Source organism: Ammospiza nelsoni, chromosome 8, assembly GCF_027579445.1.
Source record: "Ammospiza nelsoni isolate bAmmNel1 chromosome 8, bAmmNel1.pri, whole genome shotgun sequence".
In the NCBI taxonomy this organism is placed as follows: domain Eukaryota; kingdom Metazoa; phylum Chordata; class Aves; order Passeriformes; family Passerellidae; genus Ammospiza; species Ammospiza nelsoni.
The window spans coordinates 2,205,140-2,348,097 of record NC_080640.1 but is presented as its reverse complement, the minus strand read 5'-3'; the positions used below and the strand labels follow the sequence as shown (position 1 = coordinate 2,348,097).

Here is a 142,958-nt window from a genome sequence, read left to right as displayed (position 1 = left end):
AGCTCCACTCATCCTCCCTTCCCCCAAATTATTAAGTTTAATTTTCTCTGTTGGTGTGAGTAGTAACACAGCAGAACATTTTACAACAAATATTCCATTATTTTTTTGTTGTTGCTGTTTCAAAATAATTTAAAAAACATGTTTTTCTGAGTGTTTTCACTTGCAAGAGAAAGCTGCACCTCATATGGGCGCCTCACATAATTCACCCAATAATCTCAGCACTCAATTAAATTTTAAATGTTTCTCCATTAAACACTTATTTTACCTCAGTAAATAATTTAACGGATTTTCATTTAAAAGTGTCTCACCTCACAGAGTTTTCAATCTTCCTTTTTTAATAAAGTCGGATCATCCTATTTCTTGAATCTGAAATAAATGGACTTTTGCCTAAAGGTTTTTGGGTCCATTCAGTGCTGTAACTCTGCACATACATCTGCATTCACCATCTGAGTAATGTGGGAAAATAAAAGAAAAATAAACTAGGAAGTGAGCTCACAAATGTGGAATCAATAAATAAAAATGAAGTGCATTGACACTTCAACAAAACCTCCATCAATTTCTATCCTGAGTTCCTATCCCCAGTGTGGAATTACCAATTGGCACAACTGGTAATGATCAGGGCAATTCCTATCACAGAACCCCTCTGATGTACTCAGGTAATTATCCACACCAATCTCCTCCACTGTTGAATCTTTCCATTCTTGGTCTTACCCAAAAATCAACTTTCTGTTGACTTTGAGCAAGGGAAACTTTCAATATCTTAAATATCCTTAAAAAGTCAGCATTCCCTGGGAATTACCTTTTATAAACAGACTGGAAGCTGAGGTTTCCCCTCTTCAATCGGGAATCTGGCAGGTGGCTTTGGTGACAGACTGGGAATTGTTTAGAAAAATATTTAGGAGGTGGGAAAAAATATTTATATCTGTTCTTTTTATTTTCTTTCTGGAGAGATACAATCAGAAGTTGCTTAAATTTTGCTATGAGTTTTTAAAATCTATAGCAAGTACTGATGACATGAGAAAGGACTGATGAGTAAAAGCTTCAAAGTGAGAGAGCAGAGATTTAGGTGAGATATTGGGAATTCTTCCCTGTGAGTGTCCAAGGCCAGGCTGGACAGGGCTTGGAGCAACCTGGGGTAGTGGAAGGAGTCTCTGAAATTCACATTTCAATGTTCAAGGTGTCTCTGAAATGTAAATTTCCCCTCTTTCAGCCAGTTCAGAATCACCAATTCCCACCACCTTTATTTTTATTTTATAAAATAAATAAAATGAAAGGTAATATAATATAAAGATAATAAATAAAATAAAATATAAAGATAATAAAATAAATAATATAATGATAATATAATATAAAGATAATAAAATAAAATGAAGATTCCAGCAGAAATTTCCACTTGTTTCCATGGACCATTCCCGTTCACCCCTCATGGAGTGAAGGCTGTGGCTGGGATATTTTTCCAAGATCTCTTTTCTGCTTTGCTGCCTGCTTTGTCCAGCTATGGGAGGGGCTGAATTCTGCACAGGAAACTCATTTTATTCTCCTTTCACACAACTAAAAATGACCTTGGAAAGCAGAAAATGCAAGCTGAGGGGTAGAAAAGGGGCAGGCTGAGGAAGCAGCTTGTGACAGGCGTTGCTTGTGTAAAGACTAAAACAAACTGAGGTTTGAGGCTGCTCAGAAGGGAGAGCTGGTGAGTAAACACAGCTAATAAACAAAGTAAAGAAGTGTTTGGCTATAGAGGGATGAACAGACCTTACAGGATAATCCCAGGCAAGGTTTTAATTGTTTCTGTGTGGGGTTTAATGAAAGCAGGAGAGAGATGGCTGGGTCCAAACATCTCCTGGTCCACACCAGTGTGTCCTCATCCCTCCCAGTGGGGATGGAGCTCCAGCACAGACCATTCCATGCTTTCTCCAGCCATTCCTCTTCATTCCTCTGGCTGGAACTCTGTGGGAACCCTGGATGCTGAGAATTTTAAACTTTCTGTGCTGGCAGGCACAGATCCCCAGGAGAACACTGCACTGACCTGAGGCTGTGGAGAAGCTTCCAAAATGGAATGATGGAACTGGGATTGTGGGTGTGGAGTTTGGGTAGAAGTGTGTGATATCACAGGGTGGGAAACTTAGAGTTTAAGTGTAGGGGGCTAGAGTATGGGTAAATGAAGGTGGTATAGAAGTAATCTTATCTCCCCAAAGAGTTGCAGCTGAACCAATTACTAAAGATTAGGAGCAGGCCCGATGTTAACAGGCCACACCTGTAGCCAATTGGAAGAGTGAGATAAAAGAGTGGATTGGTGGGAACTGGAGTCAGTTGGCTGCTGTGAGGATGAGCAAGAGTCAGTGCTGCTGGAGCTGCCTATGAGAGACATCAAGGAGGTGTGAAACTCTAGCAATATGGAACCCTTGCAATGTAATGACAACAGAGCTCTTGTACTCTAATGACAACAAGCTCCTGCTTGGACTGGAGCCCCTGGGAACGAGCAGTGAATTCCCAGGCAGCCACAGGGACATTCCTGCTGCTCCCAGCCCCCAGGACCACCTGATATGTACTAAATATGAAATATGACAACTCCTGGGCTTCTGGAAGGCCCCAGGGTTCCAGGCTGGGATGGTGCCTGTGGGACCTGCAGGAACACCATGGATGGGTCGCTGCTGCTCACAGTGCCCCCATTGCAGGAGCTCCTCCCTCCCACAGAGCCCAGAAATGATGGGAACAGCAGATTCTGCTGGCTTGCTTGAGCTTTTTGTGTCTTTTTAATTTTCTTGTTGCTTACACATGAAATAATGGTAATAGTCCCTAAAAGCTGTTATTCCCCATGCTGGGAGAACACTCTTTAGCCACCTGCTGTAACAAGCATGTTTCAAATCCAGCATTTTCTGCAAGAACATAACCTCCACTTCTTGGGAGGTTTTACCAATCAGCTGCTGGATTTTCAATTCTAATACCTCAGCTATTTATTTATTCATTCAAATGTGCAATTTATTTAAAGCTGTCTAGCATTTTATTTAATGTTTCTTCAGACAACCAGAATTAGAATGAGCAACTCTAAACTTAGGGGTTTTTTTCACTATGCTGTACATAAGTGAAAAAAAACATAATGAAGAGACAAAAATTAAACTTTCTTTAGGAAATAACTTCTCGGTAGAGGCTTCACACCTGTCTCACTCCAGTGGCAGTGTTGTGATTGATATGGGTAAGTTGTAAATGCCATGAATATTTAAATTTGTATGCAGCACAGGCATTTTTCAGGCAAAAGCAATGATTTAATTCTATAGCTGTCTGCTGCTGCCACGTGGGTTCCAGGTGAAACAGGAATCTTGTGCTTTGTGCTGACAGGGAGTGAGCAAAGTGCTGAGCTCTTTTCCATCTCAAGTCCTTGCTGCAGGTGGGCACATCCTTGATCCCTCACGCTGCCATAAAACAAAGGGAAAAGCTGTGGGAGCACTCACTGGCTGCCTTCCAGTGTGGGGGATCCTGCACTGAATTCTCAACAAGGACTTTGCAAAGAAGATTCTGGGTTTCTTTTGTCCCCTCCCTGAAGGGTTCTTTATTCCTCTCCCACAGTGTTCCGGAGATGGGGAGTTTTTAATATTCAAATCATTGTCATTTGAAGCTTAGAAATGACATTTAGGTATTGTGCTGAAGTAAGTCTCAGATCACAGAATCGTTTAGGGTGGAAAAGACCTCTGGGATCATCGAGTCCAAGCTGTGCCCAATGCCCAGCCCAGAGCTCTGAGTGCACCTCCAGGAATTACTGGGACACTTCCAGGGATGGGAACTCCAGTGCAGCCCATTCCAATGTTTAAGAACTTTTTCCATGGAGAAATTCCCCCTGCTGGCAGTATACATTTATCTGATTTATGTATCCGATCACAGAATCATTTTGGGTGGAAAAAACCTCTGAGACCATCGAATCCCAGCTGTGCCCATCCTCACCCTGTCCCCAGCCCAGAGCACTGAGTGCCGGCTCCAGGAATTCCTGGGACACCTTTGCTCCAGGCTGAGCCCTTTCTCAGCCCCCAAAGTCTCCATTAAAACAAGGAAATTAAATTCTCCCCCACCCCAGGCCTCCTCCTCAGCTCTGAGCCCCACAGGTCCCATCCCAGCTCAGAGAGGTCAGGGGGCTTCACCAGGAGCGTTTTCTTTATCATTTTTCTTTAGCATTTTGTCCACACTGTGCCTCATCCCCCCAGGCCCTCCTGGGCACAGTCTGATCCTCAGCAGTTACTCAATTTTATGGGAAGGAGAATTTGTGGAAGAAGGTCAAAGGAGATTAATAAAGGACAAGGTGCCTAATAACTACACAATAGTAGACAAAAATAGGAGAATGATCAGTGCTCGCGCTGTGCTGCTTGCACTTATTACCCTGCATTAGCAGCATTCATAATTTAAAACTTTAATAAACTCCCAGCCTCTTTGGGCCGAGATAGATGTTGCTGCTGGTTTTATGAGCTCCACAATGGGCAGAAGCTTTATGCAACGTGATTATCCTGCAGCAGCAAACACCTCATCACCCTGGGAACATCCTCATGAGCAGCTCAAAGGGACAAAATCAGACCAAAAGCAGCCCTGAGACAACATGGTTTCACTTTCAGGTTGGATTGCTGTGGAGTGGAGGTCACTCAGGCTTGGAACAGATGGTAAAGAGATGGAAGGCTCCAAACAGCAAAGCTCAGAATCCTGGACTGGTTTGGGCTGGAGGGGACCAACAGATCACCCAGCTGCACCCCTCCATGGGCCAGGGACACCTTCCAAGGACCAGGCTGCTCCAAGTCCAGTCCCAAGGTGATTCCTCATGGAGCTGCTCCTTTTCCCTATGTTCCTTCATGTTTCCTACAGTTCATTAAACCATGGTTGTCACCCTTAGGAGCAGTGGTTATCCCTCAATCCAGGACTATCTGGCGTTTTTCCCTCCTATTACACAGCATATTTATTTCTTCATCTCCTTCTCCAAGCCAAAGCTCAGGTGTTGGATGCACCAAACATCTCCTCCCATGCTCCAGGTGCTGCTTGGATGTTCCAGGTGTCTCTGGAGCCAAGGTCACACAGCTGGGACAGATCTTCTGCCCCTGGACAGCAGCTCCTTCCTTCTTTGCCCTCTTATCCCAAAGGATTTGGGGTTTTTTGCCCCAGGTAGAGCAGGTGAAAGGGATGAGCAGTGAGGAGAGGCAAGGTGCTCAGCACCAGCTGTGGGGTGGGTTTGGGGTCCTTGGGGCCTCTCCCAGCAGGATCCCAATCCCAAAGGGACTGGCTGCAGTGCAGGGAGGCAGAGCTGGAGCCAGCCAGAGCCTGAGGACACCTTCACTGGGGACAAAGGGAAGGACAAACAAGAGGGTTTGATCTTCACAGGGCAAAGCCTCGGCAGGAAAAGTCACCCCTTGCTGGCAGAGTTTGGGACAAGGCTCTGGAAGGTGCTGGGTACAGAGGGGTGATTTGTGTGGGCTGGAAAATCAGCCTGGACTGAGGGATAACAAAGGAGGGTCAGCAGAGATTCCCAAATAATCAAATGAGTCAGTTCATGAAAGAAAAAGGGGTGGCAGGCAGTGAGGAGCAGATCAGGCAGGAGAGGCTCTGCACAAGTGTGCAGTTCAATTTCCATGCATTGTGTGGCTCACTAAAGCTAATTCACTTCCCACCCACTGCATCATTGCATTTCATGGCTGGAACAGCATCCTCCTGCCAGGGGCCAGCAGAAAGACCAGGTAAAGGTCAGGTGAGGGTCTGAAAAATAGAATTACAGAGAGCACTGATTGCTTTATTGCAGGTTTTATTCCCTTGTTCAAAAAAAAAAAAAAAAAAAAAAAGGAATAACTTTTAAAGGGATGGGTGATGTTTTAAAATGTTTAAAGAAAAAAGAGAGAAAACTTTTGAAAGGATGGGTCATGATTTAAAATGTTAAAAAGAAAGGAATTAGTTTTGAAGAGATGGGTGTGGGTGATGATTTAAAATGTTTAAAGAAAAAAAAGAAAAATTTGTGAAGGGATGTGTGATGATTTAATATGTTTAAAAATAAAAAAAAAGAAGGGATTGTTGATGATTTTTTTTTTCCTTTTGAAGGGATTGTTGATGATTTAAAGTGTTTCACGTTTTTGGAGTAACAGAGCTGTATTGTGAGAGAAGACAACCACATCCTCTGTGTGTCCTTGCAGGATTTCATTGTTTGATTGCTGACAAGCAGAGCAATTAAAACTGAAGTTAAATTCTTTGCACTGAGTCATATTGTGCAAATATTTTCCTTTTGAGGCTTGGGCTACTCTGGGTTTAAGCTCTGCCAGAAGCCTGCATAATGATTTTGTTCTGTGTGCTGATGGTTTAGTGTTGTGTGTGAGAGAATGAAAGCTTTAGAGAATCCAGGGGCGGGGACTTTTTAGAATTTAAGTATTATTTTGCAAACATCCGCTGTCCCAGGCTGCCCCAGTGTCCAGCCTGGCCTTGGGCACTGCCAGGGATCCAGGGGCAGCCACAGCTGCTCTGGGCACCTGTGCCAGGGCCTTCCACCCTGCCAGGGAACAATTCCTTGTTGATATCAAATATAAACCAGTTTAAAGACATTCCCTTTGTCCTATACCTCCATGACCTGGTGAAAAGTCCTGCTCCAGCCTTTAGGCATAGGAGGAAACCAAGCCAAGAATTTTCTTCTTTAATTTAGTTTTTTTGTTGTCCCCAGCTCCAGCCCCAACTTCCCTTTGGCAGTCCTGGATCAGCCAGACACTGCTGGCCAAGGATCCCCCTCCCTCCCTCCTTGGGGATGCAAAACAACCCCTAAACCCTCCCAGCATCATCTCTGGGCTGTCCCTCTGTCTGTGGGGCATGGATCCTCTAAAACAGAGACCAGAGTTCCAGAATAAAGCAGGGATTGATTCACAGCATCTCCTCCATGGATGCACCTTGGGCAGCACCAGAGCCCAGCCAGGGCTGCACCCAAGATGAACCAAAATGGCCCCAAAATGCACGGCCGGGCACGGGCTCTGTCCCTGGGATCAGCTCTGCTCCATTTGCACCTTGCAGTTCATTGTCCCATCCCAGCTTTAGCCCTGCAGTCCCACCCTGCTTGTTTTTCTCTCTGCAGCCCACGGGGTTTGTGCTCCTGGGCTGAGATTTGGGTCATTTGTCCTTGGTGCCCAGCTGGAGCAGGAATTGTTTTGTGTCCCTGCTCTGTGCACAGAGCTCAGCATCCCTGATGTGAGCCCAGCCCCACACACTAAAGCAGCACAGAATGGGAAACATTGAAAAGCCAAACCTGAGGCATCACCAGCCTCCTTGGCTGGCTTGACTGGCAGCAAAGTGTTCCCAGTGTGGAACTGGGAGCTGCTTCCCAGCCTGGGCTGGAAATTCAGCATGGGAAGAGTTGTGTTAGTCAGGGATGGCTCCCTCCTCCTCAGCTGCAGGGGCCTGGGTTCAATTTGGTGGAAAATTTTGGATCTCAGTTCCTCCAGGTGCTGCCATTGGTACCCCAAAATAATTTGATTTTCCGGGCCATGAATCTATTCCTGCTGTTTTCTGCATGTTCTTCCTCACTCACAACAAATATAAACATGACCGTCCCTCAGAACCAACCTTCATTTGTCTCATTTCCCTGCATTTTGGTGCCTTCTTGGTGCAATGTTACTTGAATCAGTAAAACCAGGCAGAGGATAATTTTGCTCTCTGATTTTTGTTTTTTGTCATTGGTTGGAATTCTTCTCATTAGAGGAAAGGAACTGCTCACCAAATATCCCATATTTATAACGAGCACCTTTGCACAGTGCAATTTCCTCTGTTAAACTCCAGCTTTCTGAATCTCTGCTCCAAATTAATTGTATCTCACGAGGACAAATTTAAAACAGCCCAATAAAGAAAAAAATGTGGGTTGTAGACAATTTGGAAATCAAAATCATCCAGTGAAAAATGCATTTTATCTCTTTGATTTGTATGAATCACTGAACCACACTCCTGACATGGCTTAGAGAGGAGAAAAACCAAGCTGAGGCCTCACCTAACCATGGCAGGGCAATAAAATAATTGAACAGCCTGGGGGTGGTTTAATTCCTTTAATTCTGAGAGGGTTTTTTTCCCCAAATAAATGTCAGAAATTATGTTTAACATTCTGATATCTATTACAGTAATTAATATCACCGTGCCCAAGGTCTGGCAGTGACTTTCCAGGCAATTAATCCCACGAGGTGAGCTAATGCCACGCTCTCCACAGATGAGTTCTGAAGGAAAAGGGTTTAATTGGCTGAGCCAGGTCCATTAAAAGAAAAGGGATGTGGGATGTGTGACTTTGAGCTGGGTTTTAGGGCTGCTGCCCAGAGGACAGGGTCACCCAGCCTTGGGGTGTCCCTCTGGAGGTGTCCAACCCCATCCCACCCCTGTGCCAGGCCCTGGGGCAGCACCAGGAATTCTGTGTACAAACGTGGGTGGGAGCAGCAGGGATTTGTCACTGGGGTGATCTGGGTGGAAAAATTAAAAAAAAAGTTAAAACCTTTGGGGAGCTCAGGAGGGAGAATTTGGGCTTTGTGTGACATCAGGGACATCCTGCTCCTGACACACAAATATTTTTCCTCTGAGGTAAAATTCTTTTCTATAAAAAATCTTACACAAAAGTCTTGTAGCTTCCTACCAGTTGCTTGGGATACGGCAGAATGTGACTGAAAAGAAATAATTCTGATATTCCATAAAGCAGACATCTTTCTCAAAGTGAAATCTGCTGAACCATGAATGTGATTTCAACTTCATTTTTTACCATTGGAATATTTACAGGAATTACTGTGTTGGTATCACAACAAATGCATCAAATCAACATTGCTCTGGGATGATTTGTTATTTACTTTGGGAATTTTATTAGTATTTTTTAATTGCAGAGGAAAAGGTGTGTTTAAAAAAAAAACCGGCAGGCAAATGCTTCTTTGGAGTTATTAGGAAATTCAGGGTTAGGACATTCTGTGATGTACAGTTAAAAAAACTGATTTGAGGGCCTGAACCTTGAGTGTGATTTTTACTGCCAGTATAAGAGGAATAAATCAACAGAACAGGAAATGGAAAATTTGGCTGCAAACTTCTCTTTTCTAGAGCTTTTTCTGTGGATACATCTCTGTGCCACACATAATTTTGTATTATTTGTTATGGTTGTTTTGCTTTCAGATTCTCTGAACAGGCAGAAATAGCTGTTTCAAAGGTGCAAAATCTTATGGCAAAATTTTATTGGGGTTTTGTTCAGGGTCCTTTACCTTTGCAGCTCTGCAATGAAACAAATCCCATTTCTCCTGGGTTAAATGCAAAGCAGCCTCGAGTCAAAAGCCAGGGCTGACCAATATTTGCAATATTTGGTCTCAGTGAAATCAAATTTGCTTTCAGCTGTTGATTTATTTTTAGACCACTTAAAAAAATCATGGAATCTAAGAATGGTGTGGGTTAGAAAGGACAGAGTTCATGAGGAGTTCAGATTTTCCAAGGCAAAGTCAAAGGAAGTGTTAAAGGTGAGTAACTGGAAGTACAAACACTGGCAAGGAGGTATTTAGGGAAGATCTCAGCTGATCACTAAAATCCTCATAAAATCTGACCCAGGCTGGGTCAAACCACTTGGTTTGGGCTTGAAACAACTGCCAGAGCTTGTAAATTCAAATACAATTCCACAGAAGGGGACCCCAAAGGGCCACAAATCAGCAGGAAACGAAACTCTCCCATTTCCCAGCTCCCAAAAAGAGACCAGAGAAGCTCCAGTGCTCACCTGCTGTCACCTTTTCCTCCAGGTGAGCAGAGGGGGATCCCAATGGTGGCAGCAGAGGTGCAGATGATCCCTGATGTCCTTCAGGAAAAGATGGAGAGCCCAGGAGAATGCAGTGGGATTTGGGAATCCTCACAGCCCTGAGCACCAGCTGCAGGGAGGAGCTTGGTGCTGTGTCTCCACCACCACCAGCAGGAGGTTTTTCAATATTTTGATGAAGTTTGGGTGGAAATCAAGCTGGCATCCCTGGCTGAGCAGATGCCCAGCTGCCAGGATGCCAGCCTGCATCTGCTGTGATCCATGGGGACACAAATGGGGTTTGTGCTGTGCCAGGAAACCTGGGAATAAATCCCAGAGCCTGAGGAAAACACAAGGGCTTCAGACCCCAGCAGGTCCCTGAGGAAACAATCCCTGCACTGCTTTCCCATTAAAAGTGCATTTTTCAGGAATCAGTGGATTATAATAATGGATGGATTATGGATTAATGGATTATTAATAATGGATGGGAAATTCCAGTGCTCCCAAATCAGTAATGGGGTTTTTTTAGGATCAGGGGATGCTTCTTGAGCACTTCCCTCTCTGCAGGGAAACTGCTGCAGGACTCCCAGGGACACCATGAGAAATTGTTGGGAATTTTGGGACAAATGTGGTATTTTTAATAATTATGGAGAAGAAATCCTTCAGTTTCTCCATTCTGTCCTCACAAAGAGTTTCCTGCTGTGCAGCCACACAAACCCCACGAGGTTCTTTATATAATTGACTTTTGGGAGATTCCTGCTATTTTTTAGGCCACATTAGCCTAAAAAAGCAACTATTTGCATGTAATTAATTAAAACTGTTTCACAGAATTAAGAAAATATTATTTGCATTTTTCCTCAGGTAAAAGCAGATGTTGCACCCCCAGAATTCCACAAACTGAAGACGCTTCATACCAACAGGTTTGAACACTGGAAAACTTCAATATCTTGTACCCAAATTCCCTGAAGTAAAATAGTAAATAGAAATCCAATGCACAGAACTTTAGAATATTTGTATGTCCTCTTTTATAAAACAATTGTTTTTATACCACATGTTCTCTAAGCCTGGCAGATCAGGAAATAGGGGAGGTGAAAAATGGAATTCTGTTATGCCTGGAAAAGTTATTTTAGGTGGGTTTAGATATTTCTGAAAGGCAATAATTATAACTGGGGTTTGCTGTCTGTTTGGATGTCAGAATAGTAAAGCTGAAGGAAGTTTTAAGGCTGGTCAGGGCTTGGAGCAAGGTGGGACAGTGGAAGTGGGATGAGCTTCCAGGTCCCTCCCGGGCCATTCCTGGTTGGAATCACGCCTGGGAATTTCCTGCCGGCTCGGTCCCAGCCCCGTTTTTGGGGGATTTGTGGCAGGGATCGGTGCCAGCAGCAGCAGGAGCCGGTCCCGGTGCCGCTAGATGGCATCGCCAGCCCACGATTCACGCATCCCGGCTTTGCCCTGGGAATGAGGCCGGGATAAAGCAGATCCCGCTTTTCTCGGGGGAGTCCCGTTCTGAGCCGGGGCATCCCCCGGGATCGCAGAATCTCTGGGCTGGGAGAGACCTTCAAAATCATCGAGCCCATCCCAGCCCCAACCCCTCAACTGAACCCTGGCCCCCAGTGCCACATCCAGGCTCTGTTAAACACACCCAGGGATGGGGACTGCACCACCTCCCCGGGCAGCCATTCCAGAACTTTATCACTCTATTTCCTGATATCCAACCTGTATTTCCCTCGAGGCTGTGTGCTCTGGTTGTGTCAGTGCTGCTGCAGACAGAGCCCAGCCCCAGCTGAGCACAGGCACCTTTCAGGAGCTGCAGAGTGATGAGGGCAGCCCTGAGTCTCCTTTTCTCCAGGCTGAGCACCCCCAGCTCCCTCAGGGGTTCCTCACAGGGTTTGTGTTCCAGCCCCTCTGGATGTGCTCAGTGTCCCAAGGTCCTTCCCACACTGAGGGACACAATGACCTCCCTGCTCCTGCAGGCCACGCCATTCCTGATCCAGGCCCGGAGCCTTTGGCCTTCTTGGCCACCAGGGCGCTGCTGCCTCATGTCCAGCTGCTGTCCATCAGGTCCCTTTCTTCCTGGGCACTGTCCGGCCACATTGTCCCCAGCCTGTGGCACTGCAGGGGTTATTGTGGCCAAAACACAGGACTGGGCACTCGGACTCATTAAACTCCATCTTATTGGACTCTGCCCACCCATCCAACCATTCCAGGTCCCCCTGCAGAGCCCTCCTGCCTTCCAACAGATGGGCACACACTCACAGCCTGGTGGATGGAGCAGGAGAGGATGGAAAAGCTCCTGTGGTGTCACTGTGATATTTTCTGAAAAATCCCTTTGCCAGGATTTTTCTCCTGAGAAGCTGAGAAGCCTCAGGAAAGAAATGTAAACAATGATTATCTGCTGCTGTGGAATGTGGTCTGGAGAAGGTTTACCAATAGGTACATCTTTGATTGGTTCCATGTGAATTGTTTTTAATTAATGACCAATTAATGACCAATCCCAGTCCAGCTGTGTCAGAATCTCTGAGTCTGTCATGAGTTTTTATTGTTCATTCTTGTCTAGCTTTCTGATGTCTCCTTTCTTTAGTATAGTTATATTATATGAAAATAATAATATAATATAATATAATATAATATAATATAATATAATATAATATAATATAATATAATATAATATAATATAATATAATATAATATAATATAATATAATATAATATAATCAGCCTTCTGAGAACTTGGAGTCAAATTCTCATCTCTCACCTCATCCTGGGGACCCTCACAAACACCACAACACTGTGGAGCAACCGCGAGGTTTAAATATCTGTGGGACCCATGAGAGGCACCTGATGGTGACACCCAACACATTGCTCGCCTGGTGGAGCCAGGTGAAATGCAAAACTAAGGAGAAAAATATTGTGGAAAGCTCCTCAAGGAGTTAAATTGTGTTTGGGTGTTTCCCAGGGATTGCTCTTCCCGGGAAATTGATTTCTGTAAAGCAAAAGCAAGTCAGCATTAACAAATATGTGAATTTTTGTGTCCTCAGGTATCAGCTCAGCAGAGAAGGGGACGCTTTAATGAGCTCTCTGTAGGCTTGTAAAAGAGGATGTTTAGAAAATACACAAATTAAATTCTCTTGTTTGCATGGGAGATGTATCCAACTTCCACAAAAGTTCAGCCAAACCCATGTCAAGTTTGCCACGAGGCAACAGCTAAAATAAATAATATCACAGACAAGCAATGGCATGGAAAATAAACCAGCACTGGCCATGGACAGCAGAGATCTCCTGCGGGAGGATTGGCTGTGGAAGAGATAAAGAAAACTGCCCAATGAGCAGAGATAAGTGCCCCAGCTCTGACAGATGGGAATAGAGCTCACACCCCCATTTCCGACCTAAGGCAGTTCCCAAAAAGAGCCAGAACTCCATGGTTCATTTCAGCCAGGAGAACTGGAATCACATCACAGAATCACAGAAGTTCAAGACTGGAAGAGACCTATAAGATCATCAAGTCCAGTCGATGTTCTAACTGTTCAACTAGATCATGGCAGCAAGTGCCACATCCAGTCTTTTTTTGAATTCTTCAAGGGATGATGACTCCACCACCTCACTGGGTAAATTATTCCAGTATCTGACCACTCTTACTGTAAAATATTTCCTTCTTAATTCTAACTTACATCTCGCTTGACGCAACTTGAGACTGTGTCCTCTTGTTCTATCCGTTGTCGCCCGGAGAAAGAGGCCGACCCCCAGCTCACCACAGCCACCCTTCAGGAAGTTGTAGAGAGTGATGAGGTCACCCCTTAGTCTCCTTTTCTCCAGGCTGAACAACCCCAGCTCCCTCAGTCGCTCTTCATATGGCTTGTGCTCCAAGCCCCTTATTAGTCTCGTTGCCCTCCTCTGGACATCAGTGAGTTATGGAAAAGCTTGGGAAATGACAAAGTTCTGGAAGCTCCACTCTGAGCTGTGCTTTTCACTGGCCAGGAAACAACAACCTGGGTTCATTATTCCAAGATGAACCCATGGAAATGGGGATCTGGGCAGTTCCTTATCCAGCAGGGTAAATATTCAGGATTTCTGAGCTCTGGAACAATGGGCTGGCCTCAATAAAGATGAGAAGGGGCTGTCAAAGCCCCATAAATCAGAATTTTGGGAAGGAGCAGCAGTGCAGGGCGTGACAGGAGAGTTTGCACTTTGGAACATTGGGTTTGGGGCTGTGCTTTGAGCCCAGCTCAGGGCTGGAGGTTCCCAAAAAACATCCTCATCCCTCCTTATCCCTGGCAGCCTTTCCTCCCAGAAAGGGCAGGACAGAGCCTGGCAGTGCAGGGTGATCTCTGCTCACAGGGATTTGGGTGATGTGCATGCAGTGCCTGTGGGACTCCTCTGGATTCACCTGGAGAAATGGAAAATTCCCCAAAAAACCCCAGGGAATGCCCCTGGCTGGGCAGGGTAAGGCAGGCAGGGGCTGGAGAGCAGAGCTGGAGGTTTCGCTCCTTCAGCAATGAGCATAAATTATTTTCCTGGCTTTAATTGCTGTTATTGTAGTCTCAGTTCTATTTTATTCCAGTTGCAAAAGCAATAAATCTCTATTTTCAGCGTGATTATCACTCAGGAGGAGCCCATCACAAATGCAAACAGGATGTGATAAATCAGATTTACTTCTGCTTTTTTCCTTTTCAGTTTTCCCTCTGCTCCAACGCTTGCCTGTGATAAATCCTTGTTAAGCACCAGGATTTCCCTGGGCTTTACTGTGGGATAACACAGCTTCCCAGGATTTTTTTTTTTCTGGAAAACAGAGCAGGGAATATTAAATTTAATGTTGTGGGAAGAAGATCAAGACAAAAGTGAGTTTCCAGGTTCTTGGGAGTCATCAAGGCTGAAGGAAAAGTTGTAGGTAGTTGTTATTACATAAAGATATCAGGAGGGAAAATATCAGGAAATAAAATATCCTTTTCTATGGGTTATCTAGAATTTCATGCTGCAGGAGATGGAAGCTCAAGTCCTGGGGGAAAATCCTTGGTAAAATGCATGGTGGGACCAGGTTGGATGTGAATGATTCACCTTGGAACGTGCAGAACCCAGCTCAGCGTTGTGTCTGGGATTTTTGGGACTGTGGTATTCCCTGGGAGCCCCAAATCCTAATCCTGCAGGACTCCAGCTCCTCTCCCTCTGCTCCAGGGCAGCTCCTGGTGAGGAGCTGGACTTGATGCTTTTGGGATGGAACTGATTTATGCTGCTGAAATGGGGCCAGACAACAAAACTCTGCGGGAATTTGGGATTTTTGTCCCACTCCCAATTCTCATCTCCGGGATTCTTTCATGCCCAGAGCAGCTGTGGCTGCCCCTGGACCCCTGGAAGAGCCAAGCCAGGTTGGGCATTGGGGTTTGGAGCACCTGGGACATGGAAGGTGTCCCTGCCATGGCAGGGGGGGCGTGGGATGGATTTTAACCCATCCTGGAATTTGGGCACCCGGATTTGCCAAGCCCAGCTCCCAGTCCCGTTCTTTGGGAGCCTTTGGAAGTGCTGGGTTTTTCTAGGAATGTCCTGAGACCCTCCTGGAGAGGAACAATCCCAGCCAGTTGCATAAGGAATTGCAGAGTGGGAAATGATATCTTCAGGTAGGGAAAAATTGAGTTATCAGAAGAACACCTCATCAGAAGAACACCTCTGGTGTTGACGCACTAAGTTGTTAATTCACCTTGTCAAGAAATATAGGAAAAAATCATCAAATAAAATCATCAAAATCATCAAAATCATCTCCACCCCTTCTGCCTCCTGCTCCAAGAGAGGAGACTGGAATGACTCTTGAAACCCAAGATGGATCTGGTGAATTTTTATTTTACTGCCCCAGTTTCAGCTGCTCAGATGAGTTTCACAGGGAGATTTAAGGCTTTTGTGTCCCATCCCTTAAGGCAAAGGGGTTCTCATAATCCCAAAACCTTTGAGGTTGGAAAACACCTCCAGGATCACCAAATCCATCCCCACCTCGTCACCCAGAGCAGAGCACAGAGATAAGGAAGGGAAAATCCCCCTGAAACATCTGGCTGGGAAATAAAAATCAAGAAATAATAATCAAGAAATAAAAAATCAAGACCCAAAGGCTGAATTGTAGCTGGAAGGATCCCATTAGGGGGTGATGATGCTTGGACCTGTGGAAGAAAAATCATCCAGCACAAAGATGGAATTCTCAATGAAAGAAGAATTTCATTAAGTCCTAATGGAAGGGGGAGCAACAATGTGAAAATAAAAAAAAACAGTGAATAAATAAAAATAAAAATAAATTCTGGGGAGCTGGGAGCTGCCCTGGAAATGAGGAGGTGGCAGCTGAAATGAGGCAATGATGGCTCTGCTGCTGCCTGGGGCCCTCAGAGCACTCTCTCCAGATAATTCACTGTTAATTAACTTTCCCTTTCCCCAGAGGATCCCAGAGTCCAGTTCCTTTTAGACCTACCTAGAAATTGGGTTTAATTCTCTTTCCTGGGTTTAGAGTCACGAGTGGGAGGTGAAGGAGGATCCTGGGATTTCTGGTTGTAAGGGAATTTCTGGGAATAAAAAGGAGTTTGTGCTGCTCTGGAGTCACTCAAAACCAAAACCTGCCAACACAGAAGATTCACATCCCTCTGAATTTTATATTTTTATTGTCCTTGGCTGTATTGGGGTTTCTTTAAGTGATGCTAAAGGCTTGTTTGAGGAACAAATTTTGGGAATATTTGGTGAGGGGAGTGCCCAAGGTTGAGCAGTGGGAAATTATCATATCACTTTTCCTTTTCTGCTGGAAACACTTTTTTGTTTTGTTTTTTGTTTTGTTTTGTTGGGGGTTTTTTTGTCTTGTTTGTTTGGGTTTGGGTGTTTGTTTTGTTTGGGTTTGTTTGTTTGGGGGGTTTTGTTTGTTTTTGTTTAAGTTTTTTGGTTGGTTGGTTGGGTTTTAGTTTGGTTTTGTTAAGTACACCACACATAATTCCATATTTGACGTGGATTTGAAGGAGAAATCCTTCTCTGCGCACATTTTGGACAGGGTTCATTTCCCCAGCTGAATTATCTTTGTTGCTGAGGCTGAAAGGAGATGCTGGGGGCACCTCTGGGGTTTGCAGTTTCCAGTTCCTTCCTGTGAAATCCCAGATTTCCCTGGCACCTGGCTGGGGATGCCAAAGGACAATTCCAATTCCTGTTTTCACCTCATTTCCAGAGATTCCAGAGATCATTTGCAGCCTCCTGCGTTTCAGGATCATTATTTTCTATCAGGGCTGCAGCCTCTCATTTCAAACAAGGATTCTCCCCTCTGTTATCTCAGCTGAGGGATCTTTTCTCCCAACCCCAGATGAGAATTCGGGTGCTCTCAGCCTGAATGAGCACTAACAAACAGCTCCTGCTGCCTGTGGCTTCCAGGAGAGGGAAATCCAAACTAAACCCTTCTTCAAGCTGCTTTGTGGCTTTCAGATGAAAGTCATATTTCATATATTTTCATGTTTGCATCAAAATTAATTCGCACACAGGTTTGTGTACAAAAAAGGTGTTGGTCTCCTTTTTTTGGATTTCAGAATTGCCAGGGAATATTTTCTGTTCAATATTTTCTGTTCAGTATTTTCTGTGTGATCCACAGGTTTCCTGCAGCCTCACCAGGGCACGGTTGGGACTTCAGAGCTTCCGAGAGGAAAAAAAAAATAATAAATTCCTCTTGAAATTGTTTTGGACAGGTGTAATAAATCAATATAAATGATGGAATCAACCTCTGGGCTTTATTCTTGCAGGCCCATGCCAGGGAGCATTTCGTGGAATAAGTGATGACATCTTCCTTAGAGAAAAGAGGGATGAAGTGAATTATCTGCAGAAAAGGTCAATGCTCTGTTCCTGGCTCTCCTTTACAAATCTTTTTGAGGAAAACCAAAGTGTGCTGCCCTTTTCAAGTCCTTTCTTAGACCTGGCTCTATTTACCTGCTGCACCCTCTCTGATGAAGGACTTGGGTTCTTTCCTGTATTTTCCCATCAGCTTTACTTGTGCAGTAAATTGCCTAAAATCTGTTCCCAACCTGCATTTCATTAAAAAACAGCTGAATAGTCCCCCAGAATGAACCAGAAGCTGCAGCTCCTTCTCCTTTGTTTCCAGTAATGGAAGTTATTTCCAGATGAGAAGGAGTCCCCCTCTGGCTGCAGAGAAATAATTTGAATTCCCCCTCCTGGCAGGATCCTTTCCCATCTGTGGGCAGATTTCATTCATTATTTCATATTAAACCCAGAGGTGTTATTAAAATCCAATATAATTTCAGATCTGCAGGGAGCCCTGGGATAGTTGTAAGAGGAGAGGCTGAAAATAACATTTAAATCTTCATTGGTGTGGCCATTTCAACGTGGCTTTGAATTCTATTTTTGTGTTTTCCCACCTGTGCAGAGTTTCGTTTCCAGCAAAGCGCTGGGAAAATCAATGCAGTTTATTTCAAAATGCAGGAAATGTGGGCACCTGAGCTTGTGAGGGCAGGAGGGGAGGGGATGGGTGACCCTGAGGTGGGATCAGAGCAAAACCCGAGCCCCTGCTCCCAGGCAGGAATGACAGATGGAGATGGATGCTGAGGAATCCTCAGCTTTCTGCCCTCTATTGCAGCCCAAGTGTCAGGCCTGGAAAAGAGCAATTTATGTGCTGACAAATCTCCTTGATAAATGAAATTTCAGCCCTTCAGACAGTCTCAGCCAGCAGCAGGCTCCTTCTTGTGGGCACTTGGGTGGGCTCTGGTTTATTTTCTTGGAGATTTAACAAAGGCGGCACAGAACTGATGGTGTCTACCACTGAGAGATTCTGTCTTCCTTACACCCAGGGAAGAAATAATCATTTTTATAAAATGTTTTTTGAGTGATACAGCTCTATTTTTATTTGAGATGATGGTTTTGCTCACACTTGTATTGATCAAGAAATATAAGTGAACGTTGCCTTGGTTACCTTTGCAAAACTCAGTATTTTTATCCTTGTTTGTCAGATCTATGCTGTATAAAATCCCATTTTCTTTTTGAATTTCTGACCATTATGAATCAATAACTTTGTCAGTTCTGATTAATTAAAAAAAAATATTGTATTTTCATTTTGTGAGGTTTTGGGGCAAGGTTCCTCATATATATATATATATGTATATATGTATATATGTGTATATATATGTATATATGTATTATATATGTATATATGTATATATGTATATATGTATTATATATGTATATATATGTATGTATATATATGTATATATGTATATATATATGTGTATATATATATATATATATAAAACATAATATTGGGAATGAGCCAGAAGCTTTTCTTTTCCCAGGAGCCCACCACTCTATTCCATCCCCCTGTGCCCATTCCCACAGAGCTGGGATGTCAATTAGAGCCTTAAAAATGAATTCAATTTGGAAAATACCTTTTCTTTTTGTAGTCCTAAGGAGGTGAAATCAAATATTTCTTGGCATGTGGAGTTAGGGAAGTTCTCCCTGTCCCTCCCTGCCTTTCCATGCACTTTCTATCAAAAATAAGCCAGGGATGCAAAGCCAAGGAATCCTAGGAAGGAGGCTGCTGCCCTCTCATGGCTCCCGGAGCAAACAGCCGGAGGAAAATGGGAATAAAAAGCTGGGAGGATCCTCCTTGTCCAGCAAAATTCCCTTTCCAGCACAGGAGCAGGACCAGGACAGGCTGGGCTGACTCCGTGTCAGCTGGATTTGGATCACTCACTGCCAGTCCCTGCTGACCCGTCCATGATGCTTGCTCTGAGTCAATAAGTGACTTCTTCTTCTCTGGCTAAATAAATCGCTTGGATGCTCCTGCTAAAGTGATCCTGATTGAATTGCAGGGTTTAAAACAATCATAGATAACATTGACTGGGCCATACATCCTCACCCTGCTTTCTGCAGGGGCACAAAGGAGGCTTCAGATTGAAGAGGAGAGATTTAAGTTATATATTAGGAATAAATCTTTCTTTTTATATTAGGAAAAAATCTTTTTTTCTGTGATGGAGCTGAGGCCCTGGCACAGGTGCCCAGAGCAGCTGTGGCTGCCCCTGGATCCCTGGCAGTGCCCAAGGGGCTGGAGCACTGGGATAGTATAAGGTATCTTTGCCCATGGAATGAATTTTAAGCTCCCTTCCAACCAGCCATACTCTAATTCTGTGATTATTTTATTTATACCAGATCTACTTGAGGTTTATAGTTCACTCTCAAAGTTTCACACTGGATAAAAGTCACACCACACAGCAGAAATGCTGAATGAAGGCAGCATTCCTTGAAACCACAGAGGATCCTCAACACCTGGTCAATTAGCAGTCACCCAAAGTTCAGCAGCAGCTGAAAACATTTAATAATAAACATTGCAAAGCTGCAGGCAGGCAAATCCAAAAATTTCTGCTGTGGGCACAGCTCCTGGACAGCATGCAGAGCTGGTTAATTCACAATTACAGGGGAAAAGAGGCAGAGCAGCTTTGCTGTTAGCCAGAGGCAAAGAGGCTGAGTCAATAAAAGCAATCCCTGTCCCCAGGAGCTGCTGCACTGCAGAACTCCCTGCTGGGGAGTGACAATCAATGCTCTCAATCAAGCACAGCCTCAGCTCATGATCTCTGTTACACAGAGCTCAGGGAAAATTCCTCCGGCTGCCCTGGGGCAGGCTGGGCTGGGGTGAAAGGCAGGAGAGCCTGGAAAGCAGGATAAAATAAATCACAGGATGGTTTGGGGTTAATGGAGCCCTGAACTCAGCCAATTCCAGGGGCAGGGACACCTCCCATCGTCCCAGGGTGCTCCAAACTGGCCTGGGCCACTGTGGGAAGTGGATTTGGGATTTGTAGAGAATTTTTAAAGTTTAATAGAAGGTTTCTATGGTATGAATTTGTGTGTAAACATCAGGGATCCAGGGGCAGCCACAGCTGCTCTGGGTAGCTATAATTTATTATATATATATATATATATATAAAAATTATATTTATTTTATAATATATAGAATTATATTAGAAATTATATAAATTATATCTATTTTATAATTAAATTTATAGTTATTTTATAATATATATTATAAAATTATATTTATTTTATAATATATAGAATTATATCAGAAATATCAGAAATTATATAAATTATATATATATGTATATATATTCTATAATTTCTAACTCCCCCCTGCACACAGAGCTCTGCTGCCACTTCCCAGCACTGGCAGAGAGTTTTAAGGAAGCATTTGAGGGAATTTTAGGGTAAAAAGTCAGTGCCAGCTCTGTGAGTTCCCTCCTGCTGTCGTTGGTTGGTCCCCAATTCAGGAGAAATTACCAGCAGCTCACAGAGAACTTCTGAATTTGAGCTTGTCTTGCGTGCCTGCTTTTGGAGCAAATTGAAAATGCAAACTTTCTGTATTTAAAATTCTGCCTGTAAATATTGTACCCTGCAGTTTATTGCCCCAAATCAATGGGGTTGGGGCAGGGATGTGTGGGTGCTCCTCAGCCCCTGCTCCATCCCCAAGCAGCTCTTTGTGCTAGGAAGGGAATTTCTGCCCTCAAAATGAAATAAAACCTGCAGAGGAAGAATCCCGAGGTAGCTTTGTTAGTCAGCTGCAACCTGAACTCCTGTTTAATTCGGGTTTTTGTCGTGTTGTGGTGCCTTTGATCTGGCACTCACATCAAAGCAGGTGAGATTTGTTACACAGCCACTTCCTGTGTCTGCAGGCAAACAAGAGACCTCCAGTGTGATTTTAACAGAGCCACGTGCTCCCAGCAGGCACCCAAAGCAGGATTTCTGTGATTTCCCAAACTGTCACTGGCGTATTTTCTGAAAAATCCCTTTGCCAGGACTTTTTCTCCTGGGAAGCTGCGAAGGCTCAGAGAAAAATGAAAACAATAATTATCTGATTTGCTTCTCCTGTGTTTGGCTGCTTTGGAATGTGGCTTGGAGATTGTTTATCCAATAGGTGAATGTTTGATTGGTTTCATGTGAATTGTTTTAACTTAATGACCAATCATGGTCAGGCTGTGTTGAGGCTCTGGAAGAAGTCACGAGTTTTTAGTGTCTTGTTAAACCTTCTCTAAGGATCCTTTCTGTATTCTTTAGTATAGTTTAGTATAGCATCCTTTAATATAATATAGTAACATAAAATAATAAATTAGCCTTCTAAGAACATGGAGTCAGATTCATCATTTCCTTCCTGCCATGGAGACCCCAGAAAATACCACACTAAACCAGTGTTTGGATGCAGCACAAACTCCCAGCAAGGGGAAGCTCCTGCTCTCCAGAGCTGGAATTCCTGCTCCTCCTGGATTATCCTGACTCCATCCCTCCATCAGACCCCTCTGAGCTCTCCAGAGCTGGAATTCTTGTTCCTCCTGGATTATCCTGACTCCATCCCTCCATCAGACCACTCTGAAATTTCCAGAGCTGGAATTCTGGCTCCTCCTGGAGGAGAAAAGGAGTCAGAATAATTTTTCCATCCATCAGACTGTACAATTTAGTATCATTTTTATACTAAAAATTATTCTGACTCCATCCCTCCACCAGACCCCTCTGAGCAGAGCTGTGGTGTGTGACAGATGCTGGCTGTGTCCAACACTGACAGATGAACACTGAAACTGTGACAATTTTTGCAGCCAAAGCAAAACTGGCAAATGTTTGGCTCCACCATAACATTTCCAGGCAAAGATCAGCCCTGGTTTTATTGACATGTGCCACCCCTCAAGTCTTAGAAATCCTCTTTTATTTTTATTTTATCCCCCACTCTGCCCTCAGACGGAAGATGGGAAATCCCTCTGCTTTGGTTGCTTTGAAAGAGCTCAGCTGCACAAAGTGCTGGTTGCTTTCATCTCCAAACTTTATTTTTGTGACATAAATAGTGAGGATTCACCTCTTGTATATCCTCAGCCCCTCTTCAAAGTGCTGCTTTATCTCCACGAGCACCTCTTGTATCACAGGACAGATGTGGAGTGTGACTGAAAACCACACTGGAAAGGAAAAAAAGGCTTTTTTTTCTTTTTAAAGGAATAAAAAAAAGTCTCTCCTGGCTGCAGAGGTGAGGGACAAAGGGGCAGAAGTGCTGAACACGTGCTCTGAGCAGGGTTTTGCACTTTGGATCTGTCCCAAGGTCCCAGTGCCCACTCCCTGGGAGGAGTGAGAAGAGAATGGAGCTGTGATTGCCCCACTCGTGGGCAGTCCTGCAGCCCCGTGTCTTTGTGAGCACATGGAACAGTCCTCAGACTGGGCAAGGGGATGGCCCTGGCCAGAAATCACCCCTGCAATCATCACCTGGGGACATGTGGAGAGGGGCAGGGCTCCCCTGCCCGAGGTGTGGCCTTGCCCTTGGCTCTGGGCAGGGCACAAGCAGGATTTCCCTGGTGTTTCTGTGTGTTAATAACCTGCAGATACTGGGCTTCTCTGCTCTCGTGGAACTGTTGAGTAATTTAGGCTGGAAAATCCACGGAGTCCAGCCATTCCCCAGCACTGCCAGGGCCAGCAGTGTCCCCAAGTGCCACCTCCACAGGGCTTTAAATCCCCCAGGGATGGGACTCCACCTCTGTGCTCTGTGGGTTTTGGCCACAAGGCCCAGGAGGCTCCAGACCTGCAGGAGATCCCTGGGCAGAGCAAGGAGAAAAGGGAGCAGCAGCACCTCAGTGACCATTTCTCCCCATCCCAAGGGATCCTGGTGTCTGCAGGCTTTGCACAACAACGGCTTTGATCTTCCTGCTCAAAGGCACAAAACCAAACCAGGCTTTTGTGTCCTCAAAACAATCTGGGAATTGAAGTTTGCACACAATTCAGAGCAAATGGAAATTTGCAGTCCACATTAAAGTCCTTCACACCCCCTTTTCCAAGGTGTCCTTAAAACAGAATAACATCCTTTGGTGCATTCTCTATGGGCCTTTCCTGCTCCTTCTTCTTGGAATATCTGGCGTGGTCGTAGAAATAGATGATGATGAGAGAAGCAATGTTCAGGAAAAGGATGAGCAGCATGATCCAGTAGGAATATCCATAGTTGTGTTTGGATCCAAGGTGGTCCTGCAGGGAGCTGGAACAGCTGTGGGCCAGCTCTCCAGACAGGCTGTTCCCTTCCACGTTCACAGGGAAAAGGATCATGGCTATGAGGGTGAGGACTCCTGGAAAGCAGAAATGCAAATTTTAGAGGAGGAACTGGAGTGCTATTTGTGTAGTGACATTTATATTATGTTATGTTATATTATATTATATTATATTATATTATATTATATTATATTATATTATATCACATTATATTATATTATATTACATTAATCATATATCTAATAATATATCATATCATATCATATCATATATAATCTGCTTTAATCCTTGCCCTAGTCCAGGGATTTAAATCAATTTATCTAATATTAACAACTCCATGGGGGCATTTAAAGAATTTTTGCCTCACTCAGTAGTATCTGAGAGGTGTTTTGATATAGGCAGTGATATAATCTAAAATTATTAGATTCTCACTGATTATTCTTAGAAAAGGCCATTTAATTCAAGGTTTTTTTTTTTCATTTCATTTAGTGCTGATGATTATTGTGTATTCACCCCCTTGGTGATTTGTAAATGTCTGTTTGATATGAGCCCAAATTCATGGATGGGCAGTCTCACAGTTGGATAAAATCAAAACAGCTGGATAGATATCATAGCTGGATAGATATCACAGCTGGATAAATGTCACAGCTGGATAAATGTCACAGCTGGATAAAGCCCTGAACATCCTGGTCTGTGCTCAGGGTTGGCCCAAGAGCTTAGACTTGGAGACCTCCTGTTCTTTACAACTTGAATTATTGGATGAGCCTGGGAGAAGCCAAAATGTGATGTCTTATTAGATCTGGGTTTATTTCTTGCAGCCTCCCAAATGTAAAAGTTCAGCTGCTTTGACATTTATCTAAATATTGCTGCTGCATCTCTGCTTTCCTCGTGCTAACAGAGCTGTAATCTCTGAACTTTGGTGGAACAGCTCCATTCCTCCTCTCCAGACACCTCATCCTAGCCCAGCTCGTGCTGAAACAGCTTCATTTTTTATTCAGGAGAGCACTGCTAGGAGAATTAGGCACTCCAAGATGACCTCCCACATTAAACGATGTGTGATTTCCCATAAAAATGCACCCACAGCAAAACAACCTTCCAGGTCACAGCACTTGCAGGGCTGTTAAAAGTAACCACAGCTCTCAGCCAACACCAGAATTTGTTTTCTCCCCAAAATTTCATTTTGGCCAGCCCGTGGTCCTTTCATTTCAGACAGAGCCTGCAGGTTCAGGGGCTGGGTCAGGAAAAGCCTTCCCATGAGATGAGACAGTGATCTGCTTGTCTCAGAGGTGAATAATTGTCTAATTGAGCTTTGTTCACTTTTACGACTGTGTTTCACAGCTGTTTCAGCATCTGTGTTAAAAAATGGGTGATTTTCACACCTCCACTTGTAATAATTAAGATTATCTGCACTGTTCCCTTGCCACCAAGGTCTGGTTTTGTCCCCAGGACAGGGGGATGATGCTGGGGACATTTTCCCTGGACTTCAAGAGCTTTTGAAGGCCAAAATACCCATGCTGAGGTACTCTGTAATCAGATGTATTAAAAGGAAATGATTCAAGTGCAAACCCATCATTAGAGGAGCACCTAATCCTCTGGAGAGGAATTGAGTGTGAGAGCTGAGTGGTGGCCAGAGCAGCACAGGGGGGCTGGGAGCAACCAGGCTCAATCCCAGCAGGAATGAGGTTCCCACCTCCAGCCTCTGAGGCAGCTTCACAGCTCTAATGACTCAGCATCTCCACCCTTTTTTTTGTGTTTAAATAAGTTTAAACTTATTTTCACCTCTGAATTTTTATATTTTAAAGAGGCAAATAATCTTTGTCACAGCTCACTCCTCCAAACTGCTGCCTCCCTATAAATACTATCATATAAATATTATTTGATTGCAATATAGTGTATTTTAATCATATTTAAAAGGTGGTTTTCAGGTGTGCCAGGAGGAACAGTTAAGAACCAAATCCAGAAAGCAGAATGTGTTTCCAGGTGTTTCTTCGTGCAGATCTATGTTCCTTAATGTTGGAATATGAGTATATATGTGTGTGTGTGTATATATATATATATATATATATATATATATATGTGTGTGTGTGTGTGTATATATGTATATATATGTATATATATGTATATATATGTATGTATATGTATATGTGGGTGGGTTTTATATAAAGATCTATATATGTTATATCTAATATATATGTGTGTGTGTTTTATATATATGTTATATTATAAATATTTTTATATATATACTATATGTTATCTATATGAAGTATAATATGTAATATTGTAATATGTAATATATAATATATAATGTAATAGAAAGTAGATACAATATAATATATAATATCATATATATAATATATGATATATAATATATAATATATAATGTATAATATATAATACATAATATATAATATATAATATATAATATATAATATATAATATATAATATATAATATATAATATATAATATATAATACTATATACTGCATACTATACAATAATTATATATAGTGTATAATTATAAAATATATTATATATTTTAATATTATATAATATATATAATATAATATATATTATATTATATATTATATTATATATATATATATAGGGAATATATATATAAGGAATATGTAGATAGATAGATAGATAAATAGATAGATAGATAGATAGATAGATAGATGATAGATAGAGATAGAGATAGAGATAGAGATAGAGATAGAGATAGAGATAGAGATAGAGATAGAGATGGAGATAGAGATAGATATAGAGATAGAGATAGATAGATATAGATAAGGAATAAATATATATATATATATATATAATGTATATAAGGATGAGAATGGCACTCACCACAGAGGGAATTCCAGGTGTAGACTCCGATGGGTCCCAGGAATGTCTGGTAGGGGTTGCTGACAGCGTTGGTGCAGGTGAAGCCAGCGCTGAGCAGGGAGCTGAGCAGGGCCAGCACCAGCATCACGATGGTGGCCACGACCAGGCTCCTGCTGCTGCTGCTGCTGCTGCCCAGGGCCTCTGAGACTGCAACACAGAGGGGCAGGGACAGAGGAGAGGGTGATGCCTTGGGGTTCCAGCTTTGCTGTTCTTCAAATCCTCTAGTGCTTAGGGTATAACTAAACTCCAAATAAAGTGTAGTTAAATGTCTTGGCCAGAAAAACCAATTCCTCTAAGCCTGAAACTCAAGGGCACCAAATGATGCCTTAAATTTTAGCTTTGATATTTTCCAGATTCTGTACTGCATTAGTGTATAGCTCTGAACTTGTTATATTATACACTATATATAGTCTATATATAGTAGAATGACTATATTACCATTTTCTATATACTACAGTAGTAAGCCTATATATACTATATATAGTATATATAGTGTATATAGTATATATACACTATACAGTATATATATGATATTTTATATATAAATATATAAAATATAATATATATAGTATATATGAAATATATGGTGTATATATATGTATAGTGTATATATAGATACTTTACATAGTATATAGCATATATAGTATATTATATATACATAGTATATGTATGTATAGTATATATGTATAATATATATAATATATATGTGTATATATAATATATAATATTTAATATATAATATATATTATATATTAAATATATATAAAATATAGAAAATGTATTATATATAATATATATAATATATAATATATATTATATATATGTGTATATATGTATCATATATATGTGTGTGTATATACACACACATACTATATAGTCTTGTATATATGAATTTTTATAACACATATAAAGTAAGTAAGTTCTCCTCACAGCCCAGGCTCACACAACAATCCTTTTCCAGCCCCAGAACTCAGGACACCACTGCAGCTTCAGCCCCAAAAAGTGTAAAAAAAAAACAGGGAATGGAGGAGAGCAGCCTGGAGAGTGGGACTGCATCACCTGGAGCTGTAATTGGACAATTAACCCCAATATGGAAATGGAGCAGAACAGATAAAAGTGTGAAAACTTCTGACTCATTGTCCATCTTGGATGGAGCCATGGCTGGACTCTGGCACTGCCCAAGGTGTGTCCTGTGAGGCCTTTGAATAAATCCTTGCTTTATTCCTTAACTCTGCCCAGCCTCTGTTCTAGGCAGCCTCTCCAGGCATCACCTACAGCCTCAGGTCCCAAAAAATAGAAATAAAAGTGAGTTGGAGAGGAGTAAACTGGAGTAAATGACTACATTACCTGAAGCTGTAATTGGAGGATTAACCCCTGATATGTAAATGGACCAAACTTATAAAAGTATTAAAAATTCATGACATTGGTCCATTTTGTGTGTAGACCCTTGGGGATGCTTTGTCCTGAAATGTACCTGAAAGGCCTTCATTAAATATTAAATATTCCCACTTTTATTCCCTTAATCCTGTCTGGCCTCTGTTCTAAAGTGAGCCCAAAAAAGGCATCAAGGAGAGAGCCCCAGCTTGTGCCAGTGGGGGTTAGATTGGAGATTTGGGAAAGTTTGCTCCCAGAAAAAGGGTGGGGAAGCACTGGAACAGGGAGTCACCATCCCTGGAAATGTGCTGAAGGTGCATGGCTGTGGCACTCGGGGACGTGGTTGAAGGTTGGATTCAGTTATCCTGGACAATTTTCCAACATTAATATCCCATGGTTCTCTGATAACCTGCCCTGCCCAGTCTGGTGGGTTTGGAAAACCTTGTGACTTCCTGCCAGGGCTGTAATTAAAAGCTGAAGAGCAGAGGTTTGGGTGATCTCAAGGGATTGGGATGGAGAAAGTGCAGGAGGTTTGGACACAGCAATGAACCCAAATCCCACATGGGGTGAAGGTACCTGGGCTGAACTAAATTCTTGCCTGCTAATCCTGCAGTTAGCTGGGCAGTAAACTTCTGTTCCTTAATACTTCTGTAAAAATTTCCTCTGGAGGAGGCCAGACAGGAATTTTCTGCCTGAACTGGATCAGAAATCTGGGTGTTCCTCTGCCAGTGTCTGGTCACCTCCACAAATGCCTATTTAAAACTCTGCTCCAATTTAAAACTCTGCTCCAGTTGGATTTCCTTTTAAAACAGCAGCAGTCATGCTGCTATAAATGCAATAAATGTGGCAGGGAAAACCTTCCCAAAGCCCACTGAAGCTGCTGCCTGGATGGGTCAGGTGCATTTGCAGGACAAATAAATCTGAGTGTGGTCATCCATGGGCAGATGAGGATGGTTGAGCTCATCTCCTGACTGGATCTGTCTCCGTGCCTTGCAGGAAAATCTTGGTGCAGGCAGGACTGCCTCCTTTCTTTTCCAACAAAGGAGCAGCTCCTGCTGTTTTCCACCAGGACAGGACAGGACAGGGTTCATGGAGGGCTTGGTTCCCACAGGGCTGAGCCCTGATCCCAGATCCTGCTCCCTCTCCTATTCCCCAGCTTGTTCCCAGATCATTCCCTGCTGCAGGTCCATGGCTCTTGTGATCAAACCCTTCAGAGCTGTCACCAATTTTTGCCTAAATCCCTCCAGTTCCTCAATAAACTGCTCGTAACAAGACACTCAACCCAAATCCAATACCCTCAAAGTGTTGTTTTTTGAGGTGAATTATTTCCCTCCTCAAAATTGAAAGATTGAAAAGGCAGCTATAATGTGCTTTATATTGTAAAAAATACAGTGACAATGTTTTGGAGCTCTGTTCAAATAGATGTTGTGAGAGACAGACTTCAGTAGGAAAACTCCCTTTCTGTGCTGTTCTTGAACAGAGCCTTTATTGCAAAATATTCAGGTACTGCATAACTGGGAGGAATCACAGCAGAAAAAAAATAGTAAAAACCCCACAAAGAGGAATAAACATAACAAAAAGAGCTGTTGGCAAGGAATGAAAAGGAGATTCCTCTCACATTTTATCTAATACTGCAGTACAAGTTAATTTCTGCTGGAGGCACCGGCAGGTGAGGCTGTGTTATGGAAATCAGCTGTAAATTTAAGCAATTTTCCTGGAAGAAAGGGAAGCAGGGGATATCACTCAGTGGAATGGAAGTGAGCAGGTTGTATGTACCCTGCACTCAGGCTGAAGCAGCCTGGCCATCACCTGTGATCTATTTCTTGCAGAAGAAATAAGTCTGGAGCCAAACCAGCCAGGCTTGTGTAATTTCCCTCTGGCAGCCTCACTTAATTTTATCTCTCAGAACTTCTCCAGAACTGCCTGGCTACACCTCCTGCACCCCTAATTGATCTTGTTTGTGTCTGACACTGAGCTGCAGTGTAAGGGGTGGCATTTTGGCAGCCTCCAGCTGTTGTAGCCGTGTTTGCAACAGCACAAGGCTGAGGCTTGAAAGAAAATGCTCTTTTCATGGCAGCTGATTCTTTTTGAAATCCCTAAATAAAGCAGTCTGTGCAAACAGAAGGAATCTCCTGCAGCTGATCTATTTGAGTGGGATCAAACTCAAATATTTTGAGTGGTAACCTGCAGCTGGATAACCTCTGGATATGTGTGAAACAACATTTCTGGAATGAAAACAGGGTCTGCTCAGATTTCTCCTTAATTTCCTGTATCTTCTTCTAGTTTTCATCCTTTATTCTTACATGTTTGGGTAGGATTTTTCCAGACTTTCACTGAGCTTAGTCAGCCTTCCCAGCAGCTTTTCCAGCTCTGCCATCACCCATGACACATCAGGGATTAATCACTGAGAAAAGCCCAAACAAACACAAACTCCCGAGGAGAGAGTTCAACAGAGCTTCCCCACTTTGCAGGAGATCCCTGGAAACTGATGAGAACACCAATGAATCCCAGCCACTTCCAAGCTTTTCTCGTGTATTTGAGAGGATATTTAGGTTTTGTCATTTATTTTAGAGTATATTTAAGTTACAAAGGGAAAAGGTTCTGTAAGGTTTTCTGTGTTGTTTAGGTGGCCTGGAAAGGCCGAGGGATGGCTTTGAAGAGCTCGGTGCTTCAAAGGACGAGGAGAGACTTATGATTTTGTTTCGGTCTTGGTGTTTATTAATTGTTTATTTAAAAGATTTTCTTTCAGCTCGACAGAGGTCTGTACAGCAAGTCAGCCATGGGCACACTGCAAGCCCCCGGGGCGGTCACTTATCTTTATACTCTAAGTTACGTGTACAATATTTATTATTTTTCTCTAATACTTTTTACTCTTATTAACTGGTGCACTTTTAGTAATAACTAATCTTAAAGTGCTACCACTACTACAGAAGATGGAGGTTAAGAAGAAGAAGAAGAAGAACAGGACACGTTCTAATTTTTCTATCTTACTTTTTTAGACTTTCTTGTACTAAAATTTTAAACTCTGTGTTTTACACTTTAACTAACTTATCTCTTCACTATTCACTCAGTGAAACTTTTTCAGTCTTCATACAGGCGTAGTCTCTTGTGTCGGATCAAAGTTTAGCTACTAGACACTTCTGGCAACATTTTAGGACTCTCGAGTTCTTCAAGGGTGGTTTTGGCTTCTCTGCACCTCCATCTTGAGGTGCTGAGATCTTACAGGTTCCTGTGTGTTGAGGTAAATTTGGAAAGCCTTCCTTGGGTGTTGCTGGCCTTGCTGGCTGCCCACAGTTGGATAAATCCTGGCACTCCCTGGGCGTGGTTCTGCCTGAGCCTGGCTCAGCCTCTCCCTGTTTGACTTGGACCAGCCAAAGCCGTGCCCAAACCTCCTCTGAGTGACATTTTACTCCCAGCTGGTTCCTCTGTAAGACAAAGCACTGAAACAGCTCAGGAAGGCTCTGGGGAGTCTGGTTATTAAATAACTTCTGCATTCTGCCATCCCCAGAGCCTGAGGAGTGGCTGCAGTGATTTATTGCTCTGTTAAGGCTGGGAAAGAGCCACCCTGGCTGGGCACTCCATGCACAGGGCACTGCCAGAATGGCATTCCTTTGTCTTCCATCTTTATGCTTGGAAATTTCTTTGAATATTGTGGTTTCTAGAGAAATAAGGGTTTTGTTTGTTTGTGTTTTGGTTTTGTTTTTTTGGGGTTTTTTTGTCTTTTTTTTTTTTTTTGTAAAGGGTGTTGATGATCTGCTTTTGACCAACCACTGATAAAAGTCAACTTGGGCCATTGCTGATAATAATCCCCCAAGTTCTTGACTTTGATTTACCCTTCAGGGATTGTCCTTCTTTTCCCACCCCCAAACATGACAATGCCATTTGAGAAACGCACGTGGGGTGCACAGCAGAGCCCCCAGGCAGGGCACAGCTGCTTTTCAATCGTGCTGTGATTTTAAAATCACCTCTTGTTGATGTCTGAAATGTTGGAATGGAGAAAGCTCAGCACTTTGTTCCTCCATAGCACTGGAAACCCATTTATTTAAGGATATCAGCAAAGGAAATGCATCTCCTGCCGTAGGAGGACAGGAATATAAATGAATTTGAAGAGAGGACATGTGGAATTCTAGGAAGTATTTTTCCTATTTCAATTATAAATGGAATAGAATGAATGGACAGATTGGTTTGGGTGGGAAGGGACTTTAATTCCGACCCCTGCCATAGCAGGGACACCCTGCACTGTCCCAGGTGCTCCAGCCCCAGTGTCCAGCCTGGCCTTGGGCACTGCCAGGGATCCAGGGGCAGCCACAGCTGCTCTGGGCACCCTGTGCCAGCCCAGCACCCTCCCAGGGAAGGATTTCTTTAGCAAATAATATAAAACATGACAATCATGCTTATTCCAGAGCCTAAGAATTAATTTCAAGTCAGTTCTTCTCATTCTGGATACCTGCCTGACAGAACCAGTGGGGGATGTGGAAAACCCCAAATTTAGATTATTGATAAAGAATCACTTTCCTTCAGCAGCTGGGGAAGGAAACTCACAAATCCAGCAGCTCGCTGATTTTGTTCATCCCTAAATAACTGATGGGGAGAGTTGAGATCACTTTTTGTAAATGTTCTCTCAGCATTTGATAAATGATAAGCACAAAACGTCAAATCTTGTGAGGGAAAACCCAACACCACCAATGCAGACCATGCAGAAACTGAAACCCTTCACTGATGCCAGAGTGTTGTGAGTTCATTTCATTAATTCTAATTAAAATCGATCTGGTGGCAACACCCAGGCCCTGGCACTGGGCTGTGGGAGCTGCCTCAGACAAAGGCAGGCACAGAGCCTGGACTGCAGCCAGCCTGGAACCTCCTCTGCCATCGGCTCCCCACGGCAGGATTCCACCTTTCCCACAGAGCCACATCAAAACCAGCTGCCCACGTGGCTCAAGGTATGGGGCTTCAGCCAACTACAACCACATTTAATTATTTTATTTCTTTATTATTAGTTATTCTTCTAAAAATCGCTTTTGTAATTCTGCCGTGGCTGTAATAAAATAAGATGGAACGATTTGGGATTTTGCACTTGTTATGTAACAATGCCAACCCATGCTCCACCTCTTGCTGGGAGTGCTGCTGTGCTCGGGGTTTCATGAGAACAGGAATGAAATGGGATCCAGTCCAGCATGGGGACTGGTTTGTGCAACACAGCTCTGCCACCGTGGGAATTCAGGTGTTTCTGCTGCTGCAATTTCAGGGATAAATTAGGCTGGGGAAGAGCCTAGTTTATTAGGCTGGAGGTTTAGATCTGCTGCGCTGGGACACCTCACAACAGCCTACCAAAAAATGAAATTATTTCTTGAAGAATCTTAAAATCCCAGATTGGTTTGTGTTGGAAGGGACCTCAAATCCCACCCAGTTGTCCCCCAGCCATGGCAGGGACACCTTCCACTGTCCCAGTGTCCAGCCTGGCCTTGGGCACTGCCAGGGATCCAGGGCAGCCCCAGCTGCTCTGGGCACCCTGTGCCAGCCCTTATATCTAATTTAAATCCATATCTCATTTTTAAAATTACTTGACCTGCTCATATTTTTGGTAGCTTTCTTTTGAGTGGTTTTTCTCCCTTTCCTGTGTGTAACCAGCATTATTGCTCTGAACTTGATGAGGCAGCAAGGCAGATAAAATAAGTGCAAACCCTTGATCCTTGCAGCAGCTTTCAGGTTTATCTCCCCTTGGGTGTTGTTTTGTGTGTTTTGTTCTTTGTCCTGCAGCAGCTTTCAAACCTTTATCAAAACGGTGCTGATTCAGTAGCAGGCAGCAAAATGTTTAAAGTCAAAACAATAAATTAACATCATGAAATGGGAAGGTGAATTAGGTTTGTAAATCCCTTAATTAAGTGATGAGTGTTGCTTTTCTGTTCCTCACTGAACTTCCAAAAATCAAAGTCAATTTGACACAAATCCCCATTTTGTGCTTTTTTCCCTTGTTCCAAGGTGCAGGCCAAGACCACAGGTGGTAAGCTGTTATTGTTGAATTTCTGTGCTTTTTGGGGGGTCTTATTTTATACCACTTAAATCCTCCACTTAAATTCTTGTTCTCGCTTCAAATGTGAGTCCATCAGTGGTACGACTAAGAAGACCTTGGGCTTGGGTTTGGATATTGGGAAGGAATTCCTGCCTGTGAGGGTGGTGATGCCCTGGAATGGGTTTCCAAGGAAGGTTGTGGCTGCTCCTGGATCCCTGGAAGTGTCCAAGGCCAGTCCAATTCCTTCCCTGTATCCAACCCAAACCTGAGATCTTATTTGTGCTGCTGACAGACCTATCCATCTTAAAATAGTTTAAGTAATTTTGAAATATGAGATATGGATTTAAATTAAATGTAAGGATTGGCACAGGGTGCCCAGAGCAGCTGTGGCTGCCCCTGGATCCTTGGAAGTGTCCAAGGCCAGTCCAATTCCTTCCCTGTATCCAACCCAAGCTAAGATCTTACTTGTGCTGCTGATGGATGTATCCATCTTAAAATAGTTTAAATAACTGAAATGTGGGATATGGATTTAGATTCGATTTAAGGACTGGCACAGGGTGCCCAGAGAAGCTGTGGCTGTCCCTGGATCCCTGGAAGTACCCAAGGCCAGGTTGGATGGGGCTTGGAGCACCTGGGATGGTGGAAGGTGTGGGATGAGGTGGGAATGGGTGGTATTTAAGCTCTCTCCAAACCCAAACCAGTCTGGGACGCTCTGATCCACTTCCAGCCGTGCCAGCACTTACCTTGGAAGTTGGTTTTGGACACCTGCAGTCCTGCATCCACGAACTGCTCACAGGTGCCACTGAAGAGGCCGTAGGTGAGGCTGATGGTGACGGTGCTGCCGAGGCCCGAGAAGCGAACCTCGCTGCTCACCCACTGCGGCGTGGCCAGCGCCACGCAGATCACCACGAAGGAGCTCACACACGTGCAAAAGGCAGAGGCAAACATGGAGGTTTTCTTCCTGGACGGCATCTTTGCCCGGATTTTTCCCCCAGTTCAGAGGATTTGGTTCCCTTGAGTCCCGTGTACCATGAGGGTGATTCCTCCTCGGCGCCGTCCCAGCACAAAGTCGCTCTGGTAAACTTTAAGCAAACAGAAGTGGCAATAAAAATGTAAAATAATTGAACTTTGCCCTGGGGAAAAGGTGTTGCCATGGTGACAACCAAAGCAGCCTGGCAAAGGCCGCTGGAATTGTCCCTGGGTGATTTACGGGCCTGGCCGAGGCGTCGCTTCCCAGATCACAGCCCTGGGCTCATCCAGGGCCCGGCTCTGGCACCTTCCCAGCTCCTCCTGAACTCCCTGCTTCTTCCTCTTCAAATCCCGACAGCCAGCCTGCCATCTGCCCATCTCTAGCTGATCTTTCTCTAATATGTTATGATAAAGTTGTAAAATGTTCCTTCTCCATTCAAACTGCCCAAGCAGCTACCCAACCATGCCTTTGGGAAACCTCTCAAATTCTTTAAATTTCAGAAAACATGGTGGGGGTCTTGCCTTTTGGTGGGGTAAGAAGATTCTATCTACTGTCAACAGATTGTTTTCTAAGACCTCTAATTCCTAATTAAATTCCATGTATTTTCACAGAATAGCTCCTTGCCTCTTGCTTTTTGTCAGGGAGGAAGCAAATACCTGGAGCAGGGCTTTATTTCAGGGAAGCAGTGGATAAGTATAGTGAGAAATCCTGGAAAAAATCTATTCTGGACTAGAAACCAAGGGAATATATTAATTTTTTAATCCCAGCTGACCTAAACAGTGACCAGAGAACACAATTTCAAACAGAACCTTCATTGCTGAATGAAAAGACTGGAGCCAAATTTCAAGAATTTCAGATAAACTCAGTCCCCATCATCTTGGCCTGAAACCTGGAACATAAATTAATAATTTATTGCCAGTGTAGAGTAACAGAGATTCCATTAGCTTTTATTTCTATTAATTATAATGTCATTATCCCACTTTATACTGAAGCCCTGCTCCTGGATCATCCAGAGACTTCTGAATTAACCTTTAGGGCACAATCTGTGGAGTTCTTGTCCAGAAGCTTCTCTGCTGTGTCCTGTGATGCCAGAGAGATTCCTGAATTTTTTATGGATTTGAATAGCCAAGAATTTCTCAGGAGGAGTAAATACCTGGGAAAATATTAATTCTGCAATGCAATGCAGAATTGCATTTTCTGGTTTTATGAGTTTTTTGATCTCAAACTTTTAAGCAGTAATTAGATTTGAGATCCATGGATTTTATTTCTATAGTCTTGTGATTTTTATTTTATTTTTCAAACTACTTGAGACTTTGATGATATCTCTGAGGTCATTACTTATAGGAATATATAAATATAATTTTTTAAAATTAAGTTTTATTCCTAAATCATCTAAGTCCTTCATTAACATAGTGGAAATCAGTCAGGATTTGATTGAGGCTCTGAGGAATAAAGGGAAATTTCTTACCCTATATAAAGTAATAAGAAACCTGCCTCACTTTTTGTTCTGTACCCAGTTAAACTTTAACCACAGAAATATGGGGAGCTCTGTTTGGCTGATCCACCTCTCCAGGTTCATTAATCCAACAGTTCTATTCTCCACAGGACATAGTCCAAGACTTTATAATCCAAGGATGTTTTCTAATAAACTGAGCTGGAACCTGCCCTCCTGCCATCAGCAGTGCCACCTGTCCCTATAAAATATGGCTTTAAAATTCAATATTTAACAGCTGATATTTGTCTTGGTAAAAACTTCCAGGGAATTATTCCTCAGCTCCTTCAGTGTTGATGAATTGAGCAGGCAGCCCTTTAAAAATAGAGAATAGCAGGGACTCAGAGCTGTGAATAACCTGGAGTTCCTTCCTTGCAACCTGACTCAATTATATTGAATTTTTGGTGACTCAGCTCAAATGGTTATGGCTCAAATCATGGAAACTCTCCTGTGGCTCAGGGAGTTGCTCTGGAAATGAAACCATAATTTGCTTTTCTCTTGCTTGTCACCTTGAGGTTCATTCTCTGCCTAGGCTATGATATTCCTTGTCTTTTTTTTTTTTTTTCTCTCACAGCTACCTGTAAAAGCATCATAAACCCTGGGATTAAAGCTGCAGTTTGACAGGACACTCCTCATCTTGAGAGAGGCAGGAGAAAGGAGATTGGTTTCCTCTGAGTCAGAGAAAATATTTCCTGATCAGCACCTCCTCAACTCTGCCCCCACGGAGCCTGACTCAGCCCTGACAGCAACCAAGAGAAAAATCAGATTATTGGTTATGAACCAGGGGGGCAGCAGAGATCTGCAATCCTTTCTGCATAAAATCACCCCTTGTTTTTAAATCGTGCTGATGTGAGCATTTCCCTTCTGTTTAAATCCGTTTGCTTCAAGCAAAAATACAAAAGGAAAGTTTTTAAATGCAAATTTTTCATCTATTCTTTAATGTTGCAAATGCATTCTTGCATGGGGAAAAAATATCTTATGGTGGTTTGCTCAGAGTTCCAGAAGGAGCAGAGATTGGGGAGGAATTGTTCTCCAAAGAACATCCTTTGGATAGTTTAATTTTTATTTTAGATAAATTGTAGATTATATAAAGGAAGTTTATTAGATTAAATATTAAGATGGGTTAAATATTAGGATTTATTTAGATTTATTTATTTATTTATTATTTAATATATTTTTAAAATTCATCTATTATTATTTTAATTATTATTTTTTAGTTCATCTAGTATATATTTTTATATACTATATATACTATATATTTTTATATATTATATAAATATTCTATTATTTATTGCTTATTGTTTTTATTATTATTTCCTTTATGTTTATTTTATATTTATTTATTAGATTACATATTGTGATTTATTTAAAATATTATTGTAATATTTAGGGGAAATTGAAGTGATTTAATAGATTTAAAGGAAGGGAAGGAAGGGAAGGGCGGAAAGGGAAGGAAGGGAAGGGAAGGAAGGGAAGGGAAGGGAAGGAAGGGAAGGAAGAAGGAAAGGAAAGGAAAGGAAAGGAAAGGAAAGGAAGGAAAGGAAAGGAAAGGAAGGAAAGGAAAGGAAAGGAAAGGAAGGAAAGGAAAGGAAAGGAAAGGAAAGAAAGGAAAGGGAAAGGAAAGGAAAGGAAAGGAAAGGAAAGGAAAGGAAAGGAAAGGAAAGGAAAGGAAAGGAAAGGAAAGGAAATTTCAAGGAAAGGAAAGGAAAGGAAAAAGGAAAGGAAAGGAAAAAGGAAAGGAAAGGAAAGGAAAGGAAAGGAAAGGAAAGGAAAGGAAAGGAAAGGAAAGGAAAGGAAAGGAAAGGAAAGGAAAGGAAAGGAAAGGAAAGGAAAGGAAAGGAAAGGAAGGAAAGGAAAGAAGGAAAGGAAAGGAAAGGAAAGGAAAGGAAAGGAAAGGAAAGGAAAAGGAAAGGAAAGGTTGAAAAGCTCTTATTTCTTGGAGTTTTTTTAACAAATTGGGTGTAATCACTAATAGATTTTTAAAATATGTTACTGGAATCAGGATGTAGGGTAGGATGAAGAAACCATAAAGTGCCAGCAGGGGAGATCCAAGGTTTGGCTCCCAGGTCAAAGCTCTGAGCTGTGCTCAGCAGCAGCCAGGGAAGTTCAAGGTGAAGCCACTGCAAATGATCCTCAGTGTGCTGCAGCTGCAGTGCTGCACTGCTGGTGGTTTAACCAATGTTCTGTAGAAATCTTTCATTTAAACCATCTAAAAATGTTCTATTGAAATCTTTCATTTAAAACCAGATTTCATTTAAAACCATTTCAAACGTTCTGTTGCGATATTTCATTACAAACTGGCTGCTGCAGGGTGACTTGGCAGGAGGTGCTGCTGATATTTGGGATTTTCCATGGGCCTGACCTTCCTGGTGTGTCCCACGAGCCCTGAGATCCTCCTGCATTCCCATTTCCCATCTCTGGTTGCACAGGAGCTCAGCTGCTTCAGCCCTCAGCTGCTTTTGGCTCCCAAAACTTCCAGAAACTTCCAGGATGTGCAGATCAGCCCATGGACTCCACCCAGGATCCAGCCATGTGTTGCCAGTGTTGTCTCTCCCTCTTCTGGGATGGATAAATTGCAATTAAAGCAGATTATAGAATATAAATAATAAAATCCAGGTGTTTTCCTTTGGCACTTTGCAGCCAGCATTTAGATGGAAACAGGGATTTGTTTGTGCCTTTGGTCTAGCACAGGGAAATGGGACAAAGCATCGGGATTTTATTGAGAAACGTGAAGCTGCACTGATCTGCAAAATGATTGCAACAACTCCCTGGAAAAGTTTGGAACTTCTTGGAAGAGAGGGGTGTGAGCAGCCCTTTTATGGATCCCTGCCCCTGGGGTGGATTTGCACAATTCCATCTCCTCATTTCTTCTCTCCTGACTATTTTTTATTAATTTATTATTTTGTTAATAGCCTTTTCTGACTATTTTTTATTGTTTTATTAATAATCTTTTCTGACTAATTTTTTTCCACCGCACTTATGAAAGACAAAGCAAGCACGTTTGAAATGTTGCCTGGATTTCTTGCCAGAAAATGCCCAGAATTTCTCAGCTGAGAGCTCCATGCTGGGATGGTTGTGGATATCTCAGCTCTGGGATCACAGCTGGAATATTGTCCCTCAGACAGGTGGAATGTTGTCACCAACCCTCAGAGCTCAATCCTCTCACCCCAGCAGGAACTGGGAAAAAAATGGGTGAAAAAAATAGCATTATTTCCAATTGGGAATTAAAAGAAATGGAAGATCCCAAAGGCAGCACACTGGAATCAGCACAAATGTGCAAAATCCTGGTTTAAAGTGATTATTGCTGCCTTGGATGTGAGTTGTGCCCACTCTGGATTTTTAGAAAAGGCCTGAAGTGACAGGAAAAGAAGGAATGGCTCCACATCTCCAGGTTAGCTGGGATTTGGGGAGTGGGAACAGCCCTTGCTCACATGGCAGGGACAGCCCTGAAATTGCCTTTTCCCAAAGATATTGGGGTAAGAAATGATCCAGCAGTAAGATTGGATGGGAAATGAATCCTTCCATGGAAATGCTCCCCAACTCCTCCCACCCTGGCAGGGCAAGGAGAGCAGCAGCTCCCCGAGCATCTCAATCCTTGCTTGTCCCGTTTCTCTCCATTTCAAAACTGGAAAACCCTTGGTGACAATGTTTGCGGGCCATTATAGCAAAATAAAGAGTTTTAAAATGAAATCTTGAAATTATAGAGATATTTCCCTTTATTTTTTTCACTCCAGAAGTCAGTGTCTGCATTTCCTCAAACAACAGAGCTCCACTAAAGTCTCTAAGATATCTCAGGGTGTCTTTTCTGCATGCCATGAAAGATGCCACAGCTTTAAAATGATGGTTTTTGCTGTTAAAATGTTTTAATTTATGGCTGAATAGACAAATTGAGTGACCAAGTGCAGTTTATTGAAGGGTGAGGGGCAAAAACCACTCCTGGCCTTTGAAGAAATGGCAAATTCAGCCTTTCCAATATGTTAATTTAAATAAAACGTGGCTCTGAAGCTGCTTCAAGGTGTGGAGTGTTTAGAACAACCCCTTGAGGAGGAGGTGGAGAGAAGAGCAGGCAGGGCAGGCTTTCCCCTATTGCAATTTCTGTAACAATTCTAAAGAGATGCAGGCTTGAACACTTCAGTCTATTCCTACAGACTCCTAATTTGGGATTCCAAATGGAAAAACCTTTGACAAACAGCCCTTTGAAGTCTTTAAATGAACTACTGCTGCAATATCACACAGCCTCATGCTTTTACCCAGTTATTCCCACATTGAAGAGTTTTCCTTGTGTTTCCAGGCTGGTTTTGCAGCATCAGAAATCCTGGGTCTGTGTCAGGTTTTTGCTGTCCTGCCTCTGATTTCCTGATCTTTTCAGGAATTTACACTTTTTCTTCCAGTACATCAGCAAAAAGACTGATCCACCCTGCTCTACCAAGGGCATCAGGCTGGAACACCCAAATAAAATATTGGTGGCCAAGTATTGCCTCTTTCCTATCATTTATTTTCTTGATTTTGCCCATTTATTCCTACTTTGAAGAGCTTTTCAGGCTGAGATGTGTTTGCAGCCACAGAAACCCTGGGTCTGTGTCAGTTTTTGCTGTTCTGCCTCTGATTTTCTGATTTCTGACACAGATATTCACAGATGTTCTGATTTTTTTTGTTTTCTTCTTCTGGGTCTTTCTTTACACCTCCCAATTGTCTGACATCCTTTGGAGCGCTTAAATGTTGCCTGCATGGGTGTGGGGCTTTGGAAAATAACACAGAGAATCATTAAGGTAGGGAAAATTTATTATTAATTAATTAATTAATGTTCTGTCTCTGATTTTTTGGGGGGGAATTTGAGACTTTGATGATATCTTTGAGGTCACTATTTATAGGAGTACATAAATATAGTTTTTAAAATTATTTAAGTTTTATTCCTAAATAATGGAATTCATTAACATAGTGGAAATCAGCCAGGATTTGATTGAAGCTCTGAGGAAGAAAGGGAAATTTCTTACCTTGTATAAAATAATAAGAAACCTTATTTTTCTTCCACTACATCAACCTTATTTTTCTTCCACTACATCAGCAAGGAGACCAATTTACTGCCCTGCCACCAAGGTCAGCATGCTGGAATACCCAAAATAAAATGCTGGTGTTCAAATATTGCATTTTCCCTATCATTTATTCCCTGAGCTTGAAGCAGAGAGTCCCAGAGTGCCTGGAACTGCTCTGGGTGAAGTTCCCAGCAATTCTGGTGGGATAAATTCCTTCCAAGGAAGGGATCAGGGGCTGGGAGCTGTGGGAGGCCCTGCAGCATCTCTGGAAAATTGGAAGCAAAGGTGAAAGTTCTGCCAAGGAGCTGCCACTGCTGAGAGGGGCTGGATTTGTGATGGAAAGAGAGGAAAAGAGCCTGGGCTGGGAGCTGGAGGAAGGAAAGTCCCTGTGGGATATTGGATTATCCCAGAATTGGGATAAATGTGGGATCAGCTGCTTGGTGTTGTCTTATTTTTGCACGGTATTTCAGCCTTCCACTTTCTTAAATTTATTTTTTGGTGCAGCTTCTGTCTTCCTTCTCTCAAGGTCATGACATTGCTACTAAATGGCTACAAATCTCAGAGCAGCCTTGTGTGGCGTCCTCTCCCCTTCCTCAGCACAGAAATTCCCTCCAGACCTTGTCTGAAATTGGGTTTCAAGGCGTTTCATCCCTCAGATCCCCCCTCGCGGGTTTAAATGTGGATTTGTGGCTGCAGCTCTGTGTCAGGGAGCAGCACCCTGGGCTGTTTTTCTGCAGCCACCAAAGAATCAGCCTCAGGCTGTTGGCTCCAGCTCCTGGATGTGTCCTGGAAAACACAAGTGGCACAAACCTGGCTTGGAGCATCCTGGATGGGCTGGGAGGATGCAGAGCTGGGGACTAACGAGGCTAAATTATCGATAAAATCATCAGTTATGGACGGGACTGGGGAAGATTGGATGGTCGTTTTACAGCTTTATTCCACAATTGCACAGTTTATTTATATATTATTTAGATGTTCTTCTCTCCAGCAAATCCCTTCACGCCAAATAATGTATTAAAAACTTTGTTGTACAACTTGGCTTCCCATTTCTGCCTCATGACTAATTAATTTTGGGAGCACACAGCCTAATAGGATCTTTAATTCCTGCACTAACAGAAAATGTGGTCATTTTGTCTCCAACACATATAATAATTCTATTTATTTTATCTCCTGGCTATAAGCACTCATTTAAATTAATATCCAATTCCTTGCAAGTGGTTCTCAGTGAGAAAATCGCTGAGTTGCAGCCATTTATCTGCAAAAATGTTCATTAAAATCCAGCTCCTCCCCGGTGCTGTGCCCTGCCACGTGTGCTCACGGGATTCCAGCCCCACTAAATTGCTGTTTCCTCATCAACACGATGCCAAAGGGATGTAATTAGGCCCTGATGAAGTTTCCTGCAGAAGACACAAACATTCACAGATGTTCTGATTTTTTTTTTCTTCTGCTGGGTCTTTCTTTACATCTCCCAGTTGTCTGACATCCTTTGGAGCACCTAAATGTTGGCTACGTGGGTGTGGGGGTTTGGAAAACAACACAGAGGATCATTAAGGTAGGGAAAGTTGATTAAAATTGCTTGGATCTCTCCTGGAGGAGGGATTTCTTAATACAGTTGGAAAGCTTAATACAGGGTGGAAAACTTAATACAGTTTATATAATAGTATATATAGTTTATATACAGTATAATATAGTGTGCATTGGTATGGGGGAGGTTGAAAGTAAAATATAGAAACATTAAGGTGAGGAAAGACTTTTCAAGTTTGCTTGGATCTTTCTTCTCCTGCTGGGATGCTCTCCTTGGTCTGAGACATCTTTTGGAAAACTTAATATAGTTTATACAATAGTATATATAATTTATATACAGCATAATATAGTGTGCATTGATATGGGAGAGGTTGAAATTAAAATATAGAAACATTAAGGCTGGGAAAGGAGGGGTTTCTCCTGGTTTGCTCTTTCTCTGGGACATCTATAGGAGAACTTAAACACAGTGTGCATGGGCATTGGGGCTTGAAAGTAATCCAGAGTTTGATTAATTTTAGGAAAGATTTTTAGGATCTCTCCTGGAGCAGGGATTTCTCCTGCTGGGATGCTCTTCTTTCTTTGGGACACCTTGTGGAAAACTTAATATAGTTTATATAATAGTATATGTAGTTATATATACAGTATAATGTAGTGTGCATTGATATGGGGGAGGTTGAAAGTAAAATATAGAAATATTAATTTTAGGAAAGACTTTTAGGATCTCTCCTGGAGCAGGGATTTCTCCGGCTGGGATGCTCTTCTCGCTCTGGGACACCTTGTGGAAAACTCAAACGCGGTGTGCATGGCTATGGGGGCGTCTGAAAGTAACGCAGAGAATCGTTGGGCAGGACTTTTCAGATCCCTCCTGGAGCCGGGATTTCTCCTGCTGGGAGGCTCCCGTGGTTCTGGGAAAGGTGTGTGGCAGGGACTGGAGCCAAGATGTGCCTCGAGCTCCCGACTGCCGCAAATCCCCTCCTCCCTGCCTGCCCTACTTTCCCACCGGCCGCTGCCATTCCGGGTGTCCCGTCCCGCTCGCTGTCCCTCGCAGGGGACACGGGCGCCGCCAGCCCCAGGTGCAGCGACACATCCCGGGCGGGCTGGGCAGCGAGAGACGGAGCGTGCGGGGCATCCCGAGCGCAGGGGACACCGCAGCATGGATGGGGACACGGGCAGGTGCGGCACCTCCGGGAGGAGCTCGGGAGGGAGCCGGGCGCTCGTGGCGCAGCCTGTGCGTGCGGCGGGGCTGCTGTGGGATGCGGTGGCGGTGACACGGCTGGGCGGCGGTGTCGCTGTCGCTGTCGCCGACAGAGCCCCAAGGCCGCGTCCCGGCGGGGCCGCTCCCGCTGCAGTGCGCTCCGTGTCCGCCAGGCGGCGCGGCGGGCGGCGCGGCCCGGGCTGAGCGCGGGCTCGGCCGGGCTGGGGCTCGGCAGCGGCGGCGGCGGCGGCGGCAGCGGGAGGAGGCGGCGGCCAAAGGGAAATTTCCTGCCGGGAGCCGCCGCCCCGGCCCACAGCGCCTGCCCGGCCGGCCCGGCCGCGCCGCCAGCGGCCCGCGGAGCCGCCGCAGCCGCGCAGGTGAGCGAGGGGCGAGGGCGGAGGGAAGGAGAGGGGGAAGGAGGGAGCGGGGATGCCGCCCGCAGGTGCCGGCGGCGGCCGGGCGGCTCCGAGCCGGGCACGGACGGGGAGAGCGCGGAGCTGCCCGGGGCCGGCCCTGGGCACCGGCCCGGCCACATCCCGGCAGCGACATCCCAGCAGTGGCGGCAGCGCGGGCGGGCGGAGCGGCGGCCGCGGCTCCTCGGCGGGGCTGGGACCGCGCGGCGCCCGGAGATGCGGGACGTGCCAGCGCCAAGGGCACGGCCGGCTCCCCGCGCATCCCTGGGCATCCCTGGATATCACTTGGCATCCCTGGGTATCCTTGGACATCCCTGGGCATCCCCGGACATCGCTGGCTGTCCCTGCCGATCCCCGCGCATCCCCCCAGGTGTGCTCCCCGGGCCCTGCCCCGCTCCCGGGATGGGCTGGCCCCTGAGCTGCCCCTTTAAAAGCGATTTTCTGCCCTCGGTTCCCACCCAGCCCCTCCTGAAGTGAGCGGGGCCGCGTTCAGGTGAGCGGGACCGGTGGCTGCGGACCAACTCTTGTGGTCTCCCACGGTCAAGGCTGGTGTTGGTTAAACTCTCTCTATTTCCATGTGTTCCATATATCGGTTGGCTTTCACGTGGCTTTTCACTGCTTCCCATCACGGGATTTTATTTTTCTCTTTACTCGCGGCTTTGTGGAAAGGGTTAGCGGGTATTTGCTGCGGGATGAACTGTGTTTGCTGATTGTGAAAGGCTGTCTCCTGCGTTTCTCCCAATTTTTCAGGGAGGTTCCTCTCCATGTGGCTTATTTCCATATCGTGAAGTGATTTTCTGTGTGTTCAGCTGTGTAGCTGTCTGTGTCTGATTTGGATGGAGTAGACACTGCTGAGCTGAAAGAAAAGGCAGTGCTTATCAAGCTTTTCAGTTTTGAGGTTTTTTTTTTTCCCTTAGATGTTATAATCCGTGGAAAGTAGAAATAAGGATGCAGAGAATTGAAAAAAAAAATTTAAAGTGAGTTACAGTTGTACCTTCTGTCTGTGCTGTGTTTGGGGCTTGTAAATAAATAAATAAATAAAATAAGTAACTTCTGATGGAAACTAATGACATTCAGCTGGAAGCTGGGCATAGTTTAGAAGAGATTTAAATGTGGATAAAATGTGTTTCCCTCATGCTGGAGGGATGTTATCCCCCACCTGGAGGTGCTGAGGGATAAATGAAGCTTAGAGTGGGAAATTTTAGGTGGTTTGGGGAGACCGGCTTGGTCTTGATCAGGTGGAATTTGGGCTTGGAGAGGAGACTTAATGGGGGTAATGAGGTGTTTGTGGGGCAGTCTGTGGGGTTTGGGGGGTGGCACTGGGGAGAGCAGGGCAGGGGTGGGGTGGGGTGGGACCAGCAGGCTGAGGTCCCCAGGAGGAGGGGACAGTGCTGGTGTGGATGCAGAATCACCTGTGGGGCGATGGATGCTCCCAGCACAGCCAATTCAGCTGAAAACATTTCATTTCTCAAGTGCCAGGACGAGCTGAAATGTGTGGAGAGAGCTCAGAAATGTGCGAGAAGAAGGGAAAGAAAAGAATGTGAGAAACAAAATGGTGTGGGCGTAGTGTTTGGTGTGTTTGCTGTGCTCCCAAAGAAAGGGATCGCTGTGCTCCGTGCTCCTGAAATGCAGGGATTCTCCCAGGCGCTGAGCAAAACTGAATTCCTGCTTTGAAAGCTTTGCTGGCACCTTTAATAATCCCAGACTTCTTTCTGTACCTAAAGCAGGGTGCTGGGGCTGGTTGGGCTGCAGGAATTTCTCCTCAGGTGCTACGTGGGGAATTTTAGCACATTTGGGTCCTGTGTGTTTGTATTTCGAATTTTTTCTTGCTTTCCACCTCAGATGTTTCTGGTTATTTATCTGTTAACAAACTCAGTCGAGGTTTTTTATCTCTGAGTAACGACTGGCTTTTCATAAAGTTGTCTGGAATCTCTGAATTTTTTAAATCTTATTCTCCTTCCCTCATCCTCCATGGCATTCCCAGCTCCTGCCTGGTGTCAGGAGTGTGCTGTGTGGGCTGAAATCAAGAGAAGCTGGAAAAGGATTGCTGGGGGACTCAGCAGGTTCAATATCTGTGTGAAACCCCCCTGTCCCACACAGCTGGGGCTGGGGCACAGCTGCTCCTTGCCTTGCACAGAGTGGGCTCTGCACCTTCTCAGGAAGGCTGAAAGGATTTTGGAGTTTGTTGGGTTTCTGGAGCTGCTGGTGGCATGCCCAAAGCTGCAGAGCTCTGTTATTAACTGAGCTGGGTTTCTGGAGCTCTGTTATTAACTGGGCTGGTTTCAGAGTGTGATCCAGCAGGGCTCTGGCTGCTGACCGGGTGACCTTTCTCTCACTCATTTAAGAGGTTTTGTGAAGAAAAACGAGTGGACAGGGCTTGACACACTGCCAGAAGTGTGAAGTAGAGCTGGAGGAAGTCAGAGAGATCCTGCCCTGTCACAGATATCCTTGGTGCTTTCTGAGAGCCAGATCCACGCGTTACACACACACAGAAGGGTTTGGATTGGAAGGGACCTCAAATGCCACCCAGTGCCACCCCTGCCATGGCAGGGACACCTCCCCCTGTCCCAGGGGCTCCAGCCTGGCCTTGGCACTGCCAGGGATCCAGGGACAGCCAAACTGCTCTGGGCACCTGTGCCAGGGCCTGCCACCCTCTCAGGGAACAATTCCTGCCCAATATCCCATCTAAATGTCCCCTCCTTCAGTTTAAAGCCTTTCCCCCTTGTCCTGTCACTCCAAGCCCTTATCAAAAGCCCCTCTCCAGCTCTTGTTATCAGCAAAGTGTTCATGTTCTTCATGCCTGGTGATGCCAGGAAAATTTGTTCAAGGTTTTGGAGCAGTGGAAAATAAAAAAAGAGCAAGCATGGAATGCTGTGGAGGAGGAAAAGCAGGGAGATCCCAAGGAATAATGAATTGTTTGTCGTGCTGCCGGGAGCACACAGAGCCCTTGCTGGAGGAGTGGGAGCTTCTGCAGGAAAATGGTTCAATTCTAGGGAACCTGAGGGTTGTGCTGCTCCCTCCTGGGAATGATGTTGGCATTTTGTGGATGTGATGTTGTGTTTCAGTCTATGTTTCCAAAATATTCCTCAGCATGGATTTATGGCAGGGCTGGAGATCCCCTGTGTGGTGTCATCAGTGAATGGTGATGTTTTGGTGGAGAAAACTGCCTTTAAATGGGCTTTAAAGTGAATTATTCTGCATCTGACATGCAATGAACGTTTCTCAGGAGGAGAGGCTGGAAACAGATGTTTTGGGTAGGAGCTGCAATTCCATCCTCATTGCAGGGGGGCTGCCAGGAAGGGACCACATTTCCTTTATAAACAGCACAATGGGGTGGGTTTGCTGAATCTGACTCCAGCGCTGGCACTTGCTCCTCATCCAGCACCCCTGAGGAGGCTGCAGGTTTTTTTTAGGGAGGCTGCAGTTTTATTGGGGGAGGCTGCATTTTTCCCTGGGAGCCTTCAGGTTTTTTTGGGGGGAGGACACAGATTTTTTTGGGGGAGGGAGGCTGCAGTTTATTTTGGAGGGTGAGGCTGCAGATTTTTGGGGGAGGTTGCATTTTTCCCGGGGAGAGGCTGCAGGATTTTTTTAGGGGGAGGCTGAGGTTTTTTGGGGGGAGGAGGCTGCAGTTTTTTTGAGGGAGGCTGCATTTTTCCCAGGGAGAGGCCACAGGTATTTTGGGGTGGAGGAGGCTGCAGGTTTTTTGGGGGGAGAGGCTGCAGGTTTTTAAAGGAGTCTGCAGTTTTTTTGGGGGGAGAGGCTGCAGTTTTTTTGGGGGGAGAGGCTGCAGGTTTTTGAAGGAGTCTGCAGTTTTTTGGGGGGGAGAGGCTGCAGGTTTTTGAAGGAGTCTGCAGTTTTTTTGGGGGGAGAGGCTGCAGGTTTTTAAAGGAGTCTGCAGTTTTTTTGGGGGGAGAGGCTGCAGTTTTTTTGGGGGGAGAGGCTGCAGGTTTTTGAAGGAGTCTGCAGTTTTTTGGGGGGGAGAGGCTGCAGGTTTTTGAAGGAGTCTGCAGTTTTTTTGGGGGGAGAGGCTGCAGGTTTTTGAAGGAGTCTGCAGTTTTTTTGGGGGGAGAGGCTGCAGTTTTTTTGGGGGAGGAGGCTGCAGTTTTTGAAGGAGTCTGCAGCTTTTCTGGGGAGGCTGCACTTTTCCAGCATCCCTGCAGGCTGGGCAGCAGCAGCAGAGCAGGCAGGGCTGAGGGATGCTGTTTGCATGGCTGCAGTGAGCACCTCTCTGCTCCTTGCTGGGCATTTCATTATTGAGCTCCTGCTGCAATATTAATGGCAGAAAATCCCTCTGTAAGCTGCAATCTCGTTCTGTGCCCAGCATGGGAAGTGCTGAGAATTGGCTCCATGAATTATGAAGGAGTTTGTGTGGTCTTGGTGGAGCATTTATGGCTCCCCTGGATGTGCCTGTGGTGTTCTGGGCTCAGAGCTGGCTCAGGGAATGATTTGGGTGTTGCTTGAGCTGATCTGTGATGTGATGCAGCAGAATTTGGGCTGAATGAGGAGTGGATGCTCTGTGCAGGATTTCTGCATCTTTTTAAACTCTAACCTTGTGGTTTTTACTCATTGTGCCTTTCTGCACAGGGTTCCATCCTGGTGTTGTTTTTGTCCTGTCTGATCTGAATTGCACAATCCCAAATGCTCTAAGTGTTAATAGTAAAAAAAACCCTGCCTGTATTTATTCCAAACTTCTTGCTGAAATGTTGATATCTCTTCAGGTGTGTTGTACAAATACATTTAATACTTGTGTAAGCCAGAGCTGCAATGAGACACTGATAAGGCAGCGATAGGAGGAGCTCAGCAGCAGCAGCATTCTGTTGAAGTGTTTGTACAGGATTTAATTTTGAGTTATTCACATCATGGAGTGTATTTTTAAGGCGTGTTCAGCAGACTTGCTGCAGGAATATTATTATTATTATTATTATTATTATTATTATTATTATTATTATTATTATTATTATTATTATTATTATTATTATTATTGTTATTATTATTGTTATTATTGTTATTATTATTTACATCCCTGATATCCCTCTGCCTGCCCAAACCCTCTGTGTTTCCTGCAGAGGATGCCTCACCAGTGACATCCCCTGCCCCAAAAATGCCCTTTCCCCTTTGGCTGCTGGCACTGACTCAGTGCTGAAATGGCAAAGTCAGATCTGCTCCCAGAGCTCTGCCTCTGTTCAAAGGTGTTTCCTGGCTGAGGGGAGGAATGAAACTGGGGAGAAATGTGCTGGATTGGTTTGTTGCTTGCAGTGCTGGTGGATTGTCACTGGGAAATGTACAACAACTCACTTCTGGGGTTTTCTATCACTTTTATCCCCTCTGTAAAAAGGAAAAAGTGCTCAGTCCTGAAAGCTTTTCTTAGCTGAGATTTCTTTTTTCTAATGTACAGCGAGAGTTTTTTTGGTAAGAATGAGAGGTCTGACAAAAACAAAACTGTAAAATCAGGCAGAAGTGAGATGAGACATAAACTAAAAAAAATATCTGAGCGCTAGAAGTGACAATTCTGGGTTTCTGTCTTGGGAGGAGGCAGCTCTTTCCCACAGGGGTGTGAGGATGCCCCAGCAGCTGGAAGGAGCTGTGCCAAGAGCACCTGTTCCTGCAGATAACACACAAACAGGGATGCAGCAGCAAGAATCAGGGAGAATGAGGACTTGGGAAGGCTTTGGTTTAGTAGGACAATGAATTTTAAAGAGAGCAAATAACAGATTTGCACGGGAAGAAGTGAAAAGTGTGTTACTCATGTCACTTCTAAGAGATCAAGACACAATAATCAGGGCAGCTGGAGGATAAACCTCTGACTTGGAGGTTTTGTTGCTGTGGAGAAAATAATTTAGAATGGAATACCCAGCTGCATCTCCATGGCAAGATCTCACTCTTCTGAGCTGCATCAATTCCAGGTTTGCTGCTGATTGGGAGTTCCCTTAATTGCTGTGGGTTTGAGTTTTCTTCAAAACCCATCTCTTTCCCCTGGAATAAATTCCGGAGCTGCTGTGGTTCATCCCAGAGCCCCCTGGAGACCTGCAGAGCAATTTTGGTTGAGCCAGACTGGGATGAACTGGGACCTCCATGGTTCCAAACCCCCCTTTCCTGCACAGCAATGAGTGTGGGGGTTCGGTGCTGGTTAATTCATGTACTCACATTTTGTTGTGAGGTAGGATTAGGGGAAAGGCAAAGTAGGCTCAGAATTGTAAAAGATAATAAAGAAAATATTATTAGCAATAATTAAAAGAAAGTAGTACAAATTAGAACAAAACTTCCAGAACACTTTTCTTCCCCCCACAACTTTTTTCTTTCTCGCTGACAATGTAAAGAAACAAAGCTTAAAACTTTAGTCAGTTTATTACTTCTAGAATAGTCTTTCTTTAGTTTTCTGAGGGAGAGAAGTTCTTATTAATGTTATGGAGATGTCTCTATAAGAAAAACCAGTTCTCTCCTGGCTCTTATGAATAGCAACCACCCAGGGAAATTTGTAATCCTGAAATCTCTTATCTTCTGCAGGGCTGTGGGGTGATTGGGTTGGGGTGAGGATGTGGGTTGGTTGTGAGGATTGGGTTGGAGGGCTTGACTTTGGGTTGGTTGTTGGAGTTGCTGCTTCCCTGTCTGAGGTCCAGAACCCCACAGGTGCCCCAGGGGCTGCTGCTGTCCTGTCTGTGAATTCCCACAGGTGGGACCAAGCTCCACCAGGGTCACACCACGCCTGCTTTGATCCTGGCGTTTGCTCCTGTCATTTCTTACCTCCCTTGGTTCTCTGGATGGAATTTTTTGTCCAAAATAAAGTCTAACTCTGGTAAATGAAAGGCAGGCTGATCACAGCTTGAAGCCAACGATGAAAATTCCTGTTTCCAGACCCTCTGGTTTGCAGGATATTTGATACAGGAGCTGTAAATATTTCTTTAGCCAGAGCTGTAACTCCTCAGCTGCAGTTTTCACTCCTAACCCTTCCCTCACCCTGTGCACTGTTTCTTTTGCTAAATTCCATCCTGATTGTCTTTTGCCCTTTAATCTTGTCATCTCTGCTGGTTGTCCTTGGAGGATTTATTTTCCTTTGCATTCCCAGTCTTGGTTTCTGCTGGAACATGCTGTGGTTGCTGCAGTGCTGGGCCTTCCCTGAGCAGTAAAATCCTGATTTAAACAAGCCATAAATAATGCTTGCACCTCAAGTTCTGGGGGTTTAGATGTCTCAGGGACTGAATCTGATTAATTTAAATTTGGGTTTCATGAATGTCTTCAATCATGCTGCAGAATGTCACTTAAAACATTTAATTATTCAATGATATTAATTGATCTGCAGCCTGTCTTTCTACTAATCTGATACAACAAAGTTTGCAAATTGCTGCTGAGAGCAGGATGGTGTGGAACAGCTTTAGGATGGCAGCAGCACAGCCTTTGTGTAACCATGTTAAGATGATAGATGCTTTCCCTGTTAAACACAAGCCTGAGTTTAAATGGGTTCACGTTATCATTTTGTTTGCAGATGTCAAAAGCTCATTAATTTTAAGTCAAACTCCCCACCTTGCTGCTTCAAATTGCTTTTAAATTACACGTGTGCTGATCAATCTTGAAAAGCCCAAATTAAAAACTCAGCTGAGGGCACATTTCAAGGCCACAGATCCAACACTTAATTCTAATCTGTTTTCCACAGGCAAACCTCCCACTCCAGCACTGGTTCCTGGCAGAAGTGGGGGGAGAGGAAGTTGTAGAGACTTAAATATTTCTGGGAAGGCAGAGAGGAAAGGAAAAGGTGGGAACAGGGAACTATATTTAAATAATGACCTATTTACATTACAGAGTTTGAACCATTAGAAGTAGACTTAGGAGCTTGTGATGTTGAGATAATTTCTGTCATAATGGGGCATTTTTCAGGGAGGAATCTCAAATCCTGGGGTCAGTTTTGGGCCCCTCAAGACAGGATCTCTGACTGTGAACTGCCCAAGTTATTTATCAGTTTTGTGCATGTGTAACTTGAGCTGTAATTTGTCCTGAAGAAGCTCCAGAGCTGCTGCGCTGCATCAAACTATTTACCCTTGAAATTTAGCCTCATTTACCAGAACTTCCCGAGGAAGAAACTTGAATAATTTCCTTGGAAAATCCCTGGAAAATCCCTGGAAAATCCCTGGAAAATCCTTGGAGCCCCTTCTGTGTGAGCGGAGTTGTACGTTCCTGTTTTCAGGAGTTAATCCCTGCAGGATGCTGCTGCTGCCCAGGCTCTTCCAGGGCAGTTTTGCTCTGTGCACTTTTCCTGGGATGGGATTTGAGGCTGGCCAGGCCATCCCTGAGGGGTTTTCCCCTCATTCCAAGGGCTGCAGTGGGAGCTGTCATGGGAAGCAGCTCTGGGGCGTGGGAAAGGAGCAGGGCAGGAGCTGTCCTGGCAGGCAGAGTTTGCAGAGCTGTGCCCAGCTGTGCAGGGCTGGGGGAGGGACACACCAGTTTTCAGCCAGAAATGCAGCCACAGCTGGGCATGATTTTTGTTTCAGAAGTGTGGTAAATGGTTTTTAACAATTTTTAATTTTTACTGAATTTAGATGTATTTGAAATTCAAATTCAGTGCCTTCTATCAGCTCTTCTGAAGAGGAGCATAAACCATGTCTTGGGCTGTTTTGTGTCCATCCAGCAGTGCTTTGGATACTTTAACCATCTTAAATAACTTTTTATTATTCAAAGATATTTGATTCACTCTCTCGGATGGGAGAAAGGAGTTTGGGAGATGAACTGGTAGCGTTTCAGTGTTGGGTAATGTCCATTTCCCGCATTTATGTCTACACAAAGAAATCTACTCTTACCACCAAAAGAAATGAATCAAAGCCAACAGAGCAAGACAAAATACAGGAAAATATTTTTAAGGTGTGATATCTGTGCAAATAACAATGGTTACAGAAAGTCCTTGGATGGTTTGAGTGGGAATAAAGCAAGGTGGGATTTGGGGGTTTGATTAGGAGTGAAATCTCAGCCAGTTGGGTTTTAGTGGCTTTGTGGGGGAGCAGAGGTTTTGGGAAAGGCAGGATGGGGAGAAGCAGGAATTGAAGTGAGTGGGGATGAAAATCCCACCTGAAGGACAAGGTTTGGAGCATCCATCTCTGCTCCTCCCTTCCCAGCTCCAGGGGGGAATTCAGAGCTGGTGAGGGCGATGGGCTTTGAATTTCTGCTCGGAATAATCAGACGCTGAGCACAGAAAACACCTTGCACGTGTGACTTTATGTGCATAAAAGACTTGGCCATAAAAATTGATATTCAGAGCAAGATCTGCCCTTGTTTTTTAATGACTTGAGTGAGGCTGAGCTGTAGCTTTCACTTAGTTAAGCTCATTTCCCACCTGCTTTTCATTTTGAGACCCACCATGGCTTTGGCGATGGTTGTTGAGTTGCTTTGATGTGTGAGGATGAAAAAGAAAAAGGGGAGATTTTTGGAGAAAATGTGAAACAAAAAAGTGGATTTTTAGAGAAAGTATGCAACAAAAAAAAAGGCAGATTTATGGAGAACATGTGAAATAAAAAAGGTGGGTTTTTGGAGAAGATATGAAACAAAGAAAAGGTGGATTTTTGGAGAAAATATGAAGTAAAAATGGCAGATTTTGGAGAAAATATGAAACTAAAAAGATGGATTCTAGGGAAAATATTGTATTTCTCTTGAACTTTTCTCCCCGAGGTGATGCCAGCCCTTTGCTGATGCCCAGTGGGCTGCTGCCTGAGGACCACAAACACCAATTGTTTGGGGGAGCATGACTGGCTCTGGCACTGAACACTGCAGCCATTCATGGGCGCTGCCTCGGGGCTCACAGGAACCTTTATCCCTGCAGGGAAACTGGAATTTTCCCCGGGGACAGAAGCAACAAAGCCCAAGGGGGAAATGAGCCCGTTCAGCAGGGACTTGTCCCATCCTGGGAAGGGCAGGGCAGGAGTGTAGGGACGTCCCCTCTTCCCTAGACCAAGGCAGGTGATGACATTTCTTGGGTTTTGGGTTGTGTTTTATGGATTTGAGGTTTATTTTTTTCCTTAATCTCATTATTTCAGGAGGGCATGATGCTTTTCTTAAAAATTCCATGTAGTACTGGTGGTTTTATTATAGTTATTTACATAACTATTATATATTATGTTACTGTTGTTATATATTATAGTTATAGTATATTATAGTTATAGTATATTATAGTTATAGTATATTATAGTTATAGTATATTATAGTTATAGTATATTATAGTTATAGTATATTATCGTTATAGTATATTATCGTTATAGTATATTATCGTTATAGTATATTATCGTTATAGTATATTATCGTTATAGTATATTATCGTATATTGTAGTTATTGTAGTTATATTATAGCCATTATATAATAGTTATGCATAATATAGTTATTATATATTATAGTTATTATAATTTTATATAGGTCTACATGCACTGATGAATTGTGTCTGTGGGATATAAACATGGCAAAATAATGTGATTTCAGGCAGAAGAGGGGCTTTTCAAGCTGCTTTCAGCCCCTCAGATCAATAATCAGAGTGATGCAGCACAGCAATATCACAGGCAGCAATGCATTTGCAGAATTGGTGGCATCGGGGATTTGCTGCTTAGGGGCTTGCAGCAGGAGCTAATAAATTATCAAAGGTATTAAAGAGATTCTGTTAATTTGCAAGGCTGAAAATACTCAGAAACCACAGAGGCATTTGTGTAATTTCCAGCTCTGTGTTTAAGAACTCCCATGAGGACCACTTAAAACCACCAGGTGTTTTCTGGCTTTTTAAGTCTCCCTGGAAACATCTAAACAATTGCATCATGTCGTTGCTCTTTGATCAGAGTATTTAAAAGCTGTAACTCTTGTCTAATTGCAACACGGGATGTTTTGCAATAGGAATTTGGGAAATAACGGCTCCTTAAAATAGCTTCAAGCCTGAGGCATGGTAAATGCAGAGTTCATTCTGCTTGTATCAGGATAGTAAATAGTGGCAATCCATAACTGTTGTAGTAAAAGGAATTTTGGGGTTGTTGGGGCAGCAGTGTTGGTGTGTTTCTTTACTTGGATTTTTTAAATTTTATTTTAATTATGATCAAATTTAAATAATTGAGTGAGATTTGTGTTTATGGCAGCAATGCCCTGGTGTTGTTGGCTCCCAAAAAGAGGATTTCTCTGTACAGAATCCCCACAGCCCATTTTGTTTGTTCCTGGATTCCTTGAGAGCTTTTTATTTATCTCGTTTTCCCAAATTGTGCAAGCAGGTATTAAGAACGTTTCTGCTGATGTGGCTTTCTGTAGGAAACAAGGCATCCCCTGTTTATAAATTTCTGGAATGCTAAAATCATCTGTGTGCTTTGTTCCCAAGCAAACAAAGTCTGGACAATGGAGAAAGGATATTGTTATTGGGCCTCTGGGATGCTCCCACTGCATTTTATTTTGAAATAGCCTTTAATATATCTGACCTGATGCCCTGGGCAGGATAAAAAATTCCAAGTGGATTGCTAGCTTTCCTTATTTTGGGGATTTTCCTTATTTTGGGAATGTCTCTGCTGATGTTGTTTGAGATTGTCTTGAGTGTTTGTCCATGAGCTTTTGGCCAGGTAGGATCAAGTCTTTAAAACCTCTTTCAGACTTTCCACTTGGATCTGAATGGATGAGGAATCTTCAAAATCCTGGATCCTAAAGGGGCCTAAAGTTATATCCTGGCTTTGTGATCTGTCACAAGACATGTTTTATGGAAAATCCTTTCCTTAGGATTTTTCCTGCTGAGAAGCTGGGAGGCCTCAGGAACAAAATGCAAACAATGGTTATCTGCTGCTGTGGGATGCAACAGGTGCATCTGGGATTGGGCTCATGTGGTTGTTTCTAATTAATGGCCAATCACAGTCAGCTGGCTTGGACTCTCTGGTCAGTCACAAGATTTTATTATCATTCCTTTCTATTGCGTGCTAACCTTCTGATGAAATCCTTTCTTCTATTCTTTTAGTATAGTTTTAATGTAATTTATATCATAAAATAATGAATCAGCCTCCTGAAACATGGAGTCAGATCCTCCTCTCTTCCCTCATCCTGGGACCCCTGTGAACACCACCACAGTGATCCAGAGATCCAAATCCAAATTATTCTTCCTTTCACCTTCTCATAATGTCAACAAATTTCTCCTCCGTGTTCCTGTCAAGGCTTTATTTTAAATGCACTTTGGTGTTAGCTGCATGCCCTGGAGCAGGCAGGGATCCCTCGCTGCAGCCTCAAGGAAAGCACTTGGATTTCCCTCCAGCCTGGTTTAATTGAGCAGATTTGGGGAGTTTTCTGAGGCTGTTTTCCAGGAGAAGGAGCCGTTTTCTTGCAGGGAATGCTGAGCGGTGTGTCTGTGGGTGGGCTGGGCCTTGTCCCGCCTCATTTTCTGCTCCTCTCTTTGGGAGAGACCTCCTGGCCGCTGATGTCTCCAATAACGTTTTTACTGTGAGCGTTGAAAAGGACAGTTCTGCTGGTTTTCATTGTGCTGTCCTGTCCTGGTGTTTGTGCAGAACAAAAGGAACAAATGTGTTGCATGTTCTTGCTGAGTTGACCTCAGCTGCCCGTGGCCCTCGAGGACCCACCAGGAGCCAACTGAGGCTGTGCAGCTCTGGTTCAGCAAGGCTTGTGCTGGTCTTGGGATGAAATATTTACTGTGTTGTTGTAATTGTGAAATAATTCACAGAGTTGGGAACGAACCAGTTATGGGTAAGGATGTGGAGCTGCTGGAATGATCCTGAGGAAGCTGTGGAGATGCTCTGAGGGCTGGAGCCGGGCTGGGAGAGCTGGGGGTGCTCACTTGGAGAGGAGCAGGTCCAGGGAGAGCTCAGAGCCCTGGCAGGGCCTGAAGGGGCTCCAGGAGAGCTGGAGAGGGGCTGGGGACAAGGGATGGAAGGACAGGACACAGGGAATGGCTTTAACTTGGAAGAGGGTTGATTTGGATTGGATATTGGGAAGGGATTCTTGGCTTTGAGGCCGTGGCACAGGTGCCCAGAGCAGCTGGGGCTGCCCCTGGATCCCTGGCAGTGCCCAAGGCCAGGCTGGACACTGGGGCTGGAGCACCTGGGACAGTGGGAGGTGTCCCTGCCATGGCAGGGGTGGAAGTGGGTGATGTTTGAGGTCCCTTGCCACCCAAACCTTTCCATAATTCCAAGCTGGGCATCCATCAGCTCAGAAAGGCCTTGGGTGCTGTGCCCAGAGCAGCTGTGGCTGCCCAGAAGCATCCAAGGCCTTTCTGATCTGCTGAATTCCCAGCTCTGTGTTGTTCATAGCTGAATCCATCTGAGTAGGCACAGCTGACCACCAGGCTTTGAGAGAAAAGTTCATCTGAAAGACAGGCTCTGTTATTTGAGCCTTTCAGAAACAGCAAAGTCACCGAGGGTGTTTTCTTTGTGGAGAAACAGAGCCTGCGCCAAAAGCTGGGCATAACTCTCCACCACTGAAGGAGTGGGAGCCTCTGGATGTTGGATTCAGCCTTTTCCTGACGTAGAGACGAGGCAACTGAGAGGTGTTTTAAAAACTTCAATTTCCTTTTCTGTTTTATGTGAAGAGTGAGACAATACAGATGTTACAATTTACGCCACTGCAATTAGAATTAACTATTTTTTGATTACTATACATTATAAGTGTTTCTTGGTTTATTAGCTTCATTTACACTATGTTGTAAATGGTTAAAAGTTAATTACTTGAAATTAGTGTTGTGAGCCTTGCTACAATGTCTTTTTCATAGTTCTATTTCTCTAAAATATCTAGTCTTATAAATAAGGCCGCCCTTTAAAACTTGGTTCTAGTTCATTTCTCTCTCAACAATGTCCATCCTATTCTATAGCATTTCTAAGTTAGGATTTCTTATCTCACAGTTTATATACAGAAATACGCTATGTGAACCTTCTATCAAGCTTTGAAAATCTTCTATAAATCCATTTCCCATTTTCCATTTCTCCCATATGGAGAATCCAGTCTGCTTCTAGATTAAATCCCTGTCATTTGTGGACTTCTCTGTAAAAATGTGTCATGCACTGGAAGTCCTGGCAGTCTGCAGGTGACAGGAGTCTCTGCCCTCGTTGTCATCCTCAGCCCTGAGCAGCTCCTGGAGCACTCTGAAGATTTTTCCATGTCCATTTTTGCTGGTTCTTGCCTTCTTTTTTCTTCTGTTGAGGTTGAAGGCACTTGAGAGGAAAGGTCATGTTCAGACTCAGGTGTTTTATTATTTCTTTTCTATTTTACAAGTTGTGAGTTCTACAGCATTCTAACAATTACAAAATGGCTAACTATGTCCAATTAAATGGCTAACTTAATGTCCAATTAAGAAATGACACCTAAATTATTTTCACTTGTAACGCAATAACTAATCACTCAGAGTCTGCAATTGGACTTTTCTGCCCAATTATAAAATACCCCCCAAACCCATGGAGAAGAAAGTGGAGAAGAAGGACCAGCCTCTGCCCTAAAACCTCCATCTTCCCCCATGTATTTGCTATATTCTAAACCCTTAAACTCTAAGTTTTCCCCCATGTGATATTACACACTTCTATTCAAACTCCACACCCACAATCCCAGTGCTATCATTCCATTTTGGAAGCTTCTCCACAGCCTCAGGTCAAATTGAGTATTTTCTTGTGGGTCTGTGCCCTTCAGCACAGAAAGTTTAAAATTCTCAGCCTCCAGGGTTCTGACAGGTTTTGTGTTTCAGCTTGGAGTTCTACAGCTCCTTCTTCCTCAGTATTTGCAGAACAGTGAGAGTTTTGTGGTTTTGTGAGGAGTTTTATCCATTTTTGTTTCAGCCTCCCACTGGTAGTTTTTGTTTTGCATCTGGATTTCTGGCTGTTTATCCAACCTTTGAGCAGGAACATCTGAGTGCTCCTGGAGCCAGCAGGAATAAGGACTTAAGGAAGAATGGAGTTCACCATTTCTTTCTGGTCATTGTACTGAAGAATAAGCTGAAATAAGCAGAAATTGATACAAATCTGAGTTTTCATCTCCCACACTGGACAAATAGTTGGGCTGGCTTCTGGAGGAAGATCTTAGGATAGCAGCATCTAAGTAAAAAGGTCAAATCCCTGTAGGACATACCCAAAGTCTTCAAATGAAGGAAATTTTATGTAAATGCAAACAAGAAATGCTCCCTGAGGGCAACAACTTTTAATTTATCCTCTCAGTGTTACAGAAAACAAACCTGGAACCCATTTCTGCTCCTCACAGCACCTCTGGAGGATGCTGCCCTCCTTCCTGTGCACTTCTCCAAGGACAAGTCCTCTCCACTGGGCTCATTATGGGATATTGCAAGGCAGGGAAATCTTTTATTCACATCATGTCCATCCTAAAAATTAAGGAAAGAAAAGGCTGTGGGTGAGCTTGGCATCACAGGACTTGGGTAATGAAAATTGACAATTGTGGGGGGAAGTCTCGTCTCCTGCACATCACAAAGTGACAGAAGAGCTCCTTGAGTCCTGCTGGTGGATCCTGGAATGGCTGGGGCTGAGGAGGGGCTGGCAGGATGGAGATGAGGGCAATCCTCAGATGTTTCCTGCAGCTGAGGTGTGTGATTGTGAGAAATCCCCCCTCCGAGATAAAGCTCAGTGCCTCAGGCAGCAGAGATTGTGTGTGCTTATCTGGAAGTTCCCTTTCCTCCTCGCTGATAACATTCTGAGCGGAGTGAAAATAGGAATTGCCATCCCCAGCCTGGTGTTATCGCTTTGGGAACAGCTTTTCTGCGGCTCCAGCTGATGGAAAAATGCATCCTTTAATCATATTGAACACAGACTCTGCTGCTGGTGGAGTGGAGTTGCATTATGTGGGATGTGGAAGGGGGAATTGAAGGAAATTCACTCTTAGCAGGGATCTGATGTGGATCGCAGGGTGGGAAGGGGGTTTGTGCTGCTGTTCCATCACACTGGGCAAAATTATTGGGAAGTGTGTGCAAGGGGGCTTGTACTTCTATTCCCTCACACTGGGCAAAGTTTTGTGCAGTCTGTGCCATCCTCGAGCTGCAGGTGGGGATGGAGCAGGACCTGCCCTTGCCTGGCTCCATCAGGGGCTGCCTCACCCATCCCTGCCTGCTCTGTTTGTCTTCCCTTGTGTCCCCTTGAACCAGGATGGGACAGAGATTTTAGACATGACTAGTTAAAAACTAACCAGAGGAGACAGATCTGAAATAAATGAGCTGCTGCTGCTCTGTGTGAGTGAAGGATGTTGTGGTTATGTCAGTGTCTTCTTCCAGAAGAATTGTGTCTTCCAAAAATTGTTAACAGGTTTTTGCCTGTTCTCAGCTACTTATCCATGCCCCTGAGCTGCTGCTCTCTGAGGATGTAGAACATTTTTTTCAGGCCGTAAATCCCATCAGGGAAATGTTTCCTTCTGCAGGGCTTTTGCCATCCTCACTTTAAAATGAATTTATTTCTTTTAACCCAGATATTCTCCTGGCCTGGCACAGCAAACACTGGTGCAGGGTGGCTGAGGGAGTTCTCAGCTGCAGAGGGAGGGGATGGGAGAGGAAGGTTGGAAAACAGAAATCCTTTGATCTTGGTGGTTGTTTTTGTGCTGTTTGTATTCCTGCACGTGCTGCACGCTGGTTTTTCAAGTGCTGGGAGCTGTGCCTGCTCTGTGTGACAGTGAAAGAACATTTCCCTAACGCTGTGGGGTGTTTTAGGTGGCTTTGGGGTGGTTATGTGGTGTTTTAGGTGCCTATGGGGTGCTTTAGAGGGTTATGGGATGGTTGTGGGGTGTTTTAGCAGACTCTGAGGTGTTTTAGGTGGCTTTTAGGGTGTTTTAGATGGCTATGGGATGGTTATGGAGTGTTTTAGAGGACTGTGAGGTGCTTAAATGGCTTTTAGGGTGTTTTAGATGACTAAGGGGTGGTTATGGGGGTTTTAGATGGCTTTGGGATGCTTTAAAGGGTTATAGGATGGTTATGGGGTGTTTTAGGGGACTATGTGGTGTTTTAAATGGCTTTTAGGGTGTTGTAGATGACTATGGGGTGGTTTAGGTGGCCGTGGGATGGTTGTGGGGTGTTTTAGGGGACTATGAGGTGTTTTAGATGGCTTTTAGGATGTTTTAGATGACTATGGGGTATTTTAGATTGGTTTGCTGTGGCTGTGACATGTTCTATGATGTTTATGGGGTGTTTCAGATGCCTCTTGGATGTCTCTGGGGTGCTTTATATGGCTGTGGGGTGGTTTAGATCCTTATGAGGTGGCTGCTGGGTGTTGTAGATTGCTCTGAGGTGGTTTACATGGTTATGGGCTGTCTGTGGGGTGTTTTAGATTACTATGAGGTGGTTATGAGGTATTTTAGATGGTTATGGGGTGGCTATTGGGTGTTCTAGGTGGCTGTGGGATATTTCAGATGGCTGTGGGGTGGCTGCGGAGTGGCTTAGATGGTCATGAGGTGGTTTAGATGTTTATGGGATTGCCATGGGGTGGTTTAAATGTTTATGGGATTGCCATGGGGTGGTTTAGATATTTATGGGATCACCATGAGGTGCTGTACATGGCTGTGGGGTGGTTTAGATGATTGTGGGATTGCCATGGGGTGGTTTAGATGGTTATGGGATTGCCATGAGGTGCTGTAGATGGCTGTGGGGTGGTTTAGATGTTTATGGGATTGCCATGGGGTGGTTTAGATGGTTATGGGATTGCCATGGGGTGGTTTAGATATTTATGGGATCACCATGAGGTGCTGTACATGGCTGTGGGGTGGTTTAGATGATTGTGGGATTGCCATGGGGTGGTTTAGATGGTTATGGGATTGCCATGAGGTGCTGTAGATGGCTGTGGGGTGGTTTAGATGGTTATGGGATTACTATGGGGTGGTTTAGAGGGCTCTGGGGTGGTTTAGATGTTTATGGGATTGCCATGGGGTGGTTTAGATGGTTATGGGATTGCCATGAAGTGCTGTAGATGGCTGTGGGGTGGTTTAGATGATTGTGGGGTGGTTTAGATGTTTATGGGATTGCCATGGGGTGGTTTAGATGGTTATGGGATTGCCATGAAGTGCTGTAGATGGCTGTGGGGTGGTTAGATTGTTATGGGATTGCCCAGGGGTGCTGTAGATGGCTGTGGGGTGGCTCATATGGCCTCATCCCAAGTGGCACCCCAGTATCTGTAGGTACCCACGAATACAAAAGCTCAGAAGCAGAGCAGAAGAATAAATTCCTGTTTTTGCTGGGTCAGTGCAAAGAGGAGGGCACAGGGCTGGGGGGAGCAGTGCCAGCAGTGCCAGGGCCAGCAGTGCTCATGGGCAGGTGGGGCATTGCCCAAACCCCAAATTCTGACAGGAATTTGCTGCTTTCCCTGGATATCCCCTTGCAGAGCAGGAGCTGGTCCTGCTGTGTCCCAGCTCTGTCCCAGGGAGCTGCCCCGGTCCCAGGCCCCTTTCAGGGTGACAATGTCACCAAATCCAATTTATTTCCAGACTTTTAAAGTTGTTTTCAATACGTTCTGTGCCACAGATTGGTGCTGAGCTGAGTCACGTAGTTTTTCTCCTGTTAATTTATTAAATAACCACTGAAAACTCCTCACTAACAAACACATCCTGGCTATTTAAAGGAAAAAAACCACCTTTCCTGTGTGCACATCCCCGGTTAGCCTCTCCAGAATTCCAATTGCTCTGATCCAGAGGTGCATCCAGAGCTCCTAGAGCAGAGCTCAGAATGTTTGCTGCAAACACCCATCCCTTGTTAAGCAGTATTTACATAAAACATGCTGACACCACTTTGGGGAGATTGAGTAGGATGCTTTCTCAGCTGTTGAAATTTGCACACGAGATGGAAGATGTTTTGATTAAAAGAAGGGTTAGCTGAATATTTTTTTCCCCATTTATTCCCATGTGTCAAAATCAAAGCAGAGTTTCTCCAGGCGTTTTGCCCATTTTTTTCTCTTTTTTCTGTTCCTCTTGTTCAGTTGTTTGGATTCTTTCCCTCAAGGTTGAGATTTTTGTGGGCTTTTTTTTCCTCGTAGCAGAGGAATTCAGTTATTTAAGGAGATAAATACATATTAAAATGCCTTTTAGACAGAAATAAACACTATGACTGGGTTTAGCTTCCTGTTTATTTTTGGGAGCGTTTGTAAATTCATTCTGGAATTTATTGGATTGGCAACGGTGAGCTGGGGACAGGCAGGGGAAAAGACCAGGGAGATTTTTCCAGTAGCATCCTCCTGCCTCAGGAACAGCAGTGAAAAAGAGCACAGGAATAATTTCATTTTAGTTGTCCACATTCTCTTTCCTTGTGACTTCTCTGATGTGAAGCAGTGAAAAGGAGCACAGGGATAATTTCATTTTAGCTGTCCACATTCTCCTTCCCTGTGACTTCTCTAATCTGAAGCCATTCCTGTGGTAACATTTCCCTTCGTGGTTATTTAGTTGATTTTTTTGAGCTGCATTTCCAAAGGCTCCTGTCAAGCAGGAGAACTCCAACTTTCCTAATCAGTGCTGAAACGACTTCTTCAAAGGCAAAAATGGAATTTTATCTCTTCTTTCCCCCTGCAGAGAGCACAAACGTTGCTTTTGTCATTCCTTTATTATTTGCTCTGCCAGGGTGCCAGCGCCCCTGGCCACTGAGAAACTGGAGCAAAAGCTTTTTTTAGCAACTGGAGCAGAATTTTCACAATAAACCTGATCTCGTGCCGTTTCCGAGCCTCCTTTGGGGGGAGTCGGGGAAGGAAAGTGGAATTAGGGAGGGTTGGAAGCCAGGGAACTTCAAGGAGCCTCAGCCTAAAAACTCTCCACGGATTTGCTGCTGCAGCCTGGATTAGAGGACCCTTTAATTTGCTTTTAATTAAAATGATTTTCATTTATCCTCTGCCTTCTTCAGAGGTCCCGAGGCACCTCACAAACTTGTGATGCTGTGTATAAAATGCAAATTGCATATTCATGTGGTGCTGAGATTTCACCTGGAAGCTGAGGATGAAGGAGAGTTTTACCCTTTTATTTTTTTTTTTGGTTGTTTTAGAGCCTCAGATCCCAATTACAGAGCAGCTTTCCAAGCACTGCTGCTGTACATCTTCTCAATGAGTTGTAGTCCAAAGTGTAAACACTGCCCTGCCATAAATAGCTTATCTGATACTAGATTTAAATAGCCAGGGCTTTGTTTTTGCAACCTCATTCAGTTGGAAAGAAAAAAAGTCTCGTAAATACCTTTTTATTTTTCTTTTTTTTTCAAAAAGGAAATGCACCTATTACATTTCCCAAGGGAAATTGCCTATTGAAATTCCCAAAGGAAATGATGGATTAAAGTGGAGAGTGTTGCATAGCTTGTAAATAGAGTTATGTTAATTATCTTTTAAATAGTTGACCTTAATGCAATGTAGATATTAAAAAAATGAAGATAACCCTTTCCTAAATAAGACTGCTGCAATTTAATTATAATAAATTAAATATAATAACTATTGATGAGGAGAAGAAATAGTTTTTTTTTTTTTCTTTAATTGAAGGACTTTTCTGGTGGTTTCTTTCTTGTTGGGTATTTGCTGAGGCATAAACCCTGGATCACCTCAGAAACCTGAGGAAATCCAGGGAATATTACGGAAAGTGCAGTTTTAGGGGTGAATTTGATGTCCCAGCTGAGGTGGCAGAGGAAGAACAGAGAGGGGGAGGCTGGCAGGAGCAGGGAATTTTTCCAGAGCCTTGAAAAGTTGCTACATCCTTGCTTTGGGAGAAGAACAAATCCTGGCAGAGGAGATTCTGAGGTGGTTTTTTTTTTTCATGCTCTTTTGAGGTGGGGGTTGGTCTGTTCTCCCAAGGAACAAGGGACAGCACAGGAGGAAATGACCTCAGGTTGTGCCAGGAGAGGTTTAGGGTGGATGCTTGGGAAAATTCCTTTAGGGAAAGGAATCCCAGCCCTGGCAGTGGTGGAGTCCCCATCCCTGGAGGGATTTAAAAGCCCTGTGGATGTGGGACACGGGGCAGTGGTGGCCTTGGGGACCATGGTTAGACTTGGAGGGTTTTTCCAACCTAAACAATTCCATGGTGCTTTGAGTTTGGACAGCTCTGATTTAGGGCTGGCACATTTTCTAAGCCCTCCCTCCAGTCTGCTGGAGGCACAATTTCCCCATGTGCTTTCAGGCAGTTGTAGAAATTCAGGGACCGTGCCATGAGTTTTTAATATCTGATATTCAAGACAGAAAACCAGAACAAAATTATGAAGATGGTTATTTCCTAAAAAAGTTATGTCTTATAAAAAATGGCTCTTTTGCTCTCAAAGAAGAAAACCTGGAACTTCTGCTTGCTTACAGAGTGTCTGAAATTCCCCTGTTGAAGTTTGGGGAAGCAAAAGCCCTTTTTGAGGATGTCACAGCAGAACTGTGGGCAGCAGATTTTCCCATAGTACTCCTTTTGTTCCCTAAATGAATGCAGCAGTGTTTGCTCCTGCCGAGGAGCTGCTCATGAGGAGGTCACAGAGATCCTTGGAGGGGGCCACAGGGCTGTGCTCAGCACTTGCAGAACATGAGATTTTGGGGTTTTTGGGGTTTAACTTTGAAATGTTGTAATCTTTGCATGGGCAGGGACACCTTCCACCATCCCAGGTTGCTCCAAGCCCTGTCCAGCCTTGCCTTGGACACTTCCAGGGTTGGGGCAACACTTGAGTGTTTCAGTTTGAGGCTTTGGGGTTTGTTTGGTTTTGTTCCACCCTCATTTCCCAAACCTCATGTTCATCTCTTGCTCTGCAGTCAAACCCATGAATTCTCAGTGTTCTTTTCTGCTAAAGCTGATCAATACAGGTGATTAGCTGAAAGCTGGTGTTTGGAACAACCTCAGTGAGACACAAGGCAAAATGTCTCCTTCCTTCTTCTCCCTGCTGGGTCACATCCTGGAGCAGATACCTGATGGGTGAATTTTTCTTTAGGTTAGGAGTGGATTTTTTCCAGTGAGAAGTTGCTTGCAGACTTTGACCTGAGAATCCATGGATTTCTGATCTGTAGAAATACATTAGGCTGTAGAAAAACTCTACATTCGAAGTACAAATGATGCTTAGAAAGTAAAGCTGGGCAGGCCTTTAATTTCTTTTTTTTTTTTTTTTCTTATTTTTAATGGACTCTTACATTGAGTAAAAATGAAAAAGATGGCTATAACCATCTCTAGAACCACTGTGTTCTGTTGCTCTGTAAATAATAATAAATGTCTGGTTTGGGGCTGTGTTCAGGGTGATTCTTGTGGAATTTTAGGCTGTTGGGATGATGGAGTTGGTGGCAGCCATCCACACCCAGCTTTATTGAGAGCCAATTTCTGCCTTTGTGGTGAAAACCCACAACAGTTGGGTGTTTGAAATGACTTTTAAGCCATCTGTGTGGCATCTCTGTGTTCCATTGTTTCATCCGGCCCAGATGCCGGGAAATGACTGCAAGGAGTTGGAGCTCCAGCACAAATTGTTATTGTCCTGGAAATGAGGATTTTGTGACTTTGGGCTCTGGGGAGGCTGGGTGAAATGGAGGAATGGATGAAACGTTGGGTGTTCCTAGAGGAACATGAAACACCCCACCTGGCAGCTGAGTGGGACCCCAAATGTGTGAGAGCCCTCTGCTCTCCATCCCTGTCGTGGTGCTACCACCCTGTGGTGTCAGAGTGAGTTGGGATCTCCAGGAAAATGGGATTTCTGGTGTGGTGCTGCCCAGGGAAGGGTGTCAGCATCAGATGAGTGTTGTGGAAATCCCATTGAGTCACGTCCTGATGTGCAGCTTCGGGACAAGAGAAGTTCCTGTAAATTATCCAGGCTTGCTACAACCCTCCCAGGCTTCCCCAGACTGGTATTCCCTGGAGTTTTAAAGGTGAGGGGGGAGTTCCATGGTGAGGAGATTGCCAGGATAAGCCAGGAAGGGTTTGGCCAGCTCAGGTGTGGAGCAGCTTCACCTCTTGCAGCTCCTCTGTGGGTTCACCCAAAGCTGGAGGAGCAGTGAGTGCCTCACTGTTGTCATTTCAGTCGTGTGGGAAAGGAAGTTCCTTAATGAGCACGGAGCAAAAGTCATTTTCATAATTACTATTCTGAAAGACACTCACAAAATACTGATGAATTTGCTTGACAGTTCTTGGAAAAGCCAAACTGAAGCCCAGCTTTCCATGAAGGATTGGCCTGAGTGGTGTCCAGAGCTCCTTGCCAAGCTCAGCTTTGCTGTGACCAGTTTTAAAATCACTTGGAAGGTTTCTTGCAGGGCGTGCAGCCCTTATGGTAGAAGCAATTAATTCGTGTCAGGTGGAAAGGGGGATTAAATAAAAACCTTTTGTGGCACAAAGAAACTGGATCCAAGCATTTATTTATTTATTTATTTATTTATTTATTTATTTATTTATTTATTTGATGTTTTGAGGAGAGGCTGTGGACTCTCTGGGATGTAATTGCACTCCTGTCAGGGAGCATCCTGGCTGAGCTGTTTGCATTTCTGCTGCAGTGACTTTTGGTGGCATTTGCAAGTTCATCTCCCTCGAGTGCTTGAGGCAAATGGTCAGAACATCAGCAATTGCAGTCTGCTGGAATAAGTGAGGCTTGTAAAGCTTTTTATATTCATCAAAAAGCAATTTCTGTTGGGGTTTTTTAAAGATTCAGTACAAGGGCTGGATGTTGGTTAACATAGTCCTGATTTTGTATTCTGTGTGCATCCAAAACATCCTAACAAACATCCTTAGGACATCAAAACCCTGGAAAACATGCAGAGCCTGACCTCTGAACACAATGTTTTCTTCCTGTTTGTGTTGGCCCAGGCCCTTAAAAAATGATTTATTTTGTTATGCAGACGATTACCAAATAAGCTCATGCCTGTGGAAGCTTGTGTGAGGTAGATATTGAAACTTGGCACGGTTCTGCAGGTTCCTGACCTTCCAGGAGCTCATTCAGGACTTTGGAGTGATAACATCAAAGACTATTCTAGAGGTAATAACCCTCTAGAGATAATAAACTGAAAAAACCCTTAAGTTTTGTTTCTTTACGTTGTCAGTGAGAAAGAAAACATAGGGGGAGGAGAAGTGTTCTAAAGGTTTTGTTCTAATTCTTATTACTTTTTTCTCTAGTTACTGTTAATATATTTTTCTTTATACCCTTTTAAAGTTTTGAACCTGTTTTGCCTTTCTGCTCATCCTACCTCCCAGCAGGAAGTGAGGACACTGGTGATGAGCCAACACCAAACCCACCACACTCCTCAGTGCATTAACTGAGACGTCTCAAAATGAGCCAAATTTCAAATTAACAAACCAAAACCACGACACGAAATCAGTATTTCTATCCAGTTTCAGACTGAAACCATCACATATCACCTCATCACTGCCAACAAGGGCGCTCCAGACCCAATGTGTGCTGCAGCAGGAGCAAACCCTGCAGGCAGGCTGTCCTCTGAGTGCAGACAAACCTGCCAGGAGCTCCTTGCTCAGCATTTTGGAGCAGAGCAGAGCAGCACCTCTGGCTGAGGGACCAAGTGCTGCCTCAGCACGGTGCCAGATGGCTCTGGCTGGCAGCAGCTGCTCTAGGAGATATTTTTGCCCCCAGTGAAGGAGAGGAACGATGAGGAGGACTCTGTCTTATCAGAAGGCTAATTAATTACTTTATTATAGTGTATTATTCTATATTATATTACACTATGTTATATTAAATCTAAAGTGAATCTGCCAAGCACTCAACTGCACGGTTGTTTTGTGACTGTCAGCCCACTGTCCCCACACACACACCTGGATTCAACTGGTCAGTGAATCAAAACACACCAGAATCCAATCACCAATTCCCTTGAGGTAAACAACCTTCCACCATGCATTCCGCTTGTGAACAACACAGGAGCAGTAAATGAGACAAGAATTGTTTTTCCTTTCTCTGAGGTTCAGAGGATGTGAAACTCAGAGATATAGAAATATTCTTGGGAAGAATTGTGCCTTGCTTTTCTCTGTGAAGGGGAATGTGGTGACAGTTGCTGTGCTGCAGGGCAGGGATGCTCTGCACAGGGACATCCACATCCTGGGGCTGGCCAGGGCCAAATTCAAGGTGAGGATGTGAAGAGCAGCCTGGAGGAGAAGGGTGAGGGCTGAGCTGGGGAGGAAGGTCATGGAGAGCACCACACTGAGCTCTAGCCCAAAGTGCAGAACAAAAAACTGCTCCTCTTCCCAGCCCCTGCAGGATGGCATTTCTTATTTCTGTCACCCAGGAAGCCAGCACGGCTCCTTGTGAAGCAGCCCTGGGAAAAGCACTGAGCGCTGGGGCAGAAAAGTTACAGGGCAGGGAAAGGGATTTATCTCCTTTCAGCTCCCATCTGTGTCCTATGGTTAAAATACAAAGAAATCAAGAAATTCAGATTTATATTTTCTAAAAAAACATGGTTTGGATGTGTTCTCCATCACAGCAATATTTATAGTGGTTGTAGTTTGGGAAATAAGGAGAAAACCCCCCAGTGTCTCGCTGTTCCACATAAATTAATATTTTCTTGTCATTACTCCTGAAGCAGAAGCTTTCTTTTACTGCTGAAAAATCCACTTGCACATTGTTTATAAAAACACTCCCTGCAGGTCCATCTTGTGCTGGCTCAAAGTCACTTTAAAAAGAGCTTTGCCTTATCTCAGTAGCACATCTTGGGAAGTCATTTAGCGAGCAAATTGCCAGTTAATTGCCTTGATCTGCTGGTGAGCAAGATGCTCAAAATGAACTGTTCTTAATCATGATATCAAAATATCACTTCTGTTCCATTAATGAGCGTGCTGTGAAATAGGATATGTTTTTTAAGGAAGCTGCTTAAGCTGATCTCGTTTGCTTTTTATTTTTAGTTAATGCCTTCAGTTGGTTTCCTGAAAGAATCAGAGCTCTGGGTGTGAGAGGTAAACCAACATTTCAAGAATCAGTGGTGGCAGCACCAAAGAATTCTCCATAAAATAAATTTGAGGTATCTCTCAGGATTTTAAGTTGGTTGGAAAGGTTCTGTTCAGATATAGTGGGGTTAATTTAATAGGATATTTATGATTTAATTTCACCTCTGCAAAAGCACTTTATAGTTTGTACTTGACCTGTGGACAGAAGGTCCCTTGGGAGCCAGTCTGGCTCCATTTTGTGTGGGTTTGGGGTCTGTTCTGATTTTTAAGTGCTTTTATTACAGAGTAGGATTGACTTGGTGTTAACCTAAGTTTAGTGAGCATGAATTTTGGTGATTATTAGACTTGGCTCTCTGCTCTCCAGAAATATATACTTTAAATCTCCAGAAATGTATACTTCAAATATATATATATACATACATATATATATATATATATATGCACACACACATATGCATGTATATATGCACATGTACATATATATAAATATAAAATATATATAGAAACATATACATATATATACACATGTACATATATATAAATATAAAAATATATAAAAATATATATAAAACATACAGTATCCAATGTTATAAAACATAACATATACAATATAAAAAATATATATAAATCTATCCATATATGCACACATGTATACTTATATACACATATGCATATATATAAATATAAAATATAGATATAACTCTATCTATACATGTGTGTATATATATATATATCTTTATGCAGATTAGTTCTGTGAGATGGCCAGAAAGTTAAGACAGTAAAATAGGTGCAAAACCAGCCAGAACTGAGTTACAATCCTATCGTTTATTTTTCAGCATGAGTGTGATTCTTTTGTGGCCTTTCAGGAAAGGAACATGGCACAATTGGAATATTTAGGAATCCTAGACTTGATAGCGTTGGAAAAGAGCTGTGAGGTCATCCAGTCCAACCATTCCTGCAGCATTGTCCCACGTCCCCAAGTGCCACATTTATATTTATATTTGTATTTATATTTATAATTTTTAAATATTTCTGTAAAAATATCACAAGTAGATTTTCTCTCATATTTCCAAGGATACAAATACGTGGCCAAGTTCTCTGGTGAATAAGAGAGGGGATTTCACTTTGTTGCAGCTTCAGCCAATCATTGATCAGCCTGAACATTTATTTTCCAGTCACAGGAGGAAGAATTTGGTGTTACAGCATGGCCAGAGCCTGTCAGGTTATTCCACCGAATCCACGGGGTGAGCTTCTATCACATGTTAAAGCCACAAGCAAAATATTCAGCATTCAGGTTTTCCATCCCCACTGGGGGGCTGCACTATCTGAATTTCTTCTATAAAAAGCTCTCCCCTTTTTTTGGGGCAGTCTGTCCTCAAAGACCAGTCTGAGAGGCAGCAGAGTTCAGCTGATCTGAAAAAATGGGTCCTGTGGGGCAGCAGCTCTTGGGCATCTCTGCATCAGTTGGAAAGGAGGTAAATAAAGGAAAGAAAAATAATTTTTTAATCTTGCTGAAATGTAGCTCATCTAGTTAAGTTGAAGGACTGAAAATTAATCAAAATTACCTTGATAAGATGTCTGCTGATTGATTTGGAATAAGCGCTCCAGGAATATTAAATAAAAATTAAAAATATTAGGGGAGAGCTGTAGAAGACCAAAATATGAATAATTTGGGGGAAATATCATTTGGAAGATCTCCTTCCTTAGTTTCCTGGGCCTTTTTTTTTTTACTCTAAAATGTATCTGTGTGTGATTTGTCTTTGTGAAACTGAGATTGTGGCTTGGGCTTAAAAGCATGGGGATGTATTTGTGCTTTGGAGATTGTGGTGCAGATGTACCAGGGGAAAAACCCCCAAAATTCCTGGATCAGGGAACACAAAGCTGGAGAGATGCTTGAAATAGAGTTTGAAGTGTCTTTCAAGAACCACAGAAAGAGACTTGCTTTGAGAGTTTCCATGTTTTAGAGAAATTAATTTGTTAGGGTGTGGGAAGGATTAGTCAAAACATGGGATAGAAATGTAAAACAAACAGAAGCAGTGAAAATATTGGGGGGTTTGTGTTTATAACTGATCCTGCTGGAGATTCTGGTGGTGCCATTTAAAACCTGTTTCATCTGGAAGGGTTATTCAGGACAAAGTCAGGTTGGCTGCTTTAGTTTCGTATCTTTGGAGGTTTAAAGTGTCATGTAAGGAATTTCAGAGCCTTTCTCTGTGGTTTTGGTTGGAAGGGACCTTAGAGCTCACCCAGTTCCATCTCCAGGCACGGGCAGGGACATTTCCACAACTCCAGGTTGCTCCAGCCTGGCTGAGGACACTTCCAGGGAGGGGGCAGATTCTCTGTGCCAGGGCCTGCCCATCCTCCCAGGGCAGGAATTCTTTTCATGGATCTGTAGACAAAATGAGTATTGAATTTCATCATTTTGATCATTCAAACCTCTTCTTTTAAATATTGCTGGATGGCAATGGTGGAGTTTCCATCCCAGGAGGGATTTGAAAGATTTGTGGAGCTGGCACTTGGGCACATGGGGCACTGGTGGCCTTGGCAGTGCTGGGGTTGAACTTGATGATCTTGGAGGGCTTTTCGAACCTAAGCAATGCTCAGAAATGGAATTTTGGGATGCTCCACAGTGACCTGGAGGCTCAGGGGCCCTCATGGCTCTGCACAGCTCCTGCCAGGAGGGCACAGCCGGGGGGAACAGGGACAGGAGCAGAGGGAACGGCCTCAGGCTGGGCCAGGGCAGCTCAGGGTGGATTTTGGGAACAAATTCCTCATGGAAAGGTTTGTGCAGGCCTGGCACAGCTGCCCAGGGCAGTGCTGGCATCCCCATCCTTGGAGTGATTTAAAATCCATGTGGATGTGGCACTTGGGGACACGGGGCAGAGGTGAGGTTGGGTTTGATGATCTCAGAGGGCTTTTCCAGCCTTGATGATTCCATGATTCCATGAACTGAAGCCTCTCTGTTTGTGCAGCAGCAGTCCCTGTGGCTGTGCCCAGCATTCCCATTGCAGGGCAGGGGAATTCCCTTCCCCAGGGCATGGAGAAGATCCCAGGCCACACTTGCAGTGGGGAGTCCCTGGGTGCTGTGTGTGACCTCAGGTTGTGGCACGTTGGAATGAGCAATTCCCCAAGGACACCTGAGTGTCCCCAGAATCCATTGGCAGGGGACAGAGCCATTCCCAGAGTCCCTGTGTGCTGTGGAATGTCCTTTACCCCCTCATCCCCCTGCTGGTGTTGTGTCCAGCATGTGTGATGTGAAATGAGTGCCCCAAGTGCCACCTCAGGCTCTGAGTGGCCACCAGCCCTGTCTGGGCACAGCCCCGGGTGTTTGTGCCTCCTCTGTGGCACTGGGGCCACCAGCAGGTCCCAGTGAGCACAGCCAGATGGCCCTGGCAGAGGCAGAGCCCTGCCAGCTCTCTGGGATCACAGGAAACACCGGGTGAGATAAAATGCTCCTTTCTAATTAAAAACAAAAAGCAAAAATGCACTCTGAGAAAGCAACTGGTTTTGTATATAAAATATTATTGGGATTACACCAGGAGGAGCTTTCCAAGGGCAGGATTTCAGTGGATGCTGCTGGTGCTTGGCCCAGGCTCTGGGCCCTGCCCTGGCTCAGCTGCTGATTTATTTAGGAAAATAAAACCTGCACGTTTGGGACTCCATGTCCTGCACAAATGCTACATTTCTATTTTATTTTTAAGCCACTTCTTATTTCCAAAATAGAAATATAATTCTCTTTGATCTTAGGTCAGGATGCTGCTCAGTCCAAGGAATTATTCCCATGGTAACAAGCCACACTTCACCAAGGGGTATTTTCCCCCAGAAATATTTTTGGATGGAATTTCAGTATCTCTGACTGGGATGGTCAAATCCACAGCTTTGTTATGAGTTTCTCTCCGAGGAGGTTCCACGTGGGACCATGCTCTGTGTTTCATGGTGCCTTTGAGGCAGCTGTCAAGGGAAAACACTCTGCTTTTATTTATCCCCATCCTCAAAAAAACCCCAGCCCTTTATACAAAAATCCAACTTTCAAAGTAAGGAGGAGAAGTCAATAATTATAGAAATCCCTTACAAGTCCAAAATTAGTTTTTTGTGAGCTGTAAATAACCCAAGCAGCACTCAAAACTCACTTGTGCTAAATATTTCTCAAGAGGATGTTTCTGTGTTATTGCTGTGATTATTGCGCTGGTATTCACAGAGAGTTTTCTTCTGTCCCTTAGTAAATATGTTCCAAAGGAGCAATTCTTTTTAATGCCACATCTTGAAAAGAGTTTTTAAGGATTTGAATGGGAGCTGGCTGTGGATGCTCAGTGCTTTGCCAGGGCTTGAAGATCCACGTTCATTCCACAGCACAATGCCATCAGGAATCCCAGTGATGATTTTGAAACACATTAAATAGCAAAATATCAGTTTATTCTGCAGGAAGCACAACAGCAAATGCATGCTGATGCTGACACCAGCTGTCATTGGAAAGCAAATATTCTGGGGGTTGTTTATTTGCAGGCAGCAGCAGCAGTGATGACAGCAGCCAATAGGAAAATCAATAGCTGGATTTTCCATCAGCCACTGCCTCTTGCCAAACGGAGTGATACTGCCTCAAATTAGCATCTGTTTGCACACTTCTCTGCTAATTAGTGCTGTCAGCGTCTGAACAAAAGGGAAAGTTGATGGTGAGGGTGGGCAGCCCTGGCACAGGTGCCCAGAGCAGCTGTGGCTGCCCCTGGATCCCTGGCAGTGCCCAAGGCCAGGCTGGACACTGGGGCTGGAGCACCTGGGACAGTGGGAGGTGTCCCTGCCATGGCTGGGGTGGCACTGGGGGGGATTTGGGGTCCTTTCCATCCCAAACGTTCCATGACTCTGTGCCTGTGTGTTGGGAGCAGGTGGGATAAAGAGCAAGTCCAGCAGTGAGCTCTGGTGGTGGCAGGGCTGGGGCCCATCCCTGTCTCTCCCCCAGGATGCTGCTCCCATGGGTATCCAGGTGATCCTCAGTGTTATCCTCACTGGTGGCTTGGGCTGGAAATCTCATCTCTTGATTCATTTCACATCTTATTTTCCCAGGTACCATCAATCCTGTTCCTCTTCCTCCCCTCTGAATGGTGCCTTTATTTCATTGCTTTAACTTTAATGCTTAAAATTATCTGATCGAACACTACATTGCCATTGTTTAAAGTCCAGTCCCCACCAAGGGGACTTCTTGTCTTCTTCAAGGAAAGGAATAGAGAAGGACCTATAAGGATTTTGTTCAGCACAAGCAGTGGCAAAGTGCAGCCTTCTGACCCCACCTGCTAATCCTGCTGCGGGCGGTTCTTGCACAGGCTGGAATTTCTCTTCCAGCTTGAGTTGAAAATTGATTTTTAACCTCTGATACAACGTGGTGGTCAGACCTGGAAAGGTCCTAGAGAATACCAGAGGTGCCTGGATATTTCCTTCAATGAATCTTTCCTTAAATGCACACAATTAGGGCTGTATCCCAAAGCCTGCTGGCATCCATCTGCTCCCATCCAGTGCAAGATTTCCTTCTCTCTTCCTCCCTGTGTTGGAAGTGCATTTTTCTCTTTCCTTTCAGCCATTTAATCGCTCCAAACCCTATTTGAAGCAAACGAGGCAGTGATTTACTGCCCGAGGGGTCAGGCAGAAAGAGGGGCTGTGCAAAGGCAAGGAGGAATAGCCATGATTTGTGCAAAAGAAGCGTCTCTTGAAGTTAATTGAGGTGTAGATGAACTCGGCTGCACTCATTAGTGTCAGTGAAACTGAATATGCAATTTGCTAATTGCAGTGAGGGCACACAACTCTCAGATCCAGACTACTTGGGGTATTTTTAGCTGTTCCTTTAGTCATCAGCTTCCACTTTTGTCTGTTCCAGGCACCGGTGGGAAAACACAGCAGCCCTTTTCTCCAGCAGGGTCACGCTGTTCTGAGGAGGTTTTTCTTCACTTCTTGGGTTTTTTCCACATAAATGGAGAACGCAGTTTTTGAGCCCTTGCAGCTATTCTGGTGAATATTTCTTCCCATCCCAAAACTGAGATGTTTCTCTCTCTAAATGTCAGTTTTTTGAGGATGACTGCCTAGGTGGCAGGGTCTGAGTTGAAATGAGGAACCATCACTCATGATAAGGAGCTGAATATTCTCCCTGATGAATTCTCTTGTGTCTGAACTGCAAAATGGGCAGACTGTAATGGTCTTTCTGCCCAAACCATTGAAGCTTTTCCTTGGCTCTGCTGTACTATGGCCCATCTACAAATTATTCCTGGTTTAAGGAATTTTGCTGGTTTTGTCCAGGTAAAACATTCCAGAATGGCTTGTACTGGTTGGGATGCCTAGACTGATGAAACAGAAATGAGGGCAGCAAATATCAGCCCCAGCTGAGCCTGGGCTGGAATAGAACAGGAAAATAGAGAAAAGCCACTCCTGTTTGTTTGGCGGGTCGAGCTGCAGCAATAATTGAGTGTATTCAGCTGCAGACCTGCAAGGTTTGCAGCTGATGGGCAAATATGGGATGAAAAGGGGAATGTCACGCACAGGAATGGCCCAGGTGTGGTGGAATGGTATGAACAAGGTCTGCAGGAAGCAGAACCTTTCATTTTTATTTGCTCTAGCTCTGTGGGGTCAGGGAAAAACCTTAGCATTGTAAATGAGGGAATATCGACCTTCCAGGTGGTTTATTGATGATGATAACCTTGTACAGCATTTGTCTCCTTCAGGAAAGCAGCTGTGATATCCATGTGATGCTCATTGATGTGGGCACTTATCCAAACCCAGTCTGTGCCCAACTGAAGTAAAAAATTGGAATATTTATTCATTATTTATTATTATTTAGCAATATGATGTTATGACATGTTATTCAATATCATAATTCTGGTGATAGAATTGAAAAATATTTATTTAACATATGTAGTTATTTAATATTTATTGCTACAAAGTAACCAGGCTTCACTGGCTGCTGCAGCAGCACTTGAGCATATGTTTGCTGTCAGCTTGGCTTGCAGAGGAAAACCTTCATGTTCCAAACCAACCAACTCCTGTGGGCTCTGTATATTCAGGAGGGGCTGTAGCAGCCCTCAGAGCTTTGTCTGCAGCACAATTCCTGTTTTCCTGCTGCTCCTTCAGCTCCTTCAGGATTTTTCCCATACCATTTGTTACACCCCTTGATTATCTGCTTATACAGTAAATTTCTAATTTGTGATTGGATTATTTGGATTAGTGCTGTGCTACCTGGCTGATGTGTAAGGATGTCTCTGAGGTGCAGGAGTCAGGAGCACAGGGGGGGTTATGCCCGAGCCCAGCCAGGCGTCTGCTCATCGCGCTGACAGTGCTGATGTGCAGGATAACCTAAAAACACACTTTGAACCAGCTTCAGCTGAATTGACGTGACCTCCTTTCTTCACCCTGTGATCAGTACAAGGCAAGGAGGCAGCTTTAGTTGGAGATTTGTGTTTTCAGGCTGCCCAGCCCCCTCAGGGTTGTGTTTGGAGGGCGCTGTGGTGAACAGGCCTCTGTCGTGCTGGGGCAGGGGAAGCTGCAAACACTTCATTGGGGATTTATAATTAGCTTTCAAATGGGATCATTAAGTGGGGAAAGACCACAGAAAGACAAAAAAATCCAGCTAAAGACCTCCAAAACCATCAAGTCCAGCTTTCAGCTGAATCCCACCATGTCAACTCAACAATCAAAGTGCCACCTTCAGTGGTACCTTGGACACCTCCAGGGATGGGGACTCCAGACCTGCCTGGGCAGCTCCTTCCAGGGTTCAACAGCCCTTTCCATGGAGAAATTCCTGCTGTGCCCACCCTGAGCTGCCCTGGCCCAGCCTGAGGCCGTTCCCTCTGCTCCTGTCCCTGTTCCCCCCGGCTGTGCCCTCCTGGCAGGAGCTGTGCAGAGCCACGAGGGCCCCTGAGCCTCCTTTGCTCCAGGTGAGCCCTGCCCAGCTCCTCAGGGATTCTGCAGCCCCTGCCCAGCTCCTCAGGGATTCTCCATTCCCTTCCCAGCTCCTCAGGGATTCTCCAGCTCCTTCCTAATGTCTTGTGCAACCTGCCCTAGAACAGAGGCTGGACACAGTTCCAGAATAAAGCAGGGATTGATTCACAGCATCTCCTCCATGGATGCACCTTGGGCAGCACCAGAGCCCAGCCAGGGCTGCACCCAAGATGAACCAAAATGGCCCCAAAATGCACGGCCGGGCACGGGCTCTGTCCCTGGGATCAGTTCTGCTCCATTTGCACCTTGCAGTTCATTGTCCCATTCCAGCTTTAGCCCTGCAGTCCCACCCTGCTTGTTTTTCTCTCTGCAGCCCACGGGGTTTGTGCTCCTGGGCTGAGATTTGGGTCATTTGTCCTTGGTGCCCAGCTGGAGCAGGAATTGTTTTGTGTCCCTGCTCTGTGCACAGAGCTCAGCATCCCTGATGTGAGCCCAGCCCCACACACTAAAGCAGCACAGAATGTGGAACATAGAAAAGCTGAACCTGAGGCACCATTCCCAGCTCTGTCCCTTCCCTGCATGTGCTCCAGCCCCTCAAAGTTCTTTTTTTGTGACCCAAAGCTGCCCCCAGGACTGGAGGTGCCTCTACAGTGCCCTGGGCCTCAGGACTTCCCTGGGGTCCTGAGTTCTCATTTTTATGAAAGAAAGAGAACAAAATGAAACCCATGGCTTGTTGGGGAATTTCTGGCTTGTTGGGGGCTTCTAGATTTGCTTGTGGGGTTTTGTTTTGAGTTTCAACTTCTTAAGCATGCCTTGGCATGCAGTTATTCTAAGTTTGGCATCAGGAAGAGTTGAAGTTAATGCTTAGTCTGCCCTTCCTTTGTTTAAGAATGGATTTTTTATTGAATTATATTTTTATTTTAGTCTGGTTGCAGCTCTGCCACATCTGTGTTCCAGACTTTCTCAGCAACACAACCAAAGGGCAGTGGACGTTTCTCTATTGGTCAGGTGCAGGTGCTTCAAACTTAGAGAAATAATTGGGATTAAGCCAAAAAATGTAGAAGAAATGGTGCATTAATTGCATTTATAAAGCTATTAAGTGCAAGATTAAAAAAAGTCTGTTGCAGTCCTCAGTTTTGTGTTCAGTCCCCATGAAAGGTGTGTATGAGGGGGGTATAAAATCACAACACTTTGAGTCTTTCTGGGAAGTTCAAAGTTTTTGGGGTGTGTTTTACAATGCTGGAGGAAATATCCATGCATCCCATCATTTCCTCCATGTGATATCCCTGCTTTTAATATTGGGCTCCTTGGCCAGCCCTCATAGTACCACTTTTCTCTATTTCTTTATCCAGAAATCTCTGAAATTGGTTTTGGTCTTCCTCTGCTCAGGAAGTTTTTAAACTATCTAAGGGAACTCGAACCCATGTAAATAAAAGTGGGGAATTTGATAATTGCAAAAGCTGCGTGCTGTGACTCACAGCTTATTTTGCATAGAATTACCATTTCTTTTCCTCCAGAGCTGAGAAACTGAACTGTGGAAGGAAATACCATCTGATGCTGCATATGGCATTTTAATAACACCTATTTCACGTGGCTTCTGCTTAGCCAAGCCCAGCAGCGTGAAATGGAGAGCTGGGGAGGTGTATTAGAATTTCCAGTGGAAAGTCAAGCTTGCTTGGTAAGCTAGATCATTATTTTGGTTTATTTGATTTATTTTTATGTAGTTTTATTTATTTTAAGAGGAATGAGTCCTGTGCAAGCGGGGAACTGTTCCTTGTGGTTATTCAAACCCACATCCAAACCTTTTTAGGTATTAAAGGCCCTTAAAGCTCCAGTAAAACTTTCCAAAGTATCAAAGTGCCAGAATTCAGATCTAAGAGGATTGTCCAAGGCCAGGTTGGACACTGGGGCTTGGAGCACCCTGAGATGGTGCAATCATCCCTGCCCATGGCAGGATGAGCTCTAAAATCCCTCCCAACCCAACCCATTCCATGATTTTTACCCTTCCACAACTGCATTTATACTTTATTTGAGAACTTGATGTGGTGGTTCCCACCTGTGCTCTTTAGAAGTAACTATGAACCAGTTATAAATGATGGATATTGTGAATTTATCTGTGGGAAAAGAACTTTTCTCACAGACACTTTGGACTTTGAGGGACCTTGCTGAAATATTTTTAGCCCTCTACATGTTTTGGGAAGTTCTGCTTTTGCTGTGGTGTCTAAAAAGAGTTTCCAAGATTTACTGTGAGTTCAGGAGGATAAGGAACAATCATGACTCAGGAAAACACATGAATTTTTTCTTGCGTGTAACTTTAGCATTAATTTTCAAGAACTATATTTAAATTATATATATTTAATTAAAGCTGCCTTTCAGAAGGTGAAGAAGTTGGAATTGGCAACAAAGCCCTGACCTCCACCATGATGAACTTTTGAAACCTGTGGTGGTTTTCCTCTGTTTGTTTATCCATGGCAATAACCTGACAGAGGGATCAGTCAGCTCCCTGTGCCTTTCCTTCCTGACTAAGTGGAGAATTTGTTGGGTTTTTTTCATGAATCTGCAGATAAAATAACTATTGAATTTAATCATTTTGATCATTCAGACCTCTTCTTTTGAAAATTGCTGGATGGCAGTGGTGGAGTTTCCACTTTCCAGTATGACCAGGGTTTGAAATGACATTTTTACCCCAGTTAACATCAAACCAGAACATTCCCAGCTGATCCTCAGCATTTCTGGGAGTTCTCTGTGAGTTTGCAGTGGAGTCCCCAGAATCTGGGATTATCACATTAGTGATGCCCCTATAAAATACATGTCTGAATCGGCCCTAAAGAAGACTTAAAGATAATTTAAATGCTTTTTGGCTTCAATTTCTGAGGGCTTTGCTGGGTTTGCATGGAGAATTCCAATAAATATGTATTGGCTTTTTTAGCTGCATTAAACACAGGCATGGGAAGGGATTGTAATCCTTGGGTTTACAAGAAGGGAAAAGTATTACAGGCTTAGCTCTTCCATTGCCAGGGGCCCCAGGCTTTCCTTAAAGTTGATTTAAATGTTGAATGTAGGAAATCTCTATTATTTTTTTGCTATTTTTTGAGGCATTTCGGCAGATCCATTCAAAAATTCTGCCTTGCTGCAGAATTTTATATTTTATATATTTTATATTTTATTTTCTGTTTTGTAGTTTTCCCTGAAGTTACTCACAATTAAAATAATATAGTGAAGCAATTTCAATGTGGTTGCAATGAAATCATTTGAGTACTGGATATTTACCCTGTGGGAGCTGCAGAGCTTCTCTGTAATGCAAATGGATATGAAATATTGGTTTTTCCTGTTCCAAATGACCACATGGTTAACATCAAACCAGAACATTTCCAGCTGATCCTGAGCATTTCTGGGAATTCTCTGAGAGTGTGCAGTGGAGTCCCCAGAGTCTGGGATTATCATATTATGACAGGATGCTCCAAGGTTCACTTTCCTTGGAAAGCAACAGATTCCCTGAATCAAAGTTTTTGTCCTCGTTTCAAATGGAATCTCTTCCTTTTTCCCATCTTTCATTGGTGCCTTGCTTCTCTTGTCTGTATTCTGCTTTATTACCCAATAAAAATTTGCTTACTTTCAGCTAAACAATATAGTTCGTGTTGATTAAAAGGAATTAAAGATTACAGCAGTAGAAAGACAACTAAAAATCCTGGGAATGTCCCAGAAATGAGTGTTGAGGCATCACGACAGTGTTATTTACATATTTCTGTGTAAATAACTGCTTTGACAGTTATTTACATAGAAAATTTGCTGTTTTCTAAGTAGTTTTCATTGTGAGGAAGAAACGAGCCATAAAGTTTCAGATCCATTTGTGTGTTTTAGGAATGACACACGAATGTTCTCCTTTTCCAGGGGCTGTTTTGATCTCTTTTCACGGTTTTGTTTTGATGTTGGTCAAAACATTGGTGCTCTGGATGGAATCATGGAATCCCAGAATGGTTTGGGTTGGAAGAGACCTTAAACCCCTCAAACCCCATCCCGTTCCACCCCTGCCATGGCAGGGACACCTTCACTGTCCCAGGGTTCTCCAGCCTTGGAAACTTCCAGAGTTCAGGGGCAGCCACATCTTCTCTGGACACGCTGTGCCAGGGCCTCCCCACCCTCCCAGAGGAGAATTTTTTGGGATTAATTCTGTGCTTTGAAGCACTAATCCCTGCCTTCTGAGGCGATGCGTTGGAATTACTGAAGTGATAAATTTTTTGCTTGGAATAATCTATTTAGCTGCTGAAATGCCAAGAGAGCTAAATTAAGCTGAAAATTAGTCATTTATCTCCCCAAAACTGTTGGAGCCAAGTGCCATGGATTCAGTTTTAGGAGAGGGATCGAAGCTTCACTTGAGCAGGTCAGTGTGTGCATCTCATTGTTATTCAGCTGTGGGAGCCAAGGGGATATAAATATCCAGGAAGGAAAACAGAAGGTCAAGTGTAAACCTCTCACATCAAAGGAGGCCATTCAGCATCTCCCAACCTTCACTCTGCTGCTCTCTGAAGGGAAAAACATTTCTTTTTTTCCTTTCATAATGCAAATAAACCAACCTAAACTCAAAATCTGTCAGTTTAGTAGGGCTAGGAATAGTAAAAGGTGGGAGTTGGGAAATGTGTGGATGGAGTGTCAGGGATGCAGGGCTGGTGCAGCCCAGGGGCAGGAGCAGTGACTGACACTGAATCCTCGTGCCACGTTTTCCTGGGAGGTGTTTTTGTGCTGTCCCCTGCTGCAGCTGGAAATGTGAGTGAGAATGTGCTGTGTTTAAATGTGGTTTTTTTCCCCCTGCAGATAATATTTCCAAGGAAACTCAAAATGTTGTGACACTCGGCGAGTTAGAACTGCAGCGGAAAGAGTTTATTTTCTAAATATAGTGCTGGTATTTAATTTATCATTCTCTCCTCTTCTTTGGGGCAAGAAAAGCGTCCTCTCCTCGAGTTTCTGAGCTGCTGAATCTGGCTATGGAGTGTGTGGGCAGCAGTGGAAGTCATTTGGAGGTTTGCAGGTTGTACATAAGTTTTCCAAGCTGTTCTCCTGCCCCGCTCAAATCCTGTGGGATCCTGAGCCTGGCCCCAGCAGCAAACTGGGAGGGAGCTGGTAAATCTGCTAAACCTGGAGGAGCGTGGAGAATGCCAATGGGAATGTGCTAAATCCTGCTTTAGGGGAGGAATCCTGCCTGCAGGGATGTCCCTGCACTTTGAAATGTGCTCCAGGACCCGGCTTGGGAAAGCAGGACTGACTTTGTGGAGACTTGGCTTTAGCCCTGTGTCCTTTAGCCCAATGGTGCTTTAAACCTCATTTTTTTTAGGAGGAGCTCTTGCAGAAATTTGGCATTTCAAGTGTGGCTGTGTGTATGCAAATATTCCTGATGGCTCTTCCTGGCTTTCTTGTCAATAGATTGATGCGTTTCAGACAATTTGCACCCTTTGGCCCAATTTCATTCTTTAGGGAGGTTTAACCTCATAGGATAAACATTGAATGGTTAAAAGTAAGAGGTGAAAAATGAACATTTTGGAAAGAGGCTTAGAATGGATGAAATTTCTCTGATTGTGAACCTGGAAAAGCTTGTGCAGTAATCTCATGGTTTTATGGGAGTATTTCCACACCTGTGAGGTTCCTGGGGCCAAATCAGATCTCCCAAACACAACATTTATGGCACAAATGGGGTTTTGAGCAGCGGTGAGTGACATGGATCGTGGTGGCCAGCCTGGAGAGGAGGAGAAGGTTCTGTGGAGCCCTCCCAGCACCTGCCAGGATCTGGAGGGAACACAAGGAGTCAGGGAGAGACTGTGCATCAGGAACTGTGGTTGTGGGATAAGGAATCATGGGTTCAGGATGGAAGAGGGGGAATTTGGGTGAGATAATGGGCAGACCCTGGCACAGGTGCCCAGAGCAGCTGTGGCTGCCCCTGGATCCCTGGCAGTGCCAGGCTGGACACTGGGGCTGGAGCACCTGGGACAGTGGGAGGTGTCCCTGCCATGGCAGGGATGGATCCCGGCAATCCTTAACACCCCTCCAGCCCAAAACATTTAATAATTGTATTTCCTTTCAGGTTTTCAAATATCAAAGCTGGCCAGAGAACCTGTTTCAGTATTGAAGGTCGCTGTTTATATTTTAGTGTGACTGAAGGAAGAAAAACTCTGCTGCAGTTCTTCATCAGAGCCATCAGAACCAAACCAGTCCTGCCCTTGGCTGCCTGATTTGATGATCCACATTCTCCACCCCAGAGGGATTCCTGGGTTTGGAGTCAGTGGCACAGATTTTGGGGAAGGAGGGGAAATCACTGACCTATAAATATGTGTTTGTCTGAGAACTGCTCCTTTAAAGGAGGGTTTTAATCTCAATCTAAATGATCTAAAATGATCTTAATCTAAGTGATCTAAATGGAGATTCCTCTCAATCAGCAGCAGGTTTGGAGATCTCCAAGGTTACAGGACCCAGTAAATTGGCAGGGATTTTTTGTGCTTTATTCTGTGTTTATGGCACAGTTTCAGCTTATTACTGGTTTGATTGTTTATATATTTTAATAGAAATTAATGTGAAGGTATGGAGTAGATCTGATGTTGGACTGATATCAGACTTTTAATCAGATTTTCATTAATATTTTGGTGGTTTTTTTGCTGTAACCATTCTGATTTCCTTAACACTCAGGCGTACCACATACAGGAGCATTTTTCATTGCTCAAGCCACTCTGTCAATAATTTCTCCACGCTGTGAACAGACACTTCTTGTTTTCTGCTGTTCTCACGTTTGTAAGTGGCATCTCTAATGCACTAAAGTGGCTGCAAGGGTCCTCTCTGGGGTCTATTTTAGCTTTTTTCCACTTGAACTCCCTTGCAGCTGCCTGCCAGCCTCTCTGTGCACTGCTCCTGTTACCTGCCCATCCCCAGGGACCCCCGAGGCTGCTGCTGGTGCTTTGGACAAGAAATGGTGATGGCTGTGTGTGCAAAATCCTTGTTGCTTCTGCACAATCACAGCAGCCAGAAACTGGGATGTCAGCTGGGGACTCCATCCTTGCTGTCCCTGAGCTCTTTGTCACACAGGGTGTGGCTTTAGGTGATGTTAGTGAAGAATTTATAAGGATGAAAATCAAATTCAAGGACAGTTTAGTCAATTTTTATTCCCTGTGAAGAATTTTCCAGATATCAGGGATGATCAGAGGTTCATTTTGGAGGCAGAAAAAATTTTTTCCAGAAAGAGAACTGAGTGGAAAGGAGCAGAGGACTGGGCAAGGCAGAAAGTCTGCCTGTCACAAGGCATCCTGCCATCCTGCTGAGGTGTGGAGAACAGGGGTATTTTTGGGGACAGAAGTTTTGTGCTGTCACGTCAAGGAGAAAATGAAAAAAAATCACATTTTTATGGGAAGTTTTCTGTGAACTTGCTGAAGAAACCATGAGCTTGCTGTGCTCACACATAGCAGGAGGCCCAACCCTAATTTTTGCTTCTCTAATAACTCTAGCTGCCAATACAGCTTGTGTTGTACTACTCAGCTTTGTTCTAATTAATTACTAATTGTTCAGTTCCTGCAGATCAGAGCCTGGGGCTGTTGTCATTGACAGCTGGGATGCTCAGGTGGTGATTACTGAGTTTTCAGAGAGGAAAAAACCAAAGTTTAATCATGTTCCAGTAATGAAATTTATGTTTTCATTCAGAAGGAATAAAACAGACATTAGATAGAAGTTAGGGAAAAATTCCCTGTGTTTCTTGGTGCTTCAGCCTTTTTCTGCCTGAAGTGTGCAGCACTGGGAGCAACTTAATTATTGGAGGCAAATGAATCTCTCTGAGTTTGTCTCACAGCTGAGAATGGAAATATTTTTCCAAATAACAGAGTTTAATGTTCAGTGTAAGATGGGCAGGGGCATCATTACACACTTGGAATTTCTATATTAAATCGTGGAATAGTTTGGGTGGGAAGGAATCTTAAAATCATCCATTCCACCCCCTGCCATGGGCAGGGTCACCTTCCACTATCCCAGGCTGCTCCAAGCCCCATCCGACCTGGCCTGGGGCACTTTTTCCTCAAAATACATTTTAAAAAAACCCATTAAAATGCTGTAATTTGGGATTTATTGATCAGGTGGGTCTTGCTTGAGAACAGTAGCACAAAATCATTGATCTTCCAGCTTTTTTAAGCACTAAGAAAATAAGTCTGCGTTGTTATTTCTAAAATAACATCCGGACAGATGGCACCTTACCTCTGCTCAGGGCCTCTGTGTGACCTGTGGCTCTGGTCACGTTCCATCACTTTGATCCTGAGGATGGAAATGCCACCCCTGTGTCTATTCCAGAGGAAAATCCCCTTTTCCCCCAGCCTAGTCTTTGAGCAGGATGGCTGTTCCTCTGCTGGGAGTGGATGTGCAACACCAGATTCCTCAGCAGGTGGAAATTAAAGGATTTTTTTTCAGCCACTGTTGTCAGAGCCCCGTGAGCTGTTGCTCCAGAAACTCTTGGAATCAGACAAAGAATGGGATATATCAAATATAATCACATCATTCCCTTTTAATAGGGAAAAAAGCAGTTCTGCAGTATTTTAGAAGCTTTAGAAGCTTCTGATGGATATTACAACAACTCTATTACCCAGCCAGAGCATTGGTGTGCTTGGTGGTAAATTAAACAAAAAATATCTATCTGGAAGCCTTCAGTTTTGTTTTGAGCCATTTCCTGTACTAGAATAATGAAAAAGCATGAAAGTGGAAGGATTATTTGAGAGAAAATCGCTGCCTTGCAAGGCCAGAGGCTAAGAGAGCACAGCCCTGGGTTGGTGGAGATGAGGTTTGCACAGGGGAGCCTGGGATGGGAAAGGGCCAGACTTGGAGGGGAGCTGGCAATTAACACCAAGAAACTCAAAGGGGCAAGAGGAACCACTGGAGAGTAATTTTTTCCAGGTTTTGCTTGTTTGGGTTTTTTAAAATCTCATTTTGATGGGTTTTGCAACATCTCTCAAACTTTCATTCTGTGTTTTGGACATGCTGCCACTGTGATTTATTGGATTTCTATCTGGATTAGTTATGTGGTCTCAAACAAAGAAGGGAGGTGGTTAATGGCTTGTTGGGGGTGTGTGTGTTCTTTTATTGGGGAGTTTGATCTGTTTGCTTTTGGGGCTTTTTATCCCCCACGTGAATTCTTCCTGTCTGATCAGGGCCTCTTCAGGCTGAGGTGTAATCCAGGGGTGTGCACACAAAGTGGGGCAGGGGACAGAGCATGAGAGATGCTCACACTTTGGATTTCACCTCAGAGAATGATAAAATCCCAGGGTGGTTTGGGTTGGAAGGAGCTTAAAATGCCACCCAGTGTAACTTTTCAGTGGTGTTTAGGTGGCCTGGAAAGGCCCAGGGATGGCCTTGAAGAGCCGACGCTTCAAAGGACGAGGAGAGACTTCTGATCTTGTCTCGGTCTCGGTGTTTATTAATTGTTTATCTAAAAGATTTTCTTTCAGCCCGACAGAGGTCTGCACAGCAAGTCAGCCATGGGCACACTCCACGAGCCCCTGGGCAGTCACTTATCTTTATACTCGAAGTTACGTGTACAATATTTATCATTTTTCCCCAATACCTTCTACCCTTATTAACCGGTGCACTTCTAGTAATAACCAATCCCAAAGTGCCACCATCACCACAGAAGATGGAGGCCAAGAAGAAGAAGAAGAAGGACAGGACACGCCCCAATTCCTCCATCTTACTTCTTTAGACCCCCCTGTACCAAAATCCTAAACCCTGTGTTTTACACTCTAATTAACTTATCCCTTCACCATTCACCCAGTGAATTCCTCCCAGTCCTCATACAGGTCTCATCTCCTGTGTAGGATCAAAGTGCAGCCACCAGACACTTCTGGCAGCATTCCAGGACTCCCGAGCCCCCCAAGGGTGGTCTCGGCCACTCTGCACCTCCATCCTGAGGTGCTGAGATCCCACAACCCAGTGCCACCTCTGCCATGGCAGGGACACCTCCCACTGTCCCAGCTGCTCCAGCCTGGCCTTGGGCACTGCCAGGGATCCAGGGGCAGCCAAACTGCTCTGGGCACCTGTGCCAGGGCCACCCACCCTCACAATTCCTTCCCAAAATCCCACCCATCCCTGCCCTCTGGCACTGGGAAACCATCCCCCCAAGTGCAAACCTGATTTGGCTTTGGTGGGAACTGGGGAAGAGCCCCCACTTCCAGCTGGGACCTGAAGGGGTGACAAATCATTATTTCAACTCACCAGGAGCCTTTGCTCTGTGAATTTCATTGATTCAAGGAATGGACGTGAATCTGTCACTGCTTGGGGCTGTGAAAGTGGGATGTTGCTGATGATGGATGGGAGCTGAGGTGGGCACGGGGTGTGGAGCTGTCAGTGCTTTGTGCAGCTCTGTGTCTGTTATCAGTGCAGCCATCAGGGATCCTTATCTTTTTGGGTAGATTTCAGCCCAGCTCTATCTCTGGTGTCAGAACCATTTATCTGAAATGGTGTTCAGCTGTCGTGTGATTTGCAGGTGATACCGAGCAACTTTTTAAAATTTTCAGCTCCATTTTTAAGCTTAATTTTACCAGAAGTGGCACCAACTTGAGAAATGCTTTATTGATTTTTCTGAGCTGAATATAAAACTATATTTAAAGCTTATTGTTTATAGCATGCAGCTGATGCTAAAGAGTGAATGGAGTGCAGGAGTTTTAAATGGAGATTACAGCATTTAAGTTGGAGAATTTGGCCACTGTAATGAATTTTGAATGGAATACAGGCGATCTAAATGGGGATCCCAACATTTAAGTTGGAGAATGTGGCCACCACAGTGAATTTTGAATGGAATATAGGCGATCTAAATGGGGATCCCAACATTTAAGGTAGAAAATGTGGCCACCATAATGAATTTTGAATGAAATATGCGTGATCTAAATTTAAGTTGGAGAATGTGGCCACCATAATGAATTTTGAATGGAATACAGGTGATCTAAATGGAGATCCCAGCATTTAGGATGGAGAATATGGAATTCACCTAATTGAATTTTGAATGGAATATGGGTGATCTAAATGTAAGTTGGAGAATGTGGCCACCATAATTAATTTTGAATGGAATACAGGTGATCTAAATGGAATTCCAACATTTAAGTCGTGTCTTCCAGCCCTGCCCCTCACTCCTTCATTTTCCAGCTGATTTTTGGCTACTTGGTTTCCCAGCCTCCCCTATCTCAGGTAGGATTCATCCCCAAAATGATGACAGTAATTTGGTTTTCTCTTTCAATATATTTCCACTTCTCCAAATCCAGGGCAAGCTAAAAGTTTGAGAAGTCTCCAGACTTTAAAAGATGCTCCAAAAGCTCAGCTCAGACTGACACTGTTTCATTGAGTTTTCTTGAATTTTTCCAGCTCAGAAGTGGTCTGAGCCAAAATGATGGAAAATGTAATGCAGTCCCCTAGAGGTGTGGTGAATTCCCTCAAAATCTAAATTACAGGAGGGGGTGGCAGTTCTTGCTGCATTTATTCTCCCCCAACTGCTGCAGAAACATCATCACCAAAGTAATTTTTCTCTCCAGTGGCTTTTTCAGCATGTGTCAGCATTTTCCTCTTGGGCTTTTATTGTTGATGCTGTTCCTCTTTTATGATAGGAATTCTTTTCCAGACTTGAGCAAAGAAAAAATCTCCCCCCTGCCAGGAAACCCTAGCCCTGTGTTATGCATGAAAAGTTGCAGATGGTTTATTCAGGGGGGATTTGATTTTCTCTCTGCAGAGCAAGGGCTCCTCTTCATGCTTTCAGCAGTGTCTGTGAAGCTGGGAATGGGAGAATTCCAGGGATGCAGGGCAGCTCCAGGGATGCAGGGGAATTCCAGGGATGCAGGGCAGCTCCAGGGATGCAGGGGAATTCCAGGGATGCAGGGGAATTCCAGGGATGCAGGGCAGCTCCAGGGATGCAGGGCAGCTCCAGGGATGCAGGGGAATTCCAGGGATGCAGGGCAGTTCCAGGGATGCAGGGCAGCTCCAGGGATGCAGAGGAATTCCAGGGATGCAGAGGAGCTCCAGGGATGCAGAGGAGCTCCAGGGATGCAGGGGAATTCCAGGGATGCAGGGCAGCTCCAGGGATGCAGAGGAGCTCCAGGGATGCAGGGCAGTTCCAGGGATGCAGGGCAGTTCCAGGGATGCAGAGGAGCTCCAGGGATGCAGGGCAGTTCCAGGGATGCAGAGGAGTTCCAGGGATGCAGAGGAATTCCAGGGATGCAGAGGAGTTCCAGGGATGCAGGCACTCATCATTCCTGCAGTTTCTGTGCAGGAAATGCAGTGCCTGCATCCCCAGGATTTGATGCAGGCTCCCAGAGCTGCAGGCTTGGCTTTTACTTTTCTAATAACTCCCAGGCTTGCTGGTTTAATTTTAATAGTAAATTAAAATTAAATGCAGTTTCTATTTATGTGCTGAGACTCCAGGCTGTAAAGAACTTGCCTATCCTAGAAACCTGCATGGGTAATGATCTTTTTTAGAGATAAATGCCTTATTAACATGCCTGGGACTTAATAATGGATGAGAAAATCAGATGCATTTCATGTCCCAGAGCCAGATTTAGAATTAAAGCTGGTGCTGTTGATGCCATAAGTTAGTTCTGGGGAGTAAATATATATCTGCTAACTTTGGGAATGTCAGAGGAAAAAAGGAATAGCAAGCACTGGTGGCAGGTGCTAAATCTGTACCACAAGCCAGGCTGTTGCTTCAGTTCCTGGTGCTGCAGGAGCAGGGAGCTGCTGTCTGTGCCCACAGCAGCCATTCCAAATAAATAATTGGAATATCAGCCTTTTGATGGATGCTCAGCCAGCAACTCCTGGAAAAACAGCTGTTGCCCTGAATCCCTGCTCACGTTTGCACAGGCTGCGGTTGGGACACAGCCCCAGGCAGGGAACAGGTGTTCATTTCAACATCTGGCAGCATTTGCTTCATTAGCTCTGTAATTGTTTTGTACTTGTTTAATTTCCCTGCTGGTTAGTGGGAAGGGCTTGGAAGAGCCAGGTTTGCAGCAGGAGCTGGTGGCTGTGCTGTCAGGAACCTTTTTGCTGTGACTGCTGCTGCTCCCAGGGGGCTTTGGGGAGGATGAATGTTCTGGGGTAGCTTTTGTTGGAGTTTTAGTGCTGCTTTGTGAAAAATTGGAGAGAGACTTGTGTAGAAATACAGAAATACACATAAATAAACAGACACTTGCTAAGAGGAAACTGCAGGGGTAAAAAGCTACAAAGGCTATGGATTTTTCCTGGTGTAAACTCTGTTTTGTGCTGGTTTGAAGCTGATGCTTCCTGAGAGCCCCTGGGATGTACAGAGTGAGCAGGGTCCTGTGCTCACCTCACGAGATCTATGGCTCAGTCTGAACATCAAGAGCTGTTGTTTGGCTTTAAAAATAATCCCCAAAGTGACTTTTATCGTGTTTGGAAGGATTCTGGTTCGTGTTTTTGTCAGTGTGTGGATGCAGCTGGCTCAGTGTGAGGGAGCTGTATCCAGACACCTCCAGAGAGGGGGATTTTGTGACTTTCCTGGGATGCTTTGGGGACTGTTTGGTGACAGTCACTCCTGCCTGGCTGCCAGCTCAGGATGTGGATGGGCCACATGGGCCAGGCCATGACAGGAGCTGAGAAAAAGATTGAGCAGGGCTGTGGAAATACTCTGAGCTTAAAGAAAGGGGGAACCTGGGGGTGGAGGCTCAAGGAATAATGTAAGGTGTTACTTCAGCTGGTAGAGGAGATCCTGTCTGTCTGTCTGTCTGTGTGTCTGACATCAACAAGATGCCATCAGACCCACAAGGAGGCAGTGAAAGGACAGTTCCTGGAAGCAGAGCTGTGGCACTGCAGACCCCAGGCAGGGTCCTGCCCTGCTGTCCCCCCAGAGCTGCTGCTCTGCTGTCCCTTGCCCATCCCAGTTTTGGCACCCCAGTTTTGCTGTATCAGCCATGGGTTGGGCTGTGCCTGAGTTTGATCATTAAACTGGTTCAGATTTCAGGGAAAAGTGAATTTTGCTTGCTCCTCCCCCTCGTTTGCAGGGTGATGTGTGGGTGTGTTGGTGTGGGAGACAAAAGGAATGGGAATGTGCAAACCCTTTGTGCTCTAGAGCAGCTGATCCCTGAGTGCTGGAAGTGCCAGCAGCCACAGAAACCTGGAACAGGTTGGGTTGGAAGGGACCTTTACAGGCCACCTAATCCAGCCCCCTGATGAGCAGGGACATGGAACCACAGAATCATTTAAATTGGGAAGAGTTTGAGATCATCAAAATGATGATCCTGCTCCAATCCTGTCCAAGCTGGCCTTGGGCACTCTAGGCAACCTGTGCCATGGCCTCGGCACCTTATCACCAAAAGCTTTGTCCTTTGGCAGCTCCGTGGCCAGGGAAGCTGCTGGAGGAAAGTCTCAGCACTGCAGAGGTGAGGAGAGGAATTAGAACCCTGGAAACAGCAGTGCCATCACTGCTTCTGCAGTCACACAGCTAAAAATCTGAGTTGCTGTGCTTGGGAAGCAGCTGAAGGCTTACAAGCAAGAACTTTTGCAGCTTAAGGGACAAAGAGACATGTGAACTCCATAAGGACACAGGGAAGAGGAGAGGGGCATGGCTGGGTTCCCTGAAGCTGCAGATCTGGGAATTCCTGAGCCATTCCACCAGTGAGCTGACCAGCCCAGGAAAACCTTTGCTGTTAACTTCCATATTGTCAGTCTCCATTTCCATCCTCAGCACTGAAAAGATCCTTCTGTCTTTAAACTTGGCCAAGCAATGGATTTGACTCTGAAAGGAGTGCCAGAGGCTGTGCTGCTGAACTTCTTCACAGGTATCAGCCCTAAAGGGTGTCCCTAGTGCTGGGACTGAAGGGTGTCCCTGCCTGCAGGGGCTGTGGGGTTCTGGCTCTGCAGGGACCTGGAGCTCAGGGAGTCAGCAGTGAGCTGGTGCCTCTGCACCACCAGCAGTGAGACAGCTCCCTGTGCACTCTTAAATCTTTATTCAACCCCAGCATTCATTCCTTGCAGTGTTTGGATTTGGATTTGTGGTTTTCTGCAGTGCAAAGCTGTGCTGGACTTTGGGTACACCTGTGAGGGCTCCAGCCTGCTGGGCTGAAAACCTTCAAGCCACAGCCCTGCTGCCCTCCTTCCTTCCTTCCTGTGTTGTGCCTCTTGGTGTGTTAGAGTGAATTCTCACACATGCAGTGGTGTGTTCTCCTTTTCTGACCCTCAGAGTCAGGCAAGGCACACTTCTGCTTTGCTTTTTCCCTTCCTCCTCTTCCCTCCTCCACAATGAAACTGCAGCTGAAACACGTTCAGCATTCAGGCTGGCCATGATGCAGCAGAAAACTCTTCTGTGAGTATTTCCCCTTGGCTGTAATTAGTTTTTGTGTTCAAGGAGCAATTTGAAACATTCATCCAGAGCCATTACAAGGGAGCATCTGTGTGAGGACATGTTTTGTGCAGCTGAGGAGCAGAAGGGCCGCTGGGACGGAACCAAAGGCAACTCCTCAAGTTAATTGTAAGATTTTATTGGTGTTTCACTCCACTGCTCAAGGGTTTCTCATGTGAATCAATGGCAGGCTGCCTAATTTATGTGTGAGCCCTGCTTGAAAAGCAGCCCAGATTGATTTGCTGACAGTGCACGGGGAAAGGTGACCCTAATTTGTGACTTCAGCAGGCCTGTTGGGACAGGGGCTGCTGGAAACTTGGGAAAATGGAACTGCAAGGTTTTCCTTTGGCTTGAAGGGTTCCCCATCCCTGTTCAGTAAAATGCCATTAATTTGGGGTATGGGTATTATAAAAGATATTAATGAGATGTTAAAACCAGTCAGAGTGGTTTTTTATCTAAAATGTTTGTTCCTGTATGATTTTTTAAGCAAATGGTGGAGCTTTGTTGCTGGCCAGTGCTGAATTATTTGATTAGTGCCCTGGTTAGTCTGATGAGTCTCTTTTCCTTCTCTGTTTGTGTTGATGACCTCAGTCTATTGCTGAGCTTGCAGGAGAAATAGTAAATAATTCAAAGTAGAGCCTTGCTGCAGAGACCTTTCTTAACTAAAATGAGACCACAAAGATAGACAGTGAATGTACAGCAAGAGACACAACTGGATGTGGAACAGGGGTGTGAAATGGCTGTGGCACAGACCTGACAGTAGACAGCAAGTGCTTAGAAAATAATCCAGTGGTTTTTCCTTCATTTTCCACACAAAATCCCCCAGTGCCTTCACCTCGGCTCGGTCTCTCATGGGGCTGTGTGAGATGCCCTGGGGACGGTGACAGCAGCAGGGGTGTGGAGGTGACAGCTGTGGTTGGGTGTCACAGCTGCCACCCCAGCCCCGCAGTCACAACCGTTTCCTTTAGCTTGGGGACAATGACATTGGCCAGAGCCTGGGGACAATGACAGTGGCCAGAGCTTGGGGCTTCCTGCTGACTCAGCAGTGCCATCCTGCTGTGCCACCGCTGTCCCCTCGCTGACCGCAGCGAGCAGCCCTGCAGAGTCCCTTTCAAGCTGGAACTCATTCTCTCCATTTAATTCTGTCTGTGCTGAGCCTCTGCCTCGAACCTTTCAAGTGTCTTTTAGGCTTCTGCCTCTGATCTAGAATTCCCAGTGAATTGGGATTGCAGAGCGAGCTGGGGTTACCAGAGAGAGCCCAGGCAATTCCTGAACCTCCTGTGCCCAAAACCAGCCCAGGGTTGGTAACTAGAGAGAGCCCAGGCAATTCCTGAACCTCCTGTGCCCAAAACCAGCCCAGGCCTTTTCTCCCACAGTCCCTTTGAATAGATTGGCTGCTCTTTGTGGCCTCCAAAAGCTGGGCTTAGTCAGAAGGCTGAGCTTACTCAGATGTTCCTCAGAGCTGCTGGGAAGGGGGGCCAGGGCGGGCTGGCTCCTCGCTCATGATAAGCTTTGCTATATATAAAACTGCGTGGCTGGCTGCTGATAGCGCTAATGAAAGCCTCTGTTAACTCCTTCAGCCATCAGCAGCAGGTACAGCAGGTGTCCATGGCTCTCCCCAAGTTGTTTTGTTAATTGGGAGCAAGTTTTTAATTGCAGGCACTCAGCCCTGCATTGCAGAACCGCTGCTGCTGCAACCCCCTATGGCAGTGATGAGGAAATGGTGAAATGGCTGAAAAAAGGGAATAAGTCCAAGCCCAGCTGCAGGGGAGAAGTAAAAAAAACCCACAAACTGAAAAGAGTCAGTTCTTCCTGCAAAAATGTCATACAACAGAGATTCACCTCAGGGGATTGATTACACGAAATATGGGGGTTTAAATATTGCAGGCAGCTAATTCAGCTGTTCCTGGAGCTGGAGAAAGGTTCTTTAGCTGCAGGAATCCTTCTGGAGGAGGTTTTGTTTTGCTTGGGAGCAGCTGGCTGAGAATGGCACCTGTGTGTGGAGTCACCTGCTGGCAGCTGGTGTGTGACACCGAGCGTGGATGGGGGGCAAGGTGAGCTTAGGGGAGTGGGACACTGGAAGGGGACCTGGTGCAGGGGTGGTGGCATCCAGCTCTGGCATCTGCTGTCCTGCTTCCCAGCTTGTGGCTGCTCTGCTCTGGCTGAAGCTGTTGTGAGGTGGGATTTGGTCTGAACTGCCCATCCAGATCTCCTGTTCTCCAGCATCCCTGGCACAGGCTGCCCTCTGCCCCCTCACACATCATCTCCTGCCCCTCACAGCCTCCCAAAGGCAGGGGTGGCTCCAGCCTCTTCCCAGATCAGCACTGCAGAGCCACCCCAGCTGCAGAACACCCAACTCCATCCGAAAGCCACTTTGTCCTTCCCTTGTCCCAGCCCGTGTCCCATCCCTGCAGCCACATCACCACATGGCTCTGGCAGCTCTGGCTGCCCATTCCCTGCTCCCCCAGGAGCCTTTCCATCCCTTTGCTGCTGAGCAGAGCAAATCCAGCACTTTTCCATCAGAGCTGGCATTTCAGAGCCAGGCTGTCACTGCAGTGAGGAGCTGTCCCCTCAGAGCTGTGCTTTGCTGCTGAGGCACAGCTGGGCACTGCAGCAAAGACACCAGGAAATTCTCTCTGGCCCTGAAAAGAGAAGAATCAGCTTCTCATGAATTTTGTGGTTTCTGAAAATACTTCTGGGTGTGTGGGGTTGGTGGTGCTGTGCAGCTGCACCTCACGAGTGGCCGAGCGTGGCTGGGCCTGTGTGTCCCTGAGGGGACATTCCTGCTGTGAGGGTGTTCACAGGGTCCCAGGACCAGGGAAGAGATGAGGATCTGACTCCATGTTTCAGAAGGTTGGTTTATTATTTTATTTTATATATATATATTATATTAGAAGTAAATAATATATTAAAATTATGCTAAAATAATAGAAGATAAGATTTCATCAGAAGGCTTGCAGGCAAGAAGAATAGAATTAATAACAAATGCTTGTGTATGACAGAGTCTGAGCCAGCTGACTGTGATTGGCCATTAATTAGAAACAACCACATGAGACCAAGCCCAGCTGCACCTGTTGCATCCCACAGCAGCAGATAACCATTGTTTGCATTTTGTTCCTGAGGCCTCCCAGCTTCTCAGGAGGAAAAATCCTAAAGAAAGGATTTTCCATAAAACATGTCTGTGACACCTGCTGCTGTGAACGCTGAGGGTGGGTGAAGGAACACATGGAAAAGTGCTGGATTTGCTCTGCTCAGCAGCAAAGGGATAGAAAGGCTCCTGGGGGAGCAGGGAATGGGCAGCCAGAGCTGCCAGAGCCATGTGGTGATGTGGCTGCAGGGATGGGACACGGGCTGGGACAAGGGAAGGACAAAGTGGCTTTCAGATGGAGTTGGGTGTTCTGCAGCTGGGGTGGCTCTGCAGTGCTGATCTGGGAAGAGGCTGGAGCCACCCCTGCCTTTGGGAGGCTGTGAGGGGCAGGAGATGATGTGTGAGGGGGCAGAGGCTGCCCGTGCCAGGGATGCTGGAGAACTGGAAATTCGCTGAGAATTGGAGATTGGGAGACTCCAAATTTTGAGATTTGGATGAGCAGTTCAGACCAGATCACCAGGAATGGGCCAGGTCCAGGCTGTGGTGAGGGATTGGCCTTGGGGACTTGTCAAGGACCTTTTCCAAATGAGCATTTTACAGCTCTGTTGGTTTTATTTAGAATTAATCCGCTTGCACTTGTGTAAGCACCTAAATAAAACATGACTCATTTAATTAATTACACTGAAATCATGGGACTGCACAACTTCACTTTAGGTAGGAGTTATTTTATCTCCTTTAATGATTATAGCCTCACTTCATGACACAACACAAATTAACCTTTGAAAAATAGATGGTAAGGGGACTTTAGCCTACTTTTTTGTGTTTAGAATTGGTGGGGTTTTTTAATAACAGAAAGAACTCCTGGAAATTTGTTGAGATTTTTGGGAATATTTAAACAATTTTTTATACATCCGGTAGGAAATAGTGGAACAGTGTCCTCACTGTATTGACTTTGGAATCATGTGATGAATGGATGACCACTTCAGAAATGCACCTGCTGAGTTTTGCAGGATATTTCCTGCAAAAGGTGGTCAGGAAAGTGCAAAAAACTGGCAAAAGAATTCTTCAAAAAATATTGGAGGGTAAATGTACATCTGTGAGAGAATGCATTAGTCATCCTGACCTCTTTTATTGCAGCATGAAAACAGCTCCAAATTTGAGAACAGTGCTCATCTCTCTCTCTTTCTGAAGTAATTCCTTCCATTTTTTTGTGTGCCCTTTTCCTAATGTGGTCACCCTGTGCTGGACACTGGGGAGGCCAACCTGGAATTCTGGGGGGCAGATTGGGCCCCTCGTGACAAGAAGGACATTGAGCACATGCAGGGAAGGGAATGGAGCTGGGAAGGGGCTGGAGAATCCCTGAGGAGCTGGGAAGGGGCTGGAGAATCCCTGAGGAGCTGGGAAGGGAATGGAGAATCCCTGAGGAGCTGGGAAGGGGCTGGAGAATCCCTGAGGAGCTGGGAAGGGGCTGTGGAATCCCTGAGGAGCTGGGAAGGGGCTGGAGAATCCCTGAGGAGCTGGGAAGGGAATGGAGAATCCCTGAGGAGCTGGGAAGGGGCTGCGGAATCCCTGAGGAGCTGGGAAAGGGCTCAGCCTGGAGCACAGGAGGATCCCCAGGGATCTTTTCCCTCTCTGGAATTCCCTGCCAGGAGGGCACAGCCGGGGGGTCGGGCTCTGCTCCAGGGAACAGGGACAGGAGCAGAGGGAACGGCCTCAGGCTGGGCCTGGGCAGGCCCAGGGTGGATTTTGGGGAAATTCCTTTATGGAAAGGTTTGTCCAGGCCTGGCAGAGCTGCCCGGGGAAATTTGGAGTCCCCATCCTTGGAGAGATTAAAAATCCATGTAGATTCAATCCCCTGCTTGGGCACATGGGACAGTGGTGGCCTTGGCAGTGCTGGGAATTGCTGGACTCTTGTCTCAGAGAGCTTTTCCAACCTAAAAACTTCCTTGATTCTGTGATGGAGTTTTTTGATCTGACAGCTGCCTATTCCAAGCCTGACCTGGGTAGTTTTAGATACAACAGCCTTGCATTGCTTCATTCAGAGCCACTCAGGCATGGAAAAGAAATCTCTCTTCTTTTTTTTCCCCCTTCATTTCCAGATCTGTGGGGTTGCAGATAAGCCAGATGTGCAACACATGAGCAGGCAGCGTATATTTTTTCCCAAATTAAGGCTGCAGAGTTCATTATGCTCCTGGTTTTAATTCAGTTTATGTCACAGAATATCAACACAGCTGCTTTGAGCAATCCTGGAGAGCAAAGGAAATAAAAGGAAAGGGATCCCCGTCACTCTCAGTGCTGCTGCCTCCTGGTGACCATGGAGTAATTGGGGTTGGAGGAGACCTTTGAAGCTCCAGCCCATTCCCCTGGCCCAGCCCGTCCACTCCTGAGTGCATCTGTAGAAACCCCATTGACTGAAAAATTCCCCCGCTGCTTTTCAAGTGGCAAAGTCACTTTGCAAGGGTGGCGTGTCACCAGCAGTGTCAGTTAATCCTGGCTGCTGCAGCCCTGTTAATGCACTGCTTAATCTGCTGCTGACAAGCTGTGATTTATGTTCCCGGGAGATCCCAGCCTTGCTAATTGAAATGGATTGGAGCTCGTGTTCCCCATCATGGGCTGGGTTTGGACACTCGGGGTGCTGGGAGAGACACACAGAAATAGCTGAGCTGGCTAGAATTTAAGAATTGGTGTTACAAAAGAGGTAATTTTTGTCTGCATTTGGGTATTTGTCTTTAAATATAATTTTTTGGAACAAATAACAGATTTGCCACATCTGCTGACCTCCTCTTCCATGGAAATCAAAGCAAATATAATAATTTGTCCACCTGAATTAGACACAAAGTGACTAAATAGGCAAGACAGTCTATCAAGCTTGATTATTCTAAATGGAAATTGATTTTACTCAGTTAATTGGGTGCTTTGCCTTGCTCGGTCTCTTACGTGTAAATGATTATTCTGATTTGTAATTTTTTAATCTAATTATTGCCATCTCTTTGAAATGATCTTTACCGAGGCTATTTGTGTAGAATACATAAGGAATTTTTACAGTCAGATAGAATTTTGTGGGCAGTTATATTAAATTATAGATCATTATAAAATTATGTATTTGTCCCCAAATTCCTTTGTTGTTTCTGAAGGGGTTGGAAACAAAGCTTGCCTGGTTTTTATTTGCAACATTGCAAATACGTTTACAGCAACACTGAGTGTGCTGTAAACAGTTCCATTAAATCCATAAATCCATGGGATTTATGGTGAAATTTAATGTTCACAATGGAAGGTTTTCTAATTTATCAGTGGCTGGATTTTGAGGAATGTTTCCCAAGTGGAGAGGTCCCTTCTTGAGTTTCTGCATTAAACACATGCACACACATCTCCACAAACTCCATTCCTTTATTTCTGTCTGGATTTTAGGATATTTTGAGTCTCGAGGAAGAATTACAAGGATTCAAAAATAAGAAAATGAGAATTCTATTTGTTTGGGTTTTTTAAAGCTCCCGAATGTTAAAACGATGTCAAGACACGGGACTTGATCAAACTTCTGCAAATTGGATTTGAGGCTCAGTGTCTAACTCCAAGTAACAGATGGTTATGGAATGGTTACCCCAAGAGGAGGAATTTTGAAAAATTCTGGTTCTGAAAAGCTGGAATTCTGGAATTCTGAAAAGCTGGTCCCAGCTGCTGGCCCATGCAGGGTGGATGTCCCTGGTGGATGAGGGCAGGAATCCAAGGTCCTGCTGCTCCACAGGCTTCGGTGCCCAAGGTGGGGATGGGGATGGAGGGACTGGCTGTGCTCAGAGGGGTCTGTGGGACCTGGCACCTCCCACAGCTGTTTGTTCATTTGCCTTGCAAACACGAGGAATGAAGGGTTCAACTCCAGCTGGATGGGGCTTGGAGCACCCTGGGATGGTGGAAGGCATCCCTGCCCATGGCAGGGGTGGGAATGGGATGAGCTTTAAGGCCCCTTCCAACCCAAACCATTGTGTGATTCCAATTTATGCCCAAACATTTTAAGGTAAGAAAGAACAACTGATAAATAGCTTGAAAGCCATTTACTTAATATATTTTATCACCTGCAACACTCAAAATATGTTTAGTTTCACTGCCTCAAGTTCCTAAAAGACAGAGAATATTTAACCAAATTGTAATTTTAGACAAGCTCTAAAACCGTTCATGGTTCCATCTTGATGGAACTTCCTGATTTCCTCCAGGAAAGGGAGGAGCTCTTCTCTTCCCAGGTGTTTTGTCATCGAAGGGAAGTTTTGAGAATGCTGCATGCATGGTGGATTGCTTGCCCTGATGACATAATGGGGCAATAAAGCCCTAAGCACAAATGAGGTCATGGGAGAGCAATTCCAGTTAAAGTGTAACCTGGCACTGCCAGCAGGGATGGGCCAGCAGGCACAGTCCCTGACTCCTCTAAGCCAGGGCTCCAGGGAAAAGAGAACAGCTGCAATCAGCCCAGCTGCAAGCGGGAGCAGCTCCTGGCCTGGGATTCCAGCCAAGAGGGAGCTGCTGTGCCAGCTCACCTGCTCCAGGTAAGGGAACCCCCAGGCACTGGGGCTTGGGATTCTTATCATGGAATCACTGAATGGAAGGGACCTTAGAGCCCAACCCATTCCGTGCCATGGCAGGGACAACTTCCACTGTCCCAGGGTGCTCCAGCCTGGCCTTGGGCACTGCCAGGGATCCAGGAACAGCCACAGCTGCTCTGGGGATCTTTACAGGGACCAGCAGGGTGTTGGGGTTCGTGGGTGGAAAGCAGGAAGAGCAGAGAGAGGGTGACTGTTGTCTCCTCATTCCCCTTTTGGTGTTCTGTTGGTATTTTAAATTAAACTACCAAATTTTTGAGGTTGGCACTTGCTCTTGGTGTGGCCTATGGCTTTGTCAGCCTGCAGTGAAAAGGCTTTTGTATCTCTCATTTTTAATTCTGTTTTCTGAATTGATGTGCTTATCCTTGCAAATGTGATTTTTGTAGCACTGAGAGGCTGGGGCAGGAAAACATAAATCCCACCAGTGTCTCCACTGTCCTCTGTGTTACCTGGGTTGTTTCTCTGATTTTTCCCTGCTTTAGGAGGATGCCAGGGATGGGTATCAGTTTAACCTGCTCTGAAGCAGCTGGTGCATCCTTGGGAAAAGGAGCAGGACTCAGATCTGTGGCAGGGCCACGTGACACACGGAGGTTTTGTTGGCCTATTTTCTTCTCCAAGCCCAGGTTTTACTCTTGAGCTGTCAGGTCAGATGAGGATTCGGTTCTGCGGCCAAAATAGAAATTAGCCATGTGTGGTAATCCATTAATCCCTGGAAAGAATGTAATTTATTCACGTTTTGGGGAGCTGGGCTGCAGGAGGAGCTGGCCAGGGGTGTCCCAGGCTGTCCTGATCCCATTCCAGCTGCTCTGGCTCCTTGAATCTGTGCTGCCCCGTCCCTGGCAGTGCCCAAGGCCAGGCGGGATGGGGCTTGGAGCCCTGGGATGCTGGAGAGGTGAAGTCCCGTTGGCCTATGAGTTGGTTTTTTACCCAGTTGAAGGGAGAAACTTCTGAGCTCCTTTCCTTTTTAAAGGGATAAAGGATGGTTTTGTCACTCCATCGGCAGGGAGCACATTCCTGTAGGAAGGTGTCCCACAGCAGCAATGAAGAACGATAAAAATCAGTGCATGGTGTTAAACCTGAGGTGCCTGAGCCATTCAGGATAGACTCATGGAGTCATTTCAGATGTAAAAGATCTCCAGGATCATCCAGTTCAAGCTGTGCCCCATCCCCACCTTGTCCCCACCCAGAGCTCTGAGTGCCACCTCCAGGGATGGAACACACGAGGATGGGCACACCCTGGAACACACGAGGATGGGCACTGCAACCCTCGCTGACCATGCCTGGCCACCCTTTCTGTGACAGAATTCCTCCTGATGTCCACCCTGAGCTTCCCCGGCACAGTTTGAGGCCAATCCTCCTGTCCCTTTGCTCCTTCCCTGGGAGCAGAGCCCGACCTGTGCATATCCAGGGAATGAAACTGAGTGTAGCAGGATATGAGTCGATAAATTCACTGTTTTTTGTTTTAAAGGCAGTTCCTATTTCTTTTTCAGGAGTTGCCCTACAGCAGAGCTATGTAATAATAACAGTTCGTCTCTCCCTGGATCTTTTCCTTTCCACTTTTATCAACAAGAGGCTCCTTTTGTAGCACGTGGTTGTCCTTCCCTGCTCAGCCCTGTTCTCTCAGGAGAGTTGTTACTATTTTTTCCTTCTTGTTTTACCAGGCTGTATCATGAACTTTGTGCTTTTGTGAGTGAGGAAAATGTGGGAAATGCTGCTGTGCCTGCAGCAGTGGGTTTTCTGCTATTTGTTTTTTTGGTTCAGAAAATGGTAATGTTGCAGGCCTGTACATGAAGTCCATAAATATAGATATAAATTATAGCTATAACAGTATAAATATAAATATAAATATAAATATAAATATAAATATAAATATAAATATAAATATAAATATAAATATAAATATAAATATAAAGTGAAATTCGTGGTGTTTTTGTGGGATTGCAGCTTGGGCACCTCCCCATCCACCCCAGTGGGAAGAGAAGGGACAGAGGGGAAATGGCCTCAAGCTGTGCCAGGGAAGGTTTAGATTGAAATTAGGGAAAATTACTTTGTGAAAAGGTTTGTCCAGCCTTGGCACAGCTGTCCAGGGCAGTTTGGAGTCCCCATCCCTGGAGGGATTTAAAATCCATGTGGATGTGGGACACAGGACAGTGGTGGGAATGGTTGGATTTGATGATTTTAAAGCTCTTTTCCAGCCTGAATTCCATCATTTTCTGCTTGTCCTGCTGAGCCCAGTCCTTTGCACCCACCTCAGCTTCAGCTTCTGGATTCCCTTGGAATTTTCCTCCTCCTCCTCCTCCTCTCTTCAGGAGCTGGAAATGCAAAGGGCTTTGGCCAAACCCAAAATCTCAGGATTTCTATAATCTTTGTGGCTGTGTTTATTTCTGATAAATTGAGGGACACCACAGCGTGTTCCAGCCACCCTTTATCACATCCCTGAGAATTTTATGAATTTTTCACATCCCAGAGAACAGATTCAGGGGTCTGGCAGGGAATGAGCATCTGGAAAACTCTCCTGACAGGGATTTGGAGAGAAGCACTGATGCTCCTTTCGCTTTCTGCTCTCCTGGAAACCTTCCAGCAACTTCAATTATTCTGTGGATTTTTTATTTTTTTTAAGGAGCTGGATGTATTTTAAGGATGAGAAAGTGAACTCAGAGCTGCCTTGGAAAATCAGCCCCTGCCAGGTTGGAGTACCCAAAATTCCAGTGGATTTCAGCAGCCTTTGCTGAGGGTGGGAAGCATCCCAGCATTCATCACCTCTTCCCTGTTAATTCCACTTTTATTCTGCCTTTATTCCACATTTCCAAATCCTCCTTCCTTTCCCTTCCCTTCAGTTCCATTCAGTGCTGCCGTGTGTCCCAAGGTTTCTAATTATAAATATAATATAATTATAAATAGTTAATTTGGGACATTTATATAATGCTCACAGTGATGCAGGCACAGTTTGCAGTGAGGTGCTGAACACAATTAAGGGTCTAATCCCAGGAATGGGATTGGGAAAGAATGGGATTGTAAAACCTCAAGAATGGGATTAAGATTGTAAGACATTTAGGGTGCTTAAATTAGAAATAGTAGTAGTAGAAGGAATTGAAGGAGTAAATTAGTAGCAAGCTGCACTGAAGGAAAAATTAAGAAAATAAAGTTTGTTGCTAATAATATCTTAAAATATTTTGTTATGTTATAATAAATAATATTTTTAATATTTTTATTTATATTTTAAAATATTTTTATTATTCTTCTTTCACTCATTGTATTAGAGAAAAAAAGCCCCATTGAGCTTCCCAACTGTGTATCCAAGAAATAGGAGCTGTGTGCTGAGCCTGAATTTACTCCTGGGTGTAGGACCAGGCTTTGGAGAGGCTGGGAATGACTGGGAAAATTTCACTTCTGAGTAACAGCTGTGAGAGTGGCACAAAGGTGGTGTGAAAGTTGTTGCCACAGGAGATTTCTCTATATTTGAGTTTATCCAGGATTATTTCTGGTGGATTATCCCACTTTACATGGAAAGGCAGGATTTTCTAATGGTTATTCTAATGACTGCCAAATTCCTGGGTTTTTTAGTGTGTTGTGAGGCAGGACTGTGTAATACCCCGTGGAAATGGAACTGTTAAATTCAGTGTATTACCCAGAAACGGGGAGCTCTGGGGAGCAGCAATTCCAGGGACAGGATTTTAGCAGTGGCTGCAGAGCCACCATCTGGATGAATCCTGCCACAAAGCAAAGGTTGTGTGAAATTGTTTCTAAATCAAGCAGGACTGGCTGGGGGCTGAGATGGGAGCCTCTCCTAATTAATCTGTTCATTAGGGATTGGATAAATCACAACAAATTAATAACAACATTTATTTTCCACCTCTATTTAGAGGGATTGAACCTGTTTATTTGTCTCCATCTGTGAATTTCCCTGAATTAAGAAACAGCACATTCTCATCACACTTTTCCTCCAATTTTCTTCACACTGGAGATTATTTTCTGGTCTCACCAAGGCTGAAATTGTGTGTTTAGAAAGGAGACTCAGCAAACATTCCCCAAGGAATTCATCCATGGAGCCCCTCACCTGTGGCTAAGGGAGTTGAGTGGGATCAGGAAGGCCTAAAAGTGTGTGTCAGAGGGACTCAGAGCTTTCTGCTGTTACTGGGCTGCTTGTGGTCAACAACTTTTCCTCTCTGTTATGAATTTTCCTCTTATCTCTGGCAATGACTCCCAGGATTGTTTCCTCAGTGTCCTCAGATGGCTTTTTTTATGGGGGGACCATTTTTGCCCTGATCTCTGGTGTTGTCTGTGAACCATGGCTGAGGGTTGCCATTCTGTTGCTGAATATTTGGCATCCACAAGTTGTATTTTCTTCTTCTTTTTGCATCAAAACTGAACATTCAGCGCTAAGGTGATGGAGAGTATAAAACAGGGTTTAAATAAATTTAAATTTCAAGCAGACATTGCTTTTACTTTTAGCTTCCTTCTGCCATGAGGTGGAATAAAAACCAACATGATATCAATTTGACCTGAATTTTATATCGATTTATCTCTGCTTTGCTTCCTTGCAGGTCCAGGATGGAACATTCCTGCTCGCTCCTGCTGCTCTGTGTTAGTTTCATTCTTGCACGAGCCCTGCCGCCCAATGGAACAGAGCTGCCCAAAACAACCACAGCCACCAGTAAGGAGTGACCTAGGGGGCAGGATGGGCACGAAGCCAAGGGGGTGTCCCTGGGGGCTCAGTCCTGGATGTGTCTGCAGGACTTTGGCCCCACTGACGCAGTTGTGACGGTGCCAGGTGTCCTCTGGGCTTGGTTGGCACGTGGGTGGTGTTGGGGTTTCACTTTCTGTTTGCTGTGGGAGGGGAAAGCAGGGCAGAGATGGGGGAGCTGCAGGGCCCGGGAGCTGCCAGGGCATCTGGGCACAGATAACAGGAAATAAAGTTTCATTAGGCAGCAGGATGGATAGATTGAAACACCATGAGGAGCCTTGGGACGTGTTCTGTGTTTTCATGTAAAGACTCAAGGAGGGTGTGAGGTTTCCTGTGGAGGGTCCTGCCAGGTGAGAAACAGGAGAGTTCTGGTTCCAGGAGCTGAGAGTGATCTCCTCATGATCCCTTGAGAGGGCTGCCCTAGAACAGAGGCTGGACAGAGTCACAGAACAAAGCAGGGATTTATTCAAAGCATCTCCTCCATGGATGCACCTTGGGCAGCACCAGAGCCCAGCCAGGGCTGCACCCAAGATGAACCAAAATGGCCCCAAAATGCACGGCCGGGCACGGGCTCTGTCCCTGGGATCAGCTCTGCTCCATTTGCACCTTGCAGTTCATTGTCCCATCCCAGCTTTAGCCCTGCAGTCCCACCCTGCTTGTTTTTCTCTCTGCAGCCCACGGGGTTTGTGCTCCTGGGCTGAGATTTGGGTCATTTGTCCTTGGTGCCCAGCTGGAGCAGGAATTGTTTTGTGTCCCTGCTCTGTGCACAGAGCTCAGCATCCCCTGATGTGAGCCCAGCCCCACACACTAAAGCAGCACAGAATGGGAAACATAGAAAAGCCAAACCTGAGGCATCACTCTGGGCCACCACAGCACCTCACATTCATCCTCATTTCCGTTTGCAGAATTTCTTCCTCCTCCCAGAACCATGTCCTGACACTGCCAGTCCTGGGGAGGGGCTTGTTCAGGGAATTTGGGGGGTTTGAGGCAGTGCCCAAGGCCAGGTTGGACACTGGGGCTGGGAGCACCCTGGGATGGTGCAAGGTGTCCCTGCCATGGCAGGGGTGGGCTGGGACAATCTCTGAGGCCCCTTCCAGCCCAAAGCAGGGAGTGAAGCTGCTGATGTCCCCTGTGAGCAATGTGACCACGTTTTGATGAGTGTTCAGGTCACTGCTGTTGACACCCAGTGCTTCATAGAAGGCTGATTTGTTGCTTTATTTGCTTTTAATCTATTGTGAACTTTACACCCCTGGGGAAGGAGAGGAATCAAATGCCAGGCTTGGCTCATGGCCCCTTGGATTGTTTTGGTTCTTGGTTGTAGTAATTTAAATGGAAATAGGGGAGTTTTAGGTATTGGGAAGAAAATGAGGCTGGGCAGAGCAGCTGTGGCTGGCCTGGATCCCTGGCAGTGCCCAAGGCCAGGCTGGGCACTGGGAGCACCTGGGACAGTGGGAGGTGTCCCTGCATGGCTGGGGTGGAACAGGATAATTTTGAGGGTGTTCCCATCCCAAACCAGTCTGGGATTTGCTGCTGATCCGGGTGTGAGCATTTGCCTTCTCCAGACTCTGACTGGGGCACTCCAGAGCTCAGCTGGGAAAGGGAGGTTGGGGCACCAGGGGCTCCCCATCCACCAGCAGTGACAATCTGAGTGTGGCTGTGCTCCCAAAAACCCCAAATTATTCATAGAAAAGAGGCTTTAGCCGAGTGTGAATTTGCTAATTAATCAGTTTGAAGTACTGTCAAGTAGGTTTTGGTGCCTGCTTCTTGTCTGGCACCTGGAGCTGTAGAAAAGCAAGTTACTAATATTGGGCTGAATATGTCAGAATATGGGAATTGAGAAGGGGAAGTCACTTGTTGTTTTTATCACTTCCCAGAATCTTAAAACAAAGGGAGTTTTGCCATCAGTGTTGTTCATCTTCAGAGCTTAATTCCAAATTGTGTTGGATTTAGGTCTGATAATGTGGATAAGAGTAATCTGATCATCCCTATTTTAATTAAATCTTAATTTCAGTGATATGATTCAGAAATGATTGGTGTGACTAAACTGTTTTTCCTAAATATCAAAGCCTTGCTGGCTCTGCAGTGAGGAAGAATTTTGTCTGACAGGCAAGTTAGGTGCACCCTGAAAATTACATTGCTGCAGAAAGAGAACCAAGATAATTGGATTATCTAATAAATTTGATAGCCATTGAATTAATACAGCATTTTAAAATACAAAAATAAAGATTTTTGATTGAAGCATAAAGAAAACTCCATTTAACAGACTATGGAAAGAACTAAAAGAGCCTAAAAAATCAGCTTTCCTTTTGCATGCTAATTTGATGTGTGATCCCAAAAGATACTTTTGATCCTGAAAGGAATAGGTATAAATGATTTCATGCCATTATTTGAGCTGCCTTGATTTTTTCAAAGATTTGCTGAATTACAATGTCAGCTTTATTCTTATTTAAAACATGGTTACCTTGTCTGCATGGGTTGATTTTTAGCACTGCTGCCATTTTACCTCCTACAAGAACACCCTGAAATTGCAGCCATGAAATTGCTACCTTGAAATTTCCCTTTCAGAAAATGAGAATATTCTGGGCCTTACTGCACTGCCATTTACTGGAAATTTGCCCTGATCTTTACTCCAGGTATTCAACTGCATTAAATAAATATAAACAAGCAAACCACAGAACGGTTTGGGTTGGAAGGGAGCATCTAGTTGTGACTTCCAAGCTAATATTTATTAGGATTTGCATAAATAAATGTATATTTCTAGTAGAGATCTCTTAATGCTCCCAGATCCTTGTTACAGAGTGTTTATTCATGATATTGTCCGTGAGCATCCCGTAACTCTTGGTAATTCAAATATTTGTCAAATATTTGTAAGTTCCCCAGGATTAATCATAGTCTCTGGATTGTTTTACTTCCTCTTGTGTTTTTACTTGTGGAGTTGTTGAAATGTGCAAGCAGCCTGGGAGCTGCAGTTGTAAACCTTTAAATACCTTTCCAAATGTTTACATTCCACTGCTATTTACTCCATGAGGGCTCCTGGTGCCTTTGAATCCTCCCAATCCCTTCCCATCACTGATGTCTGAGCCTTCAGAGGGGATGAATTTATTAGAGGAGCTGCTGGTTAAAAGGCAGGAAAATGGGGCAGCTTTGGGGCTCCTGTTTAGTGCTGGTTCCAACTTCCAACCAGTCAGTGGCAATGTGAAAATAAGATTTTGTGTCTCTCCTCTCTGGAGAGGTCCCAGCCAGGACACCGTGTCCAGCCCTGGGGAGGAGCTGGAGCTGTGGGGATGAACCCAAATGTTCAGTGGGGAGCAATGAATGGGAATGAACCAAAATGTACAGTGGGAATGAATCCAAATGTTCATTGGGATGGAGGAAGGGCTGGGAGAGCTGGGATTGTTCACCTGGAGAGGAGAAGCTTTGGGGTGACCTCAGTGTGGCTTTCCAGGGCCTGAAGGGGCTCCAGGAGAGCTGCAGAGGGACTGGGGACAGGGATGGAGGGACAGGACACAGGGAATGGCTCCCAGTGCCAGAGGGCAGGGATGGATGGGAGATTGGGAATTCCTGGCTGGGATGGAATTGCCAGAGCAGCTGTGGCTGCCCCTGGATCCCTGGCAGTGCCCAAGGCCAGGCTGGGCACTGGGGCTGGAGCACCTGGGACAGTGGGAGGTGTCCCTGCATGGCTGGGGTGGCACTGGGTGATTTTTAAGGTCCCTTCCATCCCAAACCATGGTGTGACTCTGTAACACCCAGAGGTGGAACTCCCCTGGGAGGCTCGTGGTGGTGATTTCATGGAGAAAATGAGGCAGCATCAGGAAACTGAGCTAAGGAGAAGGAACCTGGCTCATTTCAGTTGGTATTTAAATGCCAGAGGGATTCTCTGCAGACACTCAATTCCAAGAATCAGTTTGCAGAGCAGAACTTCAGAAATAGGTGGTTTCAGGTCAGGGGGTGGAGGGGTGACCTTTAAAGGTCCCTCCAGGCCAGGCTCAGAGTGTGTGGCTGCAGTGCCAGGGGGCTTGGGCTGGCTTTGCCCACGGGATTCGGCTCTGAGGTGTTCAACTCACATTTACTGCTACTGCTGGTTCAGCTGCTCTTTTCCTGGCTGGGATTGAGCTTTCAGTGTTTGCCTGGGAATCACTTCTCCACAGACACCCCAAAAATGGTGCAGCAACTCTGTGAAAGGAAGAGAGGGGTGATTTTTTAAAATTTTTATTGTGTAATTGTCTGAGGGAAATTTTAACTCCCTCGTGGTGCAAACTTGTTGTTTGCCCTCTCATTGTCACGGAGCTAAAGAGAACCAACACAAACCCCCAAACCCTGGAGCATTCTGGCATCCTCAGGGTGACATTTCTAATCCATGCAAGTGGCTGCATTTTGTCTGTCTGTGAGGGACAAAACCAGGGATTTATTTTTTTGTGTGTGTTTGTTTCCTTGGCAGCCTCGTCTCCCAGGCAGAGCTGCAGAGCACCCACAGAAGGTGTTGGGTGCTTGTTCATCCTCACCCAGCCACTCCTTCCAGGAGTGATTTCCTGAACCCCTGCCAAGCTCCTGACTGCAGTTTTGTCATGCCTGTCACTTTTATCTTTATACACCACCTAAAAGTCATCCCTCATGCCTTTTATTGCCGTCCCTGTCTCTGGGTGGTGATGTTGATTTATGGGATCTTTTTCCCTGTGTGTCCTGAGCTCACCTGTGCCTCTCCAGGAATTTTCCCCATGCCCTCACACCCCGAGAGTTTCCAGCTGCTCCCAGCATTCAGGTGGTTTTGTAGCCATCAATTCTGGGTATTTGTTTGATCCACAGGAATCCTTTCTGGATTATTGCAGGTGGTTCTTACTCCTAAATATTTTTTTTTTTTAATCCCAGAATTGTTTGGGATGGAAGGGAACTTAAAAAATAATAATGGCAGGGACACCTTCCACTGTCCCAGGTGCTCCAAATCCTGTTCAGCCTGGCCTTGGGCACTGCCAGGGATCCAGGGGCAGCCACAGCTGCTCTGGGAATTCCATCCCAGCCAGGAATTCCCTCCCAATATCCCATCCAACCCTTCTGTCAGTCAGCTCTCAAAGACCACTGTAGGAATGGCAAAAAAACCCCACTCCTTAAAGTGTGTAAATGTAGTTTAAACGAGAAAAAAAATCTGAAATACCAGCAGCAGCAGCAGAAATTGCCTTAATTTTGGAAGAGTGGTTGTAGGGTTGTGTTTTGCTTGCTGAAGGTTCAGACTGGGAGTTTGGCTTCCTTAGATAAAACATGTTGGGTTGTTAATGATTTTAATCTGTTCTGTATTGAATTATTCAGTAGAAGGAAAAGGTTACAGAAGCATAATGAAAGTGAAAGGTAAAGAGACACTTCCACAAAACACTGTGAGCAGAAGGGTGAGACTCAGAGCTTGTAGCTGATATAACAAAGATGTTCTTTCATCTCCATTCTGAGAAAAATGTCATTATTCCTGCTTGTTCTTATATTTATGTAGAATTTCAGTGAATAAAATCTCTTAGAATTTCAGTGAATAAAGTCCCTGTGAAAGGTAGCATTTTCTGTATGGCTATGTAAGGTGGTAGAGAAGCAGCTGATGTACATGAGGACACTGCAGCAAACCTTGTAATGGGCTTCAAATTCAGCTTGGTACATTATAGCTGTTCAGCTTTCTCTGATTACAGGGAAATTGAAAAATATCTTGGATTTTCTCAGCAGTAGTGGTTTGATTGTGCTTTTGACGAGGGAGAAAAAACCTAAAAAATAATAAAAATTAACTTTCAGTTTGAGCTTTGCCTGTGCCAAGTAATTGTGAAGCTTATAGTAAGCAGAGACAGATATTTGAGCAGAATTTTTGGTGCCTTAAGCACAGTTTTTGTGCCAGATGAGGCAATCCACAGCTCATATTCCACATTTCTTGTTCCATCCCCAGACTCCACCGAGGAGAACACCTTGCACAAGGAGCTGCTGACTTCCCTGCTGATCCTGGTGCTGGTGGTGATCATTTTCGTGGTGCTGGTGGGGTATTTTTTCAGGTGGGTGTTTTCCTGTTGCTCAGCCCATCCTCTCTCTGAGCCCTCCCACGGAAGCAGAAGCGAGGCAGAGCCTCGTGCCTGCGCTGCTCTCCCTGCCAGCATGAACAGAAAGAGCCTCTCCAGGATTACACTGTCTGTAAAAGGGGCCTGGGGGGAAATGCTGCTGCTTTGCCCTTGCCAGAGCTGTGGGTTGATGTGGTGCCTCTGTTGTTGCAGGTTCAGGAGACACAGGAAAGCTGTGGTCAACTCCGGGGACAAGAAGATGCCAAATGGGATCTTGGAAGAACAAGGTATGGGCAGATTTGCTTTCAAACTCTCACTTTTATTTCTGTCTTTAATTCAGAATTACTCGGTGTTTGCTTTTGTTTCTGATATAAGTGACAGGGTTGTTGTTAAAGAGAAAATAGTCTGAAAAAATACAATCACAAATGGTTTGGGTTGGAAGGGACCTTACATTCATCCAGTTCCAACCTTGGTGCCATGTGCAGGGACATCTCCCAGCCCTTGGCTGTCCCCTCCAAGCTGGCCTTGGACTGGAGATCCATATTTAGAAATCATCCTCAAGCAGTCTATGGAAAATGTTAACTTTCAGTTGCTGCTTTGAGAAAGGTTTCACTTTGTGATGTTTCTGTATAAAACCTCCCTGGGCTCTTTGGAGATGTTTTACCCGGGTGCCAGCTGAGATGCACATTTGTGACACTGGGATCTTTGTATTTAGAGAAGGAATTGCAGGATTTCTTCTTAAAATGGGGGAAATGTCCTTAAAATGGGGGAAATGTCCTTAACGCTGTGATCCTTATATCTGGAGAAGGAACTGCAGTGTTTCTTCTTAAAATGGGGGGAAAAGTCCTTAACACTTTGTGAATGCACTGTGTGCTTTCTAAATGTGAGGCAGGGGTTGAGATGGGGCAGTTTGAAACCAGAGGCACCAAAATAAAACTCTCTGTGGAGTTCCAAATGTGAAGCCAGAGGCACTGAACTAAAACTCTCTGGGGAGTTCCAAGTGTTCCCCCCTGGTCTGAGTTGTGCTGGGTTTGTTTCTGCCCATGGGGAACTCCAGGTTGGCTCCTCTGTGGGGCCCAGCTCAAACCTGGGCTGGACAAGTTGTTCTAATCACAACCCAGAGGAAAAAAATGATGAAGTTAAAGATAAAATAATCAATCTGTGGTTTGTGTCAGCCCCACTTGACCATGTGTGAAGGGATGAGTGAGCTGAAGAGGGTGACAGTCAGAGGAAAAGCCAAAAACCTAAAAATACCCATCAGCTTCCTGCTGGGGTGTTCCTGTGCACAGGGCAGCAGCTCCTCTTGGGGCACAGCTTCTGTTGGCTGCCAAGTTCAAGATAAATTATTTATTATCATTATTATTAGCATTATTTCCCCTCAAAATGAAATAATCTGGCAGCACCTCTTTGGTGATAGGTGCCAAAAGCTGTCCTTGCCCTGTCAGCGGAAAGAACCTTCTCCTTTTCTGAATAAAACTTGGTCACTTTTAAATCCAGTGTAAACAGAGCAATCATTCATTTCACCAGCACTGGTTCCTCTTAATACCATTATGCTCTCAAAGCAACCCCTTGGCCTATGATTTGGTGTTTTAATTTCCTCTAAATCCCCTTTAGCACCTCAGGGTGTCAAGGCCGCAGTTTGCTTTGGCCTCTCTCAGCAGCAGGGTGAATTTGCAGTGGGATCTGTGCTGTGGCCGTGCCTTTAACACGTGCTGCCCTTGTGCTGACAGAACAGCAGCGGGTGATGCTGCTCAGCAGGTCTCCCTCGGGCCCCAAGAAGTATTTCCCCATCCCTGTGGAAAACCTGGAGGAGGAGATCCGGATGCGCTCGGCCGACGAGGGGAAGCTCTTCAGGGAGGAGTTTAATGTGAGTTTATACACATGGATGGTTGAAAATGGGGGGAAAACCAAAATATCTGCAAGCATTAATAATTCTGTGAGTGGTGCATGATTGGTGCTGTTCCTACAGGTTCTGTCGTGTGTGGGGACCCTTCATCTGGGTAAAACCTGGAATTTTTACTGATTTGTGATGCTGAATTGGTATTATATGAACTGTTTGCCTCTTGCTAGCATTTTAAGGAAGTCTTGAGTGTTTGCCTGAAGCTGGAGGAGCGGAACATTGAATATAAACCTGTTCAGCATTGATTTTCATGATAGTGCTGGAGGGGTTTGGGAGGATCTGGGTGTTTCACCTCCATAGGAGGTATTTAGAGAAGACACAGTGCAGCCTTAATATTGCCCTGGTGGGATTTGACTTCTTTTTTCCTGATAATTTGACTTTTTTCCTGATAATTTGACTTTGTCTTGGTGAGATTTGACTTGTTTTTTTCCTGATAATTTGACTTTTTGCTCTTGGTTGCCATCCCAGCACTCCTCTCTTTGCAGCAGAGTTTCTGTGAGGTGTCAGCTCTCAGGTGTTCCTGTTGAGCGTGGCCTTGGGCAGGATTTTGTGGTTGTAGGGATGAGCTGCACCTGGAGCCTGTGCTGAGCTCCTGCAGGATTCCTGTGGAGAAACACAACACCAGGAGCCTGAGTTTGGGGCTTTTTCCAGATTTTTTATGAGTTCTCTTCACTTCCCTCCAGAGCAGAAGCAGAGCAGGAGTTTAAATGTCAGGCGTGGATTTGTGAGAGCCAAGGCACGTGTTGATTAGGCAGGCTGTTGAGCTACCTTCTTAATTGGGAGCATATTTAGAGCTGCAGTTTGGCTGATGGTAAATTTAAACCACAGATTTTTGCCTTATCAGACAGGGAGCATTGTAGAAATTCTCGTAAAGCTGAAAATGAAAGTGAGGACCGGCCTGACACAGTGTGTGCTGGTGAATTTTGACTCTGCTGATGAATTTGCTCTGAGGTTCAGAGTGAAACAAACCATCTGTTTGCATTTTTAAACCCCTCTTTGCTTTGGTAGTGTTCTGCCCCATGCTGTGAGCGTGTGGGATTCTGTCCACACCCAAAAACCTGGGCTCCGATCCCCAAAAATGAGCAGTGGTGGGGTTGATGCTCAATGTGGTTTTTCCCTATGGCTGGATGAGGTGTTGGCTCCAGTTTGGGAGGGCTGGAAGTGTCCCAGGCCAGGCTGGACAGGACTTGGAGCAGCCTGGGACAGGGGAAGGTGTCCCTGCCATGGTAGGGTGGCACTGGGTGGCATGAAAAGATCCTCCCAACCCAAACCATTCCCTGATTCTCTGGTTCTGTGCCTCAGCGCTGCCCTGGGGATGCTCCAGAGATCTCTCCCCACTCCACACCCCACATGTCAGGGGCCAGGCATCCCTGGGAGAGCAGATACAGGAGCTCCAGGGGGAATTAGGAACAAATTTGGGCTGAAAATGGTGAGTTCCGGGAGCCAGGCACATGCACCAACCTGAGTTTGGTCCCAAGTGGTTTTTTGGTAAAAAGAAACCAGACATTAAAAGATGAAGACACCCAGCAGGGAGAAAAGAGTTTTGAGGACAGTTCCTGACTTTGAGGACAGTTCTCTTGGATTTATGTGCTAATGGTGTTCTCCAGCAGCTTTGATTTTGTCCTTAAAGCCTGCATGACCCTTAAGTGTCCATTGCACCCCTTGGACACACCAGAACAGCTCCTTCTTTTTTGTGATTCCTTTGTGAACACTGGGCACTGGAAAGATTGTGTTCCTTAACAGGAAAAAAAAGGAAAAAAAATTAAAATTGGTTCCTTTCTGTAAAGCCCCAACCTCTGTTGATCATCCTTGGAAGTTTGGGATTATCACCTTGATTTTCAGATTAATTACTGAAAAACTTCCCCAAGAGCTTTCTTTTGAAATTTGAATTCTGGCTTGATTAAGACACCCCCGTGGCTCCTCCAGTGCTAAAAAGGAGGAAATGTGCTGATACTGAGCCTCTCAGAGCTCCAGTGGGATTTTGGGGTCACTGCCTGGGGTGGGGACAGGGCAGGGTGGGGTGGCACGGATGAGGCAGGACCAGTCAGCTCCTCGTGATTTGGGGTGCAGGGAGGGTGGATTTGGGAGGAAGGATGTGCTGAGGAGCAGCAGGGTGAATCATTCACATCCTCCCCGTGGGTGCAGCAGGAGCTGGGCTCTGCTCTGGGCTCAGCACCCACCCTGGGCGCCAGCAGGGCTCAGCAGCAGAGACCTGGCCAAAATTAATTCCTTTTAATTAATTCCTTTCTATGGATTTTTCATTTCAGCCCTGACCCCCCCCAGCACACAGGAAACCCTGCACTTGTGGGCTTGTCACAGATATCTTTTATGAAAAATCCTTTCTTTAGGATTTTTCCTCCTGAGAAGCTGGGAGGCCTCAGGAACAAAATGCAAACAATGGTTATCTGCTGCAACAGGTGCATCTGGGATTGGTCTCATGGGGTTGTTTCTAATTAATGGCCAATCACAGTCAGCTGGCTTGGGCTCTCTGTCTAAGACACAAGCCTTTGTTATCATTCCTTCCTATTCTATTCTTAGCCAGCCTTCTGATGAAATCCTTTCTTCTATTATTTTAGTACAGTTTTAATATAATATATATCATAAAATAATAAATCAGCTTCTGAAGCATTGAGTCAGATCCTCGTCTCTGCCCTCATCCTGGGACCCTGTGAGCAGCGTCACAGTGAGCTTGGTTTGCTGGGGCTGTTGTGGCACACGGAGCTGGGAATGGAAAAGAGGAGGGTGAAAGAGGGCTGAGGAGGAAAGCTGCTGTCAGGAACATCCAGAACTTCTCTGGCTGTTAATTGAAAACTGGGTGCCTGACTTGAGGTTTGAAGAGATTGTGGTTAAAAAGATAATTATTTCATAGGGTCACAGAATGGTGTGGGTTGGAAGGAGCTCAAAGTTCATCCAGTTCCAACCCCTTGCCGTGGGCAGGGACACCTTCCCCTATTTCTTTTTTGGTTTTGTGTTTCATAATTAACTTTAATCAGCAAAATGGGCTGATAAAAAGCCACGGGCTTCATTCACATGAGGAATTAAGCAGTCTGACAGCAGCCTTCTTCCTCAGCCCTCTTTCAGCCTCCTCTCTTTTCCACTCACAGCCCCACAAACCAAGCCCAGGAGTGCAGGGTGGTGTTCCCTGTGTGCTGGGGGTCAGGCTGCCTGTGTCCCCTTTGTCCCCCCGTGTCCCCCTGTGTCCCCCCCGTGTCCCTGTGCAGTTCTGGGGGATTCCAGCCCTGCTGTCCCCAGCCCTGCCCACGTTTGTCCTTGCCCAGTGTGACTCAGCCTGGCAGGGGTGGCACAGGGGGCACAAGGTGCTGCTGCCTCCCCACGCTGCTGGGATTTTACCTCACTGGGCTCCACCCTGCTCCACTGGGGCTTTTGGAGCTCAGCTTGAGGAACTTCCCGAAATCCACTTAAAAACTTCTCAAATTCAGTTCTGCTTTGGTCCATTTGCAGTGGCAGCATCTCAGCTGTGGAGGAGCTCACACTGGGCACCTCCTTGCCTTCATCTTCACCCTCCTCTCTGTTTTTTCCTTTGGTTTATTGTCCTCCACGGCTGTTGGGTTATTTTCAAGCCAGACTAAATTTACCTGCACTCAGAACTCAACTCACGCTACATAAAAACCCTAATTTTTATGGGTTAAAATGATTTTAACCCAATAGTAACAAAATTGTTTTATTATAATAAATAGTATAATAATATTATTTAATAATAATATGCAATAATATTATTTAATAATAACATGCAATAATATAATTTAATAATAATATGTAATAATATAATTTAATATAATATGTAATAATATGTATTATATTATATTATATTATATTATATTATATTATATTATATTATATTGTATTGTATTGTATTATGTTATATTATATTATATTATATTATATTATATTATATTATATTATATTATATTATATTATATTATATTATATTATATTAATATATTATGTATTATATCATACAATATATTAAATAATATGTAATATATTAACTTTATATATTGTATTGTAAACATTATAATATATTCTAATAATAAAAACAATAATATAATTATAAAATTATTGTTATTTATAATATAACAAATATATTATTTGTATATTTATATATATTATTTATTAAAAATATAAATATATAAATATTTACATATTTGTATATATACAAATACATATATTTTGTATATGAACTTTTACTAAGTATAAAAATCAATATAATAAATTTATATTGATTTATTCTATAATTTATTTTCCCTTCCTCCTTTTCAGCAGGGCTGGGCCCTCAGGTGCAGAGCTGAGCAGGATGTTGGGTTTGTGATGCCCTCAGCGGTGGATGGGGGCTCAGCCCAGCCCCTGTGCTGCCATCAGTGCCTCTGAGTCACCGTGGCAGATGGCAGCTCCAGGCAGCAGCTCAGAGTTGAACAATTTGCTAAATAACTGTGATCTCGGAGGGAAGACATTCCTGCTCTCTCCCCAGCTGCTGGGCTCCTTGTCTGGAGTCAAACCTGCCAGGATAGAGAGGAATTAAAGTTACTGGGGGGGAAGAAGTTGAAATATATTCAGTTTTGTTGGATGCAAATTTTCCCTAAGGTGTCTGCAGTCAAAATTATTTGTTTTCTAACCCATTGACTTTATTTTTTTTTCCCAGTCATTAACGTCTGGATATGTGCAGGGAACGTTTGAAATGGCAAATAAGGAGGAAAACAGGGAGAAGAACAGATATCCCAACATCCTGCCATGTAAGCCATTCACTTTGCTTTTAAACCAGACAATTCATTTTGGCACTGAGCAGCTGCTGGTGCTGCTCCCGTCCTGAAAATACTCAAATAACAACAAATGCACTGGTCAGAAATGCTGCTCATGTGGTTTGGGAACTCTGTGCTTTTCCAGCCCTCCTGCTTGCAAGGAAATACCATATTTCAGATTTAATAACTGGCCAATGTCCTTCTTTTCTTTCAGATGATCATTCCAGAGTGATTTTGACCCAAATTGATGGAGTCCCACCTTCAGACTACATCAATGCTTCCTACATAGATGTGAGTTGAGGGCTGCCCACAGCTGGCCAAACTTTGGCCATTAAAGAAGTCTCTGCTTTACACCTTGGCCTTTCACCTTCTAACTGCTGTGGCATTCATTTCCACAGGGCTACAAAGAAAAGAATAAATTTATAGCAGCGCAAGGTAACTCCTTCTCATGTCTCTCTCCTCTATAGCTCAGGGCTGAGCACATTTAATGGTAGATGTGGTGGAGAGGTTGTTTTGAGCTGCAGGTGGTGGTTGGGGGGGGCTGGGTTGGGAGGTTACAGCTGAGATGAATTTGAGATGAGTGTGAGGTGACCAGCTGCCTCCAGGCACTTCTGTAGGTTCTGCCCTGGCAGGGGCTCATTTCCCCATCCTGACCCTCTCTGCTGGAAATAGTAGTTAAAGTAGTGAAAAGATTAAATGATATTTAAGATTTAATGTGTTAGAGACTATTCCAGTGCCTGAAGGGGCTCCAGGAGAGCTGGAGAGGGACTGGGGCCAAGGGATGGAGGGACAGGACACAGGGAATGGCTTTAAACTCACAAGGGGTGGATTTAGATGAGATTTTGGGAATAAATTGTTCCCTGTGAGGGTGTGGAGGGGCTGGGATGGAATTCCCAGAGCAGCTGTGGCTGCCCCTGGATCCCTGGCAGTGCCCAAGGCCAGGCTGGACACTGGGGCTGGGAGTACCTGGGACAGTGGGAGGTGTCCCTGCCCATGGCAAGGAGTAGAAAGTAAATAATTTAAATGGTCTTTAAAGTCCTTTCCAACTCAGACCATTCTGTGATTCTGTGAGTGGTATTTCAAGAGAGGAGATTCCTTCTAAAAATGTACATTTGGGTGCATGATGATGTAAAAGAAAAGAAGAGGGGGGGTTATTTAGTACATAAATATAGAAATTCGGTAGATTCCAAAGCTGTGCAGGTGTAGCAGACACAGCTGTGGGTGGGTGCCCAGGGTGTGGGACTGCTCTGGGATCTGCCCCATCCTCTCCTCAGCATTTCCCTGTTCTGTCTGCAGGACCCAAGCAGGAGACAGTCAATGACTTCTGGAGGATGATCTGGGAGCAGAAATCAGCCATTATTGTCATGTTGACCAACCTGAAAGAAAGAAAAGAGGTAAGGAGCTCTCACCCTGCCCTGGATGTCCCTGTGCTCCAAGAGCAGTTCTGGCTGCCCAGGCTCTGACCAGGTGCATTTCTCACCACTTCCTGCCCTGGCCCCTGTCAGCACAGCTGAGTTTCTGCTCCAAAATGCAGTTTTCATTTCTAAAATACCCATTTATGTCAGGTGATCTCAAGGAGAAAATTCTGATGGCCAGTTGTGCCCTGCATAGCCCAGGGCCAAAGGAAAACTCCTGTGGTTTTATTCCAGTGTAAGGCTGTGCTTGTGGATGGGATTGATTAGGAATGAAGATTACAAACTGCTCATTTTCCTGAGTATTTGGTTTCAAAATGCACAGTTTGTCAACTAAACAAAGAGAAATGAAGGCTGCTACTTTGTGAGGGTGTGCTGTTCCTTCCTCGCCTGAGGATGGGCATTCCTTGTTTTCCTCCTGGATTTGATTTTCCTGCACTTTCATTGCTGCTTGATGAAGCTGAAACAGCAAAGCCAGGCCATGAGGGGCAATTCCCAGTGGGAGCAGCCAGAACTGCTAAATCTGGACATTCCTGATGGCTCCAAAGCAGAACTGCTTTGAATTTCTCTGTGTCTGCAGCTAAGGCTCCAAATCAGAGTGAAAACCCCACAGTCCCCACAGTTGGACGCCCTGTAACAAAGCTGCCAAACTGAAACAAAAGCTGTGGGGGCTGAGCTGGTTAAAAAACAATTCAGAGCTGTTCTCACCTTCTCGGCATCGATTTGAGAAGCAGTAGCAGGGTGCTGAAGTTGTGCCAGATAAGGAGCTCTTATCTGGCACACACTCTCAGCTGTGCTCACCTTCCCTGGATCCAGCTAGGAGAGCGTGGCAGTGAAAGCAAAGACGGGGTGATGAAATTCCCTGGGTTTGGCTCTGAGATTTCCTGGGTTTGGTTCTGAAATTCTCTGGGTTTGGTTCTGAAATACCCTAGGTTTGGTTCCAAGTTTGCCTGGGTGTGGTTCTAAAGTTTCCTTTGCCTGGTTCTGAAATTCATTGGTTTTGGTTGTGAAATTCCCAGTGTTTGGCTCTGAAATTCCCTGGGTTTGGTTCTAAGATTCCCTGTGCCTGGTTCTGAAATTCCCTGGGTTTTATTCTGAAATTCCCCATTCTTTGCTCTGAAATTCCCTGGGTTTAGTTGTGAAATTCCCAGTGTTTGGCTCTGAAATTCCCTGAGTTTGGCTCTGAAATTCCCTGGGTTTGGTTCTAAGATTCCCTGCGCTTGGATCTGAAATTCCCTGGGTTTGGTTCTAAGATTCCCTGCGCTTGGTTCTGAAATTCCCTGGGTTTTATTCTGATATTCCCCATTCTTTGCTCTGAAATTCCTAGGGCTTGGTTGTGAAATTCCCAGAGTTTGGTTGTAAAATTCCCTATGTTTGCTTCTAAGATTCCCTGTGTTAGGCTCTAAAATTCCACGTGTTTGGTTCTGAAATTCCCTGGGTTTGGCTCTGAAGTTCCCTGGGTTTCGTACTAAGATTCCCTGGGTTTGGCTCTGAAGTTCCCCATGCTTGGCTCTGAAATTCCCTGGGTTTCATTCTAAGATTCCCTGCGTTTGGCTCTGAAATCCTCCATGTTTGTCCCTGAAATCCCATGTTTTTGTGCAGGAGAAGTGTTTCCAGTACTGGCCGGACCAGGGCTGCTGGACGTACGGCAGTGTCCGTGTGTCCGTGGAGGATTCCATGGTGCTGGTGGATTACACCGTGCGCAAGTTCTGCGTGCACTCGGTGAGGCCCCGGCTGCTGCGGGCTCCCCTCTGCCCTGGGGGGTGGAGAAAATCCCAAATGTTCCTTGCAAGGAATTGAGGCTCTTTGGGAAATCTGAATTTCAGAAACTGGGCTGATTTCAGCCAATAAACACATTGGGATTTAGGGTGGCTGTGGTGAGCTGGGGGTCGGTCTCTTTCTCCGGGCGATAACAGATAGAACAAGAGGACACAGTCTCAAGTTGCGTCAAGCGAGATGTAAGTTAGAATTAAGAAGGAAATATTTCACAGTAAGAGTGGTCAGATACTGGAATCATTTACCCAGTGAGGTGGTGGAGTCATCATCCCTTGAAGAATTCAAGACTGGATGTGGCACTTGCTGCCATGATCTAGTTGAACAGTTAGAACATCGACTGGACTGGATGATCTTATAGGTCCCTTCCAGTCTTGAACTTCTGTGATTCTGTGATTCTGTAAATAACTGTGTGGTTGTTGGTTTTGCTACTGTAAATTCACTTCTACCAATTGTTAATCACAAAGATTTTAATATATTTATAATCACTTTTAACTGTTTTAAAACAACTACATAGTGATTTAGGCTAAATAGCTGTGTGGTTGTTGGCTTTTGCTATTGTGAATTAACTTCTACCAATTGTTAAACACAAAGGTTTTAGAATATTTATAATCACTTCTAGCTACTTTTAAAACAACTACATAGTGATTTAGGCTAAATAGCTGTGTGGTTGTTGGTTTTGCTACTGTAAATTCACTTCTACCAATTTTTAATCACAAAGGTTTTAATATATTTATAATCACTTCTAGCTACTTTTAAAACAACTACATTGTGATTTAGGCTAAGTAACTGTGTGGTTGTTGGTTTTGCTGTTGAAAAATTCACTTCTGCCAATGGTTAATCACAAGGATTTTATTATATTTATAATCACTTCTAGCTACTTTTAAAAAAACTACATAGTGATTTAGACTAAATAACTGTGTGGTTGTTGGCTTTTGCTATAGTAAATTAACTTTTACCAGTGGTTGTTGGCTTTGTTATTGTAAATTCACTTTTACCAGTTGTTAATCACAAGGATTTTAATATATTTATAATCACTTCTAACTGCTTTTAATATAATAGTTATGATAAGGCCCCTGTGAAACTTGGATTCTCACGACATCATTTATTAATTATATTTTCATTTATGACCAGTGTAAGAAATGTATCATAGTTTAAATTATTATTTTAGATTATTTTATATTATTTTATTATAGTTTTAACAATATTATAGTTTTAACTTTTGCAAAATATAGAATATTATACATAAATTAATGTATTATACATAAATGTATACGTATTATATAAAAATAATACATATATGTATTATTTATGTATAATAATGCATATTGTGTTATATATATAATAAATAATATATGTATAATACATAAATAAATGTAAATAATTATACATGTGTTATACATTTACCTTTTACAAAAATAGCTATAACTATCAAATAACAACTAATATTTTTGATTTTGTAACTAACAATACAAACAACTCAAACATATCTGTAAAATAACGAATACTGTCTATATATTTAAATAACATTTTTAAAAATATTGATAATTATCAACTACTAAAACCACAAAACCAGCATGAAAAATGAGATGTTAAACTCAGAATCTGGGTGTTCCTGCAGCTCCAGGAGGGATGCAAAGCTCCAAGGCTGGTCACACAGCTCCACTTCACCAGCTGGCCGGATTTTGGGGTGCCTTTCACACCTATTGGCATGCTGAAATTCCTGAAAAAAGTCAAGACCCTGAATCCTGCCCATGCTGGACCCATTGTGGTTCACTGTAGGTATGTATGTGCTCCCCAGACCATTCTTGTGGCTTGCCCTGGAGTTATTTATATATATTTAGATTTTTTTACATATTTTTATATATGTTTTTAAGACTTTATATCTATTTTATATGTATTTTATATATATATCTTTATATTTATAGCTATATTTACTCACATATTTCTATTCAAGGGTAATAATCTGCTGAGTTCTTGAGAGCAGAGAGTAAAAACAATTTCCAAATCTCTGTCTTTGCTGCCAGTGCAATACTCAAACAGAAGTTGTTGTTCTGCTGTTTGGGGCTTTTCTTTATGAGGGATCTCCATTGTTGGGTATAAATCTGTTCTTTGTCAGAAAAACAGACTGGTGATAGAAATCTGTGGCCTTTGCCACTCAGTGCTGCTCTGGGAATTCTTCCCCCACTTCTCCCACAGTCAAATTGCAGTTTTCTAATGGAAATCAGCCATGAAATGCCTGAAAAGTTTGGAAGAAAGACTTGAATTCAAGAGACTTAAATGCTGCAATTTTAAAAATGTGCTTCATCCCAATCCAGAACCAATTCCCACTCACTGGTCACTCACACAGGCACATCCTGAACTGGTGAAGTCTTTAATGAAACTAAAAGCAAACTCCCAAGCAGTTTGAAGAGAATAATTGTAACCTCTGTAGCAGCTGTAAGCTCACCCTGAGCAGGAAGTGGCTTTTCAGGAGCAATTATTGCAAGGTTACAGTAAAAAGAGCACAAGAGCAGAGTGAAAAGAAAAGAAGAGCAGCTTTGTCTGCCTGGGTCTTGTTTTTGAGGCAAAAAAAAATTGTAAATTCCTGAATTTGTCTCTTTTTCCTTGCTATGAATACTCCCTGGAAATGTGTGTTAGGGAACAAGAGGGTGTTTGTCCTGCTGGGATTCACCTTCTTCCCCAGGTGTCATGAATTAAAAAAAACATTTAGATGGGAAAAGTAGATTTGAGTTGTCTCAGTTGAGAATATTTTTAAAGCCCTTTGCTGTGTGTGGAGTCTCATCCTGGGCTCGAGCTTTGTTTGGCAGCAGCAGGAAAGGCTGTGCTTGGTTTCACCAGCAGAAGGAGAGCCAAAAGCAAGGAAAATACAAAATAATTTCACCGGTACCTGCAGAGATTTCAATGCCAAGGGCCAGCAGGGCACACGAGGCCGCTGTGTGTCAGGGTGAGCAGGGGAGGAGGACAGAGGTGACACTGAGCTGCCGTCCCCCCTCAGGATGTGACACCACTGGATTGTTGGGAAGAGGAAAGGGAAGCCATCAGCAGTGAGTAACCATCCATTTTTAGGGAGCCTGTGGGGAAATGTGCCCCAGCCAGCCTGGCCAAAAGCTCTGCAGTTGTCTTTGGGAAGTGAATAAAACACTGACAGAGCATTCGGAAGTCAAGGAGGGAAAATGAGGAGTGGCAGGACTTTCTGCTGATTCTTGTGTTCTGTAAGGTTTTAGAAATAGTTTTTTTTTAGAAATAGAATTTTTTCAGTGGGTGGAGAAGGACTTTGAGGAATGGCTGAGTAAGGGATGCCACAAAGCAGGCTAAGGATGGAGACACTCAGGAGGTGAATGCCCAGGGTGGGGAGGTCACCAACTTCAGCAGGGATGGAATCCAGAGCTGCTCTGGGAACAGGGATGTACAAAAAGGGATGATGGCTGGAAAGGGAGTGAGGAGCTGAGCTGGGCTGAAATCTCCAGGAATGAGCAGTGACGGACCAGTGGGAACTGGGGAGGGGAGATCTGTGCTCAGAGGTGGCTGCCAGGGCTGTCAGGAGAAGAACAATCTCTTGTGAGTGGGAATTAAGGCAGTAGGACATGAGGGAGATTTCTTGTGGTGCCAGAGAGCCAACAGGGATGGATGGAAGGGAGAGGGAGGCGAATCTCCATCATCCTTCCAGACCTCTGGAATAGTGGAGCTCGTGGGTTTTGGTTTCCCTGCTGGTAAAGTGTGTGTGCGAATGAAATAATTGTACTATAAATACAATAATTTTATTTTTCTGGTCTTATTGAAAGCCTGATGTAGCCTTGCTGAGAATTGCTTTGTATTTTTGAGCCTGTGAGGGGAGGGAAGGCGTTTTTATCGTGTTCCTGGAGGTGTTTGTGGCCACTGCAGCCAAGCAAACTGCCCAGAGGTTAAAGGAGAGCTGCTCATGACTAGTACAGGATGCCATGCCCTTTTCCTCTGGAAGGAAGAGCTGAAAGTCGCTGGAATTTTGTCATTTCTAACGGTCGTGCTCCCTCTCGTGGCTTTTAAGGATATAAAAACCAAAAAGTGTTTAGGGATGGCAGCCTTGGGAAATGTGAAGCTAAAAATTCCTTAAAATTCCAATTAAAATTTTCATCTTGTCCTGAAGACCCTCAAACACCGCCACAGACACATGGTCAGCAACAGGTGCAGCAAGTGGAGATGAGAATTGTTCTAATTCTATAGTTTTATAATTCTATAGTTTTAGTATATCATTTTCTTTTAACATAATATATACCATAAAATAATGAACCAGCCTTCTGAAACATGGAGTGAAGATTCTCATCTCTTCCCTTGTTCCTCAAACACCACCACACACATGTGCCCGACAACAGGTGCAGCAAGTGGAGATGAGAATTGTTCTAATTCTAAAGGTTTATAATTCTATAGTTTTAGCATATCATTTTATTTTAATATAATATATACCATAAAACAATAAATCAGCCTTCTGGAACATGGAGTCAAGATTCTCATCTCTCCCCTCATCCTGGGGACCCTCAAACACTGCCACACACATGTGCCCAACAGCAGGTGCAGCAAGTGGAGATGAGAATTGTTCTAATTCTATAGTTTTATAATTCTATTGTTTATAATTTTCTTTTAATATAAGCATACCATAAAACAATAAATCAGCCTTCTGGAACATGGAGTCAAGATTCTCATCTCTTCCCTTGTTCCTCAAACACCACACACACGTGCCCAACAGCAGGTGCAGCAAGTGGAGATGAGAATTGTTCTAATCTATAGTTTTATAAATCTATTGTTTATAATTTTCTTTTAATATAAATATACCATAAAATAATAAATCAGCCTTCTGAAACATGGAGTCAAGATTCTCATCTCTTCCCTTGTTCCTCAAACACCACACATGTGCCCAACAGCAGGTGCAGCAAGTGGAGATGAGAATTGTTCTAATCTATAGTTTTATAATTCTATTGTTTATGATTTTCTTTTAATATAAATATACCATAAAATAATAAATCAGCCTTCTGAAACATGGAGTCAAGATTCTCATCTCTCCCCTCATCCTGGGGACCCTCAAACACCGCCACACACACGCGCTCAACAACAGGTGCAGCAAGGGGAGATGAGAATTGTTTTAATTCTTTCCTCTGAGCTTTCTCACAGTACAATCCAGTGATAGAAGTGTCAGTGTGTGCAGAGGGTGTGTGTGACCAGGCGTTTTCCCTCCCCAGCGCGGGCGTGGGGCGCACGGGCACCTTCATCGTCATCGACGCCATCATCGACATGATGCACGCCGAGCACAGGGTGGATGTCTTTGACTTCGTCTGCAGGATCCGCAACCAGCGGCCACAGATGGTCCAGACTGACGTGAGTGCACTCCAGTCACCCAGAATTCCAGATTTTACTGGGCAGGGAGGAAAATGCTGCTGTGTTCCCACTCCATCGTGCTGGACAATTGGGAAATTGGGGCTTGGAGCAGCCTGGGATTAGTGGGAGGCGTTCCTCACCATGGCAGGGGTGGGATGGATGAGTTTTAAGGTCCCTTCCAACCCAAATCGCTCTAGGATTCTCTAATTCAAAAATGCACAAAGCTCAGTGAAGGATGTGGGGTGGGGGAAAAGGTAAAGGTGGAGAAGACCACTGTGAAACGCTTAATTTTAAGGAGTCATTTCCAAGTTTTCCCATGCACATGAGAGTGGAATGTCAGAGAATATGAGTGGAAATGTGAGAAAACCAGGAAAACTCTGGTTTAGCATAATTTGTTATTATGTTAATAATTAGGAGATTGTCACCAAACAGGGACAAGACAAGGAGCAGTGGTTTTGAAGTTAGATGGGATATTGGGGAAGAATTGTTCCCTGTGGGATGGAATTCCCAGAGCAGCTGTGGCTGCCCCTGGATCCCTGGCAGTGCCCAAGGCCAGGCTGGACATTGGGGCACCCTGGGACAGTGGGAGGTGTCCCTGCCATGGCAGGGGCGGCTCTGGGTGGGATTTAAGGTCCCTTCCAAGCCAAACCATTCTGGGATTTTAAAAAAGTCCCAGAATTCCTCATTTCCGTCCCTTTCTCTTCCTCTCTGTCCCTTCCAGATGCAATATTCCTTCATTTACCAAGCCTTACTCGAGTACTACCTCTACGGTGACACAGAGCTGGATGTGTCATCCCTGGAAAAACACCTCCAGACTTCCCAAAATGCAGCCCCAAACCTGGTCAAAATAGGGCTGGAAGAGGAATTTAAAGTAAGTATGGAAATCTTTCCCATAGGATTTCCAAGATGCAAGCCCAGTGGATAGAAGTGTAACCTTAAAGGTGCATAAAAGGGAAGGAGTTGGTTTTTTTTGGTGGTTTTTGTGAATGGGGCCTTGCTGAACATCCTGTTCCCTAAATTCAGATTTTAATCTCATTCCCTCATTCAGAGCTCATTCCCTGGCCTTTCCCTAAATGCCTTTTGTTTGTTTATAAAAGAGAAGTGCAGTGATTCTCTGGGTGTGGTGCAGGGCCAGATCAGATAATGCTGGAAGAGGAAACTGGATGAGGTGCTCCTAATCTCCATCCCAGTGGGATTGTTAACTCTGAGGTGTCTGACAGCAGGGAATGTACAGGGCTGGAGAAAAGCCTCAAAATAAACCCAAAAAATCTCATTTCTTATCAGTGGAGAAACCCCAGCTGAAGAAAACCACGCTGGCTGTGTGTGATCATTGTTTTAGTTCCCTGAAGGAATAGTTCGATTTTTTTTTATGATTTTCCTTATGGTAAAATATTTATTTTCTATATAAAGTATTAATTGCCATCTGGGTGTTAGCTGGACTTGTCCCTTTGCTTTAAAGGACTAATTTAACCAGAAATTGGGAACTGGGTAAAGAAAATGATGTAGAAATAAGTTTGATGATAGAGCAACAAGTTCCAAAATCAACAGTATTGAGGGAAGGAAGATTAGGTGGGATATTGGGAAGGAATTTTTGGCTGTGAGGGTGGGCAGGCCCTGGCACAGGGATCCCTGGAGGTGTCCAAGGGCAGCCTGGCACAGTGGGAGCTGTCCCTGCCCATGGCACTGGATGGGATTTAAAGTCCCTTCCAACCCAAGCCATTCTGGGATGCTGTGAAGTTATTCCTTCTCAGTTTCTATAGCCAGGGCAGTGCAGTGGCTGCAGCTCCCTGTGAGTGTGGCAGGGATTTTTTACCCCACAATGGCTCTGCGGGATGTGCTGGGCCCCACTCCTGCCCCGTGCTCACCCCTGTGCTCTCTGCAGAAGCTGACCAACGTGCGCATCATGAAGGAGAACATGAGGACTGGCAACCTCCCAGCCAACATGAAGAAAGCCAGAGTCATCCAGATCATCCCCTGTAAGAGCCCAGCTCCTCCTCCCCAGGGAAAGTGCCAGGAATCCCTGGCAGAGCACAGCTCCCCTTACAGACTGGCATCTGTAAAAAATCCAGTGAATTGGTTGTACTGAATCACCCTAAAATCTGTTACAGTCAGGGATTTTGAATTAAATAATTCAGCAATTTCACCTTTTAAACCACCCCTTTTCTGTGTGGTTCCATGCACAGTGTTCCATTTCATGTTTGCACCTGAAAATGAACATTTCACAGAAAAGATTGGGTGGGGTTTGTTCTTCTGTGGGCAGTTGGCAAAAGTAAGACTGGACTCAAAATTAAGACTACAGTTTTTTATTGGACTCAAAATTAAGCCCAGACTTTTTTACTGGACTCAAAACTAAGTCTAGACTTTTTTTTCCAGATGATTTTAACAGAGTGATTCTGTCCATGAAAAGAGGGCAGGAGTACACAGATTACATCAATGCTTCCTTCATAGATGTAAGTATACGACATTTTCATGCCTTTCCTTTCCAAATCCAAGATTTTGCTGCTGACAGGTCTTTTTAAAGAGCACAATCAGCTTGGCTTGCAAAGAACATCAGCTTTGTTTCTGGGAGTTTCCAAATGCATTTCTTATCGGGTGTTTTTAATTTCAGTTTAAATGCTTGTGCAATTTAAACCTTGTTGTTATATTTATAAACCAAACCTTTTATTCAATTCTGACCAAACAAATCAGCTGCACAATCACAGCCAGTGATTCCACTATCTGGGTCAGGTTAACAGGTGTAAATATTTGCTTTTCTGAGAAACAGAGAAGCCAGTGTTAGCACAGGGAAAGCTGTGACAGTGTCTGGCAGCCAGGCTTTACTTGGGCAGAGCTGGATGAATTCCAGGTTTTCTTCCCAGCTTCCTGTTGGAAGCTGAACACGGGATTGTGCCTTGTTTTTGTTGAAATATGAGAATTAATCATGTCCTTAAGCAGTGAAACCACGTTAGTGACTGAGGGCTGTGGATTCCACACAGATCACACCTGCATGGGAATAAGGAGGGGCTGGATGTGGCCTCAGAGCCTTGGGGTTGGGTCACAGGTTGGACTTAAGGGTCTCAGAGCTCTTTTCCAACCTCATTGATGCTGTGAAATTAAACTGGACCTCAAAACTTGAGGCAGAAATTCATTCTGAAGGAAAGCTGGGAGCTGCTGTGTGATGGTGTTCTCAGGGGTCTGAGGGTGAGGGAAGAGATGAGGATCTGACTCCATGTTTCAGAAGCTGATTTATTATTTTATGATATATATTACATTAAAACTATACTAAAAGAATAGAAGAAAGGATTTCATCAGAAGGTTGGCTAAGAATAGAATAGGAAAGAATGATAACAAAGGTTTGTGGCTTGGACAGAGAGTCTGAGCCAGCTGACTGTGATTGGCCATTAATTAGAAACAACCCCATGAGACCAATCCCAGATGCACCTGTTGCATCCCACAGCAGCAGATAACCATTGTTTGCATTTTGTTCCTGAGGCCTCTCAGTTTCTCAGGAGGAAAAATCCTAAGGAAAGGATTTTCCATAAAAGATGTCTGTGACACTGCTGTTGTGGTGATCTTGTGAAATGTGCTCCTGCAGCATCTCTTCCCCTCAGCCATGACTGGAGAAATTCACCTGAGCATTGTGAATTTGGGGCAGATTTTAGAACCTTGGAAAAGCTCTCTCAGACCACCGAGTCCAGCCATTCCCCAGCACTGCCCCATGTCCCCAAGTGCCACCTCCACATGGCTTTAAATCCTTCCAGGATGGGGACTCACTGACATTTTCTGTGGGGAAATTCTCAACTTGCACCTTCCCTGGTGCGGCCTGAGGCTGTTCCTGTCATTCCCTGTGGGAGAAGCCCCCATTTAAGCTGTGATGTCCCCATGACCCCCTCCCTGTCCCTGTGTGACCCCTCTCTTCCCACAGGGCTACCGGCAGAAGGATTATTTCATTGCCACCCAGGGCCCCCTCCCTCACACGGTGGAGGATTTCTGGAGGATGGTGTGGGAGTGGAAGTGCCACACCATCGTGATGCTCACCGAGGTGCAGGAGAGGGAGCAGGTACGTGGGAAATGGGAAATGGGCCTGGAGAGAGCCTCAGAGCCTGGCACGAGGCTCACACAGGGTGCAGACCCTGAGATGGGAAATGCTGACTTGGAGATGCCAAGGAATTGGACAGGCATTGCTGAGGGAGAAATGGAAATACAAACAAGTCTCAAAGGGTGGCCTTGCAAATAAGACTGGGTACTTTGGAGAAATGAAAGATGCATTGTAGTAGGAGCCACTGTCGTGGCTGAGATGGAGACAATACAAAGCAACACACACCGTTTTCAGAAGGCTTCCAACTGGTTTTATTTTAGCATTTTTATTCTAGCGAACTGGTTTTATGCTAGCATTCATGCTTTTTATCCATTCTTACAAAACTCCTAAATTTACACTTTACTCATTGGTCAGGAAAGACAAACAAAGAGCTCAATGGAATGGAATTGCAGATTTCGCTTATTTATCCTTCTTTCTTTCTTGGTTTTTATGTCAACAACCTTGGTAGGGAATTCTTTCAGAGATAAACATGGATCAAACTTCTCTCTGGCTGACAGAGGTCACTGTAAAACCTCTTCCACAAGAAGGGTAGTTTTAGATTGGCTTTAAAGCATTTGCAGCATGGTGTGGCAAAAGCTGATAGGCCAAGAAACTCTTATAATGTATTCTAATTCTGAAATAGCTTCTGATTGTGATGGTGTGAATTATAACATCTGTATTGTCTCACCCTTCACACGAGACAGAAAATAGAATAAAAGTTTTTAAAAGGCCTCTCAGTTGCCCCATGTGTGGGTCAGAAAAGGGCCTGATCTGACTCGTGCCCACCCTGCAACCCCACACTGCCCCTTCCCACCTGCAAACCACAAGCATCAATACTGGAGAAATTATTTATTTTTTGTCTAAAAATTCCAGCAATCTGAATTTTTTTGGGCTTTTCCTAAAAGGAGTACTTGCTTCACTCATTGGTGTGAGGCAGTGTTGCTTCTTTTTCTGGGATTGTCTGGAAACACAAAAAAACTGCAGAATATTGTGATTTTTGAAAGATTCCACTTTGCATCAAGGGATGCCTGACACAGGACAGAGTTTTGGGATTTGGGAACAAACTTTTGTGTAAACTTTTATCCCATTTTTCCCAATAAAAGCTCTTATTGCTCATTCTGAACCTTGATTAAAATACAAGAATTAATTAATTATTTGATTAAAATATGAGAATTAATGTCACTAATTAATTAATGAGTCCTGTGCTGCAGCTTGAAAATTCTGGGTTCAACAAGGCTGTTGTGAAAAGCTTTTTCTTGGTGGTTCTGGGAAGTTTTTAACAATTTTACCTTGCTTTCAGGAATTCCATTTATTATTCTACTCTGTTTTAAAGCAATATTTGCTGTCTGGGCCTCCTGAGCCTTTTTCATCAAGATGGTTTCTACTCAAGAAATATTTTATCACTGCATTCTTAGTGTTTAGAACACACTTATTATGCTGGCTGTCACTTCTTATGGCAGAGATTCATGACAATGTAGATAACTGAGAAAAATAAATCCAGGAATATTTGCAATTCTCTGGGATTCTGCAGGAGAAATGCTGCCAGTACTGGCCATCAGAGGGCTCTGTGACTCACGGAGAGATCACGGTGGAAATCAAGAGTGACAGCCTGATGGATGCCATCAGTGTGAGGGACTTCCTGGTCACATACAATCCGGTAATTCTTTACAATTCCAGCCATTTCTGGGGTTTTTCCCCCATCAGAAGGCATTTACAAATCTGGTTATGTATCTTAAATTCTGGGATTTCTGTCTAAATTTAAATGTGGTTAATCAAAAGGTGGCATTAAGAGGAAGCTTATATGAAATAATTTTGTTTAAAGTCCCTGAAAATTCTGGTCAGTGAAACAGGTGGTTGCAAAATGGGGGGTGGGTTTTGGGGTTTTTAAACTGTTTTGTTGTTGCTGTTATCCCTAGATTTTTCTGCCATCTCCCACATAGGTATCAAAGAAAATTTGATTCAGGATTTTTCACAAAATTTGGGTTTGGGTTGGAAGGGACCTTAAACTCATCTCACTCCACCCTGCCATGGGCAGGGACCCCTCCCACCATCCCAGGTTATTCCAAGCCCTGTCCAGCCTGGCCTTGGGCACTGCCAGTGTATCCCAAGTCCTTCCCAGAGGAAACAGCTGTGCAAACCCAAGGAAAATTGGAGGGGGAAATTGTCAGTGGGTGGGGGATTTAGAAACAGAATCACGGAATATCACTGGGAATAAAATCACCGAGGTCCTTTATATGGTGCGGACCAGGCTGGAGATTCTGCAGCGGAATCGCTGCTGCAGATGCTCCAGGCAGGAACTGTGTTTGCACCTGGGAGTGACGAGTGGCTGAAGGGTGTTTTCCTGCTGGCAGAGCAACCAGGAGAAGCAGAGCAGGCTGGTCAGGCAGTTCCACTTCCACGGGTGGCCGGAGATCGGGATTCCTGCCGAGGGGAAGGGCATGATCGACCTCATTGCCGCGGTGCAGAAGCAGCAGCAGCAGACAGGGAACCACCCCATCACTGTGCACTGCAGGTGAGCCCCTCTGCCCCCAGCTTGGCTGCTCTGTGCCCTGCCATGCCTCTGGTGTGGGGATTTTGGAAGTTTTGAATGAGTTAGAGACGGGACCTCTGAATTGTTTTAGATTATTTGATTTATTTGTCTTATATTCTGCATAGGCAGGAAGGGTGAGTTAGGCTCACATCTTCACTGCACGGCCCAGAAGGTCACAAGACCTTTAGTTACCACATCTTTTTAAGGATTTAGTGACCAATAAAACATTGCCAACAGGGGTTTTTGTGTTTTTGACCCAATCCTTAAATATTTAATCTTAGGGACCCCTGCTACAGTGTGAGCTTTCTTAGCCAATCATGTTATGGCACACAAACCCACAGTGCTGCATTCTAAACTCCTTGTTAACCTCTGTAACTACTTTTATTTTTTTCTGTATCTTAAACACTAAAACTCTAAACTTTCTTTTACTTGGTTTAAGATGTCTCTGCTTTAAACTACAAATCCACATTCTCCCTTCCAGTATCTGAGTTTGGGAGCCTTTTCCAAGGTCTTCGATCAAATCCTGTGTTTAATCCTAAGCTTTGGTTTACAAGCCCGAAGTTCTGAGAGCTCCTTGCATTTTGGATTCCAATGCTCTTTTTCCATTTTGTCCCACTTCATGCCAAAAATTTGTGTTTTCATTGCAGTGCTGGAGCAGGAAGAACAGGAACCTTCATAGCCCTGAGCAACATCCTGGAGCGGGTCAAGGCTGAGGGGCTGCTGGACGTGTTCCAGGCTGTGAAGAGCTTGAGGCTGCAGAGGCCACACATGGTGCAAACACTGGTATGTGTAAGGTTTTCTGTGAGCTGTTTAGGTGGCCTGGAAAGGCCCAGGGATGGCCTTGAAGAGCTGACGCTTCAAAGGACGAGGAGAGACTTCTGATCTTGTCTCGGTCTTGGTGTTTATTAATTGTTTATCTAAAAGATTTTCTTTCAGCCCGACAGAGGTCTGCACAGCAAGTCAGCCATGGGCACACTGCGAGCCCCCGGGGCGGTCACTTATCTTTATACCCGAAGTTACGTGTACAATATTTATCATTTCTCCCCAATACCTTCTACCCTTATTAACCGGTGCACTTCTAGTAATGACCAATCCCAAAGTGCCACCACCACCACAGAAGATGGAGGCCAAGAAGAAGAAGAAGAAGGACAGGACACGCCCCAATTCCTCCATCTTACTTCTTTAGACCCCCTGTACCAAAATCCTAAACCCTGTGTTTTACACTTTAACTAACTTATCCCTTCACCATTCACCCAGTGAATTCCTCCCAGTCCTCATACAGGTCTCATCTCCTGTGTAGGATCAAAATCCTGCCACCAGACACTTCTGGCAACATTCCAGGATTCCCGAGCCCCCCAAGGGTGGTCTCGGCCTCTCTGCACCTCCGTCCTGAGGTGCTGAGATCCCACAGTATGGGGCTTGCCAGGCCTTTGGAAGGGAGCTCTGGGTGCAAATGTTCCTGGCAAAGGAGGATAAAAGGGGTTTTTGCAGCTTGGCATAAATGATGCACGGTGGATGTGGGTGTACAAGGCATAACCAGGGTTTTACAGGAGGTTTTAGAGCATGTCTAAAAATACAATTTGGTTAAATATTCTCTGTCTTTTAGGAACTTGAGGTAGTTAAACTAAATGTATTTTGAGTGTTGCAGGTGATAAAATATATTAAGTAAATGGCTTTCAAGCTATTTATCAGTTGTTCTTTCATACCTTAAATTGTCTGGACATAAATTGGAATCACAGAATGGTTTTGGCTGGAAGAGACCTTAAAACCCACCCCATTCCCACCCCTGCCATGGCAGGGACACTGTCCACCATTTCAGGCTGCTCCAAGCCCCATCCAGCCTGGCCTTGGACACTCCCAGGGATGAGGAAATCTTTGGAAATGTCTCTGACTTGTTTAAAATCTTTAAAGTTTTCCTTCAAGTCAGCTACAACTACTCTTTGAAGCTTAGTCCAGATACTTTTCCCCATTGAGTAACCATAAAAAAAGTTTTTGAGACTTTGCCGAACTTGAAAATACATAAAAATATTGATTTTTTTGATTTCCATAGCAGCTTCCATTCAGCATCTGAAACCTCTTATAAACAACTACCTCAAACCCTTTTTCCAGGGAGATGTTTTCTCCATCCCACAGACAGGAATAAAGGAGATAAAGAAATGGAATTGGATTATTCATGCTCAGGGTGAGACAGGGCTGGGTGGGACATTGGGAAGGAATTCCTCCCTGGGAGGGTGAGGAGGGGCTGGGATGGAATTCCCAGAGAATTTGTGGAGTTTCCTTGGACAGCTGCTGAAGGAAAGTGATGCTTTATCAATAATTCCAAATCTGGGTTTTCCACATCCCCCACTGGTTCTGTCAGGCAGGTATCCAGAATGAGAAGAACTGACTTGAAATGAATTCTTAGGTTCTGGAATAAGCATGATTGTCATGTTTTATATTATTTGCTAAAGAAATCCCTCCCTGGGAGGGTGCTGGGATTTGAGGTCCTTTCCAGCCCAAACCATTCTGGGATTATCCCTGGGCAGGGCTCAGGAGTTTCTGTGTGAGCAGCTGGGTTTAAATCAAAAGCCAGGCCTAAGAATTGACTCAGTTTAAGAACCAAGAAGCTCAAGAAGACATTTGAAGCAAAGAGCAAGGATCAGCCTGTGTCTGACCACAGAAAATAAACCACTGGTTTTATTTAAAATAATCACCAGTCCTCAGTTACTGCTCCCAGTTAGGATATATTGAATTTACCACTGGCATTTGCAGAATTGAGGTTTTTTAGTGTAACCAAAAGCACATTTTGATCTCCTTTCCTTGTTTTCCAGGAACAGTATGAATTCTGCTACAGAGTGGTACAAGATTTCATCGACATCTTTTCAGATTATGCTAATTTCAAATGAGAATTCTGCCTTATTTTTTAATTTGTCTGTATAAATAGTTGTATATTATGTTAATTTATTCTGTGTCACTTGGATTGTTGACTGAACTGTAAATACAACGTTGTGCTGGCTCTAAAAGTTGCATTTGCTGTATAAAGTTGTTTCTTAAATATAAATATCTTCTAAAGTAAACTATATTGTTCCTATACTGTATAGCACTGTAAGATGGGATAGAAATCTTTATTCTAAATAACAAAAAATTAATTCTTGGGGGTTTTTTTCTTTGAATTTTTCCACTCATAAATATTTATCAAAAACATCATGTCCCAATTCTTGAATTTTTTGACAGGTGATTTACAGTTCATCCTAAAAAAAAGTGAATTTGGGTGCACATAAACATATTTTGTTCACCAGGAAAATATGTTCACCATGAAAATAGATGTTTATTTTTCCAGGCTGTTTTAAAGAGCCTCCAGGTTTTGTTGGATTTTGTCTTACTGTCCATAGGAAAAAGGCAGTAGAAACACAGATTTGAATTTTTGGATTAACAGAATTTTCAAAGCCCTGTTTATTTTTTTTCCAGATATTGTTTAAGTGGAGTTAGAAAGGCAATAATGTGGTTTTTAGAATATTTTGCTTATTTGAAAAGTATATTTTGCAGCACCTGAACTTGTCTACTTGAAGAGAAAGGCCAGGAATTAAGGTAAAAGCATCTCTTGTCTATAAACACCTGCATAATTTCCCACTTCTTTAAAATAAGAGATGAACTCTTATTCCTTGATATGACTTAGCAGGATAATTAAGAGGTAAAAATTGGAAAAAAACATTTTATGAACAGTTTAATGCCAGAAACATTGAGTACTGTAGCAGAAGTTCCTCCAGGTTCTTACCCTCCCAGAAATGTTATCAAAAAAGGACTTTCTTAAAGAGGTTTAGAGTTGTGTACAGAGATTTATTTTTATGGAAAGTACTACTGAGAATAGAATTGGTGACAGAAAATATAAATTATTACAGCCCTGGCCAGGGGCTGGAAAATCCCCAAAATCACAGGGCACCCAAATATTGAATAATTACCACATTTATCTCTCTCTCTCTTCCAAAAGCATCTCTGACTTAATGAGCACAAAGGGGTGAATCTGTAATGAATTAAATAACAAATATGCAGCAGTTCTGTAATGAATTAAATAACAAATATGCAGCAGTTCTGTAAAGAATTAAATAACAAATATGCAGCAGTTCTGTAAAGAATTAAATAACAAATATGCAGCAGTTCTGTAATGAATTCAATAACAAATATGCAGCAGTTCTGTAAAGAATTAAATAACAAATATGCAGCAGTTCTGTCTCGTCCAGCAGGGCTTTGGCCGTGCAGCATCAAACCTCATTTCAAACAAGCAGCTTCACCTGAGCTTTCCCTGCTGCTCTTGCACTGTTTTATCCCATCCCAGCAGAATCTCCTCGCCCCCTGGACAATGCAAGGGATGGGAAGGTGTCCCTGGGTCTCCTTCCATTCCAGCCTGGCTGGAAAAGGTTTGGGATGGGAATTCCTGAGCCCCCAATCCCCACAGTGCCATTGGCTGTTCCTGTCTTCCCATGGCTGCACTCCTGTATTTATTTGTACAGTAAATGATGCACTTCAGAAACGAGATTGGTTAAAGACCAAACCTCACTCGTGAGTCTCTGTGAGAAGAAACACTCAAGGCTGGGTGCTGAAAGTGGAGCTGAGGAAGGGCATGGTCCTGAAATGCCATCCAAATGGAAAGAGCCAGAAGAAATTCAGCCTGGAAATTGTACACTGGGGTTCAGTTTGATTTATAGCAAAGGCTCCCCGAGGCTGGAGAATAATGCAAAGGAATTCCCATTTTCTGATCCTGATGTCAGGATCTTTCCAACCATTTAGCCCACATTTGAATAATAATTTGTCAAAATTTGGGGTCCCTGAGGTAAAAACTTGGGGTGAGTTGTGCATGAAGTCAGTCTCAGTGCAGGGAGACTCCAAAAAATTGGAAAATAATGCAAAGGAATTCCCATTTTCTGATCCTGATGTCAGGATCTTTCCAACTACTTAGCCAGCATTTGAATAATAATAATAATAATACTTTGTCTGTTGGGCAGATTTGTGGGTCCCTGAGGTAAAAAGTGAGGTTGTCTCATGAGGTCAATCTCAGTGCAGGGAGACTCCAAAAAATTGGAAAATAATGCAAAGGAATTCCCATTGTATGATCCTGATGTCAGGATCTTTCCAACGATTTAGGGGGCATTTTAATAATAATAATAATAATACTAATAATAATAATTTGTCTGTTGGGCAGATTTGTGGGTCCCTTTGGTGAAAACTGGGGTTGTCTCCTGAAGTCAGTCTCAGTGCAGGGAGACCCAAAAGGTTGGAGGAGAAAGGAATTCCCATGTTACGATCCTGCTGTCAGGATCCCTGTGACCCTTTAGCCTTCGAACAACAACAATTTGTGTGTTGGGCAGATTTTGGGGTCCCTGAGGTAAAACCTCCCTGAGTTGGCCATGAGGTTGATCTCAGTGCAGCAGTGATGGGGTGTGGGGGTCCCACAGCCCCCAGGAGCTGCAGCACAACTCCCACAGGGTTCCCTAAAGGCTCCTTCCAACCAGGAGCAGGATGGAGTTCAGCTGGAACACCAAATCCCCGGTGGGTACTCTGATTTTAGTTGATAACCAGATTGAGAGATGCCTAAAACAGAATTCAGAGCTCCCAGCTGTAGCTCCATGAAGGTTTTTGTGGAATTTGAGGAGCTCCCTTGGCAGTCACCGCGTGTGCTCGCTGGCCGGAGCTCTGGGGAGGGTCCGGGTGGATTGGAATTTTCCTGTGACTCTCCGTGTGTTGCGTGGAATTCCTTCAAAAGGCCAAATAGTTGGATTGGAAGTGTCCTTCTGATCTTTGTGTGTGCTTTTGGTCACTGTGTGACTTGGACTGTTCATGTGTTCAGAAGGTCCCAGCTCAGCTCAGCGTTGGAGCGTTCGCTTCCCGACGCCCTCGTGCCACCATCCATGGATGCCATGGGTCCCTGGCCCCAAAGCAATCCCTTCAAAGTGCTTGGCTGACTTGGGCCTTAATGAAGAATGCATACTGTAATTAGCAGTGTTTTTTAAGCTATTTTTATGTATTTTTTTAAACTTTTAAAATGAGCCTGACCAGCCCGTGTTCAGTCTTTTGAAATGTTTGCGTTTCCCTCGTCCCATTTTTCATGTAAAGTTACTGGAACTTTTCTGTATAACCAAAGTGTATTTAATTTGTCAAATCTTTATAATATATGTATGTATTATACAGTTTCAGCTCTTATTATTTTCTTTTCTTACATTTCTAATTTGATCTTGCTGTGTTTTTAATGCCGGTGAATGTGGCTGAATTATTTGTATATGCAAATTGCAAGATCTAATACATTCTGATGCAAGAAAAAGCTTCCTTTTTATTCTCCACCTGCATTATTTCCTTTAAATCTTTTAATTTCATTCCTGTGTTGTGTGTTCATTTGAATTAAGCATTCTAAAAGAGTTGAAATCCATTATCTAGATAAGTAACTTTTCAGTGCTTATCTGCAGCTGTTTGGGAGTAAAATTCTGATTTATTTTGGGACTGAACATTGTGCATATAAAGGGTGCAGAAACTCACAGAAGCAGTTGGAATCCAGGTCTTCCCAAACTGTCTGGATAAGTAAGATCTGATTAAATAAATATAGTAAAATTAAGTAAATATTTAAATTTAGTAAAATAATCCTGTGGTAAACTGTGGTGTCATACCAAGATAAAAATAGGATCTAAGCTTCCAGCTGTGTCACCAATCATGAATTGAAAGTTCACTCTAATTAACAGCAATTTCTTAATTCATTTTGACAAGTTTTGCATTGGACATCTTGCTAAAATTAACCCAGAAGTCCCCTCTGTTGTAACAAGGGGGGAGGTTTGTGTAAAGCAGGAGTAACTGCTCAGGGTTCCGTGTTAATGCAAATCAAAAAGGATTTCTTGCAGCCTGAGTTCTGTTTGACCCTTTTGTGTCTCCCCTGCTGCTCCCACACCTCCCATCTGGGAGATGCCTCTTCAGGGTTTTTGTTTTCCACAGTTGTTGGAAAGAACTTTCCTGCATGTCCTTCCTGGGCATTGTTCTGACATTGGCAGGATGGGAGGAAATGGCCTCAAATTGTGCCACAGGAGGTTTGGAAATTAAAATTTCTTCATGGAAAGGGTTTTTAAGCATTGGGGAAATGCCTGGGGCAGTGGTGGAGCCCCATCCTTGGAAGTTTTCAAAAATCGGTGGATGTGGTTTGGAGGACATGGGTTAGTGGTGAACTGGTTGGTGGTTGGATTTGATCTTTTCCAAACTTAAATCTGATTCTAATTTGCCATTGCATGTAAAAGCTGTTACATTTTTAAATTATCCCAGAGGAGTTGATAAAATATTTTTGATTGGGTGATGTACTTTTGTGCAGCTTGTGTGACTACTGGGAGGTAACTGTGTGAGGACAGGCAGGTGTGCTCTCAGAAAACAGAAGAATCTCAAATATTTATCAGTTATTGATTAATTGTTGGTTAATTTAAATAAATAGTGATAATTGTAACTGTTGATCACACAGCAAACATGGGTATTTCTATACTCTAATGGTGATACAGTTGGTTTTATTCCTGCTAAAAGATAACATAAAGACCTTCTGGTTCCTTATCTGGTTCTGTTTTTAGAAACTCAACTTTTGGGGAAAAAATGCAATTTAATTGTAAACTGTCCACGAAATAAATTTAGTTTAATGGGATATTTAAACTGTATAAACGAAGGCAGATCACAGAGGTGTTTGCTCTGCACAAATGTCAAGCTCTGTTTTGCCTGATGCAGAAATTGTTGAATTGAGAATTTTCCGGGCCACTGAACTTCTTGGGGAGTGTTCTTCATCTGAGGAATTAAAGGATTAGGATGTAATTTAGATCTTCTGGTGAGAGCTTCCTTCTAATGACTTCTACCCATTTTCTGGGCTGCTTTGCACAGAGGAGGGGAATCACTCAGTCATTAATCGAGTTGACACCTTGCCAGGCAAGTTTTTGTGCAAAGAATCCTTTTCACCTGTTTCCATTCATGAGAAACAACTCCAGCATTTTCCTGAATTTTGCTGAATTTTCCAACTATCCATAAACACAGAACAGATTATCCAAGCTGGGATTTTTCACCAGCTGGGTGGACAAAAAGCGAGGAAAACTCTGCCAGGTGGGAAGAGCTTGAGGAGGAATTGCTGAGCGTGGGATTCTCCAGTTGAGGTTTTCACAGAAATTTGTCCTTGCAAGACCTGAAGGGAAATTATGGAAAAGATGGAGAGGGAATGTTTATGAGAGCATGGAGTGCCAGAGGTAAATGGGATATTGGGAATTAGGAATTGTTCCCTGGGAGGGTGGGCAGGGCAGAGCCTGTCAAAATCAGGTTCTGTGCATGAAGAGCAGCACTCCAAAATTCCTGGGTGCAATAATGTGCCAGTGAAATAAATTATGGCTTTAAGAGAGAGATTTGTTTCAAAACTTTAAAATTTCAGACTTCTCATGCCTAGCCTTGGCTTTACACAGGGGGAGTAGCTTGAATATTTATTTACTTTATACCCTGCAAAAGCCCTAATTTAGGCAGAGCTTTCACCAGAATTTGTGCTTTTTAAAATAAAAACCACAGCAGAAATCTGTAAATGAGCTTCATTCAGTGCTCCCACACCACCTGTTCAACACTTGAATAAATAACTCTGTATGAGGATCCTGATGTGAGAAATTCAAATGCTGATTTTTTAATTCTCTGTCAAGGACTTTCAAGCACTGACTTTATTTTTCTCCTCATTTTTGACAGTTGACAGTTTTACTTCATGCTGGATTCAGGTGTATTTATCTAAATGAAATGTTTCCAAATTAACCTACCAGCTAATTTAAACCTTGGAGAAAATGTCTTTTTTGGATTTTTTTTGTCTCCTGTAAATCTACTTTGGTAAATATTTGTACAGATGCTGCTCTTGGAGACATTGAAAACCTTTATTATAATTTGTGTTTTCCTCTAAATATTGCACATCACAAAAGCTGTGGCACCACTGTAAATCATGGCAGAAAATACAATTATTGCCACAGTGCAGGTGTGTTTATTTGTTTGTGCTGTTTGATCACAGGTGGGCTGGCAGAGACTGCAATAAATTCAATTTCTAAGAGTTTTTCTGTAAAATTTTTTTAGATACACCATTCAGGACTCCCAGGAAGGATTTTTTAATACCTGTTAATTAGCAATGATATCCAATTAGATACCAAATACAATCCTGATTTTGGAATGTTTTACATCTAAATTAAAGATTGT

The 142,958-nt window shown here is 44.3% G+C and overlaps 2 protein-coding genes and 1 long non-coding RNA gene across 5 annotated transcripts; 2 read left to right on the top strand and 1 right to left on the bottom strand.

Annotated features, from left to right (window-relative positions):
- Positions 1-2,279: 2,279 nt before the first annotated feature.
- On the top strand, positions 2,280-6,205 carry LOC132076274 (uncharacterized). 2 transcript variants are annotated; one of them, XR_009418881.1, is made up of 2 exons: positions 2,280-2,375; positions 4,596-6,205. It is a non-coding gene; the product is annotated as an uncharacterized LOC132076274 (long non-coding RNA). The 2 variants fall into 2 exon arrangements; XR_009418880.1 differs by having other exon boundaries at positions 2,316-2,375; positions 3,386-6,205.
- Positions 6,206-23,252: 17,047 nt separating this feature from the next.
- CLRN3 (clarin 3) lies at positions 23,253-34,966 on the bottom strand. Its single transcript, XM_059477512.1, has 3 exons — positions 34,738-34,966; positions 26,572-26,757; positions 23,253-23,801 (listed from the first exon to the last, which is right to left on the bottom strand). Exons 1-3 carry the CDS (start codon positions 34,964-34,966, stop codon positions 23,527-23,529), a joined length of 690 nt encoding a protein of 229 aa, XP_059333495.1. The 3' UTR covers positions 23,253-23,526.
- A 9,461-nt stretch (positions 34,967-44,427) lies between these two features.
- On the top strand, positions 44,428-136,768 carry PTPRE (protein tyrosine phosphatase receptor type E). Of its 2 annotated transcripts, none has more exons than XM_059477055.1 (20): positions 44,428-44,585; positions 105,832-105,941; positions 111,883-111,985; positions 112,202-112,275; positions 113,719-113,855; positions 118,549-118,639; positions 118,860-118,936; positions 119,044-119,080; positions 119,942-120,039; positions 121,660-121,779; positions 123,452-123,612; positions 127,044-127,179; positions 127,901-128,050; positions 129,062-129,155; positions 129,553-129,629; positions 131,084-131,218; positions 132,768-132,893; positions 133,588-133,748; positions 134,414-134,549; positions 136,577-136,768. In XM_059477055.1, exons 2-20 carry the CDS (start codon positions 105,839-105,841, stop codon positions 136,649-136,651), a joined length of 2,091 nt encoding a protein of 696 aa, XP_059333038.1. In that variant the 5' UTR covers positions 44,428-44,585; positions 105,832-105,838; the 3' UTR covers positions 136,652-136,768. The 2 variants fall into 2 exon arrangements, with proteins under 2 accessions (XP_059333038.1, XP_059333037.1); XM_059477054.1 differs by lacking the exon at positions 44,428-44,585 and adding an exon at positions 54,481-54,557.
- Positions 136,769-142,958: the final 6,190 nt, after the last annotated feature.

Coding starts and splice junctions, on each gene's coding strand:
- PTPRE (XM_059477055.1), top strand. CDS start 105,839: ATGGAACATTCCTGCTCGCTCCTGCTGCTCTGTGTTAGTTTCATTCTT. Junction 105,942..111,882: donor CAAAACAACCACAGCCACCA/GTAAGGAGTGAC, acceptor TTCCATCCCCAG/ACTCCACCGAGGAGAACACC. Junction 132,894..133,587: donor TCCTGGTCACATACAATCCG/GTAATTCTTTAC, acceptor TCCTGCTGGCAG/AGCAACCAGGAGAAGCAGAG.
- CLRN3 (XM_059477512.1), bottom strand. CDS start 34,966: ATGCCGTCCAGGAAGAAAACCTCCATGTTTGCCTCTGCCTTTTGCACG. Junction 26,758..34,737: donor GTCCAAAACCAACTTCCAAG/GTAAGTGCTGGC, acceptor TCTGTGTTGCAG/TCTCAGAGGCCCTGGGCAGC. Junction 23,802..26,571: donor CACCTGGAATTCCCTCTGTG/GTGAGTGCCATT, acceptor TCTGCTTTCCAG/GAGTCCTCACCCTCATAGCC.